At 38.1% G+C, this 144,179-nt stretch overlaps 2 protein-coding genes across 3 annotated transcripts; one reads left to right on the top strand and one right to left on the bottom strand.

The window, feature by feature from the left end:
- The first annotated feature begins 36,386 nt into the window (after positions 1 to 36,386).
- Positions 36,387 to 95,180, top strand: LOC150082404 (gamma-glutamyl hydrolase-like). The gene is made up of 9 exons (XM_090380510.1): positions 36,387 to 36,492; positions 44,529 to 44,640; positions 49,690 to 49,740; positions 69,062 to 69,146; positions 76,553 to 76,694; positions 82,663 to 82,769; positions 85,512 to 85,602; positions 87,875 to 88,021; positions 95,041 to 95,180. Exons 1-9 carry the CDS (start codon positions 36,396 to 36,398, stop codon positions 95,178 to 95,180), a joined length of 972 nt encoding a protein of 323 aa, XP_090236636.1. The 5' UTR covers positions 36,387 to 36,395.
- Positions 95,181 to 103,649: 8,469 nt separating this feature from the next.
- LOC150082403 (uncharacterized) lies at positions 103,650 to 140,972 on the bottom strand. Of its 2 annotated transcripts, XM_090380547.1 has the most exons (7): positions 140,912 to 140,972; positions 138,757 to 138,875; positions 121,620 to 121,719; positions 119,627 to 119,745; positions 116,680 to 116,858; positions 106,381 to 106,486; positions 103,650 to 104,886 (listed from the first exon to the last, which is right to left on the bottom strand). In XM_090380547.1, the coding sequence occupies exons 2-7, from the start codon at positions 138,794 to 138,796 to the stop codon at positions 103,730 to 103,732; spliced, it is 1,701 nt and encodes a 566-aa protein (XP_090236673.1). In that variant the 5' UTR covers positions 138,797 to 138,875; positions 140,912 to 140,972; the 3' UTR covers positions 103,650 to 103,729. The 2 variants fall into 2 exon arrangements, with proteins under 2 accessions (XP_090236673.1, XP_090236674.1); XM_090380548.1 differs by lacking the exons at positions 116,680 to 116,858; positions 138,757 to 138,875; positions 140,912 to 140,972 and having other exon boundaries at positions 121,620 to 121,725.
- Positions 140,973 to 144,179: the final 3,207 nt, after the last annotated feature.

Here is a 144,179-nt window from a genome sequence, read left to right as displayed (position 1 = left end):
AGCAAGAAAATGAGTCAGTTGAATACTAAAAAACACTTTTCCTGTAAAGAATTGAAACCTGTCAGTAATAAAAGCTTTGTGCTTTGTAGAGGTATTAAATTGTCTTCTTTTCATAAATGAATAATAACTTAAACTAAACTGTTACTGAGAATAAGAACATTCAGTATAAATATCTAAAATAATGGAAGGCAATTATCTTACAATAATACTTCATGCTTTGGGCAGTACCTTCTAGTCATTTGAATTATATGAATAAGATTGTATAAAGCCAGGGACTTTTTATAAAATTTCTTCTGTATATTCTTCAGTGGATCCCCACTATAGGAGTTTATAGCTTCATTGTTATGACATCTAAATTGAATAGTGATAAGTTAACAGTGAGCCATTCATTTTTGTGCAGCATGTGTAGCAGTGATCACTACATTACTGCCATGAGACTGCAGCCTACCCACCAAAGAATAGTTTAATGAAAATTATCAGTGAGTGACTGAACATGGCACCTAGTTGCTTGATTATCTGATTGACTTCTTGCTGCAGATCTATGAAACATAAACATTGTTTAAATTTTTACCAGCCTTATTTACTTTCTTATAATTCATCTTGCACTTCTCAGTGTTTGCATATTTGGAGAAAATTTTATCATTTAAGAATTAATTTATAAATTAAGTATTTATAATGAAATTATTATGTAAATGGCAGCAGACATACCTTTATTTTAAAATCATCCCACATACTAAAGAGGACACCGAATTATGAACTCATTAAAGTAGGAGTCACCAGTTGGCAGACTGCAGCTAACGCCAGCAAATTTTCAGAGATTGAGTGATCTGAACCAGTAATTTAGTATTTTTGTTAAAAGTTCTGTCCTTTTTAGGTGAGGCTTCCAGAACTGAATACAGTAGTCCAAATGAGGTCTCACCTCATTTTTTTTTTTTGTTTTTATCATTGTTTTGTTCGGATTTTTTTTTTTTTTTTTTTTTGGCTGGTGCAGCATAAGCCATAGGCTTTCTTGCACCATGCGGCCGTTACTAATACTAATACTCACTATCATTTTATAAAAAGCAATGCTCCTATTGATCATTATAGCATATCCTGAGCCTTCCTGCCTTACACTCCAAGGAAGAACTTCACATTTGCTTGTATCATAACCTAAATCTTTCTAATCCCAAATCACCCATTATTCTGTCCCACTGTCCCACTTTTTTTTTTTTTTTTCTTTTCTCCAAATGCATTTTTGGATTGATATTACATATTAGGATTGAACATCATGCCATCTTTCAGCTCATATGCATAACCAGTCCATGCTGAAGCATCAATGCCTTGTCCTGTTTACCACACTATCCACCTTTAAACCATCAGCAAAGTTTTTACACCTTTTCCTGTATACCATCACTATTAATCCACTCTGAACAATGCCAATTAATTCCCTGTTTCTATAAAATTATTATGCAAAGATAAAAATAATTTTAGTTTTACATTTTTGTAAGTTCCATTAATTTGACTCTGACATTTAAAAATTCTATCGTGTGTTATGCTGAATGCACCTTTCTTTGTGTAATAAAAGGAAATAAAAATATATTAATAGATATTTTATTATTGCTATGCCAAAAGAGATCCAGATTGCACTGAGTTGAATTTTTGCTAATACAAATCATGAAGAAAACTTATTCATGACCACAGAGGAATAATTTAATTTACATCCAAACAATTCTGCAAATTTCAGTTAGAAATTCATACTAATTTAGCAAGTTAAGTAAAATTAAATAAAACTTCCTCTTAACAAACACATGCTCTGTCTTAAGTTATAATTGCAGCCTTATCGAGATGCTCCTGCATTACTTCTTTTACCAATGACTTCATTATTTTCCCTGGAATATAAGTTAAACTTAGGTCTGTTACTCGTGTCATCATTGGATCCCTCTTTGTGAATTGGGGATACATTCGATATCCCCTGAAAGGAAGGATGCTCTCAAAATTATGGCTAAGGGTTTGCTTACTTTGCTGCCTCCGTTAATATAATTGGATAGATCCTATCCACCCCAGGTACCTTTCTTATATTTAATTTCAACAATTTCTCTTCTGCTTTCTTAGTTATTACAAAGCCATTTAACTTCCTGTTAGAGCTTGATAAACTTCTGGCATCCCTTTCCCTAAAGCATTCCTCATGTGTGAATGTAAATGTAAAACTGAGTTCGTCAGCAACCTCAGTAGGATCAACAGTCAAATCATGTATAAATGAACTGTTTACCTTTTGTAAACACATTGGATTAACTCTGATGCCAAATTGGACCGATTTATTACATAAGAATAGGCACATTTTGGTCTCAACTGCGCTTGTGCTCTAAAACATTACCAATAGCAAAAATCGAGGCCCTCATGAGTAACAAACTGATAGGATCGTTGTCCTCCCCAAACTGGGTAGAAACAACTTGAGTTCTACTCTCGTCGATGATGTAAGGAATTTTTATGGGTCTTTTTTCACAAAGTGGCCGAGTTAGTTGGTGTCAGGCAAGTGAAGCCTGTTTTTGTCTCCTGGAAACTCGGTTTTCCGTCTAGCGAAACAGAAAATCAACCTCATAACACAATTTACCAACAATATAGATGGAGCAATATATCAGTCACCTGATAATTTATATGCATCCCATGAGGTTCATCTAACGTTCGTTTAGGCCCAATACCTTGAACACTTCCCATTTAGAATTTCCTCGATAGTGTTGTCAGTAGGTCCTACTAGAATTCAAAACTTGGAGTGACAGTAGTCACTTTTACTAAAGCAAAAAACTCTCCCTTTACCCTTGATGGTAGTTACATCTTTAAGTAAATCCCAAATAAGTAAAATGTTATCACTGCCGCCTAGTGGCTCTTTTTTATCTGCAGATTCGTAATGCATGAATAATCTGCTGATAATCAGATCAAGAATATTACTCCCTTAAACTTAAAAGATGTAACTACCATCAGGGCCAAAAGGAAGGGTTTTTGCTTTTGTACAGTGGTCTCAGACAGTTTTTAAATTCTATACAGTTGGACCAAGGACAATTACTGTACAACATTGAAATGGAAACCATTTCAGGAATTAATCTTGGAAGCTAGTAGGCTTTTCGTACCAACTAAGAAATGCTGTTCAATGTTAGCTTCAATGAATGTCGATGAACTAATGAGACTCGTGGCAGAGGAAAAAAATGCATGGGATACATAATAAATTATCAACTGAAAGAAGCCTATGGCAGATATAAACTAGTCTGTAATCAAGTCACAAAGGAGGTCAGGCTTGCAAAGGCCAAAACCTTTGCCAGAAATCTCTGGCAAAGGTTTTACTTATGTAAACTATTAGGGATTGGTCCTCGTGTCGACTGTTGATCCTGCTCAGGTAGTTCACAATGAGTTTTTTACATCAACATTCACACAGGAATTCTATAGGGAAGATATTCCAATTATATTAAAGGAGGCAACAAAGGAAGTAAGCAAACCCTTAGCCATAATTATGGAAGCTTCCTTGGACTCGGAGGAGGTCCCCATGGATTGGAGACGTGCAAATGCATCCACAATTCAAAAAACGATGATGAAAGAGTAACGCGAGTAATTACAGACCTGTTTAACTTCTGGGGAAAATAATGGAGTCGCTGGTTAAAGAAGCATTGCAGGATCATCTTATCTAGACAAGGCTGCAGTTATTGTTGGGACACGGTATGGGTTTGTTAAGGGGAAGTCTTGTCTGACCAATTGATTGGATGCAACGATGTCAGAGGAACTGAATGCAACAAGTAATTTTGATGTATATTTCAGTGATATCGATATTTGGATTTCAGGAAAGCTTTTGATACTGTTGCACATGCAAGATTACTGTACAAATTGGAGTTTGGCATTAACTGCAAGTTACTGCTAGGAGTAGGGATGGTTGAGTTGGAGAAGCAGGACTGTTCTTAGTCGTTTCGAAGCTGGAGGCAAAATTATTTTGAGGCCCCTGAACTTTTATTCATAAAGTATGGATAAAACAGCATTATTATTTTGGCAAAACAAAATTTTTGTTTTGCCCAAAAGCTTTTTATATAACAATAATTAAATATATAAAATTCAAGAGGTTAAGAGAATAATAGCTTTAACAATACCTGTACGGTACCAAATATTAATATATTCTGTGCAGTCTTATAAAAATTCCAGACTATACGCAGACAGAACTTAACACTGGTACTATTTGGTTAAAATGTTTTTTCCTTGCTCTTAATTTTGAAATTATAATTATGCTTGCATGGTTTATAGCGTTGGTTACCTCAGGCTCCATAAATAATAATGAAAAATTAGACATTTTGTCATGCTTTGAAAATACACAATACGTCGTCAAGCTGTTTTTCTGTGAGCACCCTATTAGAGAACTAGATGAGATTAATTTTTCTTTATCCTGTAAATTAACCTGTTGGCAGAAATGAGTCATCGACACAGTAAATTTCACCTGTGTTTACAGTACAAGTGGGTCGTTTGGATCAGGGTGTTAAAAAAAATCTTAAAAATTGGTCCATAATTATGAACCAAGGCCTGTTCATAAGTATGGCCCTTGGGAGAAGACAAGAGTAGTGATCACGGGACACTTCGTGGGCTAACGTTATTAGTGGTGTCACCCAGAGTTCAGTGTTGGCCGCCCGTTGTAGTTTTCTATACTTAATGATATTGATGAAGGTATATCAGGCTCGATATCCAATTTGCAGACGATATGAAGGTTGTCAGGGTTGATAATGACAGTACATTACTGCAACACCGTCTAGAAAAGTTGGGACAACTGAAGTTTTATAGTGATAAATACAAAGTAACATATGGGTAGCAACAACCCCAGAGTAAGATAGTGGAGAATGAAAAAGACCTGGGGTGATTGCATAGTCATGAAGTTCTCTGAACAGTGCAGGCAGGCTGCCAGACCAGCTTAGATGTCAATGATACATAGGAATTTTTTTTTGCAGAGATAAGCATTTGATTATCTCTATACATAATGTAATGGTTAGGCCACGCCTTGAGTACTGCATACAGGTCTGTAGGACTCATTTAGGAAGGATGCAGAGCTGGAACAAGTATGGTAAGAGCAAGGAGATTGGTGAGGGAAACGGTTATGCTCATATACTTATCAATGATATTGATGAAGGTATATCAGGCTCAACATCCAATTTGCGGACGATATGAAGGTTGTCAAGATTGATAATCACAGTACATTACCGCAACATCTAGAAAAGTTTGGCAGAGAGGGGACAACTGAAGTTTTACAGTGATAAATACAAAGTAATGCATATAGGTAGCAACAACCCCAAAGTAATATATCTTCTGCCTTTACCCCCTAGTCTTCCTCCTCCCCTCCCCCACTATTTGCACGCAAGCGAATGCCCCACACATTAAATCTAATCTCGACCAAATTTAGAATCTCGCCCTATTCATTTCAAGCGATATCGATATTTTTTTAATTTATTATTATTTTTTTTTAATTTACTTATTTATTTTTTTTTTAGGTCCTAGCCACTGAAATCTCAGGACAGTAGGCAGCAGGACCTGCCAGAGTACCTACTTAAAATACTGGTGTACTTGGTCTGCCTCCACAGGGTGAAGAGTGGGCAACGTTGGGCCTCAGTAGGGGTCCAGCGGCTAAATGGCCAGAGGAACAACAGTACATGACATTACACATTTACAATATCCATACATTTTTAAATCTCTGGCCTTCCCAGTGAACTGGTTCACCTACAATGAAAGCAATGCTGGGATGGGGAAACCCCTGGTGCCGTTTGACATCAACCTACTTTACACTTTACTTTACACCTGGTTTGCCAGAGTCCAACTGGAAAACATTGGTAATCAGGCAATGCAGAAATTACAATACTGGGCCACAAAAACCAGCTAAAAATTGCACCGACATAAACCATATCCATCTTGCTGAAAGGAACTCTTCAGGTACAGCGTCCTCCCGAAATAAAAATAAATGGCCTGACCATCAAACTCACCAAGCAAATGAAGTACTTATGAGTTGTCTTAGATAATAATAATCCTTCATGCCCCACCTAAAATATATAAGAACACAAAGAAGATACTCAGCCCTATGGCTAGGATTACAAGGAAGGACTGAGGACTGAAAAAAACTAACCCTAATGCTATATTGTGTCAGTCTTCATCCCAACAATAACCTACGCAGCTGCAGTATGGTACACCAAATCATCACTGGTAACCAACAAGAAATCCTGGACATGACACACAGGACCATCCTATTGACAACCACTCGAGCTTGCTGCACGGTAAGCACACCTGCACTGCAGGTGCTTGCTGGAGCGGTCCCCCTGGATTTAGAAGCTGTGAAAGCAAGACTGCTCTACCTGCACTCAAAGGGAGTGCTGGTAGAGGACGACAAATGACGAGATCACTCGTAAATTCTTTCCAGAACTGAACAAAATATACCCAAGGCAACCAGGCTGGTTCTTCCCACGCTTGCACCTGACCTCGTTACTCACAGGACATGGACCCTTAAACCAGAAACTGTTCGGCCTCGCCGATGACCCAGATTTCACGTGCTGGGAGGTCGAAAGCTGGGACCACCTGCTTTACGACTGCCCACAATACGAAGGTTTCAGATGCACCATTATCACGAAAATCAATTACCTCCCCAAAGGATTTGTACATCACTTCATTGACATGAAAGAGGAGTGCTGATCGCTTTCCCAGTACGCACAGGACCTCTTCACAAGGAGAACGGTTAATTGCCATACATCGAGGCTGATAGTACAGTATCATAAACAAATCGCATAAGACAGGCAACTCCTGTGAAAGAAAACTAGAAGAAGAAAAGAGAATGAACGGAAAAGAAAAGGGAAAAAGAAAAAAAAAAAAAGGACGGGGATTGCCCCATGAGTGTCCCAACCTGAATCAAGTGGACAAGAATAGAGACAACAAACTGCAGCCTAGCTCCCAAAGCCTTGCGGCAGCCTGAAGAGGGCACCCTAGCCCCCTTCATCTGTAAACCCTACTTCCTGGGGAACGATTCTCTTATCCTCCACCCTCATTTCTACTCTGGTGGGGCATGGGCATGCCCTACTGAAACTTGGGGCTATCTTCCCAATTGGACCCCATACTTCTGTCTTTCTCCCCCAGTCTTCAGCTCCCGCCCTCTCTATCTTCACGCTAGCGAAGCTCCACACACCTAAATTTAAACACATCCAAAATATCTTCACTCACATCCTGGCCTATCAATTCAAGCGAAATCAACCCCACGATTGACGCTGGTATGTGTATGCACATTGTGTGTATATATGTACGTGTGTGTATATATGTGCATGTGTATATATTTGTATACACATATATACATGCAATATAAATACAATATAAGAATTTTTTTGTATTTATTTTATATATTTTTTTTATTTATTTTTTTATTATTTTATTTCTTTTTTTTTCTTTTTTTTATTTATTTTTTTTATTATTTTATTTATTTTTTTCTTTTTTATTTTTTTTATTTTCTTTTTTATTTATTTATTTTTTTTTTTTTTTTAGGTCCTAGCCCCTGAAATCTCAGGAAATTACGTGGCAAGACCTGCCAGAGTAACTTAAGTCTACTGGGTTCCTGGTCTGCCTCCATGGGGCGAAGGTGGGGCAACGTTGGGCATCAGCAGGGATACAGCGGCTAAATGACCAGATGAACACGACACTACACATATACAATATCCATACACTTTTAAATCTCTGGTATTTCCAGTGAACTGGTACACTCACAATGAAAACTACGCGGAGATGGGGGAAACTCCTGGTGCCGTCTGGCACTAAATACACCTTACATCTGGTTTGCCATTCCTGCTGCAGATGGGCACAGAGGCAATATTTTTCAGCTGTCTTGCCATTTGTTGGATTAATTGTAAAGTTGAGGAAATATTGTGGGTTTTCCCTTAGAAAAGTGGTACTGTAGACCAGTTCTAATGACTTCGAGGTCGAGAGGTAAGGCGCCACCAGGACCTGTAGGGCGTGAGTGCTCACTGTGTGGCAGGCATGGGAGGTGATGAGCAGTATGGAGCATTGGATGGCATCCAATGTCCTTCTGTTGGTAGCAGTGGTTGTTTTGATATACCAGTTGTTTTGATATACTGCTTCTGTTGGTAGCAGTGGTTGTTTTGAATCTTGTTTTGATATACCAGATTCCAGAAGCATATGTTACTATCGGTGTGAAAGCAGTTTTGAATAATAAAGATAGTCTTCCGGTTGAGTCCCCAGTCACGACGTGAGACCCTGGCAACCAGGACTGCATAATTTCGTACCTTTTCCTGGGGTATTTCAGATGAGGTTGGAATGAGCATGTTGTGTCAAGGATAACTCCCAGGTATTTTAATTCTGTTGAGAACTTGATAGTTGTTCCATTGGTTCTGATCAACGGGGGTCCTCTGATATCCAGCTTGCCATTGAGAAGGAGAGAATTGGTTTTAGTTGGGGACAGATGGAAATTGTTGTCTGAGGCCCATTCTTGGAGAGTATGGGGGGCTTGGTTTGCCAGAGTCTCGAGGCGGGCTCTGCTGTCAGCAGCAACAGTGATGATTAGATCATCTGCATAAACTTGGGCATTTACCTGCCCCAGGTCCTTGTTGAGGAAACCATCCATGACAATATTCCAGAGCAGGAGACCCAACACCCAGCCCTGTGGGCAGCCCCGGAGAACTGTTCTAGAAACACTCTGGTATGATGCGTTAACCACTACTTTCCTGTTTGAGAGGTATGTTTTGATAGTTTCATATAGGTTCCTTGGTATGGTGTCTCTGCACAACCTACTGAGGATGCTTGACCACTAGAGGGTGTCGAACGCCCCAGCGAAGTCGACAGAAATCAGCAAATATTACTTTTTGTCCCAGTTGGCAGCCGATGCGAGCAGGTTGTGAAGGGCGTCCACAGTAGAAAGTCCAGGTTTAAATCCAAATTGGTTTATATCTGCAAGGTTAGCATTCCCATAGTGCTGGAGGATTCTTTGGGATAGGAGTCTTTCAAGGAGCTTACTTATAGCAGAAAGTAAAGCGATTGGCTTGTAGGATTGTGGTAGGTCAGGAGGCTTGTTGAGATTCTTTAGAATTAGTTTTAAGTTTGCAACTTTCCAGTTATAGGAAAAAATTCCAGCTAGTAGGCAGCGCTTGAAGAGATCAAGAATCATCTCCGGGTAGAATTCAATTGTCTCTTTTATTATTTCTCGCTCCAGAAGATCTGTCCCTGGGCATTTTTTGTTTTTAATGAGTGCTGCTGCAGCGTGTAGCTCTTCAAAGTTAAAGGGAGGTTCCAGGTTTTGGATTTCGTAGTTGTCGTTATCAAGGCAGAGTTGCGATTGTTCCTCTGTGGCTGCAGCCACAGAGGCTGCTGGAAGGTGACGTCTAAAATGTTGCAGACCGTCTGCTCCCATGAAGCAGTCACGTTACTTTGTGGGGTCCTGGTGGTGGTGGTGGTGACCACTTCCTCCCTGGGGAGCTTATTGGTGGTGACTTTCTACATCACACCCCAGGGGTTGTCATTACCAGTAGTGGACACTAGTGTTCCCCAGGAGCACTTTTTGTATTTTCTTATCTTTGCCGTGGTTGCAGGCCTCTCTGTATAGGTTTCTTTGGGCTTCGACCTCATGCACAGGCCAGGAATTCAGCGTTCGTTGGAAAGCCTTACGTTTTAAAATTGTTTCTCGCTGCAGACGAGCCAAGTCCTCACACCACCAAGGGACTGCGCCAGGCATTGGATTCTTTTTCTTTATTGCTTTGTCAGCCACATTTGTGATAGTCTTTGTGACTTTGCTGGAGCTCATCTGGGTTCCTTTGAGAGCAGTAATCCGGTGTAAATGTTGCTGCATCCACCATCAGCAAAGCCTTGAAGAGCTCCCAATTCGCTTTCTGGATTGTATGCCTGTGTATTATCTGTTTGGGTGGGCACTGCTGAGCGAGGTTTCTGTTCAGTTGGTATGTGATGACTCGGTGGTCCAATGTGGTCCACGAATCTTGGACCCTACAATCTGTAATGCTGCCAGAGAAGGATCTGGTCTAGAGCGAAATGCCAATCGTTGCCTCCCACACGGTGTTACAGAATGTTGGGAGGTTATTTGGACGATTGAGTATTGCAAAGGGAGAGTTGGAAAGGAACTCTTCCAGCCTCTGACCGTTTCTTGTTCCTCGTCTATCTGGTGTGGAGCTGTGCCAAGCTGGGGAGCGACAGTGGACATCGGTCCCCACGACGATCTTCTCATTCGGGACTATTTGCAGGACAGATTCTAGGTACCAGATGGCTGGATCAATGTCCTTCCCTAACCTGCAGTACATGGAGATCGCACAAAAGTTTCCAATCGGACTGATAATGTGGGCACACACTGCCCAGGCTGTACAGAGTTGGGTAATCTCGGTTGCCATGAGGTTTGGATTTCGGACTGCAATGGCAGCCTATGGGGGTGTCATTGTCTTACTGAATAATTTTATATCTTAATGGGTACCCCCTGACCCAGCGCATGTGGGTATATGGTTCCCGAAGTATAATGAGATCCGAGTTTTCTTCATCCGCTTTTAGACGAACTTGGTCAGACACAACTCGTGCCCGCTGTGCGTTGATTTGGAAGATTTCGATCACAGTTGCATGGAATTCTTTAGGGTGTGGAACCATAATCGGTTCTTGTGTGGTAACTCCTGGCGTTTTGATAAACTGGGCACTTGTTGTCCCGGATTGAGTGGGCACTGTCGATCTTCGGGCTTCTGCAGTTCACACAGATGGACTGCTGAGCTTTGTTTGGGCAGGTGTTATAATTGTGCCCTTTCTCTGAGAAGTGGCCACACGTGGAGACAGCCTGACCACAGGTGTGGGATATGTACCCAAATCTGCAACGTTTAAAGCACTTCGGTGCAGCCACGTGCTCACGAAAGCAGTGGCTGCTCGTTGGTGTAACTTCTTGACTGCATATTAAGAAACTGTCATGCGCTTGGAGCCAGTTCAAAAACCCAGTTGTAGGAGTTTCCAGTTTTGGACTTAGTTGAGAATTTTGGTGTTATGAGTTTCTGATTATTTTGGTTGGGTAGGTAGTTTATAGGAGGTTGAGTTGATATATCTCCTGAGTGAGACGTGTTGCAGTAATATCCCTGTCCAGGTCGAAGATTATTATGGAGGGTCCTCTAGTTTTAGGGGAGTCAGCTGCTAGGCCGAGCGTGGGGATCATTGGATTTTGTTTGATTCTCTCAGCCTCTTCCTTGGACTTCGTCTCAATAACAACACCTATATTTCTTGTCTTACATATTGTCTTAATTCTGTTTTTTTTTAAATTCTCGCAAATTGGTCATAACTTGGGTTTTAACCCCTTCAATAGACTGATGAACACTTGTGTCAAGCTGGCGAAGTACCAGTACGTGTAGTTGCTTAGTTGGTGGTTTCTTCTTTGGGACTTGTCTGGTTGTCGCAGTGGGCTGTTTATCGGTCCTCAGCAAGTCTGCATAGGTGGGGGCGTGCTGTGGCATTTGGTTGTCCCTACCTTCAAGGAATGCTTCAAGCCTGGCGGCATTCTTTTCGGACTCTAGGTGAGTATTTAGTAGGATTCTTTCTAATTTGCTCCAAAGGATCACAATGTCTCCACGGAGGACGGTGGTGATGCTGTTACAGGATTCCTTCATTAAATCCTCGAGCCGTGTTCTGAGGGTCAACACCTGCTGTAGGTCAGTGCCCTCAGGTAGGGTGGGATCTAAGGTATGTGTTGACTCTGTTTGTTTGGTTGCATCAGTTAAGTCAGGGACTGCTACTTGAGAGCCTGAGTGGTCTTGTGGCTCTTTTGGTTAATAATAATAATAATTGATAATAATTTATTATCCCTGTTTTGTGTTACAATTGTTGGGAGATAACAGCAAGAAGGGAGGGAGAACACATAAGCTTTTTAGGGTTCACTATGTGATCTTACAACTATTGTCATTTTGGAGGCAGGGCTGAGTCTAGTATCTTCCAGCTCGTCATTTTTTTCTGTTATAGGTCGGTCGCTCTGCCTACCTATAACAGAAACGGGCATCCAGTACATCCATGAAATGAATTTTGGGCAGTCTTATCCCATTTCTTGTATGTACGTATATGTGTTAATGCGGATAATGGTTGGTGTCATGCAGTGAGCATGGGCCTCCGTGTTATGGGCATGGGCAGTCAATAGTGCTGTCGGGGGAGTTGTTTTGTTTGACTGATTGAGTCGCTTTCCCTTCCTCTTCTGCTTTTTCTTCCTGGTATTTTTCTGTAAAGCTCTTAGTTGTACTTTTTTCTCTTGGAGGGCCGTCTTTAGCATCTCCTTCTCTATCGCTATTCCTAGTAGAAGCCTTTCCAGGTGGCTCCATATTTCTGTTATGTCTGATATCAGTTTCTCTGTGATTTGAGAACCTTGTTTCATAGTGTCTAGGAAATTTCCCCTAACAGCAATGACGAGGTCTATTGTGGAGGTACCAAGAGAAGTCTCGTCAGCTGTCTGAACTTCTTCTGAGGCCTCCACATCTTTTATTGTGGTGTCTTTCTGTTCTTGTGTCGTTGCCGGGAACTCTTTACATAAAATGTCCACTAGTTGGATGGAAGGCTCGTGTGATTTCTCAAGTTTAGCTCTTAGGTCCTCCGACGTTATGGAGAGTTCTTCTGGTGAGTAGCACCCAGAGGCTCACACTCCTTTGGTACAAGGTTGTTGGTAGTTTTTCCTGCATTTCCTTCATTATTAGATTCTTGTTGGAGTTCGCCACGTCCGTTTGTGTACAAGTGGTGTTTGGAAAACTCAGTTTGGCTGCCTGTAATTGAGGGATGCCCCCTCTTTCCAGTAATATCCTACTGCCACTTTTTCGATCTCACTATCAGGAGAACTGAGAGATAGAAAATTGCACACAAATTGTGATTGCACCACACTGTGTACACAATATCGGCCACGTGGCGCGGAGGGATGGCTTGGAAAGTACACAAAGACATCGTAATGTGATAGGGCACCAGTCTTAAAACATTTATGGACTTCAGTATATGTACTTAAGTCCGTATTTGTCATTATTTAAATCAGTATTTCAGAGGAAAGCCACTTCCCCTGTAATCACGGCGATAAAAAGAACAATGGCGGAGCCTTTGTTTACAAGTAACGGCAGTCATTTGTAATCGCGACGTGCACAAGAGCAGTTAACAAATTATAAGCATTGCAATTAATCAAATGACACACTGTTGCAGATAACATAGGCATTATAGTATATCATTGTAATATGTATAATCACCAACAAGTAGTTAATTAACGCAGCTGTAAACAGAAGCTATACCATCGCCCTAGAAATGTATATAATGCAGCCATAGCATATGCACGATTACATACGTAAATATTTCAATCATTGATTTCTAAGCATATTGCAATCATTGATTTTTAAGCATTTGCTATTTTATTATTAGTCATTGATTTCTTTAAATCTATCATACAGAATATTTCAAAAATTCCCCTGAGAGTCCTAGATGATTAGGTCTTCCCAGTTTAAATCCATGGCGGGTGTTAGAATATTTTATATCCATAAATACAAACTAATTTAACACGAGAAAACACACAAACAACCACACAGAGAGAGAAAACAGTGCAGTGGCGCCACCGTCCAATGCACCGACATGCATAGTGTGCATAGTGTTGGGGGAAAGGTGTCTCAGGTGGTTTCCCACATCTGCGCCATATATACTCTGTAGAGACAAACAGTATCACTGTGAAAGCCAGAAAAAATTTTTTGTGTTGTAAATGAAGTATTATGCTGGGTTCTGTTGGGTGTCCTGGCTTTTGGCCACAGGGCCCCTGATGGAACCTCCACGTTGCCCGCACACACCACTAGGAGGTAGCCAGGCTGCCCATAATTCTCTGGCTAGTCTCCTCCAGGTCGCCTGAGCTTCCTGGAAAGAGACCAAGTAAAAAAAAAAAAAAAAAAAAAAATATATATATATATATATATATATAAAATAATATGGTTCAAGGGAGTACAGGATGTACTGGAGAGGGTAAAGGAAAGGAGGTATAGACAGAGCGACGGAGGATGTAAGAGAAGGCATCCTCCACAGGTTGGGTGGGAATTCTCTCACCTAAGCGGAAGTGGAAGAAGAGGCCCCTCGAAAGGGTGGAGGACAATCACGTATCAAGAGAGAGAGACACGGATGAAACAATTCAAGCGACCTGAGTGTCAAGTCCAGTAGCTAGAAGTGGTCACAATCTAGGTGAAGATGTTCAGTATATGAGAAAAGGGTGTTGATCAATGTGCATCAGTTCCAGGATGTTGTACCAGTGATCTTCTTCTGGTGAAGAGATCATGGGCGAAGGCAGAGAAAGCGTGGTACTGGTCTTCCTCATTGATCAGAAAATGTTCATTTCCTCGAGGCAAGGCATGTATTTTTGATATGAGCAACGTTCGCAGGTCCTCGTAGAGCGGGCAAACATAGATCCATGGCCTGTAATCAGGAAAGTGGTATATAACCCTGGGCTGTACCATGCTGGAGCTTTAGGGTAGATCTGGGCTATTTCAGGTAAGAATTTTTTAGTGATGGAACCTTTGGGGATGGTATTCCATCTGTTTTTCCAGGCGTTAAGAAGGTAGACTGCAAGGCGCTTTTTTTCTTCTTTGATGGTGTTTGCTGGGTTTGTAGTGAAATCCAGGATGGTGGTATGGAGTCCCTTTGCGAGCCGGTATTGCACGCCTTTGCGAATTATCTGCAGGTCTAGAGGGAGAACTCCTGCCAAGACTTGGAGCGCTGGGTTGCTTACTGTGCAGCAGGCACGTGTGATAGTGAGAAGGATATTACGCTGGATGGAGGTGAGCTTCCTTTGGTTACGAACAATGAGTGCACGATGATACCAGACACCTGCACAGTAGGTTATAGTGGGAATAAGTACAGCTTTGTATAGCATATGCAGTGAGCGGCGATTTAGGCCCCAATCAGACCTGCTGATCCTCACTACCATTGCCGTGTAGTTCCTGACTTTGCGATGAAGGTAGTCTATATGCGGGTAAAACGTGAGCTTGGGGTCGAGAATTACCCCAAGGTACTTCAACTCAGTTGTCAGTTTGATAGTTCTACCAGCAATTTTAATCTGCGGCGGCCTGCTTATTTGAAGGGTTCCTCTGAGTAGAATTGAAGTAGTTTTCTCAGGGGATATATGGAGTTTATGGAGGCTGGCCCATTCTTGTAGCTTTGTAAGGGCTCCGTTGGCTGTTGTTTCCAGGGAAGCTCTGGAGTTTCCAGTGACTGTCAGTATCAAGTCGTCTGCGAAGGCTTGGGTGGAAACATCCCCCGGGTCTAGGTTCAGGAACTCGTCCATGACCACATTCCATAGGAAAGGACCAAGGACAGAGCCCTGGGGGCATCCTCTGTAGACATTTCTGGAGACTTGTCGATAGGCATTTCTGACTGTAACACTTCTGTTGTGAAGATAGTCCTGTATGCAGCTGTAAAGATTTGCTGGAACGCTAGCTTCTCTCAGTCTTCGTAGTATACTTGGCCACCACAGCAAGTCAAAGGCCCCAGCGAAATCCACTGATATTACTAAGAAGTATTTGGTGGCTGAATTTTTGACTGAATCTGTGAGCTGTCGAAGAGCATCTTCTGCTGAACGGCCTGCCCGAAAACCGAACTGGTTTGGGGACTGGAGATTTGCATTTTTATAGTGTTTTTCCAATCTGGATAAGAGAAGACGTTCAAATATTTTGCTTAAAACGGGAAGGAGTGCTATGGGTCTGTATGACCTTGGCTGCTCTGGTGGTTTACTTGGGTTCTTCAAAATGAGGCGTAGGTTGGCCTCTTTCCAGTCATCTGGGAAGAGTCCAACTTCCAGACAATGGTTGTACAGGCTGAGAAGGAGATTTGATTTCGTCTCTGCAAGCTTCTTAATTACTTCTGCTTCAATGAAGTCTAACCCTGGGCTTTTTTTGTTTTTTGTTTTGCCAATAGAAAGTTTTAATTCATCTAAGTTGAAAGGCTGTTCTATAGAAGTGGTGCTGTAGGATGCGTTTTCAGTACAGATTTCTTGTTGCTGGCTGGATTGAGGATCTGTGTTTAGTGGGAACAGGGGGTCCAAGATGTTGTTTACTGACTCTTCCCATGTGAGGGTTGTGGTGCCCTGCGGCGTGACTGTAGAGGAGTTGACTTCACCCCTGGGGAGCTTGTTCGTAACAATGCGATACACAACCCCCCAGGGGGTGCTGTTTCCAGTCGTGGAGACCAGGTGCTCCCAAGACTGTTTCTTCTTGGCTCTAATTAAACTAGTGTAATCATTTCTTAGCCTACGATAGTTATTGCGTAGGGCATCAACTTCATGAGGGGGCCAGGTACGGCGAGCACGTTGAAATGATTTCCGTGCTGTATGAACCTGATGGCGGAGATGATCCAGTTGGTTGCACCACCATGGGACAGCACTCGGGAAAGGGTGTTTCTTCTTGATTGTTTTGTCACAGACATTGGTTATGATTGATGTTATTTTCCTCTGATGCTGGTTGTGGTTGAGGTCGGTGAGATTGGTGTTTCCAGGAATTTGAAGGGAAGCTTGGACCGTTAAATTAAAGAGGTTCCAGTCAGCTTTGTTAATTGCATAACGGATGATATTGTTTCTAGGCGGAGGTGCTGATTCTATTGAGCGTGGAAGGGTAAAAGTAATCACCCTATGGTCGGAAGTTGTCCAAGCCTCGCGGACTTTCCAGTCAGTGATCTTAGTGGCAATGGATCTTGTGGCTGATGAGATGTCTATTGTGGACTCCCATAGGGTATTACTGAAGGTAGGCATGTTGTTAGGCTTGTTAAGGATTACAAGAGAGGATGTAGCGAGCAAGTTCTAGAGTTGCCGGCCGTTGTGATTGCCCGGGCGATCTTCCGAGTTGCTGTGCCACATTGCAGAACGGCAATCAACGTCGGCACAGTGAATAATCTTCCCATCTGAGAGGAGGGCTTGGACTGCTTGCAGATACCGGATGGCAGGGGCTATATCTTCGTCTGGACGACAATACAATGAGATGACGTGGAACGATCCCATAGATCCTATAAGCTGGGCGCACACCGCCCATGGGGTACAGAGGGTGTGGATTTTGGTGGCAGTTATGTGCGGGTTCCTAACAAGGATAACCGCCCACGGAGTGTCTTCTTCTGATTGTATAATTTTGTACGCATCGACCAATGCACCGACAAATTTTCAAATCACTATATTAGGGTTACCCGTAAATGATTACATTAACCCGTATTCGTGTCTGTAAATTGCGTGTGTTCTCTGGTCGATTTGCCTGTTTTGCTGGACGAAAAAACCTCAGTTTCTGAGGGAAAAAACCTTGCTATCTACGCCTGAGACCCACTAACTCAGCCACGGAGTGAAAAAAGCCCACTAAAGTTCCTCGCGTCATCGACGGGATTCGAACCCGGGCCTTTTCCACCCGGTGTGGGGAGGACGGTGACGATACCACTGTGCTACCCACGCAGACCCAATGCACCGACAATCCATCCAGAGGCTAGGGTATTGGAATCAGAAGAAGCCTACGAAGCATTCTCGACCTATGCCACCGCGATCTTCAACAGACGCCGCTATCACTCACAAACACCAACTAGCACACTTATGACTACTGCAGCTCATTCTGTCGCCTAGCTTCCCCACTGCCAGTTACATCAGAAATTAAATAACTTGTCAGTGATAAGGATATCACAAACCCAGTAATGGTTCTCTACTTCACAGGATGCACCGTTGAAATCACGTCACTAAGTTTCTTTTATGTGGCCACTCGAGAGCCCCCCCCTCTATTTTTTTCTTCCTCTGTTCATCCACAGTAACTTCATCTCCTGCAATGCTCCAACAAGTTCTCTGCTGCTCCTAGAAGACTTCACCTGGTGATTCTCCACTTCCCTTGACAAAGCTTCCACAGAGATTCTTGCCGACACCGACACTTCAGTAAAATGAATGAGGACAAAATTTTCAAGATTATAAATGATGCTAGAACTAGGGGACATAAATTCAAGTTACGGGGGGAAATGTTTAGATTGGATTGCAGGAAGTTCTATTTTAGCCAGCGAGTTATAAATTACTGGAATAAGTTGCCTTCATGGGTGGTAGAGGCCGACAGTTTGGGGAAATTCAAAGGTCATCTGGATAGTACTTTCGGGTAAGGGAAGCACATAGGTTGATAGGTTTAATTTCCTTTTTATTTTATTTTTTTTATTTATTAATTATTATTATTTAGTTATTTATTTATTTATTATTTTTTTTTGTTTTTATCATTGTTTTGTTCGGATTTTTTTTTTTTTTTTTTTTTTGGCTGGTGCAGCATAAGCCATAGGCTTTCTTGCACCATGCGGCCGTTACTAATACTAATACTTCTCTCTGCAGGGGATAAACCAATGGGATTCCTGCCTCCACCTCTTCTCCGTGAAGCTTCTTTGCTGGCGCTGCCTCTCCATCGGCGTGGGATTAGGTGCTTTCGGGCTCTTTTGCTGCCCTGAGACACTTCCCAGGCGGTATTTTAACCACCCTCGATGAATCCTCATTGAAGGGGTTCTGCTGACTCTGGTCAACTGACAGGCCATGATCATTTGGCCGTTTGGCCCTCTGCTGGGGGTAGCCTTCCGCTCTGCCTACCCTTGCTTCCTTCCCCTTTTCTTAACTTTCCTATCCAACTCGCTCCGGTCCGGAAATTACAGTGTCTGGTGCCTAGTCTCCAGACACTGTAATTTGCAAAACTTAAGCCTTTCTTCGTAAGAGCACCCCTTTGTTCCATTCACTAATCTTGTTGCCCTTCTCTGTACTCGTTCCAGCATCTCTACATCCTTCTTGAAATGAGGCCTCCAGACCTGTATACAGTACTCTAGGTGTGGCCTGAACATTGCCTTATACAAGGGAATAATCACCTCCTTATTCCTGCTAGAAAAATTCCTATATATCATTGACAATACACCATGAGCTACTCTTGCAGCCCGTCTGCACTGTTCAGAGAACTTCATATCTGCCTTGTTTCATGTTTTGTTTTGAAGCCTTCATGTTTTGAATGCTCTTACTGAATGGGCTGAAATTCACAAACTTACCATATCCTCGACCCAAATCAAAATGTTGCTGATTAAAGGTACCCTCCAAATCCGTAGGCGACTTGTCAGCTGGTTCCAAGGCACATTTGTCAAAATGCACACAACTGTAAAATACCTCGGTGTCCTCGATCATAAATGGTCCTTCACGCCGCATCTCGATTATATCAAGGATAAGATCAAGAAATACACGGGAATGCTGGCTCGTGTGACCAGAACAGACTGTGGAGTTAAGGGCAGAACTCTCAAGCTCATATTCTGCAGTCTTCCTCCTGATTGTTTCAAATGGTGCCCCTGCCTGGTTTCACAGTTTTGAGAAAATCACCTTTGCCAACAAACTAAATGGTATTTAACGTCTCTTTCTTCTCCGATCCACAACAGCCTGCAGAACTACCTTCACCCCAGCTCTCCATGTCACTTCCGGAAATCTACCTTTAGATCTCTATATTGCTTACTGCGGCCTCTTGCACTGCTCCAGAAGGAACATACAAACTACCTTCATCAGTATCTTCATCAGCCTTAAAAATTAAGCCTTAAAAGCCTTATTAAGCCTTTTAAGAGCGCCTTAAAAATTAATTATCGCTAATGTCAGCTACTGTACAACATCGCTCTATTGCAAGAGCTACTAGTTATATTATCAATGCAGAAGTTATATTATCGATGTGCAGAAGTTTGCCTTTAGCCAGCGGGTAGTTGATTGGTGGAACAGATTTCCATCTTTTGTTGTGGAAGTTGATAGAGTGAATAAATTTAAGGCTGGGCTGAACAGGTATTTGGAACGAATGGAGGGGTGAAATCGGAGAGTTTTTTTTTTTTTTTTTTTGGCTGATGTTGCATAAGCTTGCTTTCTTGCATCGTATGCCTCCACTAATGCTAATGCAACATTAGTCTGGCACGCAGCTATAGCTGTGATTACCTTCTCATTTAGACTTACCCATTATCAGTAATCCTTTTGGACATCTAATCAAATGCTAGTACCCGCAAGAACTTTCATTCATTGTAAGTCCAACATACCATTGTTGTTTCTTAACTTTCTCTAACTAGTGTTTGTGTACTAAAACAAATTTTCAATAAGATAATAGAGGTTTCTTGCCTCTCATATTTGGTTTACGTATATTTGTGTTAGTAGAAAGAATCCATTATTTTGAACTCATATGTTGTTACTTAACTCATCTACTCACACATTTACACTGATGAGCCAAAACATTATGACCACCTATCTAATATGATGTTGGTCCTCAACGTGCAGCCAAAACAGCTCGTACCCGGAGAGGCAAGCTACAAGATTTCTAAATGTGTCTTGTACCTGGTACCAACATGTAACCAGCAGATCCTTTAACTCCTGTAAGGCACATGGTTGAGACACTGCAGATTGGAGTTGCTGTACTAGAGAAGCGTTATTTATTCGAAGTAGTGCAACACCTGGTACGTCGTTGTGAAGGTAGTCACAATATGAGATAAAATCAAATGATGCCGTTGCACTACTTATGTAGTTAATTTTATGGGTAAACTATGGTGTATTTACACCGATATCATATAGTTACTTTCACCCATAACATATTATGCCTTGCCTTGTGCATTTAGTCTTCAAGATAATTTATATGTATCCCATGAATTTTTCTTCTCTGCCACGAGCCTCATTAATTCATCTGACATCCATTTAGGCTTGAACTTTGAAGAGTATTTCTTAGTTGGCATGAAAAGCCAAGTAGTCTCCAAGTTTAAGTCCCTGAAGGCTTCCGGTTTAGAATTCACCGTTGGTAATATCATCAATTGATCCCACCGTATAGGATTTAAAAACTATCTGAGACCACTGTGGTCACTTTTACGGGAGCAAAAATCCTTCCCTTTACCCGGTGCTGGATTAAGGTACGAGCTAGCAAGGCCCTTGCCCAGGGCGCCAGTCTTTAAGGATCGGCACCAAATTTTGGTGCTTTAAGGAGCACCAAATTTTACAAATCATAAAAATATATATCCTTAGTAAAGGGAGCCCCGAAAAATTTCCCTGCCCGGGCACAAAAATACCTTGGTTTGGCACTGCCTTTACCCTTGATGGTAGTTACATCGAAAACGCTGATGGAACTGATATTCGGGTGGCACTCTAGTGAAGTGGAACCAATTTCGGCAATGTCTAGACGGTCTGTGACAGCCAAATGCTCTGCTTGCACCTTCACGATGTTTGGACTGTTAGTAATCCTAGGTATAACCCCCATGCGCAAGCACACTGTGGGTGACCACCCAGGTGTGAGCCAACAGAAGCAGGGATTGAGGTGTGGCGCCCACACCACACGGAGGAATGCTGCCACTCTATGTTAGCAGGCAATACTGGGTGGTAGATGACTCTCATCAACCAGTGCAATACCACCACTTTGCTTATTAGGGGCTTGACGTGGTGGAACCCATGTTTAGTCTCCAGAGCTAAATTCTGGCCAACCCTTCCCCATCTCTTCCATCGTGCAGTATGATTGATGACTTTTGAGGTTATGATGGACATCATTGGGAGATCCAAACTTACCTTTCGAGAGTACAGCTCTAAAACGGTTGTTCCACAGGCTTTTCCGTTATATTATGCGCTTGCCTATCAATGTACTCGTGAACCACTCGCTACAGCAAGACCGTACAATATTATGTGATTCCAGAAGTCCTGGTTTTAAGTGATCTCTCTAGCAGTTTAAGTTAGGACAAATATATCTAGTGTTCTACATTTACTCTGAGAAGTAAAGAGCAAATGGCAACATCTAGACGCGTTGTGTTTTTCATCCCGGGACACCTCTTAGCTAAAGGCTGACCCGAAATGCCGCAGTTAATGATTCTTAAAAAAATGATTGTTAGTGATTTGCATGTATTTAAGAAGAATGATCACGACATAATTATAACAAACAAAAAAGGTTTATTTAACATATATGTATACAAATAAGTACAATATAATTGGTACATAAGTTAGATTAATTGGTATGTAATTGTTAAGTAAACTAACTGGATACAAGCAGTATCTTGCTTTAGCAATATTATAATTTTGTAATGTTCTTCCTGTGACTTTTACACTAATTCTCTATCAAGTACAAAATTCTTTGTGTTTGTCATAACATAACCTTGTTCAAATACTAGCACAGGGAATTATATTAACTTAATAGTGTAATTAATATTCGACAATTAAATTAGTAAGTTGCATTATCAATTAAACTGAGTTCTAAGAAAATAATACAACTGTCGGGGTATATTTATATATATTTATGTGAGGAAAGGTGTCTTATAAATGCATTAAAACGTATGCAGGTAATAGGTTCGGCTTTTGGATGATTTAATACAGTTTGTTATTAAACAATAAGGGTTGTCTTACCCGAAAATATTCTGCAACGCCTCGGTTGGGGGGGGAAATCTGTTCCAGACATCAATATAGTTCTTTTCTCATCTTTTCCCTCGTAATCATTAATTTACCTCTTCTTTACACAATGACAAAAATCGGCCAAAGCTATCACTACTCTTTCCTTCAGTCATGTCTTGCCCAAAGATAACTATGTGTGTCTGTGTCCCCTTTCAAATATATCCTCTCCACTTCCCTTCAACTGCGCTCCCTAAGAATGTGTTATTCTCACGAGTCAACTATGTGGGGGGAAGAATTAAATGGTTACTGTACCACACGGGGTTACACCGAAGAACAGGTGACGTCACAGAGTGTAGTATTACGGCGACCGCACTCCTGGGGTGTTTGAATCGAAAGTAAAGCTTCGCTCTGTCAAGTGACGCTATGTTCGTTGTACAGACCGTAAAAAAAAAATATCAGGCACTATTAGGCAAAATTACTTCTTGAAAGTAAGCGAAAGGGCTGAAAAGTGAAAATATTTTTCACACTGTGTTTGCGGACTGGCCACTAGTTAGTACACCGGATCGAAGCTATTGGTAACTCACTAGGAGGCTGCCAAATCAGCTAGTGTATAAGCTTTCAACCTATACTCTGCCAGATAGTGAATGGAGGGAGTCCGAGTAGTGCTTATGTAGGGAGCATTGTCGAGGCCGTGTTATGTCAAATATCTGAGTATTCTAACCATGTGTACGCCATATCCAAAAATTTCATTACTTCATACAGCATGTCCGCCCCACTTTTTCTTACTATTGAATACACCATGAATTGTGAAACTACTACAGTAAGCTTGTCTGCAAAAAGATCTACACCGATGAGCCAAAACATTATGACTACCTACCTAATATAATATTGGTCCTCCACGTGCAGCCAAAACAGCTTGTACCCGGCGAGGCATGGACGCTACAAGATTTCTAAATGTCTTGTGGTATCTGGTACCAACACGTAATCAGCAAATCCTTTAACTCTTGTAAGGTCCATGGGTGAGACACCGCAGATTAGCATTAGCATTAGCATTAGTAGAGGCATTTGATGCAAGAAAGCAAGCATATGCAGCATCAGCCAAAAAAAAAAAAAAAAAAAAGTAACATAAATAAATAAAAAATACCCACTTCCACTTCACCCCTCTGTTCGTTCGAAATACCTGTCCAGCTGAGCCTTAAACTTATTTAGGCTATCAACTTCCACGACAAGGGATGGAAGTCTGTTCCACCTACCAACCACCCGCTGGCTAAAGGCAAATTTCCGCACATCTATCCTACACCTGTCTTTCCTCAATTTGAATTTTTGCCCTCTCAGGTGATTATTCTGAGCAAGAGGAAGAATCCCATCAGCATTGAGCATGCTCAAACCATTCAAGGCTTTGTACACCTCTATCAGATCACCTCGCTGGTGCCTGGTTTTCAGACACTGTAATTCGCAAAACGTAAGCCTTTCTTCGTAAGAGCACCCCTTTGTCCCATTCACCAATCTTGTTGCCCTTCTCTGTACTCGTTCCAGCAGCTCTACATCCTTCTTGAAATGAGGCCTCCAGGCCTGTATACAGTACTCTAGGTGTGGCCTGACCATTGCCTTATACAAGGGAATAATCACCTCCTTATCCCTGCTAAAAAAATTCCTATATATCATTGACAATAAACCATGAGCTACTCTTGCAGCCCGTCTGCACTGCTCAGAGAACTTCATATCTGCCTGCACAACCACCCCCAGGTCCCTTTCATTCTCTACCACTGTCAGTGTAGTACCACAGAGTTGATACGTTGCTCTGGGGTTGCTGTTTCCCATATGTAGTACTTTACATTTGTCAATGTTAAACTTCATTTGCCACCTCGAAGCCCATCTGCTCAACCTTTCCAAATCCTGTTGCAGCAGCATAGTGTCAGTAGTGTCCTTGACAACCCTGCCAACCTTCGTATAGTCTGCAAACTTGGACATTAAGCCTGATATACCATCATCAATATCATTTATAAATACAGAAAACAATAAAGGACCCAATACTGAACCCTGAGGGACTCCACTAATAACATTAGTCCGCGATGAGCAGTCCATTGATTACCACTCTCTGTCTTCTCCCCCTCAACCACCCCTTTATCCATAGCAGCAATTTGCCTCCAATGCCACACTGCTCCAATTTGTGCAGCAGTCTTCCATGTGCAACAGTATCAAAAGCCTTTCTAAGATCCAAATACTGTATATAATATCAAAGTTATTCGCTGCATCCAGTTCTTTTGTGACTGCATCATAGTATCCAATCAAATTGGTCAGGCAAGACTTCCCCTTAACAAAACCATGCTGTGTCCTAGCTATAATTGAAGTCTTGTCTAGATGATCCTGCAGTGCTTCTTTAACCAGTGCCTCCATTAATTTTCCGGGAACAGAAGTGAAACTCACAGGTCTATAATTACTTGTGTCAGCCTTTGATCCTCCTTTGTGAATTGGGGTCACATTTGCACATCTCCAGTCCATGGGTACCACCCCTGAGTCTAAGGAAGCTCTCATAATTATGGCTAAGGGTTTGCTTACTTCCTTTGCTGCCTCCTTTAATATTTAAGATTGGAGTTGCTGTTCCAACACAAACCACAGATGCTCGATGAGATTGATGTCTGGGGAATTTGGAGGCCAGGGCAATACCTGGAAGTCTTCCTCATATTCCGCCAAGCAGTCTCGAACAATCCAGTTGTATGGCATGGCGCATTATCCTGTTGAAAGACGGTACAACCAGAGGGGAAGACCGTTGCCACAAAAGGGTGTACCTGGTCAGCAATGCTGTTTATGTATAGGTATGTAAATCAAGGGGTTATTAGGAGTAATTACAGACCAGTTAGTTTAGCTTTTATTCCGGTAAAAAGTAGTGACTTGTTAAAGAAACATTGCAGGGTCATCTAGACAAGACTCCAGTTATTTCAGATAGAGCATCAATTTGTATCTATACTGTATATATATATTTTTTTATTTTATTTTCATTTTTTTAAATTTAATTTTTTAATTAATTTTTTTTCCCTACTCTTCTTAAGTTTATTTTATTTTACTTTTTTTTAACTAACTTTTTTTTTTTAATTATGATTTTATTTATTAATTTTTTCTTCTATGCTGGTACCCTAAGTTTCGGTAGCTGTGGGTACGGGATTTGCTGGCACCCACTGGTATAGCACTATCTCCTGTGGGTGCGGGACTTCGCCCTCTTCAGGGCAGACAAAGATTGTAATGAGAGAGAGAGAGAGAGAGAGAGAGAGAGAGAGAGAGAGAATCTTTAATGCCCTTCACGGCCAAAAAGCCAGGGGTTTACATTTTTACAACCTCCCGAAACTTCCGGGAAAATAGAACAATTAATTTACAAAAACAGGTAATTTTACAAAAGAAAACATATTTTATACAAAGGAGAGAACTCCTTACGAGAGTTAGGTCTGATTGAGCTGACTTAACATCGAGATAAGAGCACCAGCTCAATCAGACAGGAACAGATGCAAGGTACACATGTCAATGCTGATTAGTCCTACTAGACATAATTTTTTTCCTGTAAGTCCGGTCAACAGCGAATTTGTTCGGGTCGGCGTCAAGTGCCTGGGTTTGCTTGAACATCTGCTGAGGGAGGAACCTGTCCGAGAGATGGAGTCGCGCTGAATGCGAGTAGAGCTCGGGATTGGCCCTAAGGGCAGCAGGGGGGATCCTCCAACCACAGGTATCCCAGAATGAAGGTGTTGCGATTATGCCTGTTATCATCTTGACTGTTGCTAGGAGGCGTTGGTCTTCGACTAAGGTGGGAAGCCGTGGAATCCCGAGAGAGTTGGCGAGCTGCGTGGTATGAATCAGAGCTGGAAGGTTGTGCTTCCTGTTGGCCCACTTTAGGAGCCAGAATTCTGTGGCAAAGAGTGGTTTCTTTATTGATGGTGCCGCTGACGCCCAAATTTCAGCAGCATAGAGTAAAGGTGGAAAGATGATTGCTCTTATGTACCTCACGGTTGTCTTTTTATCTCTGATATGAAGGAGATGCTGTTTTGCTATCCACCGGAGTCTTGAAGCACGTGTGAGGAGCATGTCTATGTGGGCGTTGAATCGAAGTTTGGAGTCGAATACAACGCCCAGATCACGATGGCTGGATGCAATTGGGATGAGGGTGTTGCCGACCGAAGGCTGGAGAGAAGAAGGAGTTTGCTTCAATGAATACACCATGAATTCGGACTTAGCAGGATTGATCTTGAGCCCGAACTGGCAGAGGTAAGATGTGACTGCAGTGAGAGTGTTGTTAATTTCCGTTTTTACCAGATCAAGGTCTTGACCAGGGATGATGGGAGTAAGTATCTTGATATCATCTGCATAGCTCAGTAGACATCGAGAATGTGCAACCAGTGGGAAGATAATAGATGAGAACAGAAGGCCGGAAAGGACCCCTCCTTGTGGGACTCCTGCAGTGACGGATCTAGTAAGGGTGCGATCTCCTGTCTGAAGCTTTATAACTCTGTTATTCAGAAGAGAGGAGAGAAAGCATAATATGTTCCCTGTGATCTGGAAGTGGCATTCCAGGAGAGTGAGTAGTTGGTTTACTTGGACGGCATCAAATGCAGCCTCAATGTCTAAGTAAGTAACAGCTAGTTCGTGCCTTTTCTCGAATGCTGACAAGATAGTATTCGTTGTGGCTAGCAGATTTGTGATCGTTGATCTGTTTGGAAGGGAATAGTGAATTTGGGCTGGATTACTGGGCATGATCTGCTTGGTGAGGATCGGGAGTAAGGTCTTCTCCAGGAGCTTCAGCAGGCTGGAGGAGTTGGAGATGGGTCGGAAATGTTTAGGTTTCGATGGCGACTGAACTTTGGCTAAAGGTTTGATAAGATAGTTTTCCCATTGCTGTGGGAAAATCTGGTTCGAGAGTAACTGGTTGAAGATAATTAAAAGTGGCTGAATAATGTACGGACTTAGGCATTTGAGCATGAATTGGGGAACTCCATCATCACCAGTGGTTGACGAGGCAGGTAGAGAATTGATGGCGACGATCAGCTGTTGTTTTGTGATCTGAATGGTGTTCAACACTTCCTGCTGGGTGGGCTCTGTTAGTAGAGCCAGATCTGAGTTTGGCATAGGATTACGATTAAATCTTGTGACGAAATCGAGCCACAATTCAGGATCAAGTTGCAGAGGAAAATGATGGTTCACTTTCTTGTATGGAATTTTTCCTTTAGCCAGATCTCGGTTAACGTATAATTTGATTGCCTCAGATTTCATGCGATTAAATTGAGCCCGTGCCCTAGAATAAACGATGCGATCATTGACATTTTGCGACTGTTTCCATGTGCGATGGAGCTGTTGCTTCAGCTGGAAACTCATTTTGAGTTCTGAATTCCACCAAAGTCTTGTATATGGACTGATTGTGATTTTTTTAGAGGCGGCATATTTGGCAACCGTGTTGATCCAGTTTGTGAGAATGTTCACAGCTATTTCTGGGTCACAAGTCTCTAAGGCCACCCAGGGAATGAGAGAGGCGGCTCTGATGCACTTATCTACGTCAAGTAAGTTGGGGCTAGTGATGTCAACCTTTTTTGTTGTCCTTCTGGTTTCTAATTTGGGGGCTGGCAGATATGCAGTCACATGTATTGGGACATGATCAGAGTCGAATGACGTTTCTGCAATGTAATCAAGGGTGCAAGGGATAGAGGCTAGAACTAGATCTAAGAGGTTATTCCCCCTGGTTGGAGCTTCATTAATAAGTTGTAGATCAGCACATCTCAAGTGTGCCAGAAGATCCTTTTTCGTATTAGATAGCTGAGGAGGTAAATTGAAATCACCACAAACTACGTGAGAAGCTGTGGGATGCAGCTGATTGATTATCCAGTTGGAAACTTCAAGGATGATTTGCGGGGAAGGCGTTGGAGGTATGTACACCACACAGAGGTCAAACGTCACGAAGTTGTATCTTAACGTAACGAGGATTGCTTCATAGTTAGGGGAGTTACTGGATTTATTATCCAATAGCTTGAAAGTGGATTTCTTGTAAAATATTGCGACGCCTCCACCCTTGCGTGCAATCCGAGATGTGAATACGACCCCATAATCAGCTGGGGCAGCTGCTGCTAGGAATTCTTCATCGTCATTGAGCCAGGTTTCGGTGATGGCGAGCAGGTCAAAATATCCGGGGAGCAGAATTTGCTCCATAGTGTCAAGCTTGTTCCTAAGACTACGCACATTTTGATAAAATATGGTGCAGGCAGGTACTGTAGGTACTTTGATACGGACGGGTGGTCTCTGACATGGCACTACTCGATTCAGCGGGGTGTGTCTAGGACTGATGAGCACAGGGATCGGCATATTAGTGTTCCGTGTCTGTGGTGCTAGTTGCGGTAACGAGATCTGGGACTGCTATGAATCAGGGTACCATTGGTGGGAGTCCTTTCCATTACTTCTATATCGCTGCCCTTTATGCCCGAGATATGGCATAACAAGAGCTCCAGCAGGCCAGATTTCAGGATTGAAGAGTGCTTCAAAATCTGCATCAGCTACATCGATCTTAAAGGAGGCGTAGGTGGGATATTTTGTGGATAGCTTGGTGACTCTACCATTCATTTTGAAAGCAGCAAGAAGGTGTTCCACATCATCAGCTGTAGTAGCAGGGGAGAGCCTACTAATGAAGACATTACGGAATCGCTTGCTCATCATTCCAGTGTTCGCAATTTGCATCTTGCTGAAGTGCAAATTGGTTCCAATAACTTTAAGATTGTGATTTGTAATTATGATTTTATTTATTAATTTTTTCTTCTATGCTGGTACCCTAAGTTTCGGTAGCTGTGGGTACGGGATTTGCTGGCACCCACTGGTATAGCACTATCTCCTGTGGGTGCGGGACTTCGCCCTCTTCAGGGCAGACAAAGATTGTAATGGTCTATCTCCACTTGGCTAAGGACGTATCTAGTTCTGGCCCACCTCCTCGTGGTGTAGACGGGCATCGGGCACGCTTTCCAGGAGATCGCCCGCCCGGTGGCAAAGAGGCCAGAAAAAACTAAACAACACAACAACAACAACACATAAAATTACACAAACATAACACTACACGTTTCTGGCCGCTCTACAGAGTTTTGTATCATCACAGTGTAACAGGGAGGAGATGAACTTATGTTCCTGTAGGCGTCTCCCTAGCCAGGTGGGAAGGAGCAGTAGTGCATAGCACACGCTTCTTGATTAGACCGGGGTTCGAGGCCATCACCACCAAATATGGAGGATGCGGAAAGGTCAGGAAATGACCACCGCATATCCCCGGAGCAATATGGCCTTAGTTGCTAATGCTCCTAAAAACCAAATAACAAACAAACAAACAATGTTCCTAGAGCCGCTATACAGAAGATATTATACATATCTACATAGGTATGTTGAGAGTTTAACTGTTCCTGGGATTTGCCAATTTATCAATAAATGCTCCTGGAATTTACCGATTACTAATAAATCTGCAGATTCCTGGGATTTATTGGTAATCCGCGCAGGCTTGAGATTCTGCCTTAAAAGAGGTAACTCCATGGATATTAGCATTAGCATTAGCATTAACATTAGTAGAGGCATTTGATGCATGAAAGCAAGCTTATGCAGCATCAGCCAAAAAAAAAAAAAAAAACCACTTCCACTTCACCCCTCTGTTCGTTCAAAATACCTGTCCAGCTGAGCCTTAAACTTATTTAGGCTATCAACCTCCACCACAAGGGATGGAAGTCTGTTCCACCAACCAACCACCCGCTGGCTAAAGGCAAATTTCCGCACGTCTATCCTACATCTGTCTTTCCTCAATTTGAATTTATGCCCTCTCAGGTGATTTTTCTGAGCTAGAGGAAGAATCCCATCAGCATTGAGCATGCTTAAACCATTCAAGGCTTTATACACCTCTAGGTATATATTTTAGGTATTCGGTCATGCTCGGGGGATGAGACAGGACTTGTGGGACGGCTGCTTGCGGTCGAGAGATGGAGGATACAGGATGAGTTAATAAATATTTGGCAAACTAGATGGAATGACTCTGATAAAGGCAAGGTCAACCTACGCTTTTATTCCCTCCCGAACAACCGCGAATTGGAAATTAAGATCTTGATTGCTATTCAAATTGAGTGCTTGTTTCCTGGTGACCGGGCATGGCTTAATGTCTAGGCTCAGACAGTTTGGTTTGGTCCCTTCTAGCTTGTGCTTCTGTGAGGCGATGGAGACTGGCCTTGTCGTCATGCTCTGTTGTCCCTATTATGAAGATTTGCGCAGCATACTTGAACGGGAGACCTTTAATTTGGATTTGGATACCTTGCCGGATTTGTTTGTAAGTAGAGTGTCCTTTAAATATTTCTCAACATTTCTTAATAATGTGTTTAAAAGGAGGGCCATGTTATTAAGTGATAGTAGAGGTATTTCGTCACAAGGTATAGGAATAGCAGCCGAAGGCACTGGATAACACAATGTGCTATTTAGTACCGACGGCTAAAATACCGGCTCTGTTTTTATGGCGCATGTTATGTGACATTTTATTGATATTGAACAAAGATTTAATTGGAAATTTTAGAAAGATTTATTGCTATTTATTATTTTTAAAAATTTATTTATCTATTTTTATTTATTATTATTATGTTGATTATGAATACATACTTTAAAATCAAAAGCTGCATATATGGTCTTTGGACCTTGAGAAAGAGTGCATATGGGTCTAGGCCCTGAAGGCACGTATCGGATGAAGTTTTTAATATAGGTATGTATGTATGCTCCTGGGATTTCTCCCATCTCTGTGTATGTTTTATGTATCGAGTGGCAGTACCCTGTCAAAGCCAGAAATTTTAAAATTATATCGATCATGTGATATGTAGTGTGTTGTGCCCATTGTTCATCCGGTCTGTTAGCTGCCGGGCCCCTGGTGGGAACCGACCTTAATATACCCATCCACGGGGAGGGCTACCGGGTGTACCATTAAGACAAATCTATTCTGGCAGTTCCTGCCACCTACTTTCCTGACCTTTCAGTGGCTAGAACCTGAGAAGTAATAGATGAACGCAGTCTATTCTGCCAGTAACTTTAGAAATTTCTCAAGATGGGGTTATGCCCTGGATATATCAAGCTTTAAGGCTTAATAGGTATTATTATAAGTCACAAAGCAGATTAGGCAGGCAAAGGCAGATTATGAGAAATCCTTGGCAAAGGATGCAAAGAAAAGCAGAAAAGAGTTCTTTACTATGTAAACTCTAGAAGGAAAGGGATGAATCAGATTGGTCCACTGGATATTGATGGTTCAACTGTTGATGATCCTGCTCAGGTGGCTAACAAACTAAACTAGTATTTGCACCTACATTCGCACATGAGGAGTTACTCAGGAAGGGGAATGCCAGAGGTGAAGTAAACTCTGGCAGTGAGCTAGATGATTTTGTAATAACCAAGAGGAAAGTGGAGGAGAAATTGTTGAGGATAAACATAAAAAGGCACCCGGGGTCGATGGGATCTATCCAGTTATATTAAAGGAGGCAGCAAAGGAAGTGAGCAAACCCTTAGCCATAATTACGAGAGCTTCTTTGGACTCAGGAGAGGTACCCGTAGACTTGAGGTTTGCGAAAGTGACCCCAATTCACAAACAAGGACAAAAGCTGACACAAGTAATTATAGACCTGTAAGTTTAACTTCTGTTCCAGGAAAATTAATGGAGAAACTGGTTAAAGAAGCACTGTAGGATCAACTACACAAGACTTCAGTTATAGCTCGGACACAGCATGGTTTTGTTAAGGGAAAGTCTTGCCTGACCAATTTGATTGGATACTATGATGCAATCACAAAAGAACTGGATGCAGGGTATAACTTTGATATTATATATATTTGGATCTTAGAAAGGCTTTTGATACTGTTGCCATGGAAGACTGCTGCACAAATTGGAGCAGTGTGGCATTGGAGGCAAATTGCTCTATGGATAAAGCGGTGGTTGAGGAGTAGAAGACAGAGAATGGTAATCAATGGACACTGCTCATCGTGGACTAATGTTATTAGTGGAGTCCCTCAGGGTTCAATGTTGGGTCCATTGTTGTTTTCTGTATTTATAAATGATATTGATGATGGTATATCAAGCTTAATGTCCAAGTTTGCAGACGAAAAAAGGTTGGCAGGGCTGTTAAGGAACTGGTTAAAGAAGCACTGCGGGATCATCTAGACAAGACTTCAGTTATAGCTCGGACATAGCATGGTTTTGTTAAGGGAAAGTCTTGCCTGACCATGACAGTAGGCAATGGCAGTATGAAGCTGGAGCAAGATATGGAAAGGTTGAGCAGATGGGCTGAGAGATGGCAAATGAAGTTTAACATTGACAAATGTAAAATACTACGTATTGGAAACAGTAACCCCAGAGCAACGTATCAACTTTGTGGTACTACACTGATAGTGATAGTGAATGAAAAGGACCTGGGGGTAATTGTGCAGGCAGATATGAAGTTTTCTGAGCAGTTCAGAAGGGCTGCAAGAGTATCTCATTGTGTCTTGTCAATGATATTTTTGCTGGTGCAGCATAAGCCTTAGGCTTCCTTGCGCCATATGGCTAATAATAATAATAATAATAATAATAATAATATACAGGAATTTTTCTATCAGGGATAAGGAAGTGATAATTCCCCTGTATAAGTGTAATGTAAAGCAATCGTCAGGCCACACCTTGAGTACTGTATACAGGTCTGGAGGCCTCATTTCAAGAAGGATGTAGAGCTGCTGGCTGGAACGAGTACAGAGAAGGGCAACAAGATTAGTGAATGGAACAAAGGGGTGCTCTTACGAAGAAAGGCTTAAGTTTTGCAAATTACAGTGTCTGGAGACTTGGCACCGGCGAGGTGATCTGATAGAGGTGTATAAAGCCTTGAATGGTTTGAGCATGCTCAATGCTGATGGGATTCTTCCTCTCGCTCAGAATAATCACCTGAGAGGGCATAAATTCTAATTGAGGAAATGGAGATGTAGAATAAATGTGCGGAAATTTGCTTTTAGCCAGCGGGTAGTTGGTTGGTGGAACAGACGTCCAATCCTTGTTGTGGAAGTTGATAGCCTAAATAAATTTAAGTCTCAGCTGGACAGGTATTTCGAACGAATGGAGGGGTGAAAGGGTAGTGGGTTTTTTTTTTTTTTTTTTTTTGGCTGATGCTGCATAAGCTTGCTTTCTTGCATCATATTTTTTTTTTTTTTTTTTATGAAAACCCCAAACACGAAAGGTATCAAAACCTATAGTACTGTACCGTGCATGGTTTGAAGGAGAAGTATGGGGGAGGTGGATGACGGAAACTTTTCTCTAGAGACTAAACATGGGTTTAACCACTTCAAGCCTCCAATAAACAAAGTGGTGGTATTTCACCGGTTGATGAAAGTCATCTACCATATGCCTCTACTAACGCTAAATGGTAATGCTAAGTCTGCAGATAATTTTAGGAACGATGTCGATCGGCTGGAATTGCTTCAGAAATGGCAACGTGATTAGTCAATGGAACAGAAGTGGGGTCTTTCCTAGAAAGTGTCAGCTCTGTAAATTGTAGCTTCTAGAGAAGGGCCCTTGCGAGGTAATCTGATTGAAGTGTTTAAGGCCTTGAATGAATTTATCAACTCATTGTAGATGGCATTCTTTCTCTTGCTTGGGCTACACACGGGATAGGGCACCTATTCGAAATGAGGAAGGATAGTTGAAGGATGGATATGTGGAAATTTGCCTTCAGCCAGCTGGTATTTCATTTCTGGAACAAACGTCTATGTATTTTTGTGGAGGTGTGTAGTTTGAATAAATTCGTGTCAGAACTGGACAAATTACTGGAGGGAATGAACAGATGATTTCCAAATTTTTTTTTTTTTTTTTATGCTGATGCTTTATAAGCTTGCTTTTTTTGCATCATTTGTCACTACTAATACTATACAAATTTGTATAGTGAGGATAAGGAAACTGTAATAGTAAAATTTAATGTCTAAAATTCGTCAAATCAATTTATCCAAGTCGGAGATTAGATAGGAATTAAATTCCTGTGCATGTTAGGACGAGGTTCAGTTTAGCACAGGATATCTACCCCGGGGCTCACATCTGGTGAGTATGGGCTTGGCACACCCTGGGTCCTGAGCTGGATATCATCATTCTTCTCTTCCTTGGTGATTCCCTTTTCTCTCTCTCTCTCCCCCTCAGGGTAACTCTGAAATACTCCACTAATAACATTAGTCCACGACACTGCTCGTCGTGGACTAATGTTTAATTAGTGGAGTCTCTCAGGGCTCAGTGTTGGGTCCATTATTGTTTTCTGTATTCATAAATGATATTGATGATGGTATATCAAGCTTAATGTCGAAGTTTGCAGACGATACAAAGGTAGGCATTGTTGTCAAGGACACTACTGACACTATGCTGCTGCAACAGGATTTGGAAAGGTTGAGCAGATGGGCTGACAGGTGGAAAATGAAGTTTAGCATTGACAAATGTAAAGTACTACACATGGGAAACAGCAACCCCAGAGCAGCGTATCAACTCTGTGGTACTACACTGACAGTGGTAGAGAATGAAAGGGACCTGGGGGTGGTTGTGCAGGCAGATATGAAGTTCTCTGAGCAGTGCAGACGGGCTGCAAAAGTAGCTCATGGTGTATTGTCAATGATATATATAGAGGAATTTTTCTAGCAGGGATAAGGAGGTGATTATTCCCTTGTTAAAGGCAATGGTCAGGCCACACCTAGAGTACTGTATACAGGTCTGGAGGCCTCATTTCAAGAAGGATGTAGAGCTGCTGGAACGAGTACAGAGACGGGCAACAAGATTAGTGAATGGAACAAAGGGGTGCTCTTACGAAGAAAGGCTTAAGTTTTGCAAATTACAGTGTCAACCATTAGCACCAGCGAGGTAATGTGATAGAGGTGTATAAAGCCTTGAATGGTTTGAGCATGCTCAATGCTGATGGGATTCTTCCTCTCGCTCAGAAAAATCACCTGAGAGGGCATAAATTCAAATTGAGGAAAGACAGATGTAGGATAGACGTGCGGAAATTTGCCTTTAGCCAGCGGGTGGTTGGTTGGTGGAACAGACTTCCATCCCTTGTCGTGGAAGTTAATAGCCTAAATAAGTTTAAGGCTCAGCTGGACAGGTATTTTGAACGAACAGAGGGGTGAAGTGAAAGTGGTTTCTTTTTTTTTCTTTTTTTTTTGGCTGATGCTGCATAAGCTTGCTTTCTTGCATCAAATGCCTCTACTAATGCTAATGCTAATTTTTGGCTGGTGCAGCATTAGCCACGGGCTTCCTTGCACCATATGGCTAATAATAATAATAATAATAATAATAATAATAATAATAATAATAATAATAATAATATATGACTGTTTCTTTTTCATCCAGCCATTAGCAGTTGGTTTCTCTTATTTTGCCATTATTTATTTATTATTATTATTTTTTTAATTGTAGGGGCCATATATATTGTGTGTATTCTTTGGTGGATTTGGGTTTGCTGGTCGGCGAAAAATCATGTATCTTCGCATATTTTGATAGTCACGGACATGTTTATAAAAACTCATCGGTGTCAATCGTGTATTCTATTGCATACAGGACATTATTATTATTATTAGCCATATGGTGCAAGGAAGCTTGAGGCTTATGCTGCACCAGCCAAAAAAAAAAAAAAAAAAAATACAAACTTTTCCTTATTGGTTTGTTCACGATAAAGCCATCTTAATATTTTTCCCATCTGAACGTATGTTTATACGTTCTTATCTCGTATGTTTATACAATACTTTTGAAATTGCATGCGGTTTTGACGTTTGCATATATCATGCAAACGTCAAAACCGCATGCAATTTTAAAACGTCAAAAAAACGTGAAAGCTGCGCCCTTGGCTCAGTTACGCATAATATGTAAGAGAGGGAAAAAATTGCTCAATCATGAACATTGACGATAAGTACATATTTGCGATGTGTCAATGGAGAGATGATATTAACTGATAGCAGTGAGGTTCCGCATTATCTCTATTTAATAATCACATTTCTTGGCGTGATGTTTTATTGTTACGTTACGGCCCACTGAATGAACCTACAATTTTTTTTTACTATAATGTGGTACTTTCTTATTTTCATACTTCAGTTCGGTATAAACAGTTGTAGTTGTGCTGCTGGGAATTCAAAAATTGTAAATAATTCTCCCATAATAGGTAAGGAACAGTATTAATAAGATATTAATTTTAAATTAATTCCTATAACGGCGGGGTAGGGTATAGCACATTGGCCAAAATGATAGTAGCTGGTCTAATTGACAAACTTGCTGGGAACGTGAAGTGTTGGTCAAGATATCAAAGGCGGATATTGTTGAGATAGCAGAGACGTGGTGTCACACAGATATAAGGAATGCAGAACTGGAATCTGGGGAGTACAATGTGGACAGAAAGGATAGGAAGGGAGGAGTTATGCTATTAATTAAGAAAAACAAAGTCAAAAGAAGTGCATCCAGTTGATATAGATGAACAATGCACTGTTGAGTCAGTTTGGTGTGACATAAGCACTGCGAAAGCAAAAATAAGAGTAGGAATGTGTTAAAGGCCTAATGACTCGATTGAGAACAATGAACAACTGTACAGAGAAATAGAGTGAGTTAGTGTCTTATAATGGGGGTTTTAACTTCCCAGATATTGACTGGGAAGTTAATATCTGTGGGTTGGTCACACACTAGTAAGACTTTTGTGGATTTATTGGATGATTGTTTTCTGCAGCAGCATGTTTGAGAGGCAACCAGAGAGGGTAATACTCTTGATCTGGTTATCAGCAGTGATCATTCGTGTATTAACAATTTGCAGATAAAAGAACCACTAGGTGGCAGTGATCACAGTGTACTGATGTGGGATTTACCTAAAAATATAATTACCATCAGGGGTAAAGGAAAGGGTTTTTGCTTCCATAAAGGTGAGTACAGTGGTCTCAGACAGTTTTTAAATTCTGTATAGTGGGATCAACTGACGATGTTAACAACAGGAAAGTCTAAGTGGGAAGCATTCAAGGAATTAATCGTTGATGCCACTAAAAGTTTCATACCTATTAAGAAATATTGTTCAAGGTTTAGGCCTAAATGGTTATCAAATGAACTAATGAGACTCATGACAGAGAAGAAAAATGCATGGGATGCATATAAATTATCAAGCGACTCAGAAGCATACGGCAGATATAAGCTAGTCTGTAATCAGATCACAAAGGAGGTTAGGCAGGCGAAGGCAGATTACGAGAAATCTATGGCAAAAGATGCTAAGAAAAACAGCAAGAATTTCTTTACTTATATAAACTCTAAAAGGAAGGGGATGAATCTGATTGGTCCACTTGATATCGATGATGGTTCGACTGTTGATGATCCTGCTCAGATAGCAAACAAACTGAATGAGTATTTTTCATTTACATTCACACATGAGGAGTTATTAAGGTTTGAAAATGGCAGAAGGTTATCAAATTGTAGCAGGGTGCTTAATGATTTTGTAATAACTGAGAGCAAAGTGGAGGAGAAATTGTTGAAGTTAAACATAAGAAAAGCACCTGGGGTGGATGGGATCTATCCAGTTATATTAAAGGAGGCAGCAAAGCAACTAAGCAAACCCTTAGCCATAATTATGAGATCATCCTTGGACTCAGGGGAGGTCCCCACAGACTGGAGATGTGTAAATTATCATTAGTAGAGATGCTGCAAGAAACATATGATGATGCAAGAAAGCAAGCTTATGCAGCATCAACCAAAAAAAAAAAAAAACCCACTTACACTTCACCCCTCCGTTCGTTCGAAATACCTGTCCAGTTGAGCCTTAAATTTATTTAGGCTATGAACTTCCACAACGGGATGGAAGTCTGTTCCACCAACCAACTACCCGCTGGCTCAAGACAAATTTCCGCACGTCTATCCTGCATCTGTCTTTCCTCAATTTGAATTTATGCCCTCTCAGGTGATTATTCTGAGCAAGAGGAAGAATCCCATCAGCATTGAGCATGCTCAAACCATTCAAGGCTTTATACATCTCTATCAGATCACCTCGCTGGTGCCTAGTCTCCAGACACTGTAATTTGCAAAACTTAAGCCTTTCTTCGTAAGAGCACCCCTTTGTTCCATTCACTAATCTTGTTTCCCTTCTCTGTACTCGTTCCAGCATCTCTACATCCTTCTTGAAATGAGGCCTCCAGACCTGTATACAGTACTCTAGGTGTGGCCTGACCGTTGCCTTATATAAGGGAATAATCACCTCCTTATCCCTGCTAGAATGTATCCCCAATTCACAAAGGGGGATCGAAGGGTGATAAGAGTAATTATAGACCAGTTAGTTTAACTTCTGTTCTGGGTAAAATAATGCAATCACTGGTTAAAGATGTATTGCAGGATCATCTAGACAAGACTCTAGCAATAATTTAAACACAGCATGGATTTGTTAAGGGAAAGTTTTGTCTGACAAATTTGATAGGATATTATGATGTGGTTACAAAGGAACTGGATGCAAAAAATAATTTTGATATCATATATTTGGATTTCAGGAAAGCTTTTGACACTGTTGCACATGGAAGACCATTGTACAAATTGGAGCAGAATGGTATTAAGGGTAAGTTGCTACAATGGATAAAAGGATGGTTGAGTGGGAGAAGACAGAGGGAGGTAATCAATGGGTGCTGCTCTTCATGGACTAATGTTATTAGTGGAGTCCCACAGGGTTCGGTGTTGGTTACTCTGTTGTTTTGTATATTTATTAATGATATTGATGAAGGTATATCAGGCTTAATGTCGAAGTTTGCAGATGATACAAAGGTTGGCAGGGTTGTTAATGACAGTAATGGCAGTGTGCTACTGCAACAGGATCTAGATAATTTGGGCAGATGGGCTAAGAAGTGGCAACTTTGACAAATGCAAAGTACTGCATAGAAGTAACCCCAGAGAAACGTATCAACTGTGTGGTACTACACTTAAGGTGGTAGAAAATGAAAAAGACCTGGAAGTAATTGTGCAGTCAGATATGAAGTTTTCTGAGCAATGCAGACAGGCTTCCAGGGCAGGTCATGGGGTTTTGTCAATGATATATAGGAATTTTGCTAGCAGGGAAAAGGAGGTGATTGTCCCCTCTGTATAAGGCAATGGTCAGGCCACGCCTTGATTACTGCGTACAGGTCTGGAGGCCTCATTTTAGGAAGGATGTAGATTTGCTTGAGCGTGTACAGAGAAGGGCAACAAGATTGGTGAGGGGAATGAAGGGATCCTCTTATCAAGAGAGGCTTAAGTTCTGCAAATTGCAGTGGCTGGAGACTAGGCACCTGCGCGATGATCTGATTGTGGGGTATAAGGCCTTGAATGGGTTGAGCACACTGAATTCTGATGGGATCTGTCCACTTGTTCAGATTACGAACCTAAGGGGGCATAAATTCAAATTAAGAAAGGACAGATGTAGAATATATGTGCAGAAATTTGCCTTTAGCCAGCGGGTGGTTAATTGCTGGAACAAACTTCCATCTGTCGTTGTGGAAGTTCATAGGTTAAATAAATTTAAGGAGGAACTGGATGGGCATTTGGAGGGAATGGCGTGATTTTTTTTGGCTGATGCTGCATAAGCTCATACAGTTGCTTTCTTGCATCACATGCCACTACTACTACGTGCAGTAGTGACTTCTGCAAGCTTTCAGGAACTGAAAATTCAAAGTGGTACTCTTTGGTAGTTGGCCAAGTGCTTGTAGTGGCTGACGCCAGACTTTTGTTTCTTCCTTTACCATTATGAGGCTTATAGATTAATTTATAAAAAAAACCTACAGGCATGCTTTAATCTTAGGGGGAAAAAAAATCCTGTGAGCTTTTAAGCGACTATGTATAATAGCATGTTTTCACAACAAGCTCAGCCAGTTATTTTTAAGATTGGCTGAGGCCTAATAAAAATGAAATAATTATGATATAGAGCTACATCATGAAATAATCATGTTGTAGCTCCTCTAATTGGCCTGTACTTGTCTGCACTGCCTTGACTTTCTCCCGCCATTGTCAACTTTCAGTGATGCCATACATTGTTATAGTTATTATTATTATTAGTTACATGGTGCCAGAATGCCTGAAGCTTATGCTGCAACAGCCAAAAAAAAAAAAAAAAAAAAAAAAAAATCCCAAGTTACCCTGAGAGAGAGAGAGAGTCAAAAGTAGAAGGAAATCGCCAAGAAATGGAAGAATGATGATATCCAGCTCAGGACCTTGGTTGTGCTAAGCCCATACTCACCAGGTGTGAGTTCCTGGGGATGCTGAATATTAGTAACAAATAACACAAGAAAGCAAGCTCATCAGCAAAAAAAAACCCTATCCATTCACTCCAAAAGTTTAGCCAGTTTTTCCTTGAATCTATTTTAGCTATCAACTTCCACAATGACAGATGGAAGTTTGTTCCAGCAATCAACCACAAGCTGGCTAAAGGCAAATTTCTGCAACTGGCCTTCCTCAGTTTGATTGTGTGCCCCCTCATGCTTGTGGTCTCAGCAAGAGGAAGAATCCCATCAGCATTGGGTTGCTCAAACCATTGAAAGCTTTATAAACCTGAATCAGATCACTCCACAGGTGCCTAGTCTCCAGACCCTGCAATTTGCAGGACTTAAGCCTTTCTTTGTAAGAGCACTCCTTTGTTCCCCCCATCACTCTCATTGCCCTTCTCTGTACTTGTTCCAGCAATTCCACAACCTTCCTAAAATGCCTCAAGACCAGTATTCAAGGTGCGACCTGACCATAGCCTTATACAAAGGGATAATCACCTCCTTATCCCCACTAGCAAAGTTCCTGTATATCATTGACAAGATTACCCTGGCAGTCTGTTTGCACTGCTCTGAAAATTTCATATCTGACGACACAATTACCCGCAAGTCTTTTTCATTCTCCACTACCCTGAGTGTAGTACTGCACAATTACTGGGTTTTCTGCTACCCATGTAATAATTTCTTAAATTTGTTCAAAATACCCAATGGCACAACATCAGTTGGAAATTTGTTCAAACAATTTGTTCAAATGTGTGGAAGTTTGCCTTCAGCCTGTAGGCTGAAGGCAAACTTGCACACATGTTCTGTAACCATCATTCCTAAATTTGAATTTGTCTCCCCTTGTGTGTAGTTCAGTCAACAGGAAGAATGTCATTAGCATTAAGCTTGTTCAACCCATTGTGACAACAGGAAGAATGTCATTAGCATTAAGCTTGTTCAGTCCATTGTGTCTAGTCTCCAGATGCTGCAATTTGAAGAACTGAAGCCTTTCCTCATAAGAGCATCCATTTGTTGCTCCCACAAGCCTGGTTCCCTTCTTTTCACCTGCTCCAACAGATCCACATATTTTTACAAATGAGACTTTTAGACATGTATGCAGTACTCAAGATGTGGCATGTCCCTACTGGCAAAATCTAGGATAAATACAACATAAAAACATAAAATAGTTATGCTGTTTATTATAAAAATGCCTTGGTGGGTGGTATTCTTACTATTCATGTGATGTTTTGGGGTAGAATTTTTCTTGGCATGATCTATGCATTTTTACAAGAGCTACTAATGATATTAAGAGTAGGAGACCGGCAGAATTACTTAACAAGTATAGATCACTGTTTAAAAAAAAGCCATGAATTAGGGTTGAATTTGAAAGTGTCTGCAATTCTGCACAGACACGATAGGAGGGAGTATGTGATGAGAGCCTTGTCGATCAATTCGACCCTAGAAAGATTGTGCAAGGCTCAAGGGGTAGAATTTTTTTCAGCCTGGTCTGTACTTGTTAACAAGAGAGACGGCTTCTACAGGGTGCACTTAAATAGAGAGGGTGCAAGAATATTGCTGATGCTATCGAGGCAGTGTTAGGTGGGTTGAAAAACTGCTAGCTTGGGGGGGGGGGGGATAACAAGGACTAATCGATTAACAGTAGCCGCTGGCAGAGGTGAAAGTGATTCTTGCACTGCTTCTATTGCAATGAGCAGCATCCTGGAAAACAAGATGCAGGGTATTTCAGAGACTGCTGGGAGTCATTGCGATACAAGTAAACACATGGGTTGTGTTAGGGTAGTTAAAAATAGGAACAGGTGCATGTATACTTGCGTGTACACTAATGCTAGGAGTTTGGTAAATAAATTTGATGAATTTCAGGTATTGCTCAAAACATCAAAGGCAGATATTGTTAGGATATCAGAGACGTGGTGTCACACAGATATTATTATTATTAGCCATATGGCGCAAGGAAGCCTGAGGCTTATGCTGCATTAACCAAAACAAAATTTCCGAGTTACCCTGAGAGAGAGAGAGCAAAACAGAGTCAGAAGTAGAAAGGAATCACCAAGAAAGAGAAGAATGATGGACTGAAGAATGAGGACCCTGGGTGTGCCAAGCCCATACTTACCAGATGTGAGCCCCTGGATTAATATAAGGAATGCAGAACTGGAATTTGTGGAGTATAATGTGAACAGAAAGGATAGACAGGATAGGAAGAGAGGAGGCGTTATGTTGCACATGGAAGACTGCTGCACAAATTGGAGCAGTGTGGCATTGGAGGCAAATTGCTGCTGTGGATAAAGGGATGGTTGAGGGGGAGAAGACAGAGAATGGTAATCAATGGACACTGCTCGTCGTGGACTAATATTATTAGTGGAGTCCCTCAAGGCTCAGTGTTGGGTCCATTATTGTTTTCTGTATTTATAAATAATATTGATGATGGTATATCAAGCTTAATGTAGAAGTTTGCAGACGATACAAAGGTAGGCAGGGTTGTCAAGGACACTACTGACACTATGCTGCTGCAACAGGATTTGGAAAGGTTGAGCAGATGGGCTTTGAGAGGTGGCAAATGAAGTTTAACATTGACAAATGTAAAGTACTATATATGGGAAACAGTAACCCCAGAGCAACGTACCAACTCTGTGGTACTACAATGACAGTGGTAAAGAATGAAAAGGACCTTGGAGTAATTGTGCAGGCAGATATGAAGTTTTCTGAGCAGTGCAGACGGGCTGCAAGACTACCTCATGGTGTCTTGTCAATGATATACAGGAATTTTTTTAGCAGGGATAAGGAGGTGATTATTCCCTTGTATAAGGCAATGGTCAAGCCACACCTTGAGTACTGTATACAGGTCTGGAGGCCTCATTTCAAGAAGGATGTAGAGCTGCCTGAATGAGTATAGAGAAGGGCAACAAGATTAGTGAATTCAACAAAGGGTTGCTCTTACAATGAAAGGCTTAAGTTTTGCAAATTACAGTGTCTGGAGACTAGGCACCGGCGAGGTGATCTGATAGTGGTGTATAAAGGCTTGAATCCCATCAGCATGCTCTGCATTGAGCATGCTGATGGGATTCTTCCTCTTGCTCAGAATAATCACCTGAGAGGGCATAAATCCAAATTGAGGAAAGACAGATGTAGGATAGATGTGTGGAAATTTGCCTTTAGCCAGCGGGTAATTGGTTGGTGGAACAGACTTCCATCCCCTGTTGTGGAAGTTGATAGCCTAAATAAATTTAAGGCTCAGCTGCACAGGTATTTCGAATGAACGGAGGAGTGAAGTGGAAGGTTTTTTTTGGCTGATGCTGCATAAACTGGCTTTCTTGCATCATATGCCTCTATTAATGCTAATGCTAACTCTTTCTGCATCATTAGCATTAGTAGAGGCATATGATGCAAGAAAGCAAGCTTATGCAGCATCAACCAAAAAAATAAATAAACATCCCATTTCACCCCTCCATTCATTCCAAATTCCTGTCCAGCTCAGGCTTAAATTTACTTAGGTTGTCAACTTCCACAACAAAATATGGAAATTTGTTCCACCAATCAACCACCAGCTGGCTAAAGGCAAATTTAGCCAGGGCTGAATTGATCAACAAGGCTCTCATCATATACTTACTCCTATTGTGTCTGGGCAGAATTGCAGACACTTTCACATTCAACCCTAACTTGCAACTTTTTTTCAACATTGACCTGTACTTGTTGAGTAAATCTGTAGATAGAATTGTTAAGGGTTAGGATGAAATGGCAATTATATTCTTTTTTTTCTTAGATATGTTTCTGAGTTGGAATAATATCCCTTTTTGTTACGTATCAAAAGTGAGTAAGGATTATATATTTTCTAATTTCAGGTTCATACGTGATGCTTCCATTTATGATCTTTATTATATGACATTTACCTTCCACATGAGCAGTTTTATATTTCAATGGTATTTGAATAATCATTATCTAATTTATGTGTTGTATTTAGGTATTGTTGCCCAGGAAACATATGGAAGCCTTGCCCACTATGGAGATAGTTATATTGCTGCATCTTATGTTAAATATATAGAGTCAGCTGGTGCTCGAGTTGTGCCTGTTTTGTAAGTAATTGATGATCATAATTTTAATATTTGTTATTCTTTTAGTCAGTATTTTATTAAATTTATAGGGTATTAATTTATAAGATTTTTTTCTGTGTTAATTACACTAGCCAACATGATTTTTACCTCCAAAAACTTAAATGCTGTTTTTATCCAATTTTTATGCGTAGATTTCAAAAATCACCACATCACAGTTATTAAATTTAGAAGGAGTTACGTTTTACCAAATTATGCCAGTTTTCCATAATCTAGCCAGTAATGTTATACTGATTTATTTTAACAGATATAAGCTAATTCTCTTAATTTTAGCAATTGATTCTGGCCTCGGTTTTCTTGTGATAAACATAATCAGACTTCTACCTATGGTTCTTAGGTTCGAATTCCGATCAATTTACTATTTGAAGAGAGCACACTTAGCATTTTTGGTAAGGATTTTTGTAGGCTGTGCCAAGGCTTTTCAAGTATTAACTGATTGTGACGTGTTCTCAGGGTTGTATCGTCTCCTCCAAACATGTAATAGAATGTATAATATTTGTTTACACTTGTATTACAAACTTGAATTATACGAATATATCCCTTTATTTTGATATTAAACATTGGTACAACTTTTTATGTAGACATGATAGAGACTTTTTATAGTGATTTTGGAATCAGAGAATTATTTCCTCCAGAATCACATATTTTCATTGCAGAGGTATGACAAAAAATATTTTTTATTGGCTAGTGTATCTTATTTATGCATCATATTGTGTTCATTCTCATTATCAGGATATGTTTTAATCCTCAACATAAAGTAATGGGGCTGTCCGTCTAGTATATGTGGACCATTTCAAATATTTTCGCAAGAACAACTGTGTGAAAATGCTGAGGGTGGGTGGGCATACTCTTTGGAATCTGGTGGAAGGCGTAAGGATTTATCTAGGGACTGTGAAATTATCTTAGGATTTTCAGCCTGCAAAATGGCAAGCAATTAACAATAAAAAAAAAAAAAAAAAACAATCTAAAAGTGATAAATCAGTGATTTTATATTTTGTAAATATTCCTTTGTTCTATTTGTTGTTTTAAGCCTATATAGCATTAGCAGAGGCATATGATGCAAGAAAGCAAGCTTATGCAGCATCAGCCAGAAAAAAAAAACTTCCACTTCACGCCTCAGTTCGTTCGAAATACCTGTCCAGCTGAGCCTTAAATTTATTTAGGCTATCAACTTCCACAACAAGGGATGGAAGTCTGTTCCACCAACCAACTACCCGCTGGCTAAAGGCAAATTTCGGGACATCTATTCTACATCTGTCTTTCCTCAATTTGAATTTATGCCCTCTCAGGTGATTATTCTGAGCAAGAGGCAGAATCCCATCAGCATTGAGCATGCTCAAACCATTCAAGGCTTTATCAGATCACCTCGCCGGCGCCTAGTCTCCAGACACTGTAATTTGCAAAACTTAAGCCTTTCTTCGTAAGAGCAACTCTTTATTCCATTCACTAACCTTGTTCCCTTCTCTGTACTCGTTCCAGCAGCTCTACATCCTTCTTGAAATGAGGCCTCCAGACCTGTATACAGTACACACTTATTGCTCTGCACAATAATCACCAGGTCCTTTTCATTCTCTACCACTGTCAGTGTAGTACCACAGAGTTGATACGTTGCTCTGGGGTTGCTGTTTCCCATATGTAGTACTTTACATTTGTCAATGTTAAACTTCATTTGCCACCTCTCAGCCCATCTGCTCAACCTTTCCAGATCCTGTTGCAGCAGCACACCGTCAGTAGTGTCCTTAACAACCCTGCCAACCTTTGTATCGTCTGCAAACTTGGACATTAAGCTTGATATACCATCATCAATATTATTTATAAATACAGAAAACAATAATGGACCCAACACTGAACGCTGAGGGACTCCACTAATAATATTAGTCCACGATGAGCAGTGTCCATTGATTACCACTCTCTGTCTTCTCCCCCTCAACCACCCCTTTATCCATAGCAGCAATTTGCCTCCAATGCCACACTGCTCCAATTTGTGCAGCAGTCTTCCATGTGCAACAGTATCAAAAGCCTTTCTAAGATCCAAGTATATAATATCAAAGTTATTCCCTGCATCCAGTTCTTTTGTGACTGCATCAAAGTATCCAATCAAATTGGTCAAGCAAGACTTCCCTTTAACAAAACCATGCTGTGTCCAAGCTATAACTGAAGTCTTGTCTAGATGATCCTGCAGTGCTTCTTTAACCAGTGCCTCCATTAATTTTCTGGGAAGAGAAGTTGAACTCACAGGTCTATAATTACTTGTGTCAGCCTTTGATCCTCCTTTGTGAATTGGGGTCACATTTGCACATCTCCAGTCCATGGGTACCTCCCCTGAGTCCAAGGAAGCTCTCATAATTATGGCTAAGGGTTTGCTTACATCCTTTGCTGCCTCCTTTAATATAACTGGATAGATCCCATCCACCCCAGGTGCCTTTCTTGTGTTTATCTTCAACAATTTCTCCTCCACTTTACTCTCAGTTATTACAAGATTATCTAGCTTACTGCCAGAGTTGAATACACCTCTGGCATTCCCCTCATTGAATAACTCCTCATATGTGAATGTCGATGCAAAATATTAATTTAGTTTGTTAGCTACCTGAGCAGGATCATCAACAGTTGACCCATCGATATCAAGTGGACCAATCTGATTCATCCGCTTCCTTCTAGAGTTTACATAAATAAAGAACTGTTTGCTGTTTTTCTTTGCATCCCTTGCCAAAGATTTCTCGTAATCTGCCTTCGCCTGCCTAATCTCCTTTGTAACTTGGTTACAGATCAACTTATATCTATCATAGGCTTCTGTGTCATGTGTTAATTTATATGTATCCCAAGCATTTTTCTTTGCCATATGTCTCATTAGTTCATCTGATATCCATTTAGGCCTAAACCTTGAACAATATTTCTTAGTTGGTATGTAATTTTACAATTATGTAATTGTTAGAATATATTTTTATATATTCTAACTTTAACTCCACCTTCTTTTATTTCTTTTTGTTTATTAGCCTATTAACTTCTCCAGCCTCTTAGTCACTAGTAGCACCACTCCTGCCTCGTGGTGGGGCCAGAAGTCTGAAAGGAAAAAGTACTCCTTTCAGGATGAATATGAGCAATAATGGATTGACAAACCAGTCATCTGGATCTAATGATCAGACTGGATATCATTGGTAGCAAGATGGTCCTAATCCATTGCTGCCAAAGAAAGATATGAACCAGCCTCCTTCTCCACTCTTTCTGGTTTTACACTCTTTAAGAGAACAACCTAATCCCAGGGCTCACATTGTGATTATGGGCTTGGCACATCCAGGGTCCTGAGCTGGATACCATCATTCTTCTCTTCCTTGGCGATTCCCTTGTAATTCATTCTCATTCTCTCTCTCTCTCTCTGGCTAATAATAATAATAACCTGTTCGTAAACTTTTTTTCTTTGTCGTACAGTGATGCATATAGCTGGTCCATCAAAAATGGTCTGTTGTTTGAAATGAGATTACCTACTTATAGAAACAACAAATCATTGACACATCCAGAACTATGTCTTAAAATAACAGTATTTGGTAGGATTCCATTAAAATCACTCCTCCCCATGGCACTTTAAATATATTAAAGGGAGATCATTGTGGAATGACCCCTGTTTGAATGGGACCTCCTGAACAGCTCTGAAGAATAAATTGCACAAAAAGTAAACACCAAAATGTCATTCAAGCTAAAAGAATCCTTATTTAAAAAGGGGCACTTACAACTTTACTCTGCGTTTCTTCATTGTATATAAATAGCATTGTATATAAATTGTATATAAATAGCCCAGCTATAAATAGTACTTCTTATATAACTTTTAATGATGACCGCTGCCTTTTCTTCTTATCAAAGAAAAAAAATATATATATATTGATACTGTTCTTCAATTGTTTACTTTGATACAAATGTATATAGCAAATATGGCTCCCAGTGGCACAGAATGTAATTTGGCTGTGATTTTTAATGTTGAAAAAAGCACTTGATATTTTCCTCATTTGTATGATAAAATTTCAGAATATTATGCAGGTGCATTGCCAAACAACAATACTGCCATAATGTTTTCATTTTAATTTTTCTTCTTGAATGGTTTTATTTTTTTACAAAGTGAATTTTGAAACTTTTCCGATAAAAAAAGTTCGAAATCATATCATTAAATTCTAATTTAGGAGAAACCTCCATTCTGCATAAAAATACATACAATAAAAAAGAAGGCAGTCACAGTTAACTGGGTAGGAAAACTATATACTATTGTAGGTGTCAATTTATACCCATTGTGTGTTAGCATATACTAGTAAATTAATAAGAGGAGTTTACCTCAATATAGTACGTGGAACACTTCCGTATGATACCCTCCAGAAATTCAAATGGAAAAAACGAAAAAATCGAAAACTTACCGGTACATTAAAGTAAAATATAAATAATTAAATAATCAATTTAACACAATTCAAAATCAATTTAAAACAATTAAAATTCAAATTAACGCAATTAAAAGAATCTAACGAAAATATTCAAAACGATTTTCGTTAGATTCTTTTAATTGCGTTAATTTGAATTTTAATTGTTTTAAATTGATTTTGAATTGTGTTAAATTGATTATTTAATTATTTATATTTTACTTTAATTATTTAATTATTTATATTTTACTTTAATTATTTAATTATTTATATTTTACTTTAATGTACCGGTAAGTTTTCGATTTTTTCGTTTTTTCCGTTTTAATTTCTGGAGGGTATCATACGGAAGTGTTCCACGTACTATATTGAGGTAAACTCCTCTTATTAATTTACTAATATTGTTATCAACGTAGAACATATTGAGTATTACAGCTCTGATTCATATATCTAGTTAGCATATACTGTAAATAACCTTAATGTGACAGCTTTATTTTTGCTTAGAATCCCAAAAAATTATTTAGCCACCTCTATGTGTAGACTAATTTTTGAATTAATGTATTAAATAATTAATTAAAATGGTATATTATTTATTCATACTATATATTTTTTTTATCAGTGTGCAGGAAAAAAGGAATTACTATGAACATATCTTTAATTCTGTGAATGGGTAAGTTTAAAAATGATAGATAAATTGAGCCTTTTCTGTATGGTGGAATCTATTAATTATTTTAATTGTTTATAAACAGTTAAATTTAATTGCTGACATGAAATGACAGCAGTCACTAATGAAATAGTTTTTGAAATTCTAATTAAGAGGCTGGCTCAGTCTTTTTTGAGTCTTTTTGAAAGTGAACTATTGTTGGAAAGGTTAGATAAGCTGTGATACCAAGTAAGATGACAGGAACTTGAATTTATGATGCTGTAAAACTTTCATACACTGACAGCCACAATTCTGTCCAAAACAACCTTTCAAAAAGGCAGTGAATGTAAATATTGAGGCTTTTGTTTATTTAAAAAAAAACAACATTTTTTAAAAAAAAATTTAGGAACTTTGCTTTATTCTTAAGTTAAATTGTTAAAGGTCAACTGGATAGTTACCTATGTGAGGAGGGAAGTGCATAATTTTTTTTTGGCCAGTTCAGCAAAAGCCTGTGAAAGCCTGTGACTTCCTTGCACTATATGGCTAATACTAAATATGGATAATCCTTAGGCAAACCATCCTTTCATAATGTAATTTTATTCTTTGAATATCAAATATTTGTTGACAACTAACAAATTAAAAATTTGTACTATGATTATAGCTTCATTAGTGAGTGATTATTAATAAATTCAAGGAATACATAGTGGTTTCTTAGTGGATCTTTTAGAAGCCTGCAGACCACAGGTTTGAAATTGCTGGATTGGTACTAAGAAAGATTTTTAGAAAAAGGGCAAATTAATAAAAAATAGTATGGTAGATTAAAGTGTGTATTGGGGAATGTGAACACTATTCTCCTTGATACTGTAACTATTCAAGTCTTTGAATAGTGCCAACTTCAGGTAAAGGAGATATGGATATGTTAATGGATATCTAGCCAACAGTTTATTGTAAAATGCATGGGGTTTTTGGGATGATGATATGAGTGTAAAGTGAACATATCATCAATTCCATGCTCAGAAGAACAAATTTGAATAGTTATGTAAGAAAGAATGTTTTTTCCTCCTCCTCTCAAAAAATAATATCAAGTATAGAAGAGAGATGAAATGAGGCTGAATTGTTCAGTATTTTTTAGATTAGGGTACTACAGTAGGTAGACAGTATATTAAGGTCATCGTGAAAGAGTTTCACCAAATATCAGTATCTACCTGTTTCTAATATTCTTTTAGTCTCAGAGGCGGGGGGAACTAAGAGAATATTAGAAACATACATAATACTAATATTTTTTATTATTATTAAATCGATTTATTAAAGTAGCAAGTGTTTGCTTTCATCTCTTATACACAGCCGACTGGCTAGAAGGGTGTACAAAAATAAAAAAATTACAATTATTTACAATATAAGAAGGGTGTACAAAAATGCAAGAATTAGAATTATTTACAGTCTTTACAATATTGTTCACAAAATGCAATTATTGACAAGATTATAATATTATTATTATCATCATTAGCTATATGGTGCAAGGAAGTCTAAGGCTTTTGCTGCGCCAGCCAAAAAAAAAAAAATTCACCCAGAGAGAGAGAGAGAGAAAGAGAGAGAGAGAGAAGGGAAATCACCAAAAAAGAGAAGAATGATGATATCCAGCTGAGGACCCTGGGTGTGCCAGGCCCATACTCACCAGATGTGAGCCCCTGGGTTAATATAGTTCAAATAAGCTGTGCATTTCAGAGAGGCTTTTCACTCTGTAATGCTTGCTTTTGGAGTATTTTACAGGGTTTATTGCCAATGAATTGAAAAAGTTGACTACGTTGTTAGGGAAAAATTCTTCAGACAGCACAGGCTGAATAGTATAGAATGTAATGGTAGGTAGGGGTTGTCATTACTGTGTCCAGCTCATGGAGTAGAGATAAGTCCTCAAAGACTGGAGGCGTCAATCACACAGGTAAGCATCTGAGAAAGAAGAAGAATATTCCTGGATGCAATGTGAACTCTCCAGGGAGTAATATTTAAGTTGGTATATATAAACAGTAATGGAGATAGTGAATGCATTGCCCAGACCCTGTTCGTCCATCACATTACCCAGTATTTGACTACCAGGAATCTGTTTATGTACGATGTCGGGGCAGAAGACCAGATTGGCGATGCATATGGTGCGATAGATTGTAGGCATTGCTGGACTACATCGACCCCGTTCAATAACCCCGTCAGCTATTGTCGAATTGCCCATATTGCAGAGAAAGTGTTCGATTTAATGGTCATAAAATGGGTCTGAAAAGTGAGGCCCTCGTCCCAAGTGATGCCGAAGTCACTGTGAGACTTCACTTTCCTTATCTGTAATCTGTTGTGATAGTTTGTGATGTCTTTTTTGTAAAGGTAATTTGAGCCGATTTTGATATGTTTAGTTCCAGACCTTTTTGCAGTAGATAGGCTACAAGGCTGTCGATCAGGATGGAGCCTCACTGATTTATCAGGCGAGTTTGTTCAGCGTCTTTAGATGTTATGTATAATTTGAGGTCGTCTACATATGATGAGAAATCAGTGTACCTTGCGAGGAAAGGTTCAAGGGCTGCGACGAACCATAAACCGGACAGGACACCTCCCTGCGGTACTCCCCACGTTATAACATGCTCCTGTTTGAAGGATTTATGGCTGATGATGAGTTGTTTTGGTGTAAGGATGAGGTTGATGGCTTTTAGCAGGCTTCCTGTAATGCCAAAGTATTTTTCCAGGATGTAGATGAGAGCGGGAATTGAGAGCTTATCATAAGCAGATGAAATATCAAGGAAGATGACATCCAGCTGAGATTTACTGTTGAGAGCAGTTTGAATTTTAAACAGGGTGTCTAGTAAGTTTGTATATGTAGGTCTTTTGGGGACCACGGTATGCAGATGTTTGGGTCTATGAGAGAAGCATTGTTCGATCAGTGCTGATAAGATAGTTTTCTCAAACACTTTTAATAGAGTGCAGCCCACCGAGATCGGTCTGAAGTCCTTAGGTTCCTTAGGGTTTCTTCTTTTGGGTATGGGTTGTATGTACCCTGTAGTGGTTCCATATTGTCGGGATTGATCCAGAATTTAATATCTGATTAAAGATTGACAGAAGGGGCTCCACAATGAAGGCACTACACACTTTAACCATTAATAGAGGCAAGCCATAAAAGCAATTGTAGATTTATTGGGAAGTCTATTGATGGTATTTATAAGGTGTTGTTTTATTAGAGTTATAGTTAAAAGGGGCTGTCTGGAGTGCATGATGAAATCACTTAGGTTTGGGGGTTATGGGTCTGATGGCACCTCATTGAAAGTCAAAGATACCCATTCCTGAAATACCATCTCATCGATATGGAAATGTTTGTTGCATTTGGATGTAATACGTTTGGAGTGCTTTTTTCTGTTCATTACCTTCTAGCTGCCAGATTGTGTTTCTTTCACACATAAGGAAGGTTGCCCGCTCTTTCTTGTACATCTGGTAGTCAGCTGAGTTATGGCACTTTTTCCATATTTTGAAAGTTTTTTGTTTCCTCTTGAATGCTTCTCTGACTTCAGCATTGAACCATGTATTGGATCTATTAGAGAATTTTAATTGCTTGGACGCTCCTTGGGAGGTAAATTTAAGTAGCTGGTTAGCCAGGCTAGATATAGCAATGTCTATTGATTCTTGCTGTAGATCCTTCCAGTTTATTTCTGTGAGACATGCAAGGTTGTATGAAAGTCATACAACCTTGTGATCTCTGGGTTTAAGTATTTTATGGAGAATACTGTTTTGTTCATCACCTCATTCTGGAAAGCTTCACCTGCGTTTGAGTTTTTAGTAACGTTGAACTCAAACATGATGGGAGAGTGATAGAACGGAAGCTGTGGTGTTCAGTGGTCAGACCAAAGTGTGGGAGATTGCGGAATAATAGATACAGCATCTGGTTTCCCCCTGGTAGAAGGTGTAGTTTGGTGAACTAAGCCAGATGTGCTAATGACTGATATGACATCTTCAGTGGCCTCATCATGTCTAGGCATAGGCATGTTAAAATTGCCTATAATGAAAGTGGGGATATTGGGGGCTAGGTTGGCTACTATCCATGCCATCAGTTCACTTAATGAATCTTCTATGTGGTTGGGGGTAGATATATAAGACAAATTTGGAGTTGTATGGCATCCTTTCTTAATGTAGCACATAGGGCTTCGAAGTTATCTGATTTGGTCACCTGAAATCTGGACTGCTTGAAACTGGATGAGTACAGTAGCGCAACACCTCCACCATGTCTACTATCCCTGGAATTATGAAGGCTGAGGTAATCGAGAGGCTGACATATGACATCCAGTTGCCTTCTGTGAGATAATCAGGTTTCAGTCAAGCAGATGAGCTGATATTCATCTAGAAACATGATGGTTTGTAGAGAGTGTAGTTTAATGCTGATACTGCGTACACTTTGGTAGAAGCATTTAAGGGGAGATATTGAGACAGGTTGGTATACGACTGACATTGGTTGGTATCCCTGTGTTATTGTTGATCTCATGTGGTAGGATGTGGAAGAGTTCCATTATTTGTACATTTTTATTAGAGTTCCTGGAGGCCAAGTGCTGGTATCTAGCATTTTTAGTTCATTCTGTTTGTCACAATTGTGAAAGAGCCATAGGGGGGATATCTTGTTTTCACAGGTCACACAGCCACCTTGATCCCTATTTGTTCCTGAAAGAATTTAGATATATTTGCACCGGTTGTGGATGGTACAAGTCTTGATATGAAGATTTTCGATTTTGTTTGGATGGATGTTATATTGTATATTTTCTCCAATATGTTGGATTGGTTGACTGGTTTGGCTTTTTTGGGGCATGCTGGTGATGTTTCTTGAGTGGGACTACCCCTCTGGACTACCAATCTATTTACAAAACTATTTTGGTGAGAAGTTGGATCACTGGCCGTTTAATGTCACTTCCAAAGGGGAATTAGGTTGCGATCATTTGAAGGATGACTGCTGGGAGACAATATCTGCATAAGTGGGTTTTTCATTGGTGTCACCACTTATGCTTGAGTATAGGTATGAAGTATTTTGAGAAGCCTCATTGTGAGAAATGGCTACTTCATATATAATTGATATTGCACCTAGGTTCATAAGGGTGCTCTGATACAGGTAACTGACTCATATCGATGGGAGTAGGCAGGTCGCTGTGATTTAATTAGTTAGAGATTGTTTTTCTTTAGTACTGCTGGTTTGCGATTTAGCGGGTTGCTTCATACTTTGTTGAGGACGGCCTCCGTAGCCGAGTGGGCAGGAGCGGGAGTGCAGTAGCACACGCTCTTTGAGTAGACCGGGGTTCAAGCCCCTGATTGCTGAATATGGTCGATCTGCCAACCCGCACTGGACCAGTGTGGCAGATTATGGTCCATTTCCCTCAGCATGAATTGTTGAGGAGGCTTCCACCCTGCAGTGGGTTGATAATGGCTGCACTTTACTTTTTACTTTTTTTCATACTTTGTTGATCATCACGATGTGCTTGTACCATGTATTCATTTGGTGTAGCTCCTTTGCCATTTTGGAGGTTTTCTTTTATGATAGAAGGCTGGTTCACAACGGTGAACTTATTTCTAATTACTTGTGCCTTGAGTTGTAATTCTTTAAGTAGAATTGAGTTTCGAGCTTTAATTTGCTTAATCTCATTAATAAGAGTATTCAGCTGACTGTTTATGAGAATCACATAATCATTACTTATCTGCGGACAGTTTTCCCCATGCATCAAAGTTGTTACCGTATGGCAACATTTTGTGGCTGAGGTAGCTATGTCATGTATAGCTCCTTCAGGGTGGCGTGCAACTTCCATGTGATGCAACAAAGAAGTGGAGGCAGTGCCGTCATCTGTGGGAGAATGATTGTCGTCCCCAGCGATTTGTACCTGCTGATTGTAATTTCTGGTGTGATGCTTCCGCTAGGGTATTGTAGGATAGCTTTTTTTTCCTGTGCAGATGATATAGTTTCAGTTGATGTGGAAGGTAACTCATTACGTTGGGAAGGTACCCTTAATCCACTGTTGAGGGGCTCATTGTCAGGTATTTCCTTGCATGAAAAACACAAAAAATTGCGTCTCTGTTACTTATTCATCTTTTTTAGGTCAATTTTGAGACATGACCCACAAAAGGTAGAGCAGCATGTAACACAGATAATGCATAGATCGGTGTTTAATTTGCATAGTTTACATTCAGCTATAGTAAAGACTTCATTCAACTCAGTTATGTTTGGATATCTGATGGAAAAAATGCTCATGTTTTTGAAGGTTTAATAGGCTAAATTGATGGTATTTAGTTCAGCGAGCTTGTTACCGCCCTTAGGAATGCAGTTAATCTGTTTGCGGGGGACACGAATCTCCGGGGATTGGTGATTGACGCGTATCACTAGGGCAACTGACCTTGATCTATAGCTGGCAGCGGTAAGCGGTGTTGGTCAGTGATAATACAGCTTGTTAGTGTCTGCTTATGAGATTCTGCAATATGAAAAAAACTGCAAATAATAAATACCTGGGAGCCTTGGTCATCTTAAAGTTGGTGTCTTGCTCTTCAGAGTCGCTTGAGGAGCATAACAACACCAAAATCACTATATAAACCTAGGTAAAACTATGTTAATATTCATGATTATTGAGAGCAACACACACATACGTGACCATATTGTCCAGCGCCACCTACTGGAATATCTTGATGAAATTTCATATTTAATGAAACTCTCACAGGTCATTGATTTTGAACCACAAGGATGGTTCAATAAACATCCATATTTGGCTTCATTGCCATATAGGACACCTGGTAACAAAATTTGACACCAGACCCATATTTATTAGTTGCCTGAGGGAGACACATCTTCAACCGATGTACAATTATGGAATCCGTTTTTGTAGAAAACTTTGGTTGTCCATACAGTCATTACTCATCTCGGAAATTACTGCATCATCATCATCTTCAGGAAAATGCAGGTCATAGAAAAAGGAGCCCAGGGATGAAAAGAGGAAGAAATCTAAAGGGATGAGGTCAGCGGAATATGATAGGTGCAGAAAAATGTTTAAAGATACATTGGTTTGCCTCCACCTGCCGGTATGTGAATTGTGTGCAGTAGCACACTTTTTAGTCAACATTCCTTACCAGTGGACATAAGGTTGGAGAAAAATGTTGGATCCTTTTGAAGATTATTGGTAACAACCACTTCATGCATGCCTCTGAAAGTAACATAATATTTCTACTGTTTGGAACATTCTTTGGTTTCAGTGTCAAAATGATGAGTTGAGGAGTCCTCCAGGACTAGTTTTCAATCTGTCCCTTATCACATGGCCAAAAGTTGCTCTGCACAGTTTTCTCTACATCTTCTGGAAATGCAACAGATTTCAAGGGATCAATAAGATAAAAACCATATGCTCATATGGTATTATATAATGTTATAATATATGGTATTATATAATGTTTTTCAGAGAGGCAATACTCATACATCTCATAAGTTACTCCTTTCTTCTCCAGTTTTTGGTACTTCCTGGAACGTCTAGATCACAAACATTGGTATTGAGCAGTACTATTGGGACCCAGTTGTACTGTTTGATACCACTTAGTTGGATCAGTTGAATAAATTCTTCCTTGAATTTATTCAACTGATCCACTTTCACAACAACAGATGGATGCCTGTTCCAACAATCAACCACCTACTGGCTGAGGGTAAACTTCTGCATATCTATCCTGCAACCATCCTTCCTAAACTTGAATTTATACTCCCTCCTCATATGTAGTTTCAGCAAGTGGAAGAATACCATTAACATTCAGCTTACTCAATCCATTCAAGGTTTTAAACACCTCAATCAGATCTCCCACAGGTGTCTACTCTCGAGACGCTGCAGTTTGCAGAACTGAAGCCTTTCTAGGTAAGAGCATCCTTTTGTTCCTTTCAATAGTCTAGTTGCCCTTCTCTGCATCTGTTCCAGCAGATCTACATTCTTCCTGAAGTGAGGCCTCCAGACCTGTATACAGTACTCAAGATGGTGCCAAACTATGGCCTTATACAAAGGGCCTCCTTATAGCAAACTTTCTGTATATCATTGACAAAGCCCCATGAGGTGTCCTGGCAGCTTGTCTGCACTGCTCAGAGAATTTCATGTCTGACTGCACAATTACTCCCAGATCTTTTTCATTCTTCACTACCATGAGTGTACTATCATACAGTTGATAAGTTACTCTTTGGTTACTGCTACCCATATGTAGTACCTTACATTTGTCAATGTTAAACCTCAATTGCCATTTTTCAGTCCATCGACTCACCCTGATGACTGTTGTTAGCTATCTGCCAACCTTTGTATCATTGGCAAACTTAAACATTAAGCCTTATTATTATTATTATTAGCCATATGGTGCAAGGAAGCCTGAGGCTTATGCTGCACCTGCCAAAAAACATTCCTGAGTTACCCAGAGAGAGAGAGAGAGAGAGAGAAGTAGAAAGGAATCACCAAGGAAGAGGAGGATGATGATATCCAGCTCAGGCCCCTGGGTGTGCCAAGCCCATACTCACCAGATGTGAGCCCCTGGGTTATATACCTTCATCAATATCATTGATAAATATTGAAAACAGTAAACAGTAAGTTGTAATTTACAAAATCACTAGTTAAATTTAAAAATGAGGTAATGTATGTGACAAGGACTATTTAAACTGTTTGTAAAACAATTTTTAATTGGTTAATTAATACTGTAAAAATTTTGTGTCTGGCACTTATAATATGCTCCTAGGTATTAATGCATAAGGAAGTAAAGGGGGATAAAAAACATGATGTGAGTAATTACAGACCTGTTATCTTAATGTTTGTTTCAAGGAAAATAATGGAATCACTGGTAAAGAAGTAATGCAGGACCAGATTGCTGGAACAAACTTCCATCTGTCATTGTAGAGGTTGATAGCTTAAATAGATTCAAGGCAGAACTTAACAAACATTTGGAGTGAGTGGATGGGTGAAATAAGGGGTTTTTTTTTTCTTTTTTGGCTGATGCTATATAAGCTTGCTTTCTTGCATCATGTGCCTTTGCTAATGCTAATTTAGACAGCCATGCAATTATATGGAAATCACAGCATGGATTTGTCAAAGGGGTGGCTGGTCTAACCAACCTGATAGGTTGCTATGATGCAGTGATCAATGAACTGAATGCAAAAAAATAATTTTGACATATATACTTTGATTTCAGGCAGGCTTTTGATATTGCTGTACAAACTGGAGCAATATGGCATTAAGGGCAAGTTACTGTTATGGATAAAGGGATGGTTGAGTGGGAGAAGTCAGAGAGTGGTTATCAGTGGGCACTGCTCTTTGTGGACTAATGTTAGTGGAGGTCCCAAGGGTTAAGTGCTGGGTCCATTGTTGTTTTCAGTATTTATCAGTGATATTGAGGAAGGTATATTAGTATTAGTAATGGCCGCATGGTGCAAGAAAGCCTATGGCTTATGCTGCACCGGCCAAAAAAAAAAACCTGAATAAAACAATGATAAAAAAAAAAAATAATAATAATTAATAAAAGAAAAGGAAATTAAACCTATCATCCTATGTGTTTCCCTCACCTGAAGGTACTATCCAGATGACCTTTGAATTTCCCCAAACTGTTAGCCTCTACCACCCATGTAGGCAACTTATTCCAGTAATTTATAAGTCACTGGCTAAAATAAAACTTCCTGCAGTCCAATCTAAACATTTCCTCCCGTAACTTGAATTTATGTCCCCTAGCTCTAGCATTATTTATAATATTGAAACTTTCATCCTCATTCATTTTACTGATGCCTCTCAGAGCCTTAAACACCTCAGTCAAATCTCCTCTAAGGTGTCAAGTTTCCAAACTCTGCAACCGACATATTCGAAGTCTTTCTTCATAAGGACGCCTTTTTGCCGATCTCAACAGGAATTTATGAATTTATGTCCCCTAGTTCTAGCATTATTTATAATATTGAAAATTTCGTCCTCATTCATTTTACTGATGCCTCTCAGAGCCTTAAACACCTCAGTCAAATCTCCTCTAAGGTGTCAAGTTTCCAAACTCTGCAACCGACATATTCGAAGTCTTTCTTCATAAGGACGCCTTTTTGCCGATCTCACCAGGCGAGTTACCCGTCTTTGTACGCTTTCAAGAAGCTTGATGTCTGTCTTTCTTCAGGTGCAGTCTCCATACTTGAACACAGTATTCCAAGTGTGGTCTAACAAAAGCCTTATATAATGGGATTATCATGTCCCTATCTCTACTTGCAAAAGTTCGATAGATCATTGATAGGACACCATGGGCCTTCCTTGCAACCTGTTTACAATGCTCATAGAATTTCATGTCTGACCGTATCGTAACACCCAAGTCCCTTTCCTCCAGTACTGGGTTTAGTTGAACTCCACCAGGTGAATAAGTTATTTTGGGATTACTGTTTCCCAGGTGTAATACCTTACACTTTGTTGGATTAAAGCATAGCTGCCATTTTTCTGACCATTCCTGAAGCCTATCTAGGTCTCTCTGAAGAAGCTCAGCTTGACAGTGATCATTAACTACTCTACCGACCAAATTTAACATCATCTGCAAATTTAGACATCATGCCCTCTATCCCTTCATTGATGTTGTTTATGAAAATTAAAAACAACAATGGTCCTAATACTGATCCTTGGGGAACCCCACTTCTTACATCAACCTAATCTGAGGAATAGCCATTTATCACAACCCTCTGCCTCCTGCCCTGAAGCCAGCCTGCTATTCATCTAAGGATTTTCCCAGTGATTCCAACCTATTCCAGCTTATGTGGGACTGAGTGAAAAGCTTTGCTGAAATCTAAATAAACAATGTCGAAATTATTCCCTAAATCCAGCTCGTGAGCGACCCTTTCAAAATATCGAACCAGATTTGTTAAACATGATTTTCCCTTTAAAAAACCATGCTGAGTATCCTTGAGAATTTCAGTTCTATCCAAATGATCCTGAATTCCACGCTTGATCATTGCCTCCATGATTTTCCCTACCACTAAAGTCAGACTGACAGGTCGATAATTTCCTACTTCACCCTTGGAGCCACCATTATGTACGGAAGATACATTGGCACGTTTCCAATCCAACAGAATCTCCCCAGAGTCTAGTGATGCTCGCATAATTAGCCTCAATGGTTCAGTGCACTCACTTGCTGCCTCCCTTAAGATTATAAAGTATATTCCATCAACTCTGCAGTATATTTTATAAGATTATAGGGAATATTCCATCAACTCTGATAATCAGTTGTGATTCTTCATGAATTAAGAATCTGCAGATAAAGGAACCACTAGGTGGCAGTGATCACAGTGTGCTGAAGTGGGATTTACTCAAAGAGGTGCCGACCGGGCTAGCCGAGTGGGTAAAGTACCTGCCCGGCAACCCAAAGGTCGGGGGTTCGATTCCCGCCTCGGGCTTGGATCAAAGTACTGCAAAAACCTTGGGAGGTGCAATATGGCCACAGAAGCCGATGCGCCAACAACTACCAAATCAAAAAAAAATAAAAAAAAACCCTCAAAGAGGTAACTACCATCAGGGGTAAAGGGAAGGGTTTTTGCTTTCGTAAAGGTGACTACGGTGGTCTGAGACAGTATTTAAATTCTATACAGTGGGACCAACTGATGATGTTACCAATAGCAAATTCAAAATGGGAAGCATTCAAAGAATTTATCTTGGAAGCTACTAGGCTTTACATACCAACTAAGAAATATTGTTCAACGTTTAGGCCTAAATGGATGTCAGATGAACTAATGAGACATGTGGCAGAGAAGAAAAATGCATGGGATACATATAAATTAATGGGTGACATGGTAGCCTATGATAGATATAAGCTGGTCTGTAACCAAGTCACAAAGGAGATTAGGCAGGCAAAGGCAGATTATGAGAAATCCTTGGCAAAGGATGCAGAGAAAAACAACAAAGAGTTCTTTACCTATGTAAACTCTAGAAGGAAAGGGATGAATCAGATTGGTCCACTTGATATTGATGGTTCAACCGTTGATGATCCTGCTCAGGTGGCTAACAAATTAAATTAGTATTCTGCATCTAAATTCACCCATGAGAAGTTATTCAGGGAGGGGAATGCCAGAGGTGAGTTAAACTCAGTGAGCTGGATGATTTTGTAATAACTGAGAGGAAAGTGGAGGAGAAATTGTTGAAGATAAACATAAAAAGGGAACCCAGGGTGGATGGGATCTATCCAGTTATATTAAAGGAGGTAAGCAAACCCTTAGCCATAATTATGAGAGCTTCTTTGGACTCAGGGGAGGTACCCATGGACCGGACATATATAAGGCATATACCGCACATACACGTGCAATGTGTACATGGATTGACAAAAATCGCCAAGAAAATGAGACATGAAATGATTCATTCCCCCACCCCACCACCATTGTATCACTCCGTACCAGTCATGAGCAATGCATGACCCAATCAGTAACCCTACTGACTGCGTCACACTGTTTCTTTCATTATTCTCCACCGTATTTAATAAAAAATTTCAATGGAAAAAAATTTATAATTCAATATGTCAACTAATAGTGAGCATTGTAAAATGTAAAGAGGACGTATACGTGTAATGCGACAACCGAAACCATGTCCATTGAGAGATCTAAGCTATTTTGACAGCAGAATAAATTACATTGTGCGATGGAGTTTAACAAATCCAGAGACGATCCATCCACATCTTCAGAGCTTTACATCTCGCCAGAAATGTCAGAAGTGAATTTGGAAGGAGTCATTAGCATTAGCATTAGTAGAGACATTTGATGCAAGAAAGCAAGCTTATGCAGCATCAGCCAAAAAAAAAAAAAATAAAAATAATAAAATAAATTAAAAATAACCACTTCCACTTCACCCCTCTGTTCGTTCGAAATACCTGTCCAGCTGAGCCTTAAACTTATTTAGGCTATCAACTTCCACAACAAGGGATGGAAGTCTGTTCCACCAACCAACTACCCGGTGGCTAAAGGCAAATTTCCTCACGTCTATCCTACATCTGTCTTTCCTCAATTTGAATTTATGCCCTCTCAGGTGATTATTCTGAGCAAGACGAAGAATCCCATCAGCATTGAGCATGCTCAAACCATGCAAGGCTTTATACACCTCTATCAGATCATCTCGCTGGTGCCCAGTCTCCAGACACTGTAATTTGCAAAACTTAAGCCTTTCTTCGTAAGAGCACCCCTTTATTCCATTCACCAATCTTGTTACCCTTTAGCATTAGCATTAGTAGAGGCATATGATGCAAGAAAGCAAGCTTATTCAGCATCAGCCAAAAAAAAAAAAAAAAAACACAACCACTACTCCCATTTCACCACTCCGTTCGTTCGAAATACCTGTCCAGCTGAGCCTTAAATTTGTTTAGGCTATCAACTTCAACAACAAGTGATGGAAGTCTATTCCACAAACCAACTGCCCGCTGGCTAAAGGCAAATTTCCGCACATCTATCCGACATCTGTCCTTCCTCAATTTGAATTTATGCCCTCTCAGGTGATTATTCTGAGCAAGAGGAAGAATCCCATCGGCATTGAGCATGCTCAAGACAATCAAAGCCTTATACACCTCTATTAGATCACCTCGCCGATGCCTAGTCTCCAGACTGTAATTTGCAAAACTTAAGCCTTTCTTCGTAAGAGCAACCCTTTGTTCCATTCACTAATCTTGTTGCCCTTCTCTGTACTCGTTCCAGCAGCTCTACATCCTTCTTGAAATGTGGCCTCCAGACCTGTATACAGTACTCAAGGTGTGGCCTGACTAATGCCTTATACAAGGGAATAAGGCTAGAAAAATTCCTGTATATCATTGACAAGACACCATGAGCTACTCTTGCAGCTCGTCTGCACTGCTCAGAGAACTTCATATCTGCCTGCATTACCCCCAGGTCCTTTTCATTCTCTACCACTGTCAGCGTAGTACCACAGAGTTGATACGTTGATCTGGGGTTACTGTTTCCCATATGTAGTACTTTACATTTGTCAATGTTAAACTTCATTTGCCACCTCTCAGCCCATCTGCTCAACCTATCCAGATCCTGTTGCAGAAGTGTACTGTCAACCTTCATATCGTCTGCAAACTTGGACATTAAGCTTGCTATACCATCATCAATATCATTCATAAATAATTTATAAATATCATTCATCAATATGAATGATATTCATAGCATAGCATCAGTAGTGTCCTTAATAACCCTGCCAACCTTTGTATCGTCTGCAAACTTGGACATTAAGCTTGATATACCATCATCAATATCATTTATAAATACAGAAAACAACAGTGGACCCAACACTGAACCCTGAGGAACTCCACTAATAACATTAGTCCACGTTGAGCAGTGTCCATTGATTACCACTCTCTGTCTTCTGCCACTCAACCATCCCTTTATCCATAGCAGCAATTTGCCTCCAATGCCACACTGCTCCAATTTGTGCAGCAACTGTAATTTGCAAAACTTAAGCCTTTCTTCGTAAGAGCACCCCTTTGTTCCATTCACCAATCTTGTTACCCTTCTCTGTACTCGTTCCAGCATCTCTAAATCCTTCTTGAAATGAGGCCTCCAGACCTGTATACAGTACTCTAGGTGTGGCCTGACCATTGCCTTATACAAGGGAATAATCACCTCCTTATCCCTGCTAGAAAAATTAGCATTAGCATTAGCATTAATAGAGGAATTTGATGCAAAAAAGCAAGCTTATGCAGCATCAGCCAAAAAAAAAAAAAAAAAAACCACTTCCACTTCACCCCTCTGTTCGTTCAAAATATCTGTCCAGCTGAGCCTTAAACTTATTTAGGCTATCAACTTCCACGACAAGGGATGGAAGTCTGTTCCACCAACCAACCACCCGCTGGCTAAAGGCAAATTTCCGCACGTCTATCCTACATCTGTCTTTCCTCAATTTGAATTTATGCCGTCTCAGGTGATTATTCTGAGCGAGAGGAAGAATCCCATCAGCATTGAGCATGCTCAAACCATTCAAGGCTTTATACACCTCTATCAGATCACCTCGCTGGTGCCTAGTCTCCAGACACTGTAATTTGCAAAACTTAAGCCTTTCTTCGTAAGAGCAACCCTTTGTTCCATTCACTAATCTTGTTGCCCTTCTCTGTACTCGTTCCAGCAGCTCTACATCCTTCTTGAAAGGAGGCCTCCAGACCTGTATACAGTACTCTAGGTGTGGCCTGACCATTGCCTTATACAAGGGAATAATCACCTCCTTATCCCTGCTGGAAAAATTCCTGTATATCATTGACAATACTCCATGAGCTACTCTTGCAGCCTGTCTGCACTGCTCAGAGAACTTCATATCTGCCTGCACAACGACCCCCAAGTCCCTTTCATTCTCTACCACTGTCAGGGTAGTACCACAGAGTTGATACGTTGCTCTGGGGTTGCTGTTTCCCATGTGTAGTACTTTACATTTGTCAATGTTAAACTTCATTTGCCACATCTCAGCCCATCTGCTCAACCTTTCCAGATCCTGTTGCAGCAGCATAGTGTCAGTAGTGTCCTTGACAACCCAGCCAACCTTTGTATCGTCTGCAAACTTGGACATTAAGCTTGATATACCATCATCAATATCATTTATAAATACAGAAAACAATAATGGACCCAACACTGAGCCCTGAGGGACTCCACTAATAACATTAGTCCACGATGAGCAGTGTCCATTGATTACCACTCTCTGTCTTCTCCCCCTCAACCACCCCTTTATCCATAGCAGCAATTTGCCTCCAATGTCACACTGCTCCAATTTGTGTAGCAGTCTTCCATGTGCAACAGTATCAAAAGCCTTTCTAAGATCCAAGTATATAATATCAAAGCTATTCCCTGCATCCAGTTCTTTTGTGACTCCATCATAATATCCAATCAAATTGGTCAGGCAAGACTTCCCCTTAACAAAACCATGCTGTGTCCGAGCTATAACTGAACTCTTGTCTAAATGATCCTGCAGTGCTTCTTTAACCAGTGCCTCCATTAATTTTCCTGGAACAGAAGTTAAGCTCACGGGTCTATAATTACTTGTCAGCCTTTGATCCTCCTTTGTGAATTGGGGTCACATTTGCACATTTCCAGTCTATGGGTACCTCCCCTGAGTCCAAGGAAGCTCTCATAATTATGGCTAAGGGTTTGCTTACTTCCTTTGCTGCCTCCTTTAATATAACTGGATAGATCCCATCCACCCAGGGTGCCTTTCTTGTGTTTATCTTCAACAGTTTCTCCTCCACTTTACGCCCAGTTATTTCAAGATTCTGTAGCTTACTGCTAGAGTTGAATACACCTCTGGCATTCCCCTCACTGAATAACTCCTCATGTGTGAATGTCGATGCAAAATATTCATTTAGTTTGTTAGCTACCTGAGCAGGATCATCAACAGTTGACCCAGTGGACCAATCTGATCCATCCCCTTCCTTCTAGAGTTTACATAAGTAAAGAACTCTTTGCTGTTTTTCTTTGCATCCCCTGCCAAGGATTTCTCGTAATCTGCCTTCGCCTGCCTAATCTCCTTTGTAACTTGGTTGCATATCAACTTGTATCTATCATAGGCTTCTGTGTCATGTGTTAATTTGTAAGTATCCCATGCATTTTTCTTCTCTGCCATATGCCTCATTAGTTCATCTGACATCCATTTTGGCCTAAACCTTGAACAATATTTCTTAGTTTGTATGTAAAGCCTAGTAGCTTCCAAGATTAATTCTTTGAATGCTTCCCATTTTGAATTTGCTGTTGGTAACATCATCAGTTGGTCCCATTGTATAGAATTTAAATACTGTCTCAGTCCATTGTAATCGCTTTTACGGAAGCAATAACCCTTCCCTTTACCCCTAATGGTAGTTACCTCTTTGAGTAAATCCCACTTCAGCACACTATGATCACTGCCACCTAGTGGTTCATTTACCTGCAGATTCTTAATGCATGAAGAATCACTACTGATAATCGAATCAAGAGTATTACTCCCTCTAGTTGCCTCCCGAACATGCTGATGTAGAAAACAATCATCCAATAAATCCACAAAAGCCTTGCTAGTGTGTGAGTGACCACCCCCCAAATTCCAGTCGATATCTGGGAAATTAAAATCCCCCATTATAAGACTCTCTGATTTACTGGCCCACTCTATTTCCCTGTACAGTTTCTTATTATACTCATCAGAGTCATTAGGCCTATAGCACACTCCTACTCTCAATTTTGATCTCCCAATGCTTATGTTACACCAAACTGACTCGACACTGCACTGTCCAGCAATGTCGACTGGCTTCACTTCCTTGGATTTTATGTATTTCTTAACTAATAGCATAACCCCTCCTCCCTTCCTATCCTGTCTATCCTTTCTGTAGACATTGTACTCCCAAAATTCCAGTTCTGTATTCCTTATATCTGTGTGTCACCATGTCTCTGAAATCCCCACAATATCTGCCTTTGATGTTTTGAGCAATACCTCAAATTCATCAAATTTATTTACTAAACCCCTAGCATTGGTGTACATGCAAGTATACATGCACCTGTTCTTTTTCTTAGCTACCCTAACACAACCTATGTGTTTATTTGTACCCCAATGATTCCATGCAGTCTCTGAAATATCGTGCATCTTATTTTCCCGGCTGCGGCTCATTCCAATAGAAGCAGTGCAAGAATCACTTTCACCTCTTCCAGTGGCTACTGTTAATTTATTAGTCCTTGTATCCCCCTAATCTAGCAGTTTTCCGACCCACCTAACACTGCCTCGATAGCATCAGCAAACATTCTTGCACCCTTTCTATTTAAGTGTATCCCATCCCTGTAGAAACAGTCTCTCCTGTTAACAATCCAGCTCAGGACCCTAGATGTGCCAAGCCCATACTCACCAGATGTGAGCCCCTGGGGTATTGAAAACAGTTGAGGAGGAAAGGAATCTGGGAGTCGCAATACAGGCAGATAATGAAGTTTTCTGAACAGTGTAAACAGGCAGCCAGAAAAGTCTGTGGTGTCCTATTGACGATTTATCAAGCATTATCGTGTAGAGATATGCAGGTGATAATCCCACTGTATAAGGCAATTTTAAGACATTTGGAGTAATGTGTTCAAATATAGAGACCTCATCTGAAAAAAGACATTGAGCTCCTTGAAAGGGTCCACAGATGGGCAACTTGAATGGTGAGATTGGCAGAAGGATGCCCGTATGAGGAAAGACTCCAATTATGGGCTAAAGAGCTTGGCAACCAGGCACCTCAGAGGTGACTTGATTGAGGTTATTAGGCTCTGAGAGGGATTAGTAAAATGAATGGAGGTGGAATTTTTACTGTTATAAAATATTTCAGAACTAGTGGTCATAAATTCAAATTACAGGGGTTGAGGTTTAGGTTAGATTGTAGGAAGTTTTCTTTTAGCCAGCGAGTTGTAGATTGCTGGAACAGGTCGACCTCACAGGTAGTTGAATCTGACAAGTGTATATGAATTCAAAGGGCAACTGGATTACCTGTGTGAGGGAAGCATATAATTTGTATTTTCTTATCTCCTTTTTTTTTTTTTTTTTTTATGCTAGTGCAGAAAAAGTCTGTGGCTTCCTTGCACTATATGGCAAATACTATTACTAGGGTAACTTTAGAAAGTGACATGAAGTTCCCTTTGCCAGCAGGGTGGAAGGAGGTGATTATACTATTGTATAAGACAATGGCTAGGCTGCTCCCTTGAATACTGCATACATGTCTGGAAGTCTCCAGGATGGTCATGGATCTGTTGGAATGGATGTATAAAAGAGCAACAAGGTTAGTGCCATGAAAGGGTACTCTTGCTATGAACGATTTTGAGTTCTGCAAAAAGTGCTGGAATCTCGGAACTTTCAAAGAGACCTGTTTGAAATGTTTAAGGCTTTAAATGGATTGAGGAACATAAGGGTGCAGGTTTTCCAGACGTGAACCCTACACTTTTGTATGAGATCAACAACTATAAAAATATTCTTTGCCAGTGCAGGAAAAGTGGCAATGAAAATTTTTATAGAGAATTCCAATAGGAATAAAGCTTTAGTCATTTTATAAACAGGTGACATATTTACTGAGCTTTTTTTTAAATGTTAAGAAATGAAAAAAAATTATAAACCCTTTAAGTTGTTTGTTTATAGCATTATTGTTTTACCTCTTTGAATTTAACGAATTGATGCTTTTACTACTACTTCAGTGCTTGACACAGATTCTGTCTGTGTCAAGCACATCCTAAATAAATAGGTATGGTGATTAATACTCTCACAGTGAAAATTAATATTTTCGCTGTGAGAGTATTAGTAAGAAGAATTTAATTAGGCTGCTCCCTGATAAATTTTATTTAATTTTAGGAAGTATTATATACTTTTTAAATTACAAAGATATTTATTTTTATTTATATATTTTTTTAAAGGATACTCTTTCCAGGAGGTGGAGCCAATTTAAATAGTTCAGGGTATGCAAAGGCTGGGAAAATCTTTATTGATTTATCTAAAAAGGTATCTCTTAGTGTTATGAGCTTAAAAATTCTAAAAAAAAAGAATTACAAATTGTGTACAATATCTAAACAATTATAAATATTTTATGCTGTTATGTCACATAGTTACCAGCTTCAGTGTATTAATGCTATTTCTTTAACACTTCTGCTATGAATTTCTCTTAGTCACTACGCATTCTATGTAACTGTTTGTTTCATCAAAACATCTGTGAGGGCTGGATTTCCCATTGGGCACTGTATGCACAGTGGCTAGGACCTATGAAGGAAGGGAAAAAAAAAACAGAATAATGCAACTCAAACTTCAAATTTATATTTCAAAAACAGTAATTCCCCAATATCTAGGCTACTTAAAACATTTCCTAAGAAAGTTTCCTTTTTCAGCTTCTCGTTGCAGCAAAGTCTTTCATAACGTACTCAAAGCCCATATTACGAGTAATATCATTCAAATGCACAGAAGAGTCAAAGACGATAATGATCTTCGCTCATAGTGTTGAGTGCATACAGTTCTTGATTTGCTTAAGTTTTGAAAATGATCTGTCTCCTTCTGCATTTGATCCAGTTATCGATAGATAAATCCTCAGATCATGCACATTTCAAAAACTCGTAACAAATTTATCTTTTATTTTGGATTTTATCAGTTCTGCTACAGACACTTTGTACAATGCAGAAAAAATCGCAAATTCATCAACAGTCTACTTCCAAGCCTGACAGATAGATGCTGACTAACTTTCTGGCTTTGGATTGAACTTCATCTTTTGATAAATATTTGTCTGCAAGAAACCTGAAGGTATCATGATCATGTAATGTGCTGTATGCAGCATGCCTTTTCTGACTAGTATGTCTAAAATACATTAAAAAACCTGAATTCGAAATGCATCTTTTGCGCTTAGTTCTAGTACCAATTCCTCTACTGTTTCATAAAACGGTCCCTTCCTTGTCAGTTTTCGGTCTTCACATGGTCTGTAATCAGAATTTGGAACAAAGTTTTTTTGCTATTTTTTCAAAATCATCAAATTTGTTTTTGTCTTGAACATCAACCAAATAATCCAGAAGGTATCATATAATTTTACAATTAGTACAACTAAATTACAGGTTCTTGGAGTGATTTATTTACTCTATCAATGTTTTTCAGTTCCCAAAAAGGACTGTCATTAATGCTATTTCTAAACTATTCAGCTTTTTTTTTTTCATATCAAAGCTTTGATCCATGAGCCACTGTTAGTTTTTGTTCTTCACATTCTGAGATATTAGCTCTTCATGGATTTCATTGTAATATCTTTTCAGTGATCTTGCAGCATCATAATGTGATGACCATCTTGTATCTTGTGATTTCTGGCTGAGATTGTATTTTCTCTTACACTCAGTTTAGACCATCTTTGTAGTGAGGCTGCAAGAACATGTAAAGCGATTGCAAAATGCTGAAAAAATTAATGGCAGCAGAGTAGCTTTCTGCAGATATGGTTCTTACTAAATTAAGGCTGTGTGCAGCACATGGCTGCTCCATGTAGTAGTAGTAGTGGCATGTGATGCAAGAAAGCAAGTGTATGAGCTTATGCAGCATCAGCCAAAAAAAAAAAAAATCACACCATTCCCTCCAAATGCCTGTCCAGTTCCTCCTTAAAATTATTCAACCTATCAACTTCCACGACAGATGGAAGTTTGTTCCAGCAATTAACCACCCGCTGGCTGAAGGCAAATTTCTGCACATCTATTCTACATCTGTCCTTTCTTAATTTGAATTTATGCTCCCTTAGGTTCGTAATCTGAACAAGTGGAAGGATCCCATCAGAATTCAGCATGCTCAACCCATTCAAAGCCTTATACACCTCAATCAGATCACCGTGCAGGTGCCTAGTCTCCAGTCACTGCAGTTTGCAGAACTTAATCCTCTCTTGGTAAGAGGATCCCTTCATTCCCCTCAACAGTCTTGTTGCCCTTTTCTGTACACGCTCAAGCAAATCTACAGCCTTCCTAAAATGAGTCCTCCAGATCTGTACACAGTACTCATGGCGTGGCCTGACCATTGCCTTATATAAGGGAATAATCACCTCCTTATCCCTGCTAGCAAAATTCCTATATATCATTGACAATACATAATGAGCTACTCTTGCAGCCCGTCTGCACTGCTCAGAGAACTTCATATCTGCCTGCACAACCACCCCCAGGTCCCTTTCATTCTCTACCACCTTAAGTGTAGTACTACACAGTTGATACGTTTCTCTGGGGTTACTTCTACCCATATGCAGTACTTTGCATTTGTCAAGGTTAAACTTCAGTTGCCACTTCTTAGCCCATCTGCCCAAATTATCTAGATCCTGTTGCAGTAGCACACTGCCATTGCTGTCATTAACAATCCTGCCAACCTTTGTATCATCTGCAAACTTTGACACTAAGCCTTCATCAATATCATTGATAAATATACAAAACAACAGTGGACCCAACGCTGAACCCTGTGGGACTCCACTAATAACATTACTCCTAGAAGAGTAGCACCCATTGATTACCACCCTCTGTCTTCTCCCACTCAACCATCCTTTTATCCATTGTAGCAACTTACCTTTAATGCCATTCTGCTCCAATTTGTACAATAGTCTTCCATCTGCAACAGTGTCAAAAGCTTTCCTGAAATCAAAATATATGATATCAAAATTATTTTTTGCATCCAGTTCCTTTGTAACCATATCATAATATCCTATCAAATTTCAGACAAGACTTTCCCTTAACAAACCCATTCTGTGTCTGAATTATTGCTGCAGTCTTGTCTAGATGATCCTGCAATGCATCTTTAACCAGTGACTCCATTATTTTACCCGGAACAGAAGTTAAACTAAGTGGTCTGTAATTACTCATGTCACGCTTCGATCCCCCTTTGTGAATTGGGGATACATTTGCACATCTCCAGTCCGTGGGAACCTCCCCTGAGTCCAAGGATGCTCTCCTAATTATAGCTAAGGGTTTGCTTAGTTGCTTTGCTGCCTCCTTTAATATAACTGGATAGATCTCATCCATCCCAGGTTCTTTTCTTATGTTTAACTTCAACAATTTCTTCTCCACTTTGCTCTCAGTTATTACAAAATCATTAAGTATCCTGCTACAATCATCAACAGTCGAACCATCGATGTCAAGAGGACCAATCAGATTCATCCCCTTCCTTTTAAAGTTTATATAAGTAAAGACATCCTTGCTATTTTTCTTAGCATCTTTTGCTAAGGATTTCTCGTAATCTGCCTTCGCCTGCCTAACCTCCTTTGTGACCTGATTACACACTAGCTTATATCTGCCATAGGCTTCTGAGTCGCTTGATAATTTATATGCATCCCATGCATTTTTCTTCTCTGTTACGAGTCTCATTAGTTCATTTGATAACCATTTAGGCCTAAACCTTGAACAGTATTTCTTAATAGGTATGAATCTTTTAGTAGCATCCACGATTAATTCCTTGAATGCTTCCCACTTAGAATTTACTGTTGGTAACATGGTCAGTTGATCCCACTGTACAGAATTTAAAAACTTTCTGAGACCACTGTACTCACTTTTACGGAAACAAAAACCCTTTCCTTTACCCCTGATGGTAATTAAATCTTTAAGTAAATCCCACATCAGTACACTGTGATCACTGCCACCTAGTGGTTCCTTTATCTGCAATTTTTTTTATACATGAATGATCACTGCTTATAACCAGATCAAGAGTATTACTCTCTCTGGTTGCCTCTCGAACATGCTGCTGCAGAAAACAATCATCCAATAAATCCACAAAAGTCTGACTAGTGTGTGAGTGACCAACCCACAAGTTCCAGTCAATATCTGGGAAGTTAAAATCCCCAGATTTTAACTTCCCAGATTTTAACATTCTGATTTACTAGCCCACTCTATTTCTCTGTACAATTGTTCATTGTATTCATTCGAGTCATTAGGCCTATAACATACTCCTACTCTTATTTTTGCTTTCGCAGTGCTTATGTCACACCAAACTGACTCAACAGTGCACTGTTCATCTATATCAACTGGGTGCACTTCTTTTGATTTTATGTTTTTCTTAATTAACAGCATAACCCCTCCTCTGTTTCTATCCTTTCTGTACACATTGTACTCTCCAAATTCCAGTTCTACATTCCTTATATCTGTGTGACACCATGTCTCTGCTATCCCAACAATATCCGCCTTTGATGTCTTGACCAGCACTTCAAATTCATCAAATTTATTTACTATACTTCTAGGATTGGTATGCATGCAAGCATACATGCTCCTATTCCTAGTTACCCTAAACACATCCCTTATACCCACCTATTTCACGATGACTACCATCCGTCCCTGAAATCCCCAACACCCCAGGTCGCTACTTATTCTAATAGAAGTTGTGCAAGAATCACCTTCACCTCTACCTGCGGCTACTGTTAAACTATTAGTCCTTGTATCCCCCAAGCTAGCAGTTTTCCGACCCACCTAACACTGCCCCGACAGCATCAGCAAATATTCTTGCACCCTTTCTATTTAAGTGTATCCCATCCCTGTAGAAGCAGTCTCTCCTGTTAACAAGTACAGACCAGGCTGAAAAAAATTCTATCCCTTGAGCCTTGCACAGTCTTTCCAGGGCCGAATTGATTGACAAGGCTCTCATCATATACTCCCTCCTATCGTGTCTGGGCAGAATTGCAGACACTTTCAAATGCAATCCTAATTCATGGCTTTTGTTCAACAGTGACCTGTACTTGTTAAGTAATTCTGCCGGTCTCCTACTCTTAATATCATTAATGCCCACATGTACAACTATATCACCTTTTGTGCCCTTAAAAGATGATATCCGCTCTACAACGTCATCAACCTTTGCCTCTGGCAGACATACCCTGGTCCTGTTCCACCTATCCTTTTTACAAAGCACGTTCCCCGTTTCCCTGACAGTTATTTTTGTTAGTTTGGTTTTTAGAAGCATTAGTAACTAAGGCCATATTGCTCTGAGATATGCGGTGGTCATTCCCTGACCTTTCCGCATCCTCCGTATTTGGTGGTGACGGGCTCGAACCCCGGTCTAATCAAGAAGCGTGTGCTATCCACTGCTGGTCCTTCCCACCTGGCTATGGAGGTGCCATCCCTGACAGTAGAATTACCAACAACTACTACCCAAAGCATCTTACAAAAATAATCAGAGTTTATATCAAGAAACAAAAATAGTAATAGATACAGGTAATAAATTAACACAAGAAAGTATAATAAATCAAGGAGTTAGACATGGATGTAGCTTGTCACCAACGTTGTTTAACATAATATCAAGGATATGATATGTAAATGGAAAGAAGAAATTAATACAGATATATATTTAAATACAAAGAATAGGATTAATACACTGTTATTTGCAGATGATCAAGTAATTATTCAAGATAGTGAAGATAATTTACAAAGAGCAGTATTTAAACAAACCAAATAACAGAAGAATATAAAGTTAAAATATCAACAATGAAAACTAGAACAATGGCTTTTAAGAGTTGTTGTTATTGTTGTTATTTGGTTTTTAGGAGCATTAGCAACTAAGGCCATATTGCTCCGGGGATATGCGGTGGTCATCCCCTGACCTTTCCGCATCCTCCGTATTTGGTGGTCACGGGCTTGAACCCCGGTCTAATCAAGAAGCATGTGCTATGCACTGTTGCTCCTGCCCACCTGGCTACGGAGGCGCCAGCTTTTAAGGGGAAAAATACAGTGAGAACAAAAATAGTTATAGACAATAAAATATTAGAACAAGTAAAACATTTTAAATATCTAGGATGTGATATAAGAACCAGAAATTGGCGAAATTTCAAAATATATGTGAAACAATAAAAAGAACTCTGGCTAAGAAAACAAAGAAAGAAACACAATTGAAATTTTATAATGGCATACCAACACTTCTTTATGGGTCTGAAACATGGATACCGAAACAAAGAGACATTAATAGAATAAAAGCTGCAGAAATGAAATTTTTAAGATATATTAAAGGACGTACAAAATTAGATAAAATACCAAACGTAAATATTATAAAGGAATTAAAGATTTACTCAATTAATGAAAAAAATTATAGACTATAGACAAAGATGGAAAGAATGTAGAAAGAATGGAAGATAATAGATTCCCTAAATTAGCTTACCCATATAGAGCAAAAAGAAAAAGAAATAGAGGAAGACCGAAGAAAGGATGGGCAGACTTCTTCAAGATCGGAACAGGCTGATTAGACTGGGGTTCGAGCCCGTGATCACCAAATACGGAGGATGCGGAAAGGTCAGGGAATGACCACCGCATATCCCCTGAGCAATATGGCCTTAGTTGCTAATGCTCCTAAAAACCAAATAACAACAACAACAACATCGGAACAGGCGGATCACCTAATCCATGAAGGAAGATAAGATAAGATAAGATAAGATCTATTACTGTCATTATTAACAACATTGGTAATAGCTGAAGAAACTTTTGAAAAAATTGAATCATTGCCTTGAGACATAGAATTCTAAAAATTAAAAGCACTAAACTAAAAATATTCTTTAATCATATATATAAATGTTCTTTTATATATATAAACTATAAATATTCTTTTATATATAGTAAAATTTAAGACTGTAAAATATTAAGAGGTCGTAAAAACATCTTTGAGACAGACCTGTCAATCACATGTAGAATTCTAAAAATTAAAAGCACTAAACTAAAAATATTCTTTATAAATATTCTTTAATTATATATATAAATATTCTTTTATATATAGTAAAATTTAAGACTGTAAAATATTAAGAGGTCGTAAAAACATCTTTGAGACAGACCTGTCAATCACTTTGTTGTAGTATGACGCAATAGCAGTTAGTCCTGCCTTGCAGAAAGCAAAAGCAGAAAGCAAAAGTGTGCATGTGAAAAAGCACCATTTTCCAAAATATTGTTTTTTATATAGATATTGATGAAGTATATCAGGCTTAATATCTAAATTTTCAGAAAATAAAGGTTAGAAGGATGGTTAATGACAGTTATCCAGATACATCTCTTCAATGGGCAGTTGAAGTTTAACATTGACAAATGCAGGGTACTGTGTATGGGTGGGTAGCTGTGATCCCAAATTAATGTACTAGCTATGTGGTACTCCACTCAGGTTAGTGGAAAATGAAAAGGTTGCTTTTTTGATAAGCTTGCTTTCTTGCATCTTATGTCACTACTAATACATGTGTAGAAGGCAGCTTTTGTAGATTTTGAATAGAAATTAGGATATTCTGTGAGGTCAAGTATTAATCTCCAAAATTAATACAAATAATATTTTTTAGATTGTTGAGTGGTTTTATAAATACATAACATTGTTTCCATGAGTTACCATTAAAAAATCTGATGAAGTAGTTTCTCTTTTTCTTGAGATATTTTCTTGAGATTAATTAAAAACATATTTTTTTTCTTCTGTTATAGGCTTACTCCAAAGGGGATTATTTTCCACTCTGGGGCACTTGTCTTGGATTTGAATTATTGAATTTTATAGTAGCTAACCAAACTAATTACATGGAGAAATGTAGTGCAAGTGATATAGCTTTGCCACTTGAGTTTGTTCCAGGTATTCATTTTTTTTTTTTTTTTTTTTTTTTTTTAATATTTAGAATCTTAGAAATTTAAACAAGGTTTTAATATCTCACTAGTGTTTTGTCTCTCTCTCTCTCTCATGCACTCACATGTGTCCACACACACATTGACGTTACATATTTTAGCTATGATATGGAATTAATTTAGTGCAATATTATATATTATGATAACATGAAATTGTTTTGTGGATTGGCCTAGAAAATTACTCAAAAATGTGAGTGCCATTTGTAGTGGTGTCATATTAGGCAACGGAGTTGCATTTGTGTCGATAGCTAGCGCCTAGTAGTAACTAACATGAAAAGGCTCCACTTCTGCAAATTACAAATCTGCTCAGGTTTCTGCACGCTAGAAACCTGAGGAGATTCGATTATGGTGTTTAGGGCTCTGAATAGATTGAATAAGCTCAGTGTTGATGGAATTCTTTCTCTTGCTCACTCTGTTCACGAGGCAGGAATATTGATGTCAAAGGATGATTGCAGGATAGATGTGTGGAAATTTGTCTTCAGACAGCAGTTAGTTGATTGTTGGAACAAACTTTCATCTCTTATTTTAGAAATGAACAGTTTGAATAAATTCAGCGATGAACTAAACAAACTGTAAGAGATGGACAGGTGATGTGGGATGTATTTTTTTTATTTTTATTTATTTATTATTTTTAGATTGATACACTATAAGTTGCTTTCTTGCCTCATTTGTCATTACTAATACTAAGTGAGATATCTCTGATATCTTCTAATTTTATTGTTCTTTCTGCATCAGTTGTATTTATTTTTTTTTCAATTGCATGTGAATGTGGCTGTCACTTTAACATAATGTATAAACATTAATCACAATTAAAGTCTGAGGTGAATGTTTCATTGAAAAAAAAAAAAAAAAAGCCGTGAATTAGGGTTGAATTTGAAAGTGTCTGCAATTCTGCCCAGATACGATGGGAGAGAGTATATGATGAGAGTCTTGTCGATCAATTCGGCCCTGAAAAGATTGTGCAAGGCTCGAGGGGTAGAATTTTTTTCAGCTTGGTCTGTACTTGTTAACAGGAGAGATTGCTTCTACAGGGATGGGGTACACTTAAATAGAAAGGGTGCAAGAATATTTGCTGATGCTATCAAGGCAGTGTTAGGTGGGTCAGAAAACTGCTAGCTTGGGGGGATACAACTACTAGTAATAGTTGTTGGTGACTATTGTCAGGGAAACAGGGAACATGCTATGTAAATAGGATAGGTGGAACAGGACCAGGGTATGTCTGCCAGGAGCAAAGGTTGATGACATTGTAAAGCAGATATCTTTTAAGAGCACAAAAGGTGATATAGTTGTACATGTGGGCATTAATGATATTAAGAGTACAAGACTGGTGGAATTACTTAACAAGTACAGGTCACTGTTGAAAAAAAAGCCATGAATTAGGGTTGAGTTTGAAAGTGTCTGCAATTCTGCCCAGACACGATAGGAGGGAGTATATGATGAGAGCCTTGTTGATCAATTCGGCCCTGAAAAGATTGTGCAAGGCTCAAGGGGTAGAATTTTTTTCAGCCTGGTCTGTGCTGGTTGACAGAAGAGACTGCTTCTACAGGGATGGGGTACACTTAAATAGAAAGGGTGCAAGAATATTTGCTGATGCCATCGAGGCAGTGTTAGGTGGGTCGGAAAACTGCTAACTTGGGGGGATACACTGAATAAAAGGTTAACAGTGGCCGGAGGGAAGAGGCAAAAGTGATTCTTGCACTGCTTCTATTAGAATGAGCAGAAGCATAGAAAGCAAGGCAATGGAGATTTCCAGGACTGCTGGGAGTCATAGAGGAACAAATAAATATATGGGCTGTGTTAAGATCACTAAGAGTAGAAACAGGTGCATACTTGTATGTACACCAGTGCTAGGAGTATAGATAATAAATTTGATGAGCGCGAAGTGCTAGTCAAGACATCAAAGGCAGATATTGTTGGGATATCAGATATGTGGTGTCACACAGATATAAGCAGTGCAGAATTGGAATTTGTTGAGTACAATGTGTACAGAAAGGATAGACAGGATACTAAGAGAGGAGGGGTTATGCTGTTAGTTAAGAAACACACAAAATCTAAGGAAGTGCATACAATTGATGTTGGTGGACAATGTAGTGTTGAGTCTGTTTGGTGTCACATAAGCACTGGGAAAGAAAAAATGAGAGTAGGTGTGTGTAATAGGCCTAATGAATCTGATGAGTATAATGGGCAATTGTGCAGAGAAATAGAGTGGGCCAGTAAATCAGAATGTCTTATAATGGGGGATTTTAACTTTCCAGATATTGACTGGAATTTGTGGGTTGGTGACTCCCATACTAGCATGCTTTTTTTGGATTTATTGGATGACTGTTTTCTACAGCAGCATGCTCGAGAGGCAACCAGAGGGAGTAATACTCTTTATCCGATTATCAGCAGTGATTATTCATGCATTAAGAATTTGCAGATAAAGGGTTACAGTGATCACAATGTACTGATATGGGAATTACTTAAAGATGTAACTACTATCAGGTCTAAAGGGAAGGGCTTTTGCTTTAGTAAAGATGACTACAGGGGCCTCAGACAGTTTTTAAATTCTGTACAGTGGGATCAACTGATGATGTTACCAATGTTGAATTCTAAATGGGAAGCCTTCAGGGACTTAACCTTGAGGCTACTATGCTTTTAATTCCAACTAAGAAATACTGTTCAAGGTTCAGGCCTAAATGGATGTCAGATGAATTAATGAGGCTTGTTGCAGAGAAGAAAAATGTATGGGATGCATATAAATTAGCAGGTGACACAGAAGCCTGTGCCAGATACAAGTTTGCCTGTAATCAAGTCACAAAGGAGGTTAGGCAGGCGAAGGCAGATTATGAGAAATCCTTGGCAAAGGATGTAAAGAAAAACAGCAGAGTTCTTTACTTATGTGAACTCTAGAAGGAAAGGGATGAATCAGATTGGACCATAACATAGATGGGTTGACTATTGATAATCATACTCAGGTAGTAGATGTTTGTTTGTTATGTTTGTTATTTGGTTTTTAGGAGCATTAGCAACTAAGGCCATATTGCTCCGGGTGTATGCGGTGGTCATTCCCTGACCTTTCTGCATCCTCCGTATTTGGTGGTCACAGGCTCGAAGCCCAGTCTAATCAAGAAGCGTGTGCTACACGCTGCTGCTCCTGCCCACCTGGCTATGGAGGAGTTATTCAATGAGGGGAGAGCCAGAAGTTTATCAAACTCTAACAGTTAGCTAAGTGATTTTGTAATAACTGAGAGCAAAGTGGAGGAGAAATTATTGAAGATAAACATAAGGAAGGTACCTCGGGTGGACGAGATCTATTCAGTTATATTAAAGGAGACAGCAAAGGAAGTAAGCAAACCCTTAGCCATAATTATGAGAGCTTCCTTGGACTCGGGGGAAGTCCCCATGGACTGAAGGTATGCAAATGTATCACCAATTCACAAAGGGGGGGTTCGAAAGGTGACACAAGTAACTTTTGACCTGTTAGTTTAACTTGTGTCCCGGGCAAAATAATGGGATCACTGGTTAAAGAAGCATTGCAGGATCTGTTATATACAAGACTGCAGTAATAGTTAAGACACAGCATGGGTTTGTTAAAGGGAGGTCTTATCTGACCAATTTGATTGGATACTATGATGTGGTTACAAAGGAACTGAATGCCAAAAATATTGATATCATATACTTGGATTTCAGGAAAGCTTTTGATACTGTTGCACATGGAAGACTGCTGTACAAATTGGAGAGGTATGGCATTAAGGGTAAGTTGTTACAATGGATAAAGGGATAGTTGAGTGGGAGAAGACAGAGAGTGGTAATCAATGGACACTGCTCTTTGTGGACAAATGTTATTAACGGAGTTCCCCAGGGTTCGGTACTGGGTCCATTGTGTATTCATCAATGATATTGATGAAGGTATATCAGGATTAATGTCCCAGTTTGCAGATGATACGAAGGTTGGCAGTGTTGTTAACAACAGTATGCTACTCCAACTGGATCTAGATAAGTTGGGCAAATGGGCTGAGAAGTGGCAACTGAAGTTTAACATTGACAAATGCAAAGTACTGCATGTGGGTAGCAATAACTGAACAGAAATGTACCAACTGCGTGGTACTATACTCAGGGAAGTGGAAAGTGAAAAAGACCTGGGAGTAATTGTCCAGTCAAATATGAAATTTGCTGAGCAGTGCAGACGGACTGCCAGGGCAAGTAATGGAGTCTTGTCAATGATATATAGGAATTTTGCTAGTAGGGATAGGGTGGTGATCATCCTGTTGTACACGGCATTGGTCAGGCCACACCTAGAGTACTGTGTACAGGTCTGGAGGCCTCATTTTAGGATGTAGTTGCTAGAACGAGTACATAGAACGGCAACAAGATTGGTTAGGGGAACAAAGGGGTGCTCTTACCAGGAAAGGCTTAAGTTCTGCAAATTGCAGTGCCTGGAGAGTAGGTACCTGTGAGGTGATATGATTGAGGTGTATGAGGCCTTGAATGGGTTGAGCAAGCTGAATGCTGATGGGATTCTTCCTGTTGCTTGGATTAAGAACCTGAGGGTGCATAGATTCAAATTGAGGAAAGACAGTTGTAGAATGGATGTGCAGAAGTTTGCCTTTTGCCAGCAGGTGGTTGATTTGTAAAACAGACTGCCATCTTTTGTTGTGGAAGTTGATAGCCTAAATAAATTTAAGGCTGAGCTGGAGAGGTATTTGGAACAAATGGATGGAGGGGTGAAATGGGAAGGTTTTTTTTTTTTTTGCTGATGATAAGTTTGCTTTCTTGCATTGTATACCAATGCTAATTAGAAAGGTAATCATATCTAAAAGGTCCACAATTTATAAAATAGCAGTAATGAAATAGTGTTGCAATAAAAATTTGATTATAATTTACAAATAACTAAATAATTTCCAGCGCCTCCGTAGCCAGGTGGGAAGGAGCAGCAGTGCGTAGCACACGCTTCTTGATTAGACCGGGGTTCGAGCCCGTCACCACCAAATACGGAGGATGCGGAAAGGTCAGGGAATGACCACCGCATATCCCGGAGCAATATGGCCTTAGTTGCTAATGCTCCTAAAAACCAAATAACAAACAAAAACATAATTTCCAAATAATATTACTTAGGAAAAACTAATAAAAACAGTATTTATAAGTTAATATATTAATTTTTTGTAATATTCATAACAATAATTTCGTAATAATATATAATAACAAATAATATTACTTAGGAAAAACTAACAAAAACAGTTACTTTATGGGTTAATATATTAATTTTTCTTATTTTCTTATGGGTAACTTGTAGTTTCTGCAGATGCCTGACTCAATGCAGGACTCTGGCGGGAGTACTTATATTTTCATGTTCAGTAATTGGTTCCCAACTGGTTACATGCATAGAACCCAAATTTTTTTTTAACACTGGCATGAATAATTTGATTTCACAATAGGATAAAAGGCTCAGTCATTTAGTATGTAGGTAAATTTCATATGTATATAAAGATATATCTTTTTTAAATTTATTTTGAAAGATTTCCTTGTAGTTAGCACCTTCTGTAACTTTATGATCAACTCTTGTAATTCAGTTTTAGTGTGCCTAAAGCTCAGTATGAGATTAAATAAAAGATGTTCCTGTGTCTGTCAATTGCAAATATAATTTGTGTTAAATTTTATTTTATTTTAATTATAAAGAAACTTTTTTATAACCTTTATACTATATTAAATATAAAATAAAGGTATAATAAGATTTTTGGGACTTTCAAATATATATTTTTTTATTAAAGTGTATTTGAAAACAAAATTCCATACTTTGAAACTGAATTATTGCTGAATTTTTATAAGTATATAAGTGTTTATTTATTTTCAGTGTTTCACTTATTTTCAAAGGATTATCATCTGTTTATTCTTCTTCTTCATAACTATATTTATATAACTGTATTTTTTCTGTACAGGTTACAATGGCAGCCATTTGTTTGGAAAGCTGCCATGGGATGTGAAACAAGCCTTACAAACCAAAAATGTGACTGCTAATTATCATCATTTCTGCTTAACCCCAACAGTATGTATGCTGTTAGTTTATATATACTTTATTTATTTTGTTGAAGTAAGTAGTTTTTAGTACAGTATTAGTAGTGGCAAATTATGCAAGAAAGCAAGCTTATACAACATCAGCCAAAAAAAAAAAAAACCTTCCCATTTCACCTATCCATTCCCTCCAATAGTTTGTGTAGTTCTTCCTTGAATTTATTCAAGGAAGAACCACTTCCACTTCCAAAACATCAGATGAAAGTTTTTTTCATCTGATGTTAATTAAATACTTGTTGGCTAAAGGAAATACTTATTTACAGCAATTAAATACTTGTTGGCTAAAGGAAAACTTCCACACATTATTCTGCAACCATCTTTCCTTAAATTGAATTTATGCTCCCATGCATAGTTTGAGCAAGAGCAAGAGACTATTCAATCCCATCAGCATTGAGCTTGCTCAATCCATTCAAAGCCTTAAATACTTCAATCAGATTGCCTTGCAGGTGAATAGTCTCCAGATGCTGCAATTTGCAAAACTGAAGCCTTTTTTGGTAAGAGCACTACTTTGTTCACCTCACCAAACTTGTGCTTCTCTGAAGCTGCTCCAGCAGCTCTACATCCTTCCTAAAATGAGGCCTCCAGACCTGTATGCAGCACTCAAGATTTGGCCTGCCCATTGCTTTATACAATGGAATAATCACCTCCTTATCCCTGCTAGCAAAATTCCTGTAGATCATTGACAAAGCCTCATGTGCTATCTTGGCAGCCTGTTGCACTGCTCAAAGAATTTCATATCTGACTGTACAATTACCCTCAGGTCTTTTTCATTTTCCACTACCCTGAGTGTAATGCCATACAGTTGGGATTACTTCTACCCATGTGTAGTACTTTGCACTTCTCAGTGTTAAACCCCTCAATTGCCATTTCCTAAGCCTAAAATTCCTAATTTTTCAAGAACTTGTTTCATAGCATACTGTCATTTACTATCCTGACAACCTTCAAAACATTAATCTGGGATTACTCTTATTCATATGTATACTTTGCATTTGTCAGTGTTAAATCCCTCAGTTGTCATTTCTCATCCAAACTGCCTAATTTTTCTAGATCTTGTTTCAGTGCATAGCATATCATAATTACTGTCAATTACCATCCTGCCAACCTTCACATCATCTGCAAATTTGGACATTAAGCATGATATACCTTCATCAGTATCATTAATAAATACAGAAAATAACAATTGCACAGCACTAAACCCAGGAGGACTCCACTAATAACATTAGTGCACAAAGAGCAGTGTCCATTTATAAAAACTGTCTTCTCACTGAACCATCCCTTTATCCATAGCAGTAATTTTACCTTAATGCCACACTGATCCTATTTGTATAGCAGTCTTTTGTGCAACAATATCAAAAACTTACTTCTGAAATCTAAGTAGATGATGTCAAAATAATTTTTTTTTTCATCCAGTTCCTTTTATTACTGTGTCATAGTATCAGATTGGTCAGACAAGATTTGTCCCTTAACAAACCCATGGATGACTGCATTGCAAATGCATTCCTGTCTAGATGGTTCTGCATTATTTCTTCAGTCAGTGACTCCATTATTTTTCCTGAAACAAGTGAAGCTAAACATCTGTAATTATTCATGTCACCCTTTGATTCACCTCTGTGAACTAAGGACAAATTCACGCATTTTTTGCAGTCTACAGAGACCTCTCATGAATACAAGCAAACCTCTAGCCATAATTATTTCTAAAGATTTGCTGACCTGTTTCAAAATTTAAGGCTGAGCCGGACAGGCATTTGGAATGAATGGAGGGGTGAAATGGGAGAGTTTTTTTTTTTTTTTTTTTTTTTGGCTGATGCTGCATAAGCTTGCTTTCTTGCATCGTATGCCTTTACTAATGTTTTCTTTTGCTGCTTCCTTTAATATAATTGGATAGATACCATCTGGTTTAAGAGGGAATAATGCATAAATTCTCTATATATTATCCTGTTTCAAGAGTTGTGATGTGTGGTAGTATGCTCTATATTGTTATACATGAAATGTTTCTATACTAAGGTGAATATGGAAAAATTAAAGGAATAAATCTTTTTCTTCTCAGAATTAGAGGTGGAAAAATTCCACAAATAAATGCAATATACATAAACCTTACTAATACTGCAGTTTTAAGGTTTAATAATGTAGTTTACAACTGCTATCCCTAGTAACACTTTTTTGGTTTGACACAAGAATAGGACATTGCCCTATATCCTATTAATGTTTCATGTTGAAATTAAATATATTTTGCTGTATAAGAGAAGATATGCATACTCAGTGAATTAAAAATATCCTCTTCAATTGAGGCTGCAGTTAGCCAGTTTCAGGCAGAGAATGGAGGGTTTTTCCCCTTGTGAATTGTTTTAGGTTTTTCAGCTCAAAACTTACAAATCATGTGAATACACTCCTCTATAGACCCTGCAAGTTGTAGTGTCATTAAAATAATAATTTGGTTTTTTTTGAAGGTGTGAATTCAAAATGATGAAAGGGTGGGATTATAATTAGCAAATACTTTTTTTCAACTAACAAATGCCAACAGATTGAGAAAATTTTAGAAGAGATTCAGTTCATCTTGCAGTTCTCAGGCATATATCAAATCTCTATAAAAAATATTGAAATCCTCAAGTTTTCAAAATTGGATGCCCTTATGATCATAAGGAATAGAATTGATTCTTTCTATGCAGGATTACCTTTGCATTTAGAGTATCTAAGAATGTTCCTTTTGTATTTTTAGAATTATTCAAAATCTGGACTGGATAAATTCTTCCATATTCTTTCCGTAAATAAAGACAAGAATGGCTTAACTTTTGTATCTACAGTTGAAGGTAAGTAATATATTCATTCTGTGTTTCATACATATTTTCTTATATATTCTTATATTGTCTTATAATACAGTAAACCATCAATTTAATGGACTGATAGGGGAGAAGGGGTGTCCGTTAAATCGAATGTAACCTGGGGGGCATTTTTTATTGTTCTTAATGTAAAAAAAAAAAGCTTTAATACAATATACAGTACTGTACAATATAAAATCATGTTGCAATTTGGCTTTGATTTATGGATATCAGAAACAGTTTGTTTTTTTATTGCTTAAATTTCACAAACACGTGCTAATGAGATGCCTTGCTCTAATTTCTGTGCCACATTTAAGTTCACACGCTTTCTTTTAACTTCTCCATCACTTGATGCCATTTTAAATTGTAAGGATTGCAAAATTATTTAATAAATAAAGTCACAATTCAGTAATCACAGAAACACTCTGTATACAACCTGACCGCACGATAGGTTGAGGCAGACTGAGACTGAAACAAAGCAAGTCGGCAGACCTGCAGTTTAGTGTCCTGAGTCACGTTCAGCTCGCAAGTCACTGCCTGCTCTTATCTGTTATCTGGGAAAAAGCTATTTGAACACATTTTCAGAAAGAATAAAAAACAATTTCCTGAATTTGATTATAAAAATAAAAGTAGGTAATTATCAAAACAATAATGGAAATAGGTAATTATTATTAATTTTTAATTAATAATAACACTGATGTTTTGTATAACCTAAAAAAAAAATAATATGGTCGAGATTAATATTATGTACATTACTGTCCGGTCTGTCTGTTAAATCCAAAATCCGTTATATCAGGGTCCATTTAATCGAGGGTTTACTGTGTGTGTATATATATATACACTGTATTTATAAGAAATTGAAGAGGAATATTAAAGTATAGTAATACGGTTTATGGATGCTGCATATTTTGGCAGAAGGAACCCAATGACCGTAATGGATATATAAGTTAATTGATTGAGAGGGCAAGAATAGGAAATGAACTACCAAATGGGAATTGGAACTACAGAAAATATGGGAAGATATACAAAAAATAAAAAGAAGTACTTAATGTTGAAAAACTTATGATTTCAATGTCTTTGTCAAGGGTCAACAATTGAAATCACAGGAAAGATGCCAAGAAGTAGGCCTCTGTTTCTGACATGACATTTAAGTTAGCACATGGTAGCAATGGCAAAGCAATTTGAATTTAGTGATAACGGAAGTTAGGCCAAATAGTAGAGATAAGCACGGGTAAAGCATACGTATATTTCATGGCTGACCTGACAGAGGCAGAAAGCAAAGAGGAAAGTTAAAATCAAGTATAACTTACTGAATCTGAGGTGGTATGCAGACAGAGGAAGCTATCGGGACTGGAAAGGAGGGAAGCCAAAAAGGTTTTTTTTGAAGCTGTGTTGAATGTATTTATAGTAGCTGTATACCACAATGATCCTGTGTGTCAAAATTTGGAGAGAGCAAATTAAATTAAATTACGGAAATGTGAATAAGAGGGAAATACGAGGGAAATGTGAATAACGAGGGAAAAATAGGCGGGGGATTGGGCATGTTTGCCCTATCCCCCCACCTATTTTCCTCTTATTCTGTATTCTTTTTACTTTCCTACTACTCTATATTTTTATTTCTTGTGAGCCTTTAGTTTACTGAACACAATATTGAGATGCTATTTTTCTGCTATAACATACTTTTCTCACCTATGCAAAGTTTAGTGACTAGTTACCTCTACTTTGTGTCTATTATTTTTCTTTCTAACCTGGAACGTCCTCCTTCATATGTTTAATTCTGTTTTCTCAACACAGATTTTCATAATTTAATTTAATTTACTAAAAGTGAACTGGAACTGGATAATACTAGTTAATTTTTTTTTTTTTATGAGAACCCCAAACACGAAAGGTATCAAAACCTATAGTACTTAGTACCGTGCATGGGTTGAAGGAGAAGTATGGGGAGAGGGGGGATGCTGGAAACTTTGCTCTAGAGACTAAACATGGGTTTCGCCACTTCAAGAATTAGAAGGGATATAGGAGGAGAGAGAAAATGTTGTTTTTGAGAGACTTTGTAAGAATTGGGTTATTAATCAACGTGGTGTCCTCCTTTGAATGGGATCAAAAAGCATAAGAGAGGTTTTGGGGGCACCACCTTATTCAACCTCTATGTCCTTTTTTGCAATGATTAACTTATTTTAATTAGTTTCTCTTGTAAGATATTATCATTGAATAGTTTTTGTTTCACAGAGGATTCTTTTTTTTTTTATTTATTTATTTTTAGCTTATAATTATCCTATTTATGGAACAGCTTGGCATCCAGAAAAAAATCAGTTTGAATTTTTGCTTAAAGAGCATAACCAAAATACTCCTCATTCCTATGAAGCAGTTCGTGTGGGGCAACATTTTGCTAATTTCTTTGTAAATGAAGGTAAGATATTTAAATATGATTTTTTAAGTTCTATATTTATGAATATAACTTTTAAGAAAGTTAGTTCTGTAATGTTAGATGTAATAAATGCAGGCTACAATATTAAACTTAATTAACGAAGTACTAATTCCTTAAAGGGGTATTAAACTTAGCTAATATATTAACTCTTTCACAAATGCATGATTTTCATGTGTGGATTCCCTGATACCTATGTATATATACATTTCTAGATTTATTTCAAATAATGTATCTATTTAGTATTAGTAGTGACAAATGATATATGATGCAAGTAAGCAAACTTATAAAGCATCAGCCAAAAAAAAACTCTTCCTATATCACCTGCCCATCCCTTCCAATAATTTGTCTAGTTCTTCCTTGAATTTATTCAAACTACCCACTTTTGCAACAAGAGATGGAATTTTGTTCCAACAATCAACCACCTGCTGGCTGAAGGCAAACTTCTGCACATCTGTTCTGCAACCATCCTTCCTTAATTTGAATTTAAAAAAAACTTTGAATTTATGTCCCCTCAAACGTGTAGTTTTCACACGTGAGGAAGCATAAATCATCAAAATGAAGAATGCCATTAGATTGAACTTACTCAATCCATTCAAAGCATTAAACAGCTCAATCAGATCACCTTGAAGGTGCGTTGTATCCAGATATCTGCAATTTTCAGAATCTAAGCCTTTCTTGGTAAGACCTTTGTAAATTTTTTTTTTTTTTTTGTGTTTTGGCTAATACTATATGTTTGCTTTCTTGCATCATTTGGTACTACTACTACCACCACCACCACCACCACCCTTTTGTTCCCTTCACCAATCTTATTATTCCTCTTTGCACCCATTCCAGAGAAGAAATCTACATCCTTCCTACCACTGCCTCAATACCTGATGCTATCGAGGCAGTGTTAGCTGGGTCGGAAAACTGCTAGCTTGGGGGGTTACACAGACTAAAAGTTTAACAGTGGCCACAGGCAGAGGCAATAGTGATTCTTGCACTGCTTCTATTAGAATGAGCTTCCAGCCTGGAAAGCAAGGCAATGAAGATTTCCAGGACTGCTGGGAGTCATAGTGGAACAAATAAATAGGCTGTGTTAGGATAACTAAGAGAAGAAATAGGTGCATGTAAACTTGCATGTACACCAATGCTAGGAGAATAGTTAATAAATTTGATGAGCTTGAAGTGCTACTCAAGATATCAAAGGCAGATATTGTTGGGATATCAGAGAAGTGGTGTGCCACAGACACAAGCAGTGCAGAATTGGAATTTGGGGAGTACAATGTGTACAGAAAGGATAGACAGAACAGGAAGGGAGGAGGGTTTATGCTGTTACCGTATTTTCCGGCTTATAAGACGCACCCTAGTTTTGGCCACATATTTTGGAAAAAATAATAACCCTTCTATTATCCTTCGATACTGTTTATGGTGAAACTGGTGCCTCCGTAGCCAGGTGGGAAGGAGCAACAGTGCGTAACACACGCTTCTTGATTAGACCGGGGTTTGAGCCCGTCACCACCAAATGCGGAGAATGCGGAAAGGTCAGGGAATGACCACCGCATATTCCCGGAGCAATATGGCCTTAGTTGCTAATGCTCCTAAAAACCAAACAACAAACAACGGTGAAACTAAGAAGCGACATTTCAACAGATAAATCTTAAGTAAAATTGGTGTGAATTTCAAAGGGAAGTTTTCAGAACTCAGTTTACTGGCACTGCGTCATCGAAAATGCATTGCTGGTGGTCTTTAGGCCTAATCTGACATTGACCATATGAGATGCAGGGTGATTTTCCGAGTATTTCTTCGCAAAAAAAAACCGCATCTTATAAGCCGGAAAATATGGTAGTTAAGAAACACACAAATCTAAGGAAGTGCATCCTATTGATGTTGGTGGACAATGCAGTGTTGAGTCTGTTTGGTGTGACAAACAAAAACAAACAAAACTGCGAAAGCAAAAATGAGAGTAGGTGTGTTATAGGCCTAATGAATCTGATAAGTATAATAAGCAATTGTGCAGAGAAATAGAGTGGACCAGTGTCTTATAATGGGCAATATTAATTTCCCAGATATTGACTGGAACTTGTGGGATGGTTATTCACACGCTAGCAGGGCTTTTGTGGATTTAGTGGATGATTGTTTTTTACAGCAACATGTTCGAGAGGCAATCAGAGGGAGTAATACTCTTGATCTGATTATCAGCAGTGACTATTCATGCATTAACAATTTGCAGATAAAGGAACCACTTTGTGACAGTGATCACAATGTACTGATGTGGGAATTACTTAAAGATGTAACTACCATCAAGGCATGAATGGAAGGTCTTTTGCTTTCGTAAAAGTGACTACAGAGGTCTCAGACAGTTTTTAAATTCTGTACAGTGGGATAAACTGATGATGTTACCAACGTTGAATTCTAAATGGGAAGCCTTCAAGGACTTAATTTTGGAGGCTACTAGGCTTTTCATTCCATTTAAGAAATACCGTTCAAGGTTTAGGCCTAAATGTATGTCAGGTGAACTAATGAGGCGTGTGGCAGAGAAGAAAAATGTATGGGATGCATGTAAAGTATCAGGTGACACAGAAGCCTATATCAGATATAAACTAGTCTGTAATCAAGTCACAAAGGAGGTTAGGCAAGCAAAGGCACATTACGAGAAATCCTTGGCAAAGGAGGCAAAGAAAAACAGCAAAGAGTCCTTTACTTATGTAAACTCTAGAAGGAAAGGGATGAATCAGATTGGACCACTTAACATAGATATGTTGACTATCGATGATCGTGCTAAGGTAGCTGATAAACTGAATGAGTATCTTCCATCTACATTCGCACATGAGGAGTAATTCAATGAGGGGATTGCCAGAAGTTCATCAAACTCTAACATGGAGCTAAGTGATTTTGTAATAACTGCGAGCAAAGTGGAGGAGAAATTGTTGAAGTTAAACATAAAAAAGGCACCTGGGGTGAACGGGATCTATCCAGTTATATTAAAGGAGGCAGCAGAGGAAGTAAGCAAACCCTTAGCCATAATTATGAGAGCTTCCTTGGACTCAGGGGCGGTCCCCATGGACTGGAGGTGTGCAAATGTATTACCTATTCACAAAGGGGGTTCAAAAGGTGGCACAAGTAGCTATAGACCTGTTAGTTTAACTTTTGTTCCGGGGAAAATAATGGAATCACTGGTTAAAAAAGCATTGCAGGATCATCTAGACAAGAATACAGTAATAGTTAAGACCCATCATGGGTTTGTTTAAGGGAGGTCTTGTCTGATCAGTTTGATTGGATACTATGATGTGGTTACAAAGGAACTGGATGCAAGGAATACTTTTGATATCATATACTTGGATTTCAGGAAAGCTTTTGATTTTGTTGCACATGGAAGACTGCTGTTCAAATTGGAGAGGTATGGTATTAAGGGTAAGTTGCTACAATAGATAAAGGGATGGTTGAGTGTGAGACGATATAGAGTGGTAATCAATGGACACTGCTCTTCGTGTACAAATGTTATTAGTGAAGTTCCCAAGGTTCAGTGTTGGGCCCATTGTTGTTGTGTATATTTATCAATGATATTGATGAAGGTATATCAGGTTTAATGTTCAAGGTTGCAGATGATACAAAGGTTGGCAGGGTTGTTAACAACAGTAAAGACAGTATGCTACTCCAACTGGATCTAGATAAGTTGGGCAAATGGGCTGAGAAGTGGCAACTGAAGTTTAACGTTGACAAATGCAAAGTACTGCATATGGGTAACAATAACCGAATAGAAACATGCAAACTGTGTGGTACTACACTCAGGGAAGTAGAAAGTGAAAAAGACCTGGGGGTAATGGTGCAGTCAAATATGAAGTTCGCTGAGCAGTGCAAATGGGCTGCCAGGGCATGGAGTCTTGTCAATGATATATAGGGATTTTGCTAGCAGGGACAGGGAGATGATTATCCCATTATACAAGGCAATGGTCAGGCTACACCTAGAATACTGTGTACAGGTCTGTACGGCTCATTTCAGGAAGGATGTAGAGTTGCTAGAATGAGTACAAAGAATGGCAACAAGATTGGTGAGGGGAACAAAGGGGTGCTCTTACCAAGAAAAGCTTAAGTTCTGCAAATTGCAGCACCTGGAGAGTAGGCACTTTCCAGGTGATCTGGTTGAGGTGTATGAGGCCTTGAATGAGTTGAGCAAGCTGAATGCCGATGGGATTCTTCCTCTCGCTCAGATTAAGAACATGAAGGGGCACAGATTCAAATTGAGGAAAAACAGTTGTAGAATATATGTGTGGAAATTTGCCTTTAGCCAGCGGGTAGTTGATTGGTGGAACAGACTTCCATCTTTTGTTGTGGAACTTGATAGCCTAAACAAATTTAAGGCTGAGCTGGACCTGCATTTGGAAGGAATGGAGGGGTGAAATGGGAGGGTTTTTTTTTTTGGCTGATGCTGCATAAGCTTGCTTTCTTGTATCATATGCCTCTACTAATGCTAATGCTAAAATGAGGCCTCTAGACCTGTATGTATGTCTGGAGGCCTGTATGTAGTACCCAAGATGCAGCTGACCATTGCCTTATACAACAGGGTAATCACCTCGTTGTCCCTGCTAGCATTTATATATGAAATGTCTAGAAAGCTTCAAATAGCTGCTCCCATATCTTATCTGTTTTCCCAAGAGATTAGGGTCACCATTTATAATATGGCAGTAAGAAAAATTTTGAAATCAGAATATGAGATGTCCAAATTTTTGGACAACTCGTGCCATCCTTGAATAAATTTTCTTGAATTCTGATATATAAGAAATGCGATTCAATCTGAATCATGATACAGTTGTGATGCAAAACAGATGTAGAGGATTATTGCATAAAAAAAATATATATATAACAATGAGTTTCCTTTATTTTTAAAAAATTTTTTTCATTTTATATAAATACTCTGAATCGATTTTTGACAATAATTTCACTGAAACTTTGGACAATCAATCAAAGTAAAAACAAATTAATGTTTAAAGTTTTATGTATATAGTGTTCATTTTACAAACTTAGATTTCACAAAACATCCACTTCACAGATCCTGCTACCATTGGGAAAAAAAATTCAAGCACATTGGCTGATGTACACGTGCCAATGTGCATCCTATCTCGCTTTGTGAAAAGTTTAATAAAATATAGTAGCTTTTTTTACATACTTTACAGAATGTCTTGAAAAAAGCACTAAATACAAAAATTTTACTGTATTTGCTAAATACAGTAAAACTTTGATTATATGGGAAGCATATAACAGACACTATATGAGAAGATAAGACTATATGGAAAGAATGCCTTTCTATTAAGCATGAAAGAAATATGTATAGTTTCCAAAGTTTGTTAGAGATGTTATGATTCCATTATGAAAAAGTGATCAACAGCACATCTTAAGCATTGTAGAAATAAATTATCTTGCTTATAACTAAGTTATTTAAAAAATTGTAACATCATTCAAATTATTTTTAGAAAATTTGTCTGTAAGCCTCTCAAGAATCACCTTCAGTAAGATAGTTCTATACTAATAATAAACCAATATAAAAATAAATTTTTTGTGAGGACCTTGTGCTATTTGCTCTCTATTGGAAAATTAGAAATGATAAACTATTCAACATGTTAATTAATAAATAAAGTGAAAATACTGTCACATAACTCTTCATAAAATAACAGTGAAAATATTGTTAATGAAAAAAATAAATAAATTTAGGATTTCAAATTTTGTGATAATTTTCATAATAGAATCCTCATTAACTCTTATTTTGTACTTTTCAATTTTGTTCCTTTTTTTTGCCTAACTAATTTCATTCCTCAAAAACTGTTTTGATAGAAAATTTTTGAAAAAGTTTCTCCCCAAGAATCTTAGCATTCAAATGTTTTTAGTATTACTATTATTAGGAGTCGTAGTAAATGATGCAAGGAAACAAAGTTATAGTCAGGAAAAAAAACAAACCATAACTGCCTCTTGTCCATTACCTCTAGTAATTTTTCTAATTCTTTAAATTTATTCACATTACCACTTCCACAACACCAGATGATAGTTTGTTCCAACAGTCAATTATGGTCTGGCTGAAAGCAAATTTTTGCATATCTGTCTACTATTAACATTAATCCAAGAAGAGCAGTGTCCATTTATGACTGACCTATGTCTTTTGCCAATTAACCACCCTTTACCCATAGCAGTAACTTGTCCCTAATGCCACACTGTTTATAGGCTAGGTGTAAAATCCTAAGCTTGAATTCAAGTCATATGCTTGGTGTTTGAAAGACAATGAATTAATGCCAGTATATTTACAGTTTATTAATTTATATTTTTACAGAAATATACATTGTTGCTCACCTTTTAAAACTTAAGAATTGTTCACTTTCTTCCTCAGACAAAAATTTCCGTTGAATTCATTGCGAATTATGTTTTTTTTTTCCCTCTGATTTACTCTTAAAGTTTTTGAAAAGTAAACCCAAGATTGTCAATTTGCTATAGAAAATGTTCTTCCATATTGAGGTATTATTTGTAGTGCAATGATAAACACATAATAAAGACTGTTACATAATCAAAACCTCCTGTGTACCCACGTGGCACCAATAAGGACTACGCCACTCAGAGACCTACCCATGCCTGAAGTTTTTTTGACCTTCTATGTAAGGGTGGTACTGGTGGTATGCTTACTGCTTCTTCACAGTTGCTGTGCTGTAATATATGTCACAATGTAACCTTTTAAAAGACGGTACAAATAATTAAATGACAGTTTAATGCATATTTCAGAGTAATACACCACTGCAGAAAAGAGGGGGTAATCAACTCATACAGTTAAAAATGAATTTTTCAAGGCAAGAAAATAGAAGTAAACTTAAACAGTATATGCTAATTCGTAACTAATGTGTGACATAGGTTGATGAACTATACTAAAAAAAATTCCAACAAATTTGGTATTTTTGCAACATGTCTAATTGTTATTTGTTTTTTATAAATTGTTGCACACTGTGTGTATATGACTAAAGAGAGGTTTTGTTTTTTCTTTCTAGCACGAAAAAATTTTCACTCATTTGCAAATCAAGATGAGGAACAGGCTGCACTGATTTACAACTATAGACCAGTGTATACTGGATTGCATAAATCAGAGTTCGAGCAATGCTACTTCTTCAACATATCTTTACCTTTCTAATTATTTAACTTATATTGCTTTGTGATAATAAGGAATATTGCTCATTTTATGAATTTTTCTATTTATATTAGAGTTCAGAACTTATTATAGAACTTATTATACACAGTGGTTTATGGTGGAATGAATTTTTGTCATGTTGTATGCACTGAACTAAGCCAAATCAATGGGCTAGCTTAGGAAAAAATGTATATATATAAATTTCCAGTGTATACTAGAAAATTATATATATATATACTCGGACAACATTTGCTGTTTTGAGAGTACTGGGTCTGAATTTGAGCCCAAGATTATATTATTGACAATAAAATAAATGAAAACTTTGCAACTCCTTGATAGCTGTTATCTTTCAGGGTGGAAGATAACTGTCAAAGTAATAATTCTTTAGAAGTGCCTACCTTCCTCCAAGGACTTGTCAAAATCTAAATTAATGTAGGTATAGCAAAAGTATGTTGGCAGCTTTGGGTTTTGGTATCAAACGATTCCTGCATACCAGTGTTTATAAAAACTTGATCTATTGTCACCACATTTGCACAGAAGGCCAGTAGTGCAAAAAAATATTCAGAGAAAGTAGTTTATTGTAAAAAAAAAAAAACAGCTTTAGTTTCAGCCTCCAAAAAAATCTTAGATTACTCATTTATGATACAAAAACTAAAATACACATTTTTATTATAAGACAAACTAAATACACATTTTTATTATGAGATAAAAACTAAATACAGGCTTTGATCCTTCCGCATAGCTACCTATATATATATTTTTTCAAGGAATACCTACTTGTGGCCTTGTCAGAGACTAATAAAATTCAGTTTAAATGTTGCCTACACAGCCAATTACTAAAGGAACACATATCTTAAAATAGCCTGTAGGACAAAAAAAAATGAAACTAAAATCTTGGGGGCTGCTAATTGTTATTTATTTTTTCCACAGAATTTTCTAGAAAATTTGTTTGAATCTTGGAAAATTCCACCATTTCTCAGTTAACTAATTCATTCCATTTATTCTCTATCTCTGAAATTTTCCTGGGTGAAAGTTACTTAAACAACTGTCATTTCTCACTGCTGACTGAAAGAGAGGTAAGTGACGGCATGGGAAAAGTGTCATTGTTCTTCAATCAAAAAAGCTTGCTGTCACTAAAGCAGTTATGAAAATAATGTCAAGCATCACAGTGATTTTAGCAAATATGCAGGAACACTGCATGCATAGTGCGCCTACAAAACTAAAATGTTATTGCTTGAATAGGATAGATGATACAAATCTGAAACTACTTTCAACTGATAGAGGAATAGTTTCAAGTTTTCATTGACCAATCAGAAAATGTGAGTAGGTGCCAGCACCATCACACAACAGTAAGCATGGAGAAATTTACCACTAAAATTCCATCCCCTTGGTTTTGTTATCAGTCATACTGGTGATTGACAACAAGATTGATATTATGTCAAGGTAAGCATGTTGCGCGCTGTTGATCTTAATATAAGCTCCCAACTGAGATGTCACATGGACTTCCCTGAGCTTTGCATAAAACTTCTCCAAACCCTCATTGACTTTTGTTCAGCCTGCATCTCTTCCAGGATGGTTGCACAATCAGGCATCCTTTATGAATTTTTTGTACCATTACAGAATTGTAGGTCTACCCAGTGCATATTTTTAAACTGTGTTCAAAATTTATGCATAATAGCAGTGGGAGAGCATAGCACATTGAACCAAAGCATACACTGTGCCTTCTTTGATGAATTTGGCAATGATTACAATTTTGTGATTATGCTATGCTTTTTCAGTTGGTGAATAAAAACTCTAAGCTATCCTCTCTCACCTGGAAGTGGTTTCAATTTGTATCGCATACCCTATTCGCACAATGTTTGTTTTGTAAAGGAGGTTATCTGTAGTTGTGGATGTGGAAAAGCCTTGTGGGCTACTGGTTAAAAATATCTATGCAGTCCATTGGTAATTTTTTTTTTTATGTACCCGCCACAAACTGAGTCCTGTATAGACTGGTATACTGCCTGTTTTTTTTTGCCCTTTTTTTGTAATTCTGGAAACAGAATTTTTCTCAGTTTGGAAATTTTATTGCCTTGTTAAATGATGTGCAACAGTGGAACTGCCCAAATAAGTTTGTAAACAGTCCTTACCAGCAGTGGTGAGTGTATTAACAACATATTGTGCCATCTGCTCCATGAATAATCCATGGCTATTAATTCTGTAATGACCTTGACCAACAAAAATACAAGTGTGTCATTTGCCCTTGAAAGAATCCTGTCTAGTGAGGTTTGAAAATACAAAAGGACACCGATTAAAATGTCCTTGTCTGTATTAGAGAGGTCATCTAATATGCAATTTCTAATATTTCTGGTTGGGTATCAGGACTGGATGTCCGGAACAAGAGGGGACTGTTAAGGGAGGTTTCACTGTAATTACAATTTTTAGTAGCAAGGTGTGAGTGGAAATATGGACCTGGACCTTTTTTATAATAGATTAAGCCTGATGTAGCCGAGTGGTCAGGAGAGCAAGTGTAGTAGCACACACTCATTGAGTAGTCCGGGGTTTGAGCCCGTGACTGCTAAATATGATTAATAATTTGTATTGATTGATTTATCGAAAACTCTACTGACCTGGTGGTCGTGCCGGAGTATAAACAAGAACAATTATGATTAATTATAATAGATGGACCTTTTTTTCAAGAACAGTTGGGATCTAAAGGTGCTGAAGTTCAAATATTGCAAAACAAGAACTGGTAGCTTACATTACAAAAATTTCAATTCAGAGGTTTCTTCCACAAAATTAAATGCTATTGTTATAAAAACAAAATTAATAAATACAGTCGGGCCTCTCTTTACTGAACTTCCACATGGCAAATTTTTCTGTTTAGCAAATTTTTTTGATTTACCCTTGTTCATTACATTGAAAACGGTTTCTGTATAACAAAGAAAATTTCCATATAAAGAACTGATTTTGAGAGACCTGATTATGTACCTCTGGCCTGCAGGCAATAGGGCTAAAGCTGTAGACAGCATGAATTAAGAATTATTGATCCCTTTGGCTTTTAAGAGCTAAAGTCTTAAGAGCATGTATTAAGAGCTAAAATATTCCACAATTTAGTGGTGTCTGTAAAACCTATACAGCCGCCGCTACTGACCGAGAAGTCATGCTGGTAAACTGCTATCTGTGTCCACAGCCGTTGGCAAAGATAAAGGTATATTCCCAATGCAGACATTGGCTCTGGTCAACCTGTTTTCTACTGTAAGCACCCTATTAGAGAATTAGGAGAGTGATTTTCCTTTATTCAGAAATTCATGTTGTTTTGCAGAAATGAATCATTCACACTTTCACTAAATTTCACCTATCTCTGTTTAAATGGTAGGTACAAGTGATCCCTAAATCAGTTTTGTTTCTGCTGCTTACAATGTCTAACAGAAAATCCTTGAGTGTAGTGGAAAAAGTGGAAGTGCTTAATAGTGTAGATCGGGCATTAAAAAAAAAAAAAAAATTGCTTTAAAATTTGGTATCCCTGCCAGTAGTGTGCCAACCATTCTGAAAAACCGTGTTTCGATTCTCAAACTGAGAGTCAGAAATGGGACCCAGTTGGAAGATGTAGAGGAAGAACTTTTTAAATGGATGAAGTTGATTCAAGACCAAACTATGCCAATACCATGGCCATTAATAAAAGTAAAGGCTATGGGGTACACGTCTTTTCTGACACATAAAACATTCCAAGCGAGTTCTTGTTGGCTTGACAAATTTAAAAGTGCCATGGCTTACTCAAAAACAATTTTTGGTGAAAGTGGAGTTGTAATTGAAGAAAACTGTACCCATTGGAAAGAAACAGTTTTGAAAAAATTATGGAGGACTATGAGCCCAAAGACATATTCAACATTGATGAAACAGGTCTATTTTTTAAATGTTTGCCAAACAAGATTTTAAAGGCGATAAATGTTTAGGTGGTAAAAATAGTAAGGAGAGAATTACAGTCTTGGTTGATGCAAATATGGCTGGTAATGAAAAACTGAAGCTTTTGGTAATAGGCAAAAGTAAACAATCCCGGTGTTTCAAAGGGGTAAAGTTGTTAGAGTTGGACTACAACAAAAAACTTGGATGAACAGTGGATTTTAAATTTCGATAGAAAGATGACAGAAGAAAACAGAAAAATCACATTGATTATTGACAACTGCCCATCTTCACTCGGTAATTTTGAAACTTAAAAGTGTGAAGCTTGTTTTCTTCCCTCTGAATACCTCATTTTAAACTGCAGCCAATGGACCAACGCATTATCAAGAATTTGAAAATGCACTACTGAAGCTGTATGCTAAAAAAAAATACTGAATAGAAACCAACCAACCTATAGATTGTTATAGATTTGAGGATGTACATATCAGAGTTGGTGAAAGTGTGGAGTCAGGATGTGACAGAAACAATGATTAAGGTTCTGGCTGGCTTCCTAATTCTTTTTTTGCTTTTCTTAAACATTTTTATTTCTTGTATATATTTTTTCCTCTATTTGCATATGTTTCCACAGGGTCATGTTTTGCAAAAATGCCAATTAACAGTGATGAACTACTACAAGATATTGGGCAATCTTGGGAAGAACTGCAAGCGAGAGGTTTGATTAGTAGAGAAATTGTTCTTGATGAATTTTTAAGAGTTGATAATGATGTCATAGTAGCTGAATATCTGAGTGACTCCAACATTTTGGACAGTATTCAAAGAACTAGTGACAATATCAATGATGAGTTGAATGAAAATGAGGGAAAAATAAACCTTCCAAACGCAAAATGTTGGCAGAATTTGAAACTTTGCATCAAGGCCTTCAGTGTGAAGAAAATATATATTTGAGTGTTTAAACAAATGCAAACATTTTTATGAATGATGTACAGTCAAGTCCAGTTTACAACAAAAAATAACCAAATATTTTACGAAATAATTTTTAAAAGTGTACAAATATATTGTGAGCATCATGTAAATAGTCATTTCTTAATATGTTTATATTAATAAATTGTTTTAAAATAAATAGGAAGCTAGGTGCGAGATTTCCAGAGTAAGAACTGACCTAGTCAATTGTGGGTACCCGACCCACGTATTAGACAAGTGCTTGCTAGAAGCACAAGAACTTATGATCCATCCAAGAATGTCGTCCCCATGTGACAATATACCTACTGCCTATATTCCTTACTATCCGGGCGTGTTGGACCAGATTTCTAAAATCCTCCGCTAGTACAACATAAAATGCGTACAGCTCCCTGATAGGAGCTTACGTTCTCTGGTTTTGAATGTTAAAACTTCCATCGCCCCTCTCTTATGTAGTGGAGTAGTATACCACGTAACTTGCAATGATTGTGGCAGTTGCTATATAGGGGAGAGCTCTAGATGCCTTCAAAATCGCCTTGCAGAACATGACAGATCGATTCGCCTAGGTGACACTGACCACTCGGCAATCGCGAAACATTTCTGGTCAACACATCATGACCTTAACCCTAGACGTGATTGTGAAGTGATCGACCAAATCTCAACACTTCCATCACTGCCTTTCGCTAGAATCGTTGAACATATGCTGTCCAAAAGCCTTCACCCTATCTTGGAACTCGACAAGTGCTGGCAGCAAACCCATACTCGTCCGTGCACCAACAATGAATGCCAATCTAGTGAATAATGTTCAATCACACAGCCGTGTGTGCATTAGAGCACGAGAAACTCACTTGGTATTTATTTCTATCTCTAACGTCCATATTTTGTGTACGTCTTTTGCCGAAGAAGGGGTTCATTTACCCTGAAAGCTCCATATTTAGTTATTAAAATTTTGTCACTGGATACACTGTATTATTACTCTTTAATCATGGAATCCAGTACTACAGGCCCATTTGCCTTCATTGTTTTAAAATGTTAGAAAATTTATTCATTTTCTTATTTTTGATCTTTTTCCCATCTTTACTATATTATTTCTGAATGTTGAATTACAGTATTTTTCATTGCTGGAAAGGTCATTTTTTTTACAATGAAATTTCTGTTTTAACGAATTTTTTCAAGTGAGCAATCAGTTTTGTTAAGAGGTGTAAGTAGCTTTAATTTGGTGGCTAGCAGTATGTATATATTTTATTTCAAGAAGCTTAGATGCCAATTGCTGTATTTGTACTCATTGTTGTAATCTGTTAAATTTTTTTTTTTTTTTTTTTTTTTTATGAAAATAAATTCACTTATTTTTAAAGAACTGTGTTTTTATTATTTGAGTATCACATGTAGGTGAAAAGCCAAAAGCATAACCAAAGTACCCTAAAGGGGGGGGGGACAAAGTCAGCAAAATGGAATATGTTTTAAGAAATAAATACTTTTCTTTATTTAAAGTTAAAAGGGCACAGCGAGCGAAAACTGTTCTGACATTAAGCCTAAAACTCTGGCCAATGTCAGGAGTGTTATTTCTACAGTTAATGATTTTTATATTTAATAAATTACTAGAGCATGTAACTCTCACAATTAACACCAATATTCTTCATGTAATGTTGAAAATACATGCTTATTTTCACTGTCATATTAAAAATAACTGGAGTGTGTGGCTAGTTATTAAAAATAACTAGCCACACACTTCCCAAAAGTAATACAGGCAAGCACTGCAGTTAATGTGTTAAACATAAAATACTTTCTTTTATGTTTAACACATAAAAGAAAATCCCAACTCTTCTCAGAGTGAGTTTCTTGACCATGTTATGCCCCAAGAAGTAGTTCATTTTTTGCTAGTGGTAGGCTCTGTGGAGTGAATTTCTTCATGAAATTTTAAAAAATGAAAACACTATTCATCGTAATCAGCCATTTTCAATCCACTGCAGGATGAAGGCCTCTCCAGCAACTTTCCAGTCCCTTCTGTTTTGTGCAATGGCCATCCATTTACTGCCCCCGAATTCTTGAATTTCATCTGTCCATCTCTGTTGCCTTCCAGGTTTTCTTTTAGCTCCTCTTGGGTACCATTCTGTTATTTTCTTAGTTATAGCTATATCCATCGAAGACATGACAGATGGATATAGTCCACTTGTCATGTCTTCGAGCTATGTGTCCTGCCCAAGTTCATTTCAGTTCTTTGGTTTTGTTAAGAATGTCCCTTACTTGAGTTTTCTGCCTAATCCATGTGTTTCTCTTCTTATCTAACAGTCTGATTCCCAATATAATTCGTTCCATTCTTCGCTGTGTAGTTCTCAGCTTCTTTTTCCATTCTTTTGGTGAGTGCCCAAGTTTCACTTCCATAAGTCATGGTGGGGAGTTATACATTGGTTCATTGTTTTACGTTTCAGACAAGTTGGGATATTGCTCCTCAATATGTGACTATATTTCCTGAATGCTATCCATCCGAGATTTATTCTTCTCCTGACTTCCAGCCATTTATCATTATTAGAGCTAATAACCTGTCAAGAAAATAAGTATATGAATCCACCTTTTCATTTACTGCTCCTTCAATCATTATATCCCTTTCTGTGGCATCTTGTTCATCCGAAATCCTTACCAACTCTGCATAACTGATTAAGATTTTCCTTTAATTCTTCGGAATCATGGCTTATGATCACAATGTTGTGTGCAAATCGTAAGTGGTTTAGGTACTCTCCATTCACATTGACTCCTTTCTGCAACCATTCCAATCTTCTGAAAACTTCTTCAAGGGCAACATACATAAATACATTTAAATATTAATTTGTTCTTATTTATTTTAACTTGGTTGCTGACTATTAGAGTGAAATTATTTTTTTTAAAAATTGCAAAAAAATCTAAATGAATTTAAAAGAACACTATAAAAGATTTAAGAAAAACATATTGTAAAAAATAAAAAAAAACTTGCTTCTTTTTGATACAATACTGTGTTCTACATCTATGATTCAATTTTGTCAACTTTTGAATCTGTAATTCAGGATCTAATCTTTCATCTGAATAAGATCAAATAGATCTTTTTAAGATCTGGTTTTGGGCTTCCTTTATAAACTGCACCTACAATTACTTAGAAACACAAATAAGAGATAGCAGAATTTTGTGGAAGATTTGTTGCAAACTTTGAAGCCAGAAAAGGTTAGAGTTGTAGCAAATCACCCAGAAACTGATTGTGTGAATAGCCACAATTAAGCTGAAATTAAAATTCCCACAGTAATAATCGCATGAGATATTACTAGCTATTCCTATTAGTAATTGTCAAAACCAGAGAAAAGGAAAAAATTCCATTCTACATGTTTTGGATGTTAACTTTGTGTTAATATCCAAAATGTTCTCCTTGCTTGATGGTGAGGCAAGAATATCTGTGATGTTTTGTATTTTGGGAGGGTTTAACATTAACATGATAAGGTTATTTTCCTATGTAAATGCTCAGTAAAATATATTTTGGTTTCCTAAAATAACAGCACTTTAATACCATTTGTTCAGCAGTCTTAAAAATAAATAACAGATGATAGCAGAAAAATGAATTATTTTACATCACATGCTAGACAGAACATGATATATTAACACTGAGTTTGTATGCTGGTTCTTTATACAACATATTGTGCAATTCAAGTCTGTGAAAGACAGAGCAGAGCAGAGCAGCCTGATTTTTTGTCTTAATCCTGTAACTGGTTTAAAACATAAGTCAAATGTCCACTGATAATAAAATGAAGGTCTTCTGAAATACACATCAAAATTTTGAAGTTTTCCTTGCTTGAGAGTACTCCTGATGGGGAAGCTAGAATATCTGTAATACTTTTGTACACCTGACTAATTTTCACAAAAAGATTTGTTTCTATGGGATGAGGAAGCAGTTTACAAACAGATGTGAAGTTGGATAACCAGTTATAATATTCCTGACTATTAAAGTCTGGTGAGTTCACATAGTCAAGTTCTGGTGGAACAGTCTCTATATGTGTATTGCTTTTTGCTCCCAAAAGCTCAGGTTCAGCATTTTCGACATATTGCATGTCACTCATGCTATATTTACCTGGAGAGCTGTTTATTTGCGTTATTTCACTAATAGGATTTCCAGTCTCCGACACTATACAATTCTGCATCACTTGCTCTGTTCTGTGAGTTATTTCCCCTACTAATGGAGCTGCAACTAACGTACAGCCATCAACCATAAAATCTTTCAGAGAATCTCCCACTGGTGTCATTTTACAGGATACGACTGCATGTTCCAATGGAGTCTCTAAAAGAATGGTACTCCCCTCTATAATAATATCTTCGTCTCTCGTTTCTTTTACCGATGAGGTACTGCCATGCCTTTTTGTGAGATGAGATTTTAACTGAGTGTGGTGTTTAAATGAACAACCGCAAACCTGACACATATGAGGTTGTGACTGAGACTGATGCTCTTTCTGGTGTCTTCGTCGACTTGAATTATCAGCAAATCCCAAGCCACATAATTCACATTTGTATGGTCTTTTTCCAGTGTGAATAATTTTATGCCTGTTAAGGTCTGAGAGATGAATGAAACTTTTATTACAATGTGCACAGTGATGTTTACGCTGTTTAGTGTGTACTAACATATGTGAATGCAAATATGCTGGTAGGGAAAACTTTCGCTCACAGAGTTTACATTCATAGGGTGTTTCCTTTTTGTGTGTCACAAGGTGACGTTTAAGGCAACTGGTTTGTCGAAATTCTCGATCACAGATTGAACACTTGTAAAGTTTCTGATTACTGTGTCGGGCTTTGTGCTCTTTCAATGCAACAGAACTGGAAAATCCCTTGTTGCAAACATCACATGGAAAGGGCTTTTCACCTGCAATTTATAATATTTTATAATTAAAAATATGAAAGTTAAAGTAAATATAGAAATTAAGCTTTTCATATTTTAAACTTATATTATGTATGAAATGTTGGCTTAGAAACAATAGTGAATACAGACAAGTGAATAGGGAAATTAAGCTTTTCATATTTACCATTAATTACTATTTCGCCATTACAAAGACAGTAATGGCCCAAGATTTGACATGCATGGTAGATTTAACATACAATGTATGTCAGACCTTTTTGCAACAAATTAAGACAATTAGGCTTGTCCTATATGGTTTCCCCCTTCAAGACATGTTCAGTTCTCTTGATCAAAGTAAGAATATGTAATCTATTTCTTGGCTAAACAATAATTCAAAATTAAATAATATTTTGCATGTAAAGAAACAAAGTAACTATATTCTGAATTAGTAAATGTAACTGAATAATACAAACTTTTTTAATTTTGGTATATTAGTAATTTCATACACGCTCCTTCATTATTTCAAAGTGCCTGTTACAAATAGAACATAAATTGCATTCAGTTTATGCAATTCTCTAATAAATATTCTCTAATTTCACTTTTATCCCTTTAAGTAAAATTAAATGTAAATTCAAAGATAGGAATATTCATATTCTTCATGTCTTTCTTTTTTACCTATTTGTGTTGTATCTGAACTAATTTTGAATGTGCCATACTATATTATGTTTTCATCTACATTTTTATTTGTATAACTGTAACCTGTATCTTCTTTTAAGTAATTCATTTACCAATAACTTCTGAATGTCACTTACTTCTTGAATTAAGCACATTTAAAAATGTATACCACAACCAAAATAGAAAACTCTACCAAGACCAATGTAAATCTTCAAATTTGCAGGTTACAAACAGATAATTTGTAGAGTATTAGAAACAGAATTTACTGGTCATAATGTTCATAATCTCTTATTCACAACAGTAACCTTTTATTACAAGCACTATAATAAATTTGTTGCATTAGAACAAGAGCATGTAGTTCCCACTTGGCTACAAAAGTAGATTGTGCCGATTTTTTTAGGCACAAAAAGAGAAACCCACTTTTGGTATTATCAGTGGCAAATGATGCAAGAAAGCAAACTTATGCAGCACCAGCAAAAAATTAAATTTTCTTTGGCATATATAACTTCATGAATTTTTTTTTTAGTCAAGGAACTATCATGAATATGACCTAAGACAGTAATATGTCAAAAATTATAACAAAAAAAAAAAAAAAAAACACATAACTACACAATTGTTATTCATATTGCAGTCTGTGCATGTTCATACAGTGTGCATAAATAAATATGCACCAATTCCCTTTCACATTGCTATACAAATAATCCAAAGCTAAACTACTACTACTACTAAAAAAATATATATATATATTTTTACAAATAATAGTTATGTACATAAAAGAAAATAAAAAAAAGGTATTAAAAATACAGACCCAGTTGTTAATTACAGTAATTAAAATGGATATATTACCTGAATGTATGAGTCTGTGCCTCAACATACTGTCATTACTTCGAAATACTTTGTTGCAAATAGAACATTCAAATCTCCTCGATCTGTTGTGCACTAGTAAGTGAACCTATGTGTAAAAAATTAAATCAAATAAAAGTAATCAAATACTCATTATGAAATAAGATTAGATCCAAAAAATTAATGATCTTTCAGTTTTTTTACATAAATAACACAAATTAAAAATTTTTAACTTTTTTTTGATGTATGAAGTAAGCTACTTTTGACAAACCACTACACTAATCGTGAAAGTGAGTTGTAGCTTCAGTTTTTTACAATCTTATAATTTTTATTTTTATGGAAGATTTACGAGTAAAGATTCATGAATGCAATACAAGAATTTGAAATTATTTAAAACAAAACCTCATTCTCACATTATAAAAAAAATATGAAGTGGCTAAAAATTCAATGAAATAAATCCACCCCCCACACTTATGCATATTTCACCTTCATTTTGCAAAAACCAACAATCAGACATCACGGCTGGATCCCAACTTTCATTACACATATCTTGGTGGAACATTTTACATTGTTCGTGAAGTTATATGGGATGAAAAAAAAAAAAAAACATTGTTCATGAGGTTTACATGGGATGAAAATCTGAAAAGTGTACTTTAAAAGACATCCAAAAACCTAAATTTTTAAGCTTACATAATAGTTATACCAGTTTATGGTTTTCTTCCTTTTTTTTTTTTTTAATACTTAAAAACCTAATAGCATAGGTTTTAGTTTTTGTTAAAACTGCTATCATTCAATATTTTCCAATGTTAGGTCCAACATGGTTGGTTCATGTAAAAGTACGTAAAGGTGCCCAACTTTTGCCTTGATCTACAAAATAGCATTCAAAGTAGAGATAATAAACATGGCATATTATTACAGACCAGTGTTGTGATTTAATCACAGCAAATTAAGGATACTACAAAGCCACTCTACAGCAATTGCACAATACTGTTTGGAGAAATTGGCCAGAAAAGTGCATTCAAGGAAATTGGCTCTTGCACTGTGACAATGGCCCTGCCAACTAACTTTACATTCAATAATTCCTTCTGAAGTATATTGTCTCCCAATGGCCATACAAACTGGTTTTAGCTTCCACTGATTTTTTTTTTTTTTTGTTTTGTTTCACAAGCGTGACCCACAGCAGCAAGGTGTCAGGAATTTTAAGTACTGCTGTGGGTCATTATGGAACAAGTAAATACACTGGGTGTGTTAGGGTAACTAACACTAATGCTAGGAGCATTGTAAATAAACTTGATTAATTTGAAGTACTGAGATAGGCTGAACATGAGGAGTACAATGTGTATAGAAAGGACAGGAGGTGGGTTATGCTCTTGTTTAACAAGCATATTAAGTCTAAGGCAGTGCATTCAGTTGATATGGGTGGCCAGTGAAATGTTGAGTCAGTTTGTGTGATACACACCGATACACACTAGGAAAATGAAAATGAGAGTAGGATTGTGTTGTAGGCCTAATGACTAAGATGAGTGGGCCAGTAAAAAATAATCTTATAGTGGAGTACTTTAACTGGAACTTATGAGTTGGTTGCTCACTCACCACCAAGACCACACCGTCAGTACTGTATACAGGTCTGGAGGCCTCATTTTAAGAAGGATGTAGAGCTGCTGGAACAAGTATAGAGAAGGGCAACAAGATTAGTGAATAGAACAAAAGGTTGCTCTTACAAAGAAGGGCTTAAGTTTTGCAAATTACAGTGTCTGGAGACTAGGCACCAGCGAGGTGATCTGATTGAGGTGTATAAAGCCTTGAATGGTTTGAGCATGCTCAATGCTGATGGGATTCTTCCTCTTGCTCAGAATAATCGCCTGAGAGGACATAAATTCAAATTGAGAAAAGACAGTTGTAGGATAGATGTGCGGAAGTTTGCCTTTAGCCAGCGGGTGGTTGATTGCTGGAACAAACTTCCATCTATCGTTATAGAAGTTGATAGCTTAAATAGATTCAAGGCGGAACTAGACAAACATGTGGAGTGAGTGGATGGGTGAAATGAGGTTTTTTTTTTTTTTTTTTTGGCTGATGCTATATAAGCTTGCTTTCTTGCATCATGTGCCTATGCTAATGCTAAGACTTGTGGATTTATCGGATAACCATTTTCTATAGCAGCATGTTAGAGAGGCAACAAGAAGCAATATCCTTCATCTGATTATCAGCAGCAATTCTTCATGCATTAAAAATGTGTAGGTAAAAGACCCACTAGGTGGTAGTGATCACAGCTGTACTGATATGAGATTTACTAAAAGACAACTGTCAAGGGTAAAGGGAAGAGCTTTTGCTTTTGTAAGGGTGACTAGGGTTCTTAGACTGCTTTTAAATTCTATACAGTGGGATCAACTGATAATGTCACCAACAAGAAATTCAAAATGAAATTCATTCAGAGAAGTAACTGTAGAAGCTATTAGGTTTTTCATACTAACTAAGAAAAGGCTTAAACCTAAATGGATGTCGGATGAAATGAAGAGACTTGCGGCAGAGAAGAAAAATGCATGGGATGCATATAAACTATCAGGTGATGCAGAAGCCTGTGGTAGATATGAACTAGTCTGCAATCAAATCACAAAGGAGGCAAGCAATATCTCTGGCAAAGAGTACAAAGAAAAGTGGGAAAGACTTCTTTGCTTATATTAAGAGTAGAAAGAATGGGTTGAATCACATTGGTCCACTTGATGTCAATGGTCTATCTGTTGATGATTCTGCTCAGGGTTACTTACAAACTTAAGTATTTTGCCTCTACATTCACACTTGAAGAATTCTTTAATTCCTTAAAGTGGATGCCAGAAGTTTATCATACCCTAATAGGAAGTTAAATGATTTTGTGATAATTTAGAGGAAAGTGGAAGAGAAATTATTGAAGCAAAATATAAAAATCAGGAGTAGATGGGATCTATCCAATTATATTAAGGGAGGCAGCAAAGGAGGTAATCAAACCCTTAGCCATAATTAAGAGAGCATCTTTGGATTCAGGGAAGGTCCCTATGGATTGGAATGTGTAAATGCATTCCCAATTCACAAAGGAGGATCAAAATGTGACATGAGTAATTACAGACCTGTTAGCTTAACTTCTGTTTCAGGGAAAATAATGGCGTCACTGTTTAAAGAAGCAATGTACGACCATCTAGACAGGAATGTAATTATACTGCAATCGCACCATGGGTTTATTAAGGAAGTCTTGTCTGACCAATCTGATTGGATACTATGATGTAGTAACAAAGCAACTGGATGCAAAAAATAATTTTGTTATAATATACTTGGACTTTGGGAATGTTTTTGATACTGTTGCAGAGAAGTCTTTTCTCCAAATTGGATCATTCTGACATTATTTAAGGGCAAGTTATTGCTATGGATAAAGGGATGATTGAGTGGCTGGTTATTAATGTACACTGATCTTCATGGCCTAATGTTATTAGTAAAGTGCCACAGTGTTGGGCTGGGGGTTGTTTTCTATATTTATTAAGGATATTGATGAAGGTATATCAGACTTAATGTTTAAGTTTGCAGATGATACAAAAGTTGGAAGGTAGTTAATGAAAGTTATCAAGGTATGCTTCAAGAAAAAATTTAAAAAACTGTCACCCATTTTTAGTCTACTTTTCAAATGCTGTTTGGCTTACAAGATTGCCACGAGCTTGTCTGTATTCCTTTCCTAATGCCATTTCTGTTATCAGAAAAGCCTTGTGTATTCTATTACAATGCAACCTCAATATAACACTTATCAGGCAACAACTTTAATACCCCTTGTTATAAGTGAAGTGTGTTATAGGTGAAAACATTTTACCATTTTTTTCAAAATAAGTACATTTTATTTAGTAAATAAATACTTTATTCACTAATATTTTATGAGTATACAGACTAAAAGACAAAGTATTAAAGGTTACATCATATGCTTTACTCTACTAATACACAATGCTGTTATGGACTTACATTTTACATATTCATTCTGAAACAGTCATGTAATTTAGTTTTCCAAAACTGATGACAGCATTTTTTTTTCAGTACATAATTCTTAATAGTGGTCAGATGCAATAAAGGAAGATTTTCACTATCACTCTGATGTTCTAACCATCATTAATGTTTTTGTTGAAAATATTAATCACATCATTAATGTGATTAATGTTTTCAAGCACTTCGTTAATTTCTGGTGCTTTTTCTTTACACTAGTCATCCACATTATCTTCTGAGTCACTTCCTATGATACTGGCCTTCTGTTTGTTTGTTGTCTTTTCACTGCTCACCAAGGCTCTGATTTTAGCATTAGCATTAGTAGAGGCATTTGATGCAAGAAACCAAGCTTATGCAGCATCAGCCAAAAAAAAAAAAAAAAAAAAAAACCCACTTCCACTTCACCCCTCTGTTCGTTCAAAATACCTGTCCAGCTGAGCCTTAAACTTATTTAGGCTATCAACCTCCACCACAAGGGATGGAAGTCTGTTCCACCAACCACCCGCTGGCTAAAGGCAAATTTCCGCACGTCTATCCTACATCTGTCTTTCCTCAATTTGAATTTATGCCCTCTCAGGTGATTTTTCTGAGCTAGAGAAAGAATCCCATCAGCATTGAGCATGCTTAAACCATTCAAGGCTTTATACACCTCTATCAGATCACCTCGCTGGTGCCTAGTCTCCAGACACTGTAATTTGCAAAACTTAAGCCTTTCTTCGTAAGAGCACCCCTTTGTTCCATTCACTAATCTTGTTGCCCTTCTCTGTACTCGTTCCAGCAGCTCTACATCCTTCTTGAAATGAGGCCTCCAGACCTGTATACAGTACTCTAGGTGTGGCCTGACCATCGCCTTATACAATGGAATAGCATTAGCATTAGTAGAGGCATTTGATGCAAGAAAGCAAGCTTATGCAGCATCAGCCAAAAAAAAAAAAAAAAAAAAGTAACATAAATAAATAAAAATAACCACTTCCACTTCACCCCTCTGTTCGTTCGAAATACCTGTCCAGCTGAGCCTTAAACTTATTTAGGCTATCAACTTCCACGACAAGGGATGGAAGTCTGTTCCACCCACCAACCACCCGCTGGCTAAAGGCAAATTTCCGCACATCTATCCTACATCTGTCTTTCCTCAATTTGAATTTATGCCCTCTCAGGTGATTTTTCTGAGCTAGAGGAAGAATCCCATCAGCATTGAGCATGCTCAAACCATTCAAGGCTTTGTACACCTCTAACAGATCACCCCGCTGGTGCCTAGTTTCCAGACACTGTAATTTGCAAAACTTAAGCCTTTCTTCGTAAGAGAACCCCTTTGTCCCATTCACCAATCTAGTTGCCCTTCTCTGTACTCGTTCCAGCAGCTCTACATCCTTCCTGAAATGAGGCCTCCAGGCCTGTATACAGTACTCTAGGTGTGGCCTGACCATTGCCTTATACAAGGGAATAATCACCTCCTTATCCCTGCTAGAAAAATTCCTATATATCATTGACAATACACCATGAGCTACTCTTGCAGCTCGTCTGCACTGCTCAGAGAACTTCATATCTGCCTGCAATAATCACCTCCTTATCCCTGCTAGAAAAATTCCTGTATATCATTGACAATACTCCATGAGCTACTCTTGCAGCCCGTCTGCACTGCTCAGAGAACTTCATATCTGCCTGCACAACCACCCCCAAGTCCCTTTCATTCTCTACCACTGTCAGTGTAGTACCACAGAGTTGATACGTTGCTCTGGGGTTGCTGTTTCCCATGTGTAGTACTTTACATTTGTCAATGTTAAACTTCATTTGCCACCTCTCAGCCCATCTGCTCAACCTTTCCAGATCCTGTTGCAGCAGCATAGTGTCAGTAGGGTCCTTGACAACCCTGCCAACCTTTGTATCGTCTGCAAACTTGGACATTAAGCCCGATATACCATCATCAATATCATTTATAAATACAGAAAACAATAATGGACCAAACACTGAGCCCTGAAGGACTCCACTAATAACATCAGTCCACGATGAGCAGTGTCCATTGATTACCACTCTCCGTCTTCTCCCCCTCAACCACCCCTTTATCCATAGCAGCAATTTGCCTCCAATGTCACACTGCTCCAATTTGTGTAGCAGTCTTCCATGTGCAACAGTATCAAAAGCCTTTCTAAGATCCAAGTATATAATATCAAAGTTATTCCCTGCATCCAGTTCTTTTGTGATTGCATCATAGTATCCAATCAAGTTGGTCAGGCAAGACTTCCCCTTAACAAAACCATGCTGTGTCTGAGCTATAACTGAAGTCTTGTCTAAATGATCCTGCAGTGCTTCTTTAACCAGTGCCTCCATTAATTTTCCTGGAACAGAAGTTAAGCTCACAGGTCTATAATTACTTGTGTCAGCCTTTGATCCTCCTTTGTGAATTGGGGTCACATTTGCACATTTCCAGTCTATGGGTACCTCCCCTGAGTCCAAGGAAGCTCTCATAATTATGGCTAAGGGTTTGCTTACTTCCCTTGCTGCCTCCTTTAATATAACTGGATAGATCCCATCCACCCCGGGTGCCTTTCTTGTGTTTATCTTCAACAGTTTCTCCTCCACTTTACTCCCAGTTATTTCAAGATTCTGTAGCTTACTGCTAGAGTTGAATACACCTCTGGCATTCCCCTTGCTGAATAACTCCTCGTGTGTGAATGTCGATGCAAAATATTCATTTAGTTTGTTAGCTACCTGAGCAGGATCATCAACAGTTGACCCATCAATATCAAGTGGACCAATCTGATTCATCCCCTTCCTTCTAGAGTTTACATAAGTAAAGAACTCTTTGCTGTTTTTCTTTGCATCCCTTGCCAAGGATTTCTCGTAATCTGCCTTCGCCTGCCTAACCTCCTTTGTAACTTGGTTGCATATCAACTTGTATCTATCATAGGCTTCTGTGTCATGTGTTAATTTGTAAGTATCCCATGCATTTTTCTTCTCTGCCATATGCCTCATTAGTTCATCTGACATCCATTTTGGCCTAAACCTTGAACAATATTTCTTAGTTGGTATGTAAAGCCTAGTAGCTTCCAAGATAAGTTCTTTGAATGCTTCCTATTTTGAATTTGCTGTTGGTAACATCATCAGTTGGTCCCACTGTATAGAATTTAAATACTGTCTCAGTCCATCGTAGTCGCCTTTATGGAAGCAATAACCCTTCCCTTTACCCCTAATGGTAGTTACCTCTTTGAGTAAATCCCACTTCAGCACTCTGTGATCACTGCACATAGTGGTTCATTTATCTGCAGATTCTTAATGCATGAAGAATCACTGCTGATAATCAAATCAAGAGTATTACTCCCTCTAGTTGCCTCCCGAACATGCTGATGTAGAAAACAATCATCCAATAAATCCACAAAAGCCCTGCTAGTGTGTGAGTAACCAGCCCCCAAATTCCAGTCAATATCTGGGAAATTAAAATCTCCCATTATAAGACTCTGATTTACTGGCCCACTCTATTTCCCTGTACAGTTCCTTATTATACTCATCAGAGTCATTAGGCCTATAGCACACTCCTACTCTCAATTTTGATCTCCCAATGCTTATGTCACACCAAACTGACTCAACACTGCACTGTCCAGCGATGTCGACTGGCTTCACTTCCTTGGTTTTTATGTGTTTCTTAACTAATAGCATAACCCCTCCCCCCTTCCTATCCTGTCTGTCCTTTCTGTAGACATTGTACTCCCCAAATTGCAGTTCTGCATCCCTTATATCTGTGTGACACCATGTCTCTATCCCAACAATATCTCCCTTTGATGTTTTGAGCAATACCTCAAATTCATCAAATTTATTTACTAAACTCCTAGCATTGGTGTACACGCAAGTATACCTGCACCTGTTTCTATTCTTAGCTACCCTAACACAACCCATGTGTTTACTTGTACCGCAATGGCTCCCAGCAGTCTCTGAAATACCATGCATCTTGTTTTTCAGGCTTCTGCTCATTCTAATAGAAGTAGTGCAAGAATCTCTTTCACCTCTGCCAGTGGCTACTGTCAATCTATTGGTCTTTGTCTCCCCCCAAGCTAGCAGTTTTCCGACCCACCTAACACTGCCTCGATAGCATCAGCAAATATTCTTGCACCCTTTCTATTTAAGTGTATCCCATCCCTCCTGTTAACAAAAAGCAAAAGGAATCATAAAATTAGTAAATTAGGCTAAAGGATTTGCATGGTCAGTGAGGAAACATATTCAAAATTATGTTGTAAAAGCTAAGGAAAACCAAGAAGATTACTGAGATCAGACCTGAGATTACATATGTGAAATGAATTAGGGATTTTAGGTTTAGTGCTTTTCAGACAAGTTTTTTTGTTAGTTTGACTATTCATGACACAGTAATGTAGCTAAAGTTTGGAGGAGGGGGTGGATACACAATGAATTTTTTAAATATACCACACAATAGCCCTGCATATGCAGATTATTTACTAGTTTATCTAGAATATTCTAAAGCTTTTTGGAACATTACCAATAAGTTTGTTCTAGCTATACCCTTGGAATTTAATGAACTGGGTCTCACTGTGATGCATCATAACCTCAAACGACAACTCATATTGCATATTTAGTGATATGAGGAGAAGCCAAAACTTTGTTCGGGAAACTAAACATTCTGACTACCTAAAGCTTCAAATAAGCAAAATGGTGGTATTGTACCATTTTGCTTAGCTGAAATAGGGGTGACAAGAGTCCCCTAACAGCTAATGAGTGTTGCAGACAAGAAATTGTGGCCTGTAAGTGTTGTATGCCTTAAAATATTTAAAGTATTTACATATATAAGAAAACCTCAATCAGGAATTTTAGGCTTAGTGCTTTTCAGACAAGTTTTTTTTGTCTGAAAAGCACTAAGTGATATGAGGGTGCCACAAAAAAAAGTAATTTGACTTACAATCTTGAAATATGGTAGCTGCTAAAGTTAATGCTGCTAAATGAGATATAATAAATGAAAATTAGAGGGAAAAAATGTCCAGCTAATATTATTTGAAATTATATATCATATAAACTTGAAAAGCCAGTGTTTTTTTTTTTTTTTTTTTGTTAGATAAAGCTTATAATGAGATACTGAAAACCGCTTTATCAACTTTGTTATGCATGCATTTCTCAATATCATTCATTTTTGGAAACTTTACAGTTTTTCCAAGCTCATGTTTTAAGATTCAAGCTAAAAAAAAGTTTTTAAGTAACAGCTATGATTAAGAGCAACTAATCAGAGATATGTCACAGAGTCTGCAGTCAACAAATCATCCGACCAATGTTAATTAAATTCATAGAATGAGTTTAATTGACATTGGGAGGCATACTGCTGCAGGAACTTATAGCAGAGTTTTCTATGGTCATATGAGGCCACTGTAGCTGATTGGTCAGGTGCCAGGATGCATAAAGTACATGTGCCTTGAGTGACCGGGGTTCAAGCCCATGGCTGCTGAATATGGTGTTGTTTCTTGTATTCTCTTTATCTTCTGAATTCCTCTGATCGTGTGGTTGTCGCAGAGAATAAATGGAAAGTTTATTTAAGTTTATTTAATTTATAATTTTGACTATATCAGCTATATATATTTTTTTAAATTTATGACTTAGAATATGATGGGTGGGGATAGTTTAAGTGAGCCACATGTTATAATTGCAGTAGTGGCAATGCTGTTTCAAGGCTGTCAGAATACATATCTTTCTACAGTAGTTGAAGATCTGCCTATTAACAGAGCCAATAGTATTAGGTTTCAAAAATTATGAAAAAGTTGTCTTAATGATATTTGAGGTCCTACTGTATTTAACTACTCTAAATTGTTTGGTCTTTCTCTTACAATTGAACTTAATTTTTGACAAAGTGGTTCTGGGTTGTAATGTAAGAAAGAAAGGAAATTCTCAGGAATGTCCTCTGGAGTGATTCTGAATGCTAGTTTTGATATGATGGGTTAAAAGCGTGGGGTAAGAAACCAAAGTAACGTCAAACAAGTGTAACTATGAACTTACTTTGATAAGATCATAACTACACATTATGCTTATAATTTCTAGTTTCCAGGGCTAGAAAATTCCTGTTATCTGTACTTGTTCACTCCAGGCAACTAGAAATAAGCATAATGACTAGATTCCTTTTAAGTTATATTTTATTGGTTTGGTAAAACTTGACTTGTCTCGATTTGTTGATTTTAGAAGTGATTCTAGACTTTGAAAAGATTTGTCCAGGCCAGTTTGTGATGCTGAAATACATAGATAAAATATAATTTTTAATATTTTATATGTAATATTAAAAATACACTAAAATAATATGGACGCTGTTGTTTGTACTTAAAATACCTTCATATTGCTCTTTGAACCAAAAATTTGGCAACAATATTGGCATTTAAAGATTTTATCATCCACAGTCTGTTTTATGGTAGTTTCACTATGATTATCACAGTGACTATTGGTTTGCAGAGCTGGTACTAATGAAGAAGTGTTCTTCCTGACTTTATTTCCTATGGACTGATAAGAACCTAGAAATAAAGGAAAACATGAAAAATAGCATAAATAAAATGTTTGCTTCAAACAAGACAAATTACAAAACTGCACAACAGAAACCTTGTGCATGTAGAAACCCTATTTTATTATGTTTGACTCACATTTTCTCAAAAGGTATCTATCTAATATTTTAGAAATAGCTCATTCACCAAAGCTTTTAAAAAGCAGATAAAAATGTGACTTTTAATTGGATTTTAAGTGTGCTTTCAATTTTTCTGCAGTTATTCCTCTCTTATTAATTTAAAAACATGGTTAAAGGCCTATTCCTCAATATAATAATACATGTTTTTTTAAGCAACAGCATAAAACAATTGTTTCTTATGAAATTTCAATCAGGAAAAAAAAAAAAAAAAAAAAAATTGATCCAAAACTGAGCATAACAAAGTGTAATACTTCCAGTGGAAGTTCTAAATTAATCACTGGAATATGAGAATTGCAAAATATTTCTTAATGACTCCCTATAAAAATAGGGAGTCATTAAGATATTTTGGTCTGATATTTTGGTGGTCATGAATTTTGGAGTTTTATGAGAAAGCCTAGTTCTGAAGGATTTCATTTTCTTATGAATGCAACCACAATTGTCTTATTATTAGTATTACAATAGCCCAAAGATTATAGGAAGATTTGCTTTCCTGCATTCTTTGGGCTATTTTATTCTAATTATCAACATGTCCCAAAGATAGATTTTGTGAAATCCACTCTTCTGTTATTACTGCCTAACTTTTATTTAGGTCAACTACCACTCAGAAGATTTATTTAGGTCAACTACCACTCAGAAGATTTTACTCATTCATTTTACTGATTCCCTTCAAGGCAAGGCAATTATACACCTCACCCAGATCTCCCCCCCCCCCAAAGATGGTTAATTGTCAAGATTTGACCCACACCTTTTATGCCATTCCTCATAAGGACAATATTTAGTAAGACCTTCTTTGAACCTTCTCTAGTAGTCTTTTATTTATTTATTTTTGATAAGACCACCAGACCTGAATATAATATTCCTATTGCAAAGCTCAATCTTTTTTTCCATCCTAAATCACATTTTCCCCTTCCCTCTCTTCAGTCTATAGGTTACTCCTTATTTTTGTTCTCCCGGTGCAAGGTCTTATATTTTGTAGCATTAAAATTTAGCATGACTAAACAACTATTAAATAAGGCAAATGCTAAATAATAAACTAATAATAGTAATAATATTCCTTTACCAGAAACTGCTTATATAAACCAAAAAGTACATTAAACAGTGACTTCAAAGTCTCGAAAAGTTTAATAGGAGGAGCAATTAATGAAATTTATAAAAGGAAGCTGAAATTTTTTTACCAGCTTTTTGTTAAAACATTTACCAATATTTCTCAGCATGATAAGAAATACTAAATTTGGTACATATGTTTAACCCATTTGAAAGTGAAATCATACTCATGTTTTGACAGTGTCAATGAATCATGTCTGCATATATATCTTGAAACGGCAGACACAATGCTATTCGTTAACTGTGTTTACAAGTAATAGCAGTGATATTTATATTTATTAGCATAAGAGGATGCAACTTTTTCTCAAATTCCACTGTTATGAAGAATTCCATAGGTTTAGATTAGATTGCAGGAAGTTTTCTTTTCAACTTGTTCCAGCAATCAGCGAGTTGTTGACTGCTAGAACAAGCTGCCCTCACAGGTTGTTGAGGCTGAGAGTTTGAATAAATTCAAAGGTCAACTGGATAGTTACCTGTGTGAGGAGGGAAGCATATAATTTGTATTTTCTTGTCTACTTGGTGTTTTTTTTTTTTTTGTGGCATTTCAACAAAAACCTGGGCTTCCTTGCACTATATGGTGAATACTATCACTATTTTTATATGAACAGGTCTGCTTTCTCTGTATATGTATACAATACATGAAAAGAAAAAACATGTAATAGCAATCAACATGCTCCCTGATATACAAAAAATTTTGTCTTCCAAAATCAAAACCAAAGTGATGGTGATTCACTTACTTTGATAACAAGGAAATTATTCACAAGGAATATTTTCCACCAGATGAATAAGAAGTTTCGAAAATATTAAGAAGTACTATGTGTAAGTTTTGGATCATTTAGGTAAAAGAATTCACTGAGTATGGCCTCAGTTTGAAGAGAAAGGGAGATGGTTCCTGATGTGGCAATGCTAGGCTGCATTCTGCACTGGTTATAAAAGATTTGGCAAAACATGGGATTGTGGAACCAAACCACTCCCTAACTTTATTTCCCCCAGACTATTTTTTGTTTCTCAAAATCATATAAATGCTGAAAGGACAGCAATTTGATAGTGTAGGAGCACGTGTTAACACATGCTTCACTCTTGTTTGGTTAATAATTGTATTCAGTGTCGAAATGATTAATTGTACACTCCTATGACCTAATGGCCAGAGTAATGTTACTGTCATGGTGTCTATCTTATAAACCTCTCTGAGCCTATGTGGAGTATAAATAGAAAAGTTATTATTTTTTATACATAGTGGTAACAATATGCAAATTCCTCTAATATGACTACTCTATAGTAAAATTTAAAAAATAAATAAAATAATAAAAAGGAGCATTATTACTCATTAAATCTATTCAGTCAGTGATACCCTCTGAAATGTGTATGTGTACTAATCTGTTATTAAAATGCATGTTAACAGTGGATAATTAGAAAAATTCTTCTATGACTTAAATTTATAAGAATTCCATAGGTAGCAGTCGTTGTATATATTAAAGTTAAATTTTTTTTTTTTACTTTTATGAAACTTTTTCCTTGGTCTTCTGGAATACTTTTCAGATCCAGGTGTGTAATCACAATCAGATTTTCCATCGACATCATCTTCACTGCTATTTCCATTCCACATCTCATAATGACTGAAAGAAAAAGAAAAGAAATACAACTCATAATTTAAGAGATCTCAAGAAATCTCCTTGAAATGAGCCCGGGGGTTAAAAAAAAAGGAAAAAAACATTACTAAATATTAATTAAAAATTCTGATTATGTACATCCTTAGAAATGTTGGAAAAAAATATTAGCAAATAAAATAATCCACATCATCTATTCATCGTCTCTAATAATTTTCCTAATCGTTCCTTAAATTTATCCAAACTACCCACTTCCACAAAATTAAATGGAAGTTTGTTCCAACAAACACCCTTCAGCTAAAAGCAAATTTTTGCATATTTGCATATTTTATTCTGCAAGCCATCTACTTGCATTTACATTCACACATGAGGAATTCTTTAGGGAAGGGGATGACAGAGGTTTATCAAACTCAAATGAGGAGCTAAATTGTGATAACCGAAAGGAAAGTGGAGGAGAAATTGTTGAGAATGGACAAAAAAGGCACCTGGGGCAGATGGGATCTATCCAATCATATTAAAGAGGCAGCAAAGGAGGTAAGCAAGCTTTTAGTCATTATTATGACCATCCTTGGATTCAGGGGAGGTCCCTATGAACTAGAGTAGTGCAAATTTATCCTGAATTCATAAAAGGGGATCAAAAGGCAACATGAGTAATTATAGACCTGTTAGCCTAATGTCTGTTCCAGGTAAAATAATGGAATCACTGGTTAAAGAAGTAATGCAGGATCATTTGGGCAGGCATGCAATTATACTGCAATCACAGCAGGGATTTGTAAAGGGGCAATCATGTCTAACCAATCTGATAGGTTACTATTAAACAGTGACCAAGGAACTGGATGCAAAAAATAATTTACACATCATATTTGGATTTCAGGAGTGCTTTTGACACCATTGTACATAAAAGGCTGCTGTACAAACTGGAGCAATGTGGCATTAAGGGCTAGTTACTGCTATGGATAAAGGGATGGTTAATTGGAAGAAGACAGAGAGTGGTTATCAATGGGCACTGCTCTTTGTGGACTAATGTTATTAGTGGAGTTCCCCAGGGTTCAGTGCTGGGCCCAATGTTGTTTTCAGTATTTATGAATGATATTGATGAAGGGCTTAATGTCTAAGTTTGTGGATCATACAAAGGTTGGCAAGGTGGTTAATGACAGTCATCATGGTGAGCTACTGCAACGAGATTTAAGAAGATTGGGTCAAATAGGCTGAGGATTGGCAGCTGAAGTTTATCACTGACAATTGCAAAGTACTGCACATGGGTAGCAGTAATCCCACAGTAACTTATCAACCATGTGGTATTACACTCAGGATAGTGGAGAATGAAAAAGACCTGGGGGTAATTTTGCAGTCAGACATGAAATTCTCTGTGAAGTGCCGACATGCTGCCAGAACAGCTCATGGGGTTTTGTCAATGATATACAGAAACTTTGCTAGCAAGGATAAGGAGGTGGTTATCCCTTTGTATAAGGACAATGTTAGGCTGCATTTTGAGTATGTAGATCTGCTTGAATGTGTGTAGAGAAGGAAAACCAGATTTGTGAAGGGAACAAAGGGTGTGCTCACCTAGAAAGGCTTATGTCCTGCAAATTGCAACATCTTGAGACTAGGCAGGTGCTACCTACCTAGTCTCAAGGCTGTGATACCAATTTGCAGAACTTAATTCCAAATTCTACTAATTATTTCAGTAATGCTATCTAAGATAACTACAGTAAACTCCCATTATAACACTCCTCTTTATCGCTATCCTGCTTTTAGTGCTCTCTGGTCCCATGATCAATCCAGTGATGTGGGAGGTTCTTATGCTCTTTGGGACCAGTCCCTTCAGAAGTGCTATAACAGGAGTGTTCTGCAGATTAATTTGGGAAGGCAAAGCTACTCACCCAAAATGACCTGGAAGGCTTGAATTTCTTCTGGCAGGAAGAGTATCAAAACATTCAAGATTTATTCCATTTGTCTGTATGGCAACGTTCACTTTGTTAACTTGTTTACAAAAAAAAAATTTACAAAAGTTTAATTTAACATTTTGATGTAACCACTAAATTGAAATAAAATGCATCTGAAATGTATTATAATTAATTTAAACAGCAGGCAATTGAAATGAGAGATACTGAATGAGAACTTACTAAAAATACAGCTCAATATTAAATACCAGAAGAACTATAAACAAGAATGCATCAAATACAATTAATGAATACATTCGACATTCAAAAAAAAAAATTAAATGTATCAGTGTATACTCAATTAGAAATATGTTCTTTCCATAATTAAGAAAAAAACAAGCCTCTTGTTCTACGAAAATTTTTCTAGGAACTGTTGTTATTCTGTAGGCTGGCACTCAAAAGTTTTATTAAGATCAGTAGAGTCAAATCTTTTTTATTTATTTATTTTTATTTTTTTATAGAAACCCCACGCACAAAAGTATTAGAACCTATAGTGCTTAGTACTGTGTGTGGGTTGCAATTTAAGAAGACAGGGGACACTTGTTGATATCAGACTTGAATTTCTGTGGATTGTAATTTTCAGAAAATAAATATAAATGAAGGTTGTTCCAGAAAACAGAAGTCAAATGGTTTTTTCTCATTCTCATTTGTGAATGAATGTGTTAGCATTAGTTGAGACATGATGCAAGAAAGCCAGCTTATAGAGCATCAGCAAAAAAAAAAAAAAAAACCTTCCCATTTCACCCAAATGGTCACTCCAAATGTTTGTCTAGTTCAGCCTTAAATTTATTTAAGCTATCAACTTCCACAACAACAGATGGAAGTCTGTTCCAGAAATCAACTACCCACTGGCTAAAGGCAAACTTCCGCACATCTATTCTACAACTGTCTTTCCTCAATTTTAATCTATGCCCTCTCAGGTTCTTAATCTGATCAAACAGAAGTGTCCCATCAGCATTCAGCCTGCTCAAACCATTCAAGGCCTTGTACACCTCAATCAGATCACTTCGCAGATGCCTAGTCTCCAAATGCTGCAACTTGCACAATTTAAGCCTCTTGATAAGAGAACCCCTTTGTTTCTCTCACCAATCTTGTTGCCCTTCTCTGTACTTATTCTAGCAACTCTACATCCTTCCTAAAATAGGCCTCCAGACCTATATGCAATACTCAAGGTGTGGCCTGACCATTGCCTTATACAAAGGTATAATCACCTCCTTGTCTCTGTTAGCAAAATTCCTATATAACATTGGCAAAACTCCATGACCTGCTCTGGCAGCCTGTCTGCACTGCTCAAAGAACTTCATATTCGACTGCACAATTACCCCCAGGTCTTTTTCATTCTCCACCTCTATGAGTGTAGTACCACACGGTTGGTACATTTCTCTTGGGTTACTGCTACCCATATGCAGTTGTACTATAATTGAGTAAGAGAAAAGGTTGGTTCTTGGGTTTGCAGTAGGAAGTGCGTGAATGTTGACTGGTTTCAGCATGTGTTTAGACTGGTTTGGAATAGAGTGAGGGAATTACAGATGACAATTTAGAAGAATAGTAGTGCCCATGGAAGTATACAGTATCTATAGAAATGGCATGCAGTATAAACTGAATGGCTGAGACAAAGAGTGGAAAGACTTTGTAAGAGATGGGTCATTAATTAACTTGACTGTCCTTTGAGTGGAGTCTAGAAACTTGAGAGAGGTTATGGGGGGCACCACCACAGATTTGTACAGAGTGAGCGGTTAGAAGAAAAGAAAACTTAGTTTTTAAACACAAAGGAAGCAATAGTTGTGATGTACTTATGCCAAGGAAGATTAAAATTTAGAGTAATTCCTAACAGACATATGTAATCTTGTTAAAAATCTTCTGTCATCGAATACAAGCAAAGGAGCAGTAATTTCTTTGTCCCAATGAAGAATACCTGGAGACTGGCATTTAAAGATGTAATGGAGGATATTTAAGAAGTTGAAGCTGTTTGTGCAAGACAAGGTTTCTCAAATTAGAAGGTGGAATACAGTGTGCTATCATCAGAAACAGTATAAATAGGATTTACAGTCAGTGGAAGAATTAATATAAAAAAGAAAAGGGATGGGAGAAAGAACTGAACTTTGGATGAACACTATCAGTAGTGGAAAAGTTACAAGACAGAGGACCATCTACCAATACCACAGTGAGCGGTCATAGAGAAAACTGGATATACAGTTGCAAAAAAAAACTGGCAATCCATTTAGAAGACCATTATGCCAAACACGATGAAAAGAGTTAGAAATGTTAAGTGCGATCACTAGATTATTACTATAATTAATACCACTCACATACCACACAAAATTAATAATATAGTTTATTAATCTAATCACCTAAATCTCTATACAATTTAAGGTGACATTTCAGGCATCTTACAGATACCTATCATCAGAATATGCTGGCACTGTTGGGGGACAGAGAAGGGTTACAAATTTGAATATTACAATAACAATTACCAATATTACAATTAATATTATAACTACAATTACATATATTCAATTCCAATAAGTTAATTAATTGTGGATAATAAATCTAAAGTATTAAGTTTGAATTACCATTACAATAGAAAACAGATAGATAAAGATTACATTCTTACCTGTCGTCAGACTCCTCTTACTGATGCTCCCAGAAACCTGAAATGTATACAGGCAAGGAGTGCTGCCTGCAGTTCATTTATAGGTGAGGGATTAAGACTATTAGCCAATGGAATGTTGCCAAGCTTTCTACCCTTGATCCAGTGGTTCTTATGAAGTGGTGACCTTTGCTCTCATACTCCGAATATCAGGGTTGGTGTGCAGGCTGGTTTTGGGGGTCTAGAGGGTATTGTATATATGTAATTGTAATTATAATGTTAATATTGGTAACTGTTATTGTAATATTCAAATTTGTAACCTTTCTTTATCCCCCGACAGCATGGTCTGATGATGGTATCAGTAAGATGCCTGAAACGTCACTTTAAATTGTATAGTGATTTAGGCAATTAGATTAATAAATTATATTTTTAATTTCACATGGTATATGAATGGTATTAATCATAGTAATAATCTTAAATGAAAACAACCATGTAACATCTTTTCCTAATTATATTAGCAATCATTACAGTTTCACCAAACTTTTCCATCAAATTTATCCAAAGATGAATGATAGCATTGGTAAAGGCACATGATGCAAGAAAGCAAGCTTATATAGCATCAGCCAAAAAAAAAAAAAAAAAAAAAACCCCTTCTCATTTCACCCATCCACTCGCTCTAAATATTTGTCTAGTTCTGCCTTGAATCTATTTAAGCTATCAACTTCTACGACGACAGATGGAAGTTTGCTCCAGCAATCAACCACCCACTGGCTAAAGGCAAACTTCAGCACATTTATCCTACAACTTTCTTTCCTCAATTTGAATTTATGCCCTCTCAGATGATTATTCTGAGCAAGAGGAAGAATCCCATCAGCATTGAGCATGTTCAAACCATTCAAGGCTTTATACACCTCAATCAGATAACCTTGCAGGTGCCTAGTCTCCAGACACTGTAATTTGCAAAACTTAGGCAAAGGCTCTTTCTTCATAAGAGCCTTTGTTCCATTCACTAATCTTGTTGCCCTCTCTGTACTCATTCTAGCAGCTCTACATCCTTCTTAAAATGAGGCCTCCAGACCTGTATACAGTACTCAAGGTGTGGCCTGACCATTTCCTTATACAAGGGGATAATCACTTCCTTATCCCTGCTAGAAAAATTCCTGTATATTATTGACAAGACATCATGAGCTACTCTTGCAGACCGTCTGCACTGTCAGAAAACTTCATATCTGCCTGCACAATTACCCCCAGGTCCTTTTCATTCTCTACCACTGTCAGTGTAGTACCATACAGTTGATACGTTACTCTGGGGTTACTGCTTCCCCATATGCAGTACTTTATATTTGTAAATGTTAAACTTCAGTTGCCACCTCTCAGCCCATCTGCTCAACTTTTCTAGATCCTCTTGCAGTACCATACTGTCATTAGTGTCATTAACAACCCTGCCAACCTTCATATTGTCTGCAAACTTGGACATTAAGCCTGATATACCATCATCAATATCATTAATAAATACAGACAACAACAATGGATGGTGCCACCGCCCATACAGCAAGAGTTTCTATGGATGTTATCAGAGAATTCTTCTGTGGGTGTCTCATTTCACATCATGGCGACCTTCCATGGCTGGCACGATCGCCCGACCTTGCAGTGTGCGATTTCTTTCTTCGGGGCTACCTCAAAAATAAAGTGTTTAAAAGCAGACCAACTTCTATTGATGAACTCGAGGATGCTATCCAACAAGAAATAGCAGCAATACCAGAGGAAATGGCCCAGCGAGCTTCAGAGTAAGGCTACATGAGTGTGTGAGAAAGAGGGAAAACATTTGGATGATGTAGTTTTTAAGATGAAGTAAAATATTGTAAGTAAAATTGTAATAATTACTTTATACAATGACATATCAAAAGTTCGAATATGATGACATTTCTTTTTCGCTGTTGAAACAAAACTGTCAGATCATTCTACCGGACTCTGTATGTATCCCATTAGTATTTTTCTTCTCTGCCACATGTCTCATCAGTTCATCTGACATCCATTTAGGTTTAAACCTTGAACAATATTTCTTAGTTGGTATGAAAAGCCTAGTAGCTTCCAAGATTAATTCTTTGAATGCTTTCCATTTTGAATTTATATTAGCCAATATATCAACAGGAATTTATGCAGACAGGATCCATATTGGTGATCATATACAGATGTAAGGTTTGAGATAGTTTAAGAATTGAAAATTCGGGGATTTCTCCATAACTCTGGAAAGAGTAGAGGTAAGTGCAATAGAGTGACAATACTATGCTATCGAGGCTGTGATAGGCAGGTTGGAAAACTGCTAGCTTGTTGGGGAGATACACAGACAAATGGATTAACTAGAGCTGTGGCAGAAGTGAAAGTGATTCATGAACTGCGGGTATTGGAATGTGCATCAGCCTGGAAAGCAAGGTGTTGGGAACAAGTAAATAATGGACTGTATTAGGGAAACTAAGAATAAAAAGAGTTGCATGTACCCTAATGACAGGAGCATTGTAAATAAATTTGATGAATTTGAAGTATTGATTATCATTATTAGCTATATGGTGCAAGGAGGCTTATGCTGCATCAGCCAAAAAAAAAAAAAAAAAAAAATCCTGAGTCACACACACACACACACACACACACACACACACACACACACACACACACACACACACACACACACACACACACACACACACACACACACACACAGTCTGTCTGTCTGTCTGTCTGTGGGAATCACAGAAAGAGAAGAATGATGGTATCCAGCTCAGGACCCTGGGTGTGTGTGCCAAGCCCATACTCACCAGATGTGAGCCCCCAGGGTTAAGTCATCAAATTCAGACATTCTAGGGATATCACGGATTTGGTGCACTCAGCAAGGGATGCTGAATTTGAATATGGGGAGTACAATGTATACAGGAAGAATAGACAGGACAAGGGTAGAAATGGTTAAGCTCTTAGTTGGTATGAAAGACACATATTAACCCTTAAGTACTAACACATTTGTTAGATAGTACTGACACATTTGTTAGATACAAAAGTAGATACATTTGTTGCCTTCGGTAAAATGAGTAGTAAAGTGGGTTATTCAAAGACTGTTTGTCTGTCCTACTGATGATGATTTTGAAGAAACAGTGCAAAAATGGTATGAAGAGTGTGATAGTGATGCGAGTGAAACAGAAAGGGATGTTGATAATGATTTTGCAATAAAAAGTACTGAAGATATAGCTTTAGATCCAGTTGAGGAAGACATTCTGGAAAAATGCAATATCAAAATCTTATGAAAAATGCAATTCATGTAAGAAGCCTATATATCTTTAATGCGTAAAAAAGACTGTGCCTCCGATGTATAGAAAAATGCCTAAGAAAGCATATATTTAGCATTTGTAATTATATTGTTGGTTTGTTCTTTATTTAGTATTTTATGTATATAATGCTTACTTAGCCTTTTTTAAACATATTAAAAAAAACTTAATCCTTATATTTGTTCGTTTAGATTTTCTACAAAATACAGTAGACATGCATTTCTTTTGTATTTTTGTATCTCTAAATAATAAATATTTTTTTCTCAAAAATAGTGTATTATTTTTATATTTTTTGTGGATTTATATTATCATAAATAAGTATATTATAAGTGTCCAAAATATAATTGAATTTAAAATAAAAACAAGTATGAAAAAATAATTTTGTTTCAAGGTAGTCTCACAGACGACATGTCAGTACCTATGTCCCAATAATTGTGTCAGTACTTAAGGGTTAAATCTAAGGCAGTGCATCTAGTAAACATGGAGAGCCAGCGGGCACCCCTTTTATGGATCTTTGTGACAAGCAATGATAGCAAGTGTAACTCCTCCCATTTACTACTCTGACAGGCTGCTAATCACTGGTGGTTTGTGTTAGTGAATGCCATCTTTCCACCAACTAAAGCCTGCAGGTTTGTGTTAGAATAGAATAGATGGAAACACACGGTACCCTTTTCTAAAGATTCTGAAGATGCGAATAAATACAGAGAGAGAGAGAGAGAGAGAGAGAGAGAGAGAGAGAGAGAGAGAGAGAGAGAATGCCATCTTGGTGCTGGTTTAAAATTGGGAAATGAGTCCTCCCCTCCCGCTGCTGGTTTAAAATCTGGAAAAATGATTTGAAATTATTTTCTGATTTAAAAACAGCCTCAAGGTAGGGGAAACACTTGTTTTTCAATTTTAAACTAGCACAGAGAGAGGGTGGGGAACTTGTTTCCCGATATTAAACCAGCACCCGGGGGGGGACTCACCAATTTTAAACCAGCACAAAGAGAGCATTCATTTTCTCTGCATTCATTCACATCTTTAGAACCTTTAGAAAAGGGTAACCCATGTTTTTGTATATGCTAACACAAACCTACCAAGGCGCAGTCTGGTGTGTAGAAAAGGGAACCTGTAATTTCTCTCGATTGCTTGCCACTGAGAACGGTGGAAAAGCACTGGCATGGCAGCATAGATGTTGTGACCAACTTACAAAGGCAAGGCACAGCTTAGTCTGTTCGCTTGGCATACATGTCATGTGACTATCACATGACATCACGTGAGAGGTGGGAGCTATGCTTGCCAAGCAGCCTGTTAGAGTAATAATTGGGGGGTGCTACACTTGTCTATCATTGCTTGCTGCAAAGATCCATGGAAGGGACACCCGCTTGTAATGCCAAAATTTTAATTGAATTTAAGCATAATAAAATTTTATTTAATAATTTCAAATAGATATTTACAGTATACCCAGTTATAAAATATAAGTACAAATTCAGTAGCTTTCGGAACACGTGTCCCTTTATCAACTGACAAATTTGAATACATTACAAGCAAAGTGTGGCACGTTACTCATGCGTCATTGTTGTAGCACGGACGTGTGCTGCCTTACGCCAGTGATCATCCATCAATAAAACGGTTGTCTCTAGGATGGGACCCCAGTACTCCAGGCCCATTTGTCACTAAAATTTTATTTTTTTGCGATATTTCTGTTTATTCATTTGATTAGTGAATCAGGATATTAGTTAATAAAATAATTAGTTAATAGAATTAGTTAATAAAATAATAGACATTAACCATGGCACACAAAGTTCATTATGAATTATAAAACAAGTAAATGTGCAAAAATCTGCAACAAAAAAAAAAACTTGATCACAAAATACTCAAAAAAAATTAAAATAAATTATGTTATTTTGGAACACATTTCTACTAAAAGAATCCTGTTAAAATGCTTCTAATGACTTGCAGTTATATCCAAGAAGCAGTATCTTAAAAATCAGATGAAATATATATGATAAGTAAATAATATATTTTCTTATACTGTGCTTAAAACCCACAAAAGCCTTCCCAATGGGTGGCATATCACAATCTAGTTATGGTGGCTTCTGCAGCTGCTGAAATGAAGATGGCTGACTAACCCTATGTTTTAGCCATTATTATGGCTAAACATATCATGCAAATTACAATTAATATACTTATGATGAAGCAATCATTCCAACTGTTGTATTGATTAGGAAGCAACATCACTGATTAACTTAAAAAATTCAATGTGAAACTTCTAAAAATATATAAACTTAGGGGGGGGTTAGCCATTAATAATTAGCATTAGCATTAGCATTAGTAGAGGCATATGATGCAAGAAAGCAAGCTTATTCAGCATCAGCCAAAAAAAAAAAAAAAAACCCACTCCCATTTCACCCATCTGTTCGTTCCAAATACCTGTCCAGTTGAGCTTTAAATTTGTTTAGGCTATCAACTTCTACAACAAGTGATGGAAGTCAGTTCCACCAACCAACCATCCGCTGGCCAAAGGCAAATTTCCGCACATCTATCCGACATCCGTCCTTCCTCAATTTGAATTTATGCCCTCTGAGGTGATTATTCTGAGCAAGATGAAGAATCCCATTGGCATTGAGCATGCTCAAACCATTCAAAGCCTTATACACCTCTATCAGATCACCTCGCCGGTGCCTAGTCTCCAGACTCTGTAATTTGCAAAACTTAAGCCTTTCTTCGTAAGAGCAACCCTTTGTTCCATTTACTAATCTTGTTGCCCTTCTCTGTACCCATAACGAAACAGGCCTACGCGCTCTGGATTCATTGAGGAACTTTTATTGTGGCTTAAACACAGAGCGTACAGATAAAGTAGAAATATATATGAGCTTTCGGCTATATGGTAGCCTTCGTCAGAATTAAAATACATGAATGGCAGTTGGAATGAAGATGTGCACTGCCAGGTGCGTGAGACGCGAGGTTTAATTGTTTGTTGACGTCTGTGGCTGTGACGCATGATGACGTGGCCAGCGCTTGTCCAATGACAGAACTACTGACTCTGTGATCGGGTTGACTTGGCAACCACTGTTCCTGTTTAAGGATTTATCCGAAGATTTTATATTTAATGATTCCAACCAGGTACGCTTTAGGTAATGGTGGGATCTGTCTACCACCACGACATCGCGGTGTGGGTCGATGTCGTGGTGGGTTGTCCAGACATGTTCGGCGATAGCTGAGTGTTCTATATCCGCTAAACGGATCGCTCTTTTGTGCTCCGAGAGACGTTTCTCGAGTCGACGTCCAGTCTCTCCGAAGTAGCAGCTAGTGCAGTCACGGCAAGAGATGCGGTAGACTAAACCGCTCTGCAGAAGGGTGGGGACAGGTGTTTTCACGTTGGAAATGAAAGAACGCAGTTTCCTGCCTTTCTTTCATTTCCATTGGAAATGAAAGAAACTGCGTTCTTTCATTTCCAACGTGAAAACACCTGTCCCCACCCTTCTGCAGAGCGGTTCACGTTTCTCGAGTCGACGTCCAGTCTCTCCGAAGTAGCAGCTAGTGCAGTCACGGCAAGAGATGCGGTAGACTAAACCGCTCTGCAGAAGGGTGGGGACAGGTGTTTTCACGTTGGAAATGAAAGAACGCAGTTTCCTGCCTTTCTTTCATTTCCATTGGAAATGAAAGAAACTGCGTTCTTTCATTTCCAACGTGAAAACACCTGTCCCCACCCTTCTGCAGAGCGGTTTAGTCTACCGCATCTCTTGCCGTGACTGCACTAGCTGCTACTTCGGAGAGACTGGACGTCGACTCGAGAAACGTCTCTCGGAGCACAAAAGAGCGATCCGTTTAGCGGATATAGAACACTCAGCTATCGCCGAACATGTCTGGACAACCCACCACGACATCGACCCACACCGCGATGTCGTGGTGGTAGACAGATCCCACCATTACCTAAAGCGTACCTGGTTGGAATCATTAAATATAAAATCTTCGGATAAATCCTTAAACAGGAACAGTGGTTGCCAAGTCAACCCGATCACAGAGTCAGTAGTTCTGTCATTGGACAAGCGCTGGCCACGTCATCATGCGTCACAGCCACAGACGTCAACAAACAATTAAACCTCGCGTCTCACGCACCTGGCAGTGCACATCTTCATTCCAACTGCCATTCATGTATTTTAATTCTGACGAAGGCTACCATATAGCCGAAAGCTCATATATATTTCTACTTTATCTGTACGCTCTGTGTTTAAGCCACAATAAAAGTTCCTTCTCTGTACCCGTTCCAGCAGTTCTACATCCTTCTTGAAATGAGGCCTCCAGACCTGTATACAGTACTCAAGATGTGGCCTAACCATTGCCTTATACAAGGGAATAATCACCTCCTTATCCCTGCTAGAAACATTCCTGTATATCATTGACAACACTCCATGAGCTACTCTTGCAGCTCGTCTGCACTGCTCAGAGAACTTCATATCTGCCTGCACAATTACCCCCAGGTCCTTTTCATTCTCCACCACTGTCAGTGTAGTACCGCAGAGTTGATACGTTGCTCTGGGGTTACTGTTTCCCATATGTAGTACTTTACATTTTTCAATGTTAAACTTCATTTGCCACCTCTCAGCCCATCTGTTCAACCTTTCCAGATCCTGTTGCAGCAGCATAGCGTCAGTAGTGTCCTTAACGACCCTGCCAACCTTTGTATCATCTGCAAACTTGAACATTAAACTTGATATACCATCATCAATATCATTCATAAACACCGAAAACAACAACGGACCCAACACTGAACCTTGAGGAACTCCACTAATAACATTAGTCCACGTTGAGCAGTGTCCATTGATTACCACTCTCTGTCTTCTGCCACTCAACCAACCCCTTATCCATAACAGCAATTTGCCTCCAATGCCACACTGCTCCAATTTGTGCAGCAGTCTTCCATGTGCAACAGTATCAAAAGCCTTTCTAAGATCCAAATATATAATATCAAAGTTATTCCCTGCATCCAGTTCTTTTGTGACTACATCATAGTATCCAATCAAATTGGTCAGGCAAGACCTGCCCTTAACAAAACCATGCTGCGTCTGAGCTATAACTGAATTCTTGTCTAGATGATCCTGCAGTGCTTCTTTAACCAGTGCCTCCATTAATTTACCTGGAACAGAAGTTAAACTAACAGGTCTATAATTACTTGTGAACAGTCTATAATTACTTGTGAACAGAATTTACCTGGAACAGAAGTTAAACTAACAGGTCTATAATACTTGTGTCAGCCTTTGATCCTCCTTTGTGAATTGGGGTTACATTTGCACATCTCCAGTCTATGGGTACCTCCCCTGAGTCCAAAGAAGCTCTCATAATTATGGCTAGGGGTTTGCATACTTCCTTTGCTGCCTCCTTTAATATAACTGGATAGATCCCATCCACCCCAGGTGCCTTTTTTATGTTTATCCTCAACAATCTCTCCTCCACTTTCCTCTCGGTTATTACAAAATCATCCAGCTCGCTGCCAATGTTTACTTTACCTACATCATTCTCCTTCCTGAATAACTCCTCATGCGTGAATGTAGATGCAAAATACTCGTTTAGATTGTTAGCCACCTGAGCAGGATCCTCAACTGTTGAACCATCAATATCCAGTGGACCAATCTGATTCATCCCTTTCCTTCTCGAGTTCAAATATGTAAAGAACTCTTTTCTGTTTTTCTTTGCATCCTTTGCCAAGGATTTTTCGTAGTCTGCCTTTGCCTGCCTAATCTCCTTTGTGACTTTGTGACCAACTTATATCTATCATAGGCTTCCATGTCACCCATTAATTTGTACGTATCCCATGCATTTTTCTTCTCTGCCACATGTCTCATTAATTCATCTGACAACCATTTAGGCCTAAACCTTGAACAATATTTCTTAGTTGGTATGTAAAGCCTGGTAGCCTCCAAGATTAGTTCCTTGAATGCTTCCCATTTTGAGTTTGCTGTTGGTAACATCATCAGTTGGTCCCACTGTATAGAATTTAAATACTGTCTCAGACCATCATAGTCGCCTTTACGAAAACAAAAACCCTTCCCTTTACCTCTGATGGTAGTTACCTCCTTGAGTAAATCCCACTTCAACACACTGTGATCACTGCCACCTAGTGGTTCATTTATCTGCAGATTCTTAATGCATGAAGAATCACTACTGATAATCAGATCAAGAGTATTGCTCCCTCTTGTTGCCTCACGAACATGCTGATGTAGAAAACAATCATCCAATAAATCCACAAAAGCCTTGCTAGTGTGCGAGTGACCAATCCACAAATTCCAGTCAATATCTGGGAAATTAAAATCCCCCATTATAAGACTCTCTGATTTACTGGCCCACTCTATTTCCCTGTACAATATCTTATTATACTCATCAGAGTCATTAGGCCTATAGCACACTCCTACTCTCAATTTTGATTTCCCTATGCTTATGTCACACCAGACTGACTTGACACTGCCCTGTCCATCGATGTCGACTGGCTTCACTTCCTTGGACTTTATGTGTTTCTTAATTAATAGCATAACCCCTCCTCCCCTCCTGTCCTGTCTATCCTTTCTATACACATTGTATTCCCCAAATTCCAGTTCCGCATTACTTATATCTGTGTGACACCACGTCTCTGATATCCCAATATTATCTGCCTTTGATGTTTTGAGCAATACCTCAAATTCATCAAATTTATTTACCAAACTCCTAGCATTGGTGTACACGCAGCTATACATGCACCTGTTTCTATTCTTAGCTACCCTAACACAACCCATGTGTTTACTTGTACCGCAACGACTACCAGCAGTCTCTGAAATATCCTGCATCTTGTTTTCCAGGCTTCTGCTCATTTCAATAGAAGCAGTGCAAGAATCACTTCCACCTCTGCCAGTGGCTACTGTTAAAACCCACAAAAGCCTTCCCAATGGGTGGCATATCACAATCTAGTTATGGTGGCTTCTGCAGCTGCTGAAATGAAGATGGCTGACTAACCCTATGTTTTAGCCATTATTATGGCTAAACATATCATGCAAATTACAATTAATATACTTATGATGATGCAATCATTCCAACTGTTGTATTGATTAGGAAGCAACATCACTGATTAACTTAAAAAATTCAATGTGAAACTTCTAAAAATATATAAACTTGGGGGGGGGGGGGTTAGCCATTAATAATTAGTGTAATATGATGTGCCTCTCTTACTAATAGCTTCCTCATAATAATTATAATACCATTAACAAAATTGTTTAATCCCATGTGTTTTATAAATATTATTATTAAGTCTAATTCTAGGATTAATAACCTATCAGTTCAGTTTATTAATTCATTAGAATTTACCCCTGTTAGTTAGTTAGTTAGTTATTTTGGTTTTTAGGAGCATTAGCAACTAAGGCCATATTGCTCCGGGATATGTGGTGGTCATTCCCTGACCTTTCCGCATCCTCCATATTTGGTGGTGACGGGCTCGAACCCCGGTCTAATCAAGAAGCGTGTGCTATGCACTGCTGCCCCTTCCCACCTGGCTACGGAGGCGCCTATTTATTTATTTACCCCTGTACAGTCTGGCTAGGACAGTGTTATCTATAAGATGAGATGTAAGTTACCACATGCACTGTTACTTTCAGTACAGATGGCCTCCGCCTGCTGAAATATTTACACGAGTCTTATTTACAACTGCTTATATTGTTAAATTTACAAGTGAGTGAGGATTGATACATATGCAAAATAATTCTCTCTCTCTCTCACACACAACGGGTGATTGCTGGAATTTTACATTGCCAGAGGGTCAGTATAAATGGCATAGCTGGAAACCTAAAGGTTTCTGAACTTGCTGCTTAGTTTTAGCTACCCTCAACTTGAAATTACTGATGAGAAAGGCAGATATCCTGTGAAACACACCACCTATCAAAAAAGGTTAATATTTGTAGACTACCTACTGGATGTTAGCGTGAACTGTATACCCCAAATTGCACACCCCAAACCAGTCATGTATAAAATTCCATATTAGTACGTTACCAAGTCCAACCAAGAAAAATAAAATCATGGCTACTGATATTTATTCAAAGTAGTCTCCTTGTAAAAAGTAGAATACTTTTCATTATTTTCCACTGCAATTTAAAAATCATGATTAATGTTTTTTCTGTATTTGCTTTTAGGAGAAATCCTAAAAAATCTTAATACAGTCCATTCCGGTTATTTGGGACACGTTGGGACTAGTGCATTTTGGCCCGATTAAGAGGCTGCCCCAATTATCCGAAGTTTCACGTAAATAGTTAAAAATACAATGTACCTCCCCCTTTACAATTGGTTCACTGTACAATCAAATCACGTTACGATGGAGTCACCATAGTAAAGTACCATTCACTATACGATGTGCAGTAAGTGCAGTAAGTGCCGGTCATTGTGATCACGTTTGCGAATTGAATTTTAATTCTATTAATCAGCAATTCTAATTAGCGAAAATAGGAGGAATATTATCCACAGGCTATAAAAGCAAAGATATATTAAGCACAAATTTACCCTTTATTACCTTACCAATTAAAAAATTAAATGATACGTGAAACTCGGAAGAATATACGTGATAATCAGAATAATTAATACAATACTGTAATATGTACATACGAACTAGTTGACATTTCTGTTCACTGACATTTGTGGGTGGGGGTTAAAATTTAAAACAGTAAAAAGATAAGCAATCAATAACAAAGAACACGGCACACACAAATTGCAAGTAACACAATACGCGCAAGTGAAAACGGAGTAACGAGTTACAAAGCTTTAAAAATAGGAATGAAGAGAAGATCTGAAAATTAATTTTTTTATATGATTGAAGATTTCATGGAAGTGTAAACACATATCACCATAATAACTCACAGAATTCCAGCTGTCGGTGTTATCGCAAATTCAGTAAGATCGAGTTTACTGTCCGTTTATGATAGATTTCACTAACCGAAAAGCCCAATAAACAGGTGACTGCTAATTGTTTTTACTGTTTTATGGTTGTGACCTCCAGAATTTCGACCGAACCACGTGGTACCATCTTAGACAATCATAGGGTAATCTCTGGTGCTGCAGTTTCCTACCCCAATTAAGCGAAGTAAACCCTAACTATTTTCTCGATTGGTTTCTGTTTTTTAAGATTTGCCCCAAAAAAACGGCTGCCCTGATTAACCGGTGGCCCAAATAACCGGAAAAATTAATGCCAATATATTGGCCAAATAACCGTATTTGGCCAATATATTGGCATTAATAGTGAAAAAATCATAACTTGAGGCAAGAGAGCAAACTTATACGGCATCAGCCAAAAAAAAAAAAAAAAACTTGCCTCATTTATCCATCATCTTCTCTAATAATCTGTTGAAGCTTTCCTTTAAATTTATTCAAACTACCCACTTCCACAACACCATATGGAAGTTTGTTCCAATAATCAATCACCGGTTGAAAATAAATTTTTGCACATTTTTCTTTTTTCCATTTAAATTTATGTTCCCTAATGTATTTTGTCTGAGAAAGAGCAAGGATGCCACCAGCATTTAGTTTACTCAATCTAATTAATGCCCTAAACAATTCAATCAGGCCTGTTGCAGGTACATAGGTTCCAGGCACTACAAACTACTCAACTGAGTCTTTCTTTGTAAGAGTACCCTTTTGTGCCTGACTAATCTAGTTGCTCTTCTCTTCTCTTCTCTTCTTTGTACCTGTTCCAACAGATCCACACCTTTCCTAAAATGAAGCTTCCAAACCTATATGCAGTACTCAAGATGTGGCCTAACCATTATCTTTATAATGGGATAATCACTTCCTTGTCTGTGCTTGCAAAATTCCTGCATATTGTTGCCAGAGGTCTACAAGCTGCTACCTGTCTGCACTGATATACACCACTTCTCAATTTACGATAATTAAGGCAGGTTAAACTTGCTTTAATGTGCTTAGCAACAAAAAGCAGGCAGGCAGAGAGAATACAAAAAATGACACCATATTCAGCAGTCATGGCCTTAACCCCGGTCACTCAAGGCACGTGTACTTAAGCACCCCTGCAACCACTTGGCTAAGGCTACTGTTAGATAATGTGTTATTATTACCTATTGTTAGATTATGTCCCTGTGCATCCTTGTAATGAAATTTTCCAAGCAATAATGCTGATATCGAATGCTCTTTTTAACTCTCAATATCACAGCCTTCATACAACCTATGACTATGAATCAAGGAGTTATACTCAGCTGTAAACATTTATATTGAAAGAAACAGTTTCTTTTTATATAATCCTGAGAAGAGGAAAAATGACAGTAGCCAATATTAAAAATTACAAAATATGCTATTTGCAACTGGGCTACAAATAGGAATAAAATAGAGCAAGGTACAACAGTAAGTGCATGGAAAAAAGCTATAAGCTATTAAATGATGACAATGTTCGTATTAAAAATATTTCTGTTTTAAAAATAACTATTTTTTCTGAAGAAAACAATTTTCAAATATTATACTCACTATTATATTATAATATTATAAGCAATATGCTTTCATTTGTATACATCAGACTTGCTTGACCTACATGGACATGATACTTAAAATGTTTTTTTTTTTTAAGTTTTGAAATTACAAAAATGCAAAAAAAAAAAAAAAAAATTTCTTTTTCAAACTCGTGATACCATTTAAAAACACAAAAGCAAAGAATATCCATAATAAGTAAATAGTTATGCGAAAAAGTTACTAAAGCAGAATGAGATTTAAAAATTGGTGGAGGATATAATATCACAATTTTCTTTAAAAGCTGATTTCTGATAGAACAGAGATGAAGAGGATGTACTGAAGGTTACATCAGAAGAAAGAGGAGATGAAAGATGAAAAATGCTTTTCTAGTATCTTCCATCTCTTCCGAAATGATAAGGCATAATGTGGTTGAATTAAATCAATGTCTTCCTCTGTATAACCTAAGGGCAAAATCTCCATAGGAACAGAATCTTGTTTAGTTGAGAAATTTCAAGTTTGTATTTCTGTATATTTAAATGCTTCAAAATTATTGGTGCAGCACAAGCGCAGTAAAATAATAAAATCTTATTAAAAACTTAAGAGTCCAAGTTTCTAGGATATATCAAAAGGTAGGAAAAATAAAGGATGACAAAATTTCAATGCCTTCAATTGTTTCAAAAATAAAGAAACTGAATCTTTTAATAAGAGATAATGTGATGAAATGAATCACCATCTTCAAGTGGATACTCTAATGGTGAAGACGTTTCCATGGCACAAGTCGTGTTCAGTAAGAAATTTCAGTGACCAATTATCATATCCATTGAAGTCAATATCTGCATTTCATGGGCACTGAAATAAAAATTATTGAAATTAATCACAACTCTTCAAGAATGAATACAAATCATAATTCTCATTACTAGAACTAATAATGGAAAAGCTGCTTAGATTCTAATTACTGTATAAATCCATATAATTATCATATGCATAAATATTTTATGTTCTGGACTCTGAAAATATATACAATGATAACCATATATTCCAGCATATAAGCCAATCTTTAAAGGAATAAAAAAAAAAATCACCTAAAATTTTAAGGTAGACTTATACAGCAGGTATAAAAAGTCCTAAATCTGAATTAAAAACACATGGTTATGGTTAGAAAGACATGAATTGATACCAATATATTTACGATTTATTACATATACATAGGGTGAGTCAGGCTAATGTACATGCTTTAATAATCTATGATTTGTGAATCTGAAAATGAATTAAAATGTTTTTTTTTTAACAGATGAATTATGGATTTGGCTTCTATTTAAAAGAAAAAAACTAATTTAAGATGTTCAAAATGTTTAGCATGCATCATAAATAAAGCAAAAAAAATAAAAAAAAAAATAAATAAATATATAAATATATATATATATATTATATAATTAGAATATAAAATAAGGATATGCCAGCCATATTTATCTCCAGAGGCTCACATCTGGTGAGTATGGGTTTGGCACACCCAGGGTCCTGAGCTGGATATCATCACATTCTTCTCTTTCTTGATGATTTAATTCTACTGCTGAAATGGGAGGTTTTTTTTTTTTTGGCTGACATTCTATAAGCTTGCTTTCTTGCATCATTTTTTATCATCTTGCATCATCTTTCTTGCATCACACACACCTACACTCTCTCAGGGTAACTCAATTTTTTTTTGGCTGGTGCAGCATAAGCCTCAGGCTTCCTTGCACCATATGGATAATGATAATAATAATATGGCAAGCCAAGAGAGAGTAAACCAGTATATATTCCTTATATGTTGTATAAGGAATGTTCTCCTAAAATAATTTAGAATGAATGACAATTAATAAAAATACCAAATAATATAAATTTACAGAAATTACAATTAATTAAAATTTATTTCAATTTCAAATTCAGCCTTCCTAGATGGCACCAGATCCAAATAAATTATCACTATATTCACCCCAGGAGCTCACATCTGGTGAGTATGGGCTTGGCACATCCAGGCTGGATATCATACACAAATCAAAGCAGCATAGCATATACATCATCAGCAAAAAAAAAAAAAAATAATAATAATAAATAAATAAAATAAAAGAATTAATAATAATAATAAACAACCACTCACATGAAAGAGAGAGAGACAGAAGTAGAAGGGAATCACCAAGAAAAAGAAGAATAATATCTTCTTCAGGACCCTGGGTGTGCCAAGCCCATACTCACCAGATGTGAACCCCTGGTTTACCTCTTTTTTTTCCCCTTTTCATTCCTTAGTTATGTACTGTTTTACTTTCTATTTTCCACTTATCATATGACTGGCATATTCTTATTTCATATTCTAATGTTTCCGCAAGAAGTGTTTCACAGCCACCAATGTTTGCATGCTTATTTTCTTCCTTTTTTTCAGTTTTTATTTCCTTTATTTTCTATTAATAAAGAAAAAAATATATTTTCTTTATTATACATACACACATCCCTAATTTTGCTCATATCTTCCAATAATTTGTTCAAGATTGTAAATTTATTCAAACTGCCCGCTTCCACAACACTAGTAAAGTTGTGGACGCATGTCTCGCAAAAAACTGACGCAAATTCTACTAAATAATATTAAAATGGATGTCTATAGATGGTGGCCTCAAAAGATACACACTAGATTTAATTGTGATACACATTTCCATTTTTTTTTCCGTTTAAGTGGATTTAATTCAACAAATTAAAGATTGTGGTTCTGCAAAGCGAATTTCTGTTAATTACAAAGAATTTCAATGATGCCATAGGAACGTTAACACTGTGCCACTAAACTTAAAATTCGCTTAAAGTCTTACGCATTACAATATCGAGACTAAATTTCATCTAAAAAATAGCAAAGAACTGACCTCAATTAATTTTATAATTTAATACAAGCCACGGGTTGTAAACAATGCTGTACGTCCGTGGCTTTTCCAATGGATACCACCGCCTCCTGGGGTGCGGTGGTATCTTGCAAATCATAGAGAGTGAATTTTTTTAAAAAACATTTTGATAGAAAAGAAATAATAAAACGCCAGTATGAAATAAGAAGTTAGATATAGATATTACACTGGTGTGCAAAACATAAGGACCAACACTATTTCTAAAGGGTACAACCACAAAATCTTTACTTAAGGTACTCTTTACTCATGAGAGTAGTAGTAGTGGCATGTGATGCAAGAAAGCAAGTGTATGAGCTTATGCAGCATCAGCCAAAAAAAAAAAAAAAAAAATCACACCATTCCCTCCAAATGCCTTTCCAGTTCCTCCTTAAATTTATTTAACCTATCAACTTCCACAACGACAGATGAAAGTTTGTTCCAGCAATTAACCACCCGCTGGCTAAAGGCAAATTTCCGCACATCTGTTCTACATCTGTCTTTTCTTAATTTGAATTTATGTCCCCTTTATAAAGGGATTTCGCAGATAACACTCGTTACTGAAACGTAAATATTTCGTAGATAACACTCGTTACTGAAACGTAAATATTCCGTAGATAACACTCGTTACTGAAACATAAATATAGCGTTATAACTGTGTTTGGATACAAGTTTAGGATTTAATTTTGTACAGAAATTGAAATTTTATTGAAAGTAAATCTAAATCATGACTCAAACCAGAGCAGCAAAGCAAAGGGCTCAAGCTAATGGGAATGCTGTGGCCCAGGGGAGAACTGAGGGGGGCAGTTGTCCTCTGAATCACAGCCTTGTAAGATGCACTATTTGCTTGATGTTTGCGGAGCAGTCAAGTATGGGACATGATACTGCCATGGGGGATGTCTTTGTGTGTGTGCGATGCAAGGAGTGTAAGGAGATAAGGCGACAACTCAGCGTTGTTATGGGCCTATATGAGAGCTTGAAGGATAGGGTGGATGCCCTCGAAGGATTACAAGTGAGGGGCCCATCAAGCTCTCAGCTGCCCACACCAATGCCAGAGCTTGCACTTGGTCATCGCGGAACACAGCGGCAACCCCCAAGGCAGAATGCGCTGGTCCCAAAGGAACTAGTAGTTGTTGGTGACTCTATTGTCAGGGAAACGGGAAACATGCTTTGTAAAAAGGATAGGTGGAATAGGACCAGGGTATGTCTGCCAGGGGCAAAGGTTGATGACGTTGTAGAGCGGATATCATCTTTTAAGGGCACAAAAGGTGATATAGTTGTACACGTTGGCACTAATGACATTAAGAGTAGGAGACCGGCGGAATTACTTGACAAGTACAGGTCACTGATGAAAAAAAGCCGTGAATTAGGGTTGAAATTGAAAGTGTCTGCAATTCTGCCCAGACACGATAGGAGGGAGTATATGATGAGAGCCCTGTCAATCAATTCGGCCCTGGAAAGATTGTGCAGGGCTCAAGGGGTAGAATTTTTTTCAGCCTGGTCTGTACTTGTTAACAGGAGAGACTGCTTCTACAGGGATGGGATACACTTAAATAGAAAGGGTGCAAGAATGTTTGCTGATGCTATCGAGGCAATGTTAGGTGGGTCGGAAAACTGCTAGATTGGGGGGATACAAGGACTAATAGATTAACAGTAGCCACTGGCAGAGGTGAAAGTGATTCTTGCACTGCTTCTATTGGAATGAGCCGCAGCCTGGAAAATAAGATGCAGGATATTTCAGAGACTGCTGGGAATCATTGGGGTACAAGTAAACACATGGGTTGTGTTAGGGTAGCTAAGAAAAAGAACAGGTGCATGTATACTTGTGTGTACACCAATGCTAGGAGTTTAGTAAATAAATTTGATGAATTTGAGGTATTGCTCAAAACATCAAAGGCAGATATTGTGGGGATTTCAGAGACGTGGTGTCACACAGATATAAGAAATGCAGAACTGGAATTTGGGGAGTACAATGTGTACAGAAAGGATAGACAGGATAGGAAGGGAGGAGGGGTTATGCTATTAATTAAGAAACACATAAAATCCAAGGAAGTGAAGCCAGTCGACATCGCTGGACAGTGCAGTGTCGAGTCAGTTTGGTGTGACATAAGCATTGGGAGATCAAAATTGAGAGTAGGAGTGTGCTATAGGCCTAATGACTCTGATGAGTATAATAAGAAACTGTTCGGAGAAATAGAGTGGGCCAGTAAATCAGAGAGTCTTATAATGGGGGATTTTAATTTCCCAGATATTGACTGGAATTTGGGGGCTGGTCACTCACACAGTAGCAAGGCTTTTGTGGATTTATTGGATGATTGTTTTCTACATCAGCATGTTCGGGAGGCAACTAGAGGGAGTAATACTCTTGATTTGATTATCAGTAGTGATTCTTCATGCATTCAGAATCTGCAGATAAATGAACCACTTGGTGGCAGTGATCACAGTGTGCTGAAGTGGGAGTTACTCAAAGAGGTAACTACCATTAGGGGTAAAGGGAAGGGGTATTGCTTTCGTAAAGGCGACTACAATGGACTGAGACAGTATTTAAATTCTATACAGTGGGATCAACTGATGATATTGCCAACAGCAAATTCAAAATGGGAAGCATTCAAAGAACTTATCGTGGAAGCTACTAGGCTTTACATACCAACTAAGAAATATTGTTCAAGGTTTAGGCCTAAATGGTTGTCAGATGAACTAATGAGGCATATGGCAGAGAAGAAAAATGCATGGGATACATACAAATTAACACGTGACACGGATGCCTATGATAGATACAAGTTGATCTGTAACCAAGTTACAAAGGAGGTTAGGCAGGCGAAGGCAGATTACGAGAGATCCTTGGCAAGGGATGCGAAGAAAAACAGCAAAGAGTTCTTTACTTATGTAAACTCTAGAAGGAAGGGGATGAATCAGATTGGTCCACTTGAGATCGATGGGTCAACTGTTGATGACCCTGCTCGGGTAGCTAACAAACTAAATGAATATTTTGCATCGACATTCACACATGAGGAGTTATTCAGCGAGGGGAATGCCAGAGGTGTATTCAACTCTAGCAGTAAGCTAGAGAATCTTGTAATAACTGAGAGCAAAGTGGAGGAGAAATTGTTGAAGATAAACACAAGAAAGGCACCTGGGGTGGATGGGATCTATCCAGTTATATTAAAGGAGGCAGCAAAGGAGGTAAGCAAACCCTTAGCCATAATTATGAGAGCTTCCTTGGACTCAGGGGAGGTACCCATTGACTGGAGATGTG

Source organism: Mastigoproctus giganteus, chromosome 8, assembly GCF_048544385.1.
Source record: "Mastigoproctus giganteus isolate SK-2022 chromosome 8, ASM4854438v1, whole genome shotgun sequence".
Lineage (NCBI taxonomy): Eukaryota > Metazoa > Arthropoda > Arachnida > Uropygi > Thelyphonidae > Mastigoproctus > Mastigoproctus giganteus.
The sequence above is the reverse complement of the archived record's forward strand: the minus strand, read 5'-3'. Positions and strand labels throughout refer to the sequence as shown.

Coding starts and splice junctions, on each gene's coding strand:
- LOC150082404 (XM_090380510.1), top strand. CDS start 36,396: ATGTGGTACTTTCTTATTTTCATACTTCAGTTCGGTATAAACAGTTGT. Junction 44,641..49,689: donor GCTCGAGTTGTGCCTGTTTT/GTAAGTAATTGA, acceptor TTTTTTTATCAG/TGTGCAGGAAAAAAGGAATT. Junction 88,022..95,040: donor TAATTTCTTTGTAAATGAAG/GTAAGATATTTA, acceptor TTTTCTTTCTAG/CACGAAAAAATTTTCACTCA.
- LOC150082403 (XM_090380547.1), bottom strand. CDS start 138,796: ATGGAAACGTCTTCACCATTAGAGTATCCACTTGAAGATG. Junction 116,859..119,626: donor AAGGAAAAAGTTTCATAAAA/GTAAAAAAAAAA, acceptor CTTTATTTCTAG/GTTCTTATCAGTCCATAGGA. Junction 104,887..106,380: donor GCACAGACTCATACATTCAG/GTAATATATCCA, acceptor TATAAATTGCAG/GTGAAAAGCCCTTTCCATGT.